This window comes from Pongo pygmaeus, chromosome 5 (assembly GCF_028885625.2).
Source record: "Pongo pygmaeus isolate AG05252 chromosome 5, NHGRI_mPonPyg2-v2.0_pri, whole genome shotgun sequence".
NCBI classification, from domain to species: domain Eukaryota; kingdom Metazoa; phylum Chordata; class Mammalia; order Primates; family Hominidae; genus Pongo; species Pongo pygmaeus.
Window position 1 is genome coordinate 93301196 of NC_072378.2, and position 144179 is coordinate 93445374.

General features: G+C 34.9%; 2 long non-coding RNA genes across 2 annotated transcripts; both read left to right on the forward strand.

Moving 5' to 3' along the window:
* Nucleotides 1–11114: 11114 nt before the first annotated feature.
* On the forward strand, nucleotides 11115–34688 carry LOC134739655 (uncharacterized). The gene is made up of 3 exons (XR_010126524.1): nucleotides 11115–11238; nucleotides 18626–18745; nucleotides 34603–34688. It is a non-coding gene; the product is annotated as an uncharacterized LOC134739655 (long non-coding RNA).
* An 8320-nt stretch (nucleotides 34689–43008) lies between these two features.
* LOC129038929 (uncharacterized) lies at nucleotides 43009–114241 on the forward strand. The gene is made up of 10 exons (XR_008503254.2): nucleotides 43009–45261; nucleotides 56744–56874; nucleotides 60605–60698; nucleotides 74288–74339; nucleotides 78103–78147; nucleotides 81807–81921; nucleotides 96012–96101; nucleotides 103913–106109; nucleotides 112845–112956; nucleotides 113788–114241. It is a non-coding gene; the product is annotated as an uncharacterized LOC129038929 (long non-coding RNA).
* Nucleotides 114242–144179: the final 29938 nt, after the last annotated feature.

The following is a 144179-nucleotide window of genomic DNA, read 5'->3' on the forward strand; positions in this document are numbered from 1 at the left end:
TACAGTCCCTTTCTGGGAGATTCCTGAAAAGCAGTGGCAAAGGGGAATCTTCCTAGTGGGTAGAACATCAAACAGTGCATCTGGTTGTGCACTTTGCTTGAAAGGAGAAATGGCCAAGTGTGCAATTATATACTGATTCATGGGCTGTAGTCAATGGTTTGGGTAGATGGCCAGGGTCTTGGAAGGAGCATGATTAGAAAATTGGTGACAAAGAAATTTGGGGAAGAGGTATGTGGATGGGCCTCTCCGAGTGGTCAAAAACTGTGAAGATGTTTGTGTTCCATGTGAATACTCACCAAAGGATGGCCTCAGCAGAGGAGAATTTCAATGATCAAGTGGATAGAATGACCTGTTCTGTGAATACCACTCAGCGTCTCTCCAGCCATCCCTGTTATCACCCAATGGGCTCATAAACAAAGTAGACATGGTGGTAGGGATGAAGGTTGTGCATGAGCTCAGCAACATGGACTTCCACTCACCTAAAGCTGACATGGCTATGGCCACTACTGTGTGTCCAATCTGCCAACAGCAGAGATCAACACTGAGCCCTCAATATGGCACCATTCCTTGAGGTGATTAGCCAACTACATGGTGGTAGGTTGATTACATTGGACCTCCTCCATGATGGAAGGAGCAGTAGTTTGTCCTTAGTGGAATAGACACTTACTCCAGTATGGATTTCCCTTTCCTGAATGCAGTGCTTCTGCCAAGACTACCATCTGTGGAATCACAAAATGCCTTATCTACTCTCATGATATTTCATACAGAATTGTCTCTGACCAGGGAACTGACTTCACAGGCAAAGAAGTGTGGCAGTGGGCTCATGCTTATGGCATTTACTGGTCTTACCATGTTCCCTATTATCCTGAAGCAGCTGGATTGATAGAAGAGTGGAATGGCCTTTTGAAGTCATGATTACAATGCTGGCTAAGGCAAAGTTCTCCAGAAGGCTGTGTATGCTCTGAATCATGTCCAATATATGGTACTGTATCTCCCATAGCCAGTATTTATGAGTCCAAGGATAAAGGGGTAGAAGTGGCAGTGGCACCACTCACCATAACCCCTAGTGACCTGCTAGAAAGTTTGTGTTTCCTGTTCCCATGATATTATCTTCTGCTGGCCTAGAGGTCTTAGTTCCAGAGGGAGGAATGTTGCACCAGGAGACATAACAATGATTCCATTGAACTAGAAGTTGAGACAACTGCTACCTGGCCACTTTGGGCTCTACCTGCCTCTAAGTCAAGAGGCTAAGAAAGGAGTTACAGTGCTGGTTTGGGCGACTGACCTGGACTATCAAGATGAAATCAGACTACTCCACAGTGGAGGTAAGAAGAGTATGTTTGGAATACAGGAGATTCCTTAGGGCATCTCAGTATTACCCTGCTCTGTAGTTAAGGTCAGTGGGAAGCTACATCAACCCAATCCAGGCAAGACTACACATAGCCAAGGCTCTTCAGAAATGAAGGTTTGTGTCATGCCACCAGGTAAAAAAACCACAACTAGCTGAGGTGCTTGCTGAAAGCAAGGGGAATACCAAATGGACAGTGGAAAAAGGTAGTTAGCAACACCAGCTACAACCATGTGACCAGTTACAGAAATGAGGAGTTTAATTGTCATGAGCATTTTTTCCTTATTTTGTTAAGAATATGTTGGTGGATATGCACACCAGTACTAAGAAAATATCTTCATTTTATTTCCATTTTTATTACTTTATCATATAACATAAGATTTATTGACTTCATATCTATCAGTATTTAAATGCTGTTAATTTTATGTAATAGCATTTAGGTTAAAGGATTAGTGCACTTTTGGTTGGTTGTACGAAGGATAGTTATATTATGTTAGACATAATTATGACCTTATTATTGTCCTTATTTGGAGATTAAGTATAATTTAAGAAGCTGTGTATGGATGCCGAGTTGACAAGCAGTGAACTTGTGATGGTTAATACTAGGTGTCAGCTTGATTGGATTGAGGGATGCCTAGATGGCTGGTAATAATTGTTTCTGGGTGTGTTTGTGAGGATGTTGCCAGAGACAACTGACATTAAGTTGGTGGACTGGGAGAGGAGACCCTCCCTCAATGTAGGTGGGTGCCATCCATTTGGCTGTCAGTGCAGCTAGAACAAAGCAAGAGGAAGGTGTGGAAAACTTTGCTTGCTAAATCTTCTGGCTCTTTTTATTCTTTTCATGCTGGACACTTGCTTCAGCTCCTCCTGCCCTTGGACATCAGACTCCAGGTTCTTCAGCCTTTAAACTCTGGGACTTGCAACAGCAGCTTCCCAGAGACTCTTGGTCCTTTGGCTGCAGACTGAAGCTGCACTGTCAGCTTCTCTGGTTTTGAGGCTTTCAGACTTGGACTGAGGTACTACTGGCTTCTCTCTTCCCCAGCTTGCAGGGGACTCTGTCTATCACAGGACTTTGTCTTGTAATCTTGTGAGCCAATTCACCCTAATAAACTCCTTTTTTATATACATGTATCCTAATGGTTCTGTCCCTCAGGAGAACTGTGAGTAATATATTATTTATATTTAAGGTTGCAGTTTTGAGTGAGGCCCAGAGCGTGAAGGCTACACAGCAGGCCTAGACTGCATTACAAATTTTTCTGGCATATGGATCTTAGGATGCAGCAGACTCAATTGTCCTGAATGGAACTGTGACAGATGCCTCCTCAAATCTCTGGCAAGTCCCAACAAGAGAATACCAGCACATTCCTCTTGAAATTCAGATTAAATGCGTGCCCCTTTCTGCCATTTGAAAAGCTGCTCCTGGTGTATAACTGAGTCCTGGTAAATTCTAAATGCCTAAATATGGGAGACTAAGTGATTTTGTGTCCCAAGCTGACCAAACATGGAAAAAAGACAAAACACATACTGAAGGATAAAAGGAGGCAACTGATTATTTTATGTTTATTCTTCTAATTTAGTATTTTACTCTTTTCCATCTTGTTCTGTTCCTTGAGATGCTGAAAGTATCCCCTGGGCTCTCTTGGCCTGTAGCTTCTAGTTGTATTTGACCAATGACAGGAAATGAAATGGAGGAGGAGAGTATGAGATTATTTATTAATTCCCTATATTTTCTCTCTGCTGAACCAAAGTTTAGCAGTGGTGGTGGTCCTCTTTTGAAGGCACAGTTGCTCTTCATATGGCTGCAGTGCTAATTTCATGTAACAGCATCTCCTTCTCACCCCTTCAGACTTAAAGCTATTGTTGACTTCCCCCGTTTCTATTCCTTGGAATCTTCATCATTCTCTTCTGTTGCTCTTAGCCGTCCTTATACCTCTATAAATAGTTCCTTTATTCGATTCTCAACCATTACTACTTTTGGTATGCAGTTTCCCCATCCCCTAGAATAAATGACAGAGCAGAAAGAAGACCATATCAGGTCACATATGGACTTTTTAGTAAGAGATAAATAAAATCTAGCTCTTTTAAAGACACTGTCACTTTGGGGTTTTCTATTGTAAGCGGTCAAACATTATCCTCAATGCTGTAACATCTCACTTTGATAATTCCACTTTTCATTTGTTTGGAAAGTGCTTTTCATCATGTCCTTTTTATTGGCATTGTCCTAGCATCCATTATGTCCCTTAGACACCTCTGCATCCTCTGAATGTCAATAGACTTAGTGCCTTTACCCCTTATTTTGAGTTAGAATCTCTAACTATACCATTATCTTCCATTCATGTACCATCCTCTGTTCCTCATCTAAAATTTAGCAAATATGTCCTGAACTCAGTAGTTATCAATATATGCTATTGATAAGAATGGTACTTTCCCCATTTATTTAGGAAGAGTCAAACTTCACAGCCTTCTAAGTAGAGAAGACTGCAGTGGTTTAAATATTTTCATTCTGAATTCTTGCCATAAGTGTATCTTATGAGAAGATAATTTTTTCCCGACTCTGCTTGGAAAGTCAGAAGCAAGCAATGTGGAAGAATATCGCTTTGGAAGCAAAGTGGAAGAATATCATTGGCAGATGCTTTAGTAGAGAGCAAATAAGGGATATGGCAAAGTCCCAGTCCCTGCTTCATCTTCCTCTATGGTCATGTGGTGGGCCAAACTTTAGAGCCTATCACTCTCAAAGACCTACTGGAAGGTGTAATCTGTCTGTCAACATCTGCTCACTCGACTCAAATGAAATGTCCTCTTATTTAGTCCCAACTATCCCTCCAATAGCTTCAGATAACGGTTATCAGCCTTTCACTGAGCAGTGATTTTGTATATGTGTGTGTGTGTCTGACTGGCACATATCTTACGAGATTAGAAGCACTAGAAGGGTCAAAACTTATCTTGGGTATTTTTATCTCCTTAGCAACTAGAACATGCCTGACTCATAGCAGAAAGCCAAAGAAATAAATCCAAACAAATAATATATATTTGTTGAATATATTCAAGACCTCATTCAAAATCCTGCAATTCTTCATCACCTTCAAACCTGCCATAGTGTTTACTCCCTCTGTGATTCCATAGTAATTTATATATGATTCTCTTACAACATTTTCATGTAACTTCATAATTATATATGTATTTCCCAGTAGCCTATGTAATTATCAAGCACAGTAGCTATACAGCTGAATGTTTAAACCTCCAGCTTTGAATCACAACTCAGCTGCTACATAGCTACCTCATCTTAGTTAAGCTGCTTAACTTTTCTAAGATTGTTTCCTTGTTTATAAAGTATATATAATTTATTTTTACACAAAGAAAAGATTTATTATGTACCTAACATCTAACAGGTGCAGCTATGGGCAATAGAGTTAAGAGAAAAAGAAAAAGTAAAAAAGAAAAGGAAAGTATGGAGATGGGGAAGAAAGAAAAGGTGGACAAAGTGCTTGTCCTCATGGATTGTGCATTAAAAATATGAATTTATTTATATTTTTCTATGTCCAATTCTATATCTCCAAGCAAACAATATGATTTCATATATTTATAAGTAGTCTGAAGAAAATAAAGCAAGGTGAGGGCATAGAGCTTGACAGAGATGGCAGAAAGCCCTGGTGTTTGTTAGAGAAGCTGATTTAAGGATTGAAGTCCCCCAAATCATTAGGGTTGTGCAAAAAATTCAAAAAATTTTCTTCTTCTTGATACATGGTAGGATTGCACTTGCTGTCTTCTTTGTATCTGGGTATGGCCTTCTCAGCCCATGAAAGTTGGAGAAAAGGGAGTTGTGTGCAGAAGCTTTAAGAACCAACCCAAGATTTGCCCCATCTTCTTCACCTGCAGAAATTATTTGCAAGCATTTATTGAGAAGTTCTGGCCTTCATGTTAACCCAAACTGGACAGCACACAATTTGAAGATTGTTTTAGTACTGCGTGAGCTATCCTATCTTTACTGATACAAGCCTTATCACAGTGCCTGACCCCCAGAGACTGCTTGATAAATTCTTATTATCATTGTCGCTGACATTATTATTATTATTATTATTATTGATTTTATTACAGTAACATACGTATTACCTATGTAGAAACATAGTAGAGGATAAATATCCTTCTCTTGAATGAGTTTTAAGGCAGGAAAGTGCAAGTCTTTTGATCCTATCTTTAATTCAAATTACCTGTCAGAGGAGCAGAGTGGCAACACTTAGATCCAAAGAGGAATCCCCTAGTGGGAAAAATTAAATGTATGCTTTCATTGCTATATATTAATTGATTGGCACTGTAAAACTGGATACAAATATTTTTAAGCTATTTGTCTTGGAGACCTAATAAATCTAATTATTAATGCAGATAACTTTAAAAAATCAAGTATATAAGTAAAAAATGATAACTCTTTGAAATACGATTAGGAATAGTAAAAATTGTCACAAAATGTCAATATGAACTAGGAAATATTATTTTTAGGCACAGCTTAAATTACAGAAGAGATAATTAAGTAACTCAACTGGACAGAAATATCAGTTTTAACTGAAATGTAGCTCAGTTTCATTTAAACCTTTGCAAGGGAATCATAGGAAAAAATATAACACAACTTTCTCTGGTGGCAGAAATTGCTAACAGCATCACAGTAAATCTTGTGTGAAACATGTAAAAACAGATCTGGAGGGGTAGGGAAATGCAAAACACGTCAGAAGCAATTTTTCAATGAATAAAATTAAATCAAAGGAGAAAGTAAATTTATTGGAAAGTAAATATAAATGATAAAATGAGAACTACATTTTATAAAATAAGAACATGTTTCTTCAATAAGTATTTCAGTGGTATCTACAAAATCAAGTTCATAATTTTAAATTCTGTAAGTGGAATTCTAAATATCCTATTTCTGATGCATACTAAAAACTAGTGAATTTGGAATATTATTTATTTTCTAGAGCTCACTATTTGCCACAACAATAGCCTCAGGGAAAGCTTAATTGAATTTGCATTATATGTTAGTAACAAATATAGTACAACCACAGTAGTAGCCTTGATATATTGGCTTGAAATTGTGTGCTTTAACAGGCTTGATTTGAGAATATACAGGTAATACTTTTTCTATGCCATAAAAATAACCAATGCAAATTCCTTGCTCCTAGAGCTGAAAAAGAAGACATTATTCAATTGACTAAGACACAGAGTTACTATCCTTTTCTTGTTTGACATACTAACCTAAACAGAACAGATTTGTCAAATGTGTTCCAGTAAGAAAGAAAAACTACCTCTTGCTTCACTTGGAGATTTTTTTTTTTTATTCAGAGCTCATTGTACTGATTGTGTGCTATCAGCAGAAGTCTTAACCCAGAAGCCAAGTTTCCAACAAGCAGTTTCTAGATACCACATGGTTTGGTTTGTGTTGGTACTAAAAGCCCATAGGAAGTGGTATCATGCAGTATTTGCCTTTCTGTGTCTGGACTATTTCACTTACCATAATGTTCTCCAGTTTCATCCACATTGTTGCAAATGGCAGAATTTTTTAAATAGTCGAATAGTATTTCATCATATGTGTTCATTAATCCATTGATGGACATTTAGGTGGTTTCCATGTATTGGCTATTGTGAATAATCCTATTATGATCAGGGGTGTACAAATATCTCTTCAAGATCCCGATTTTGATTTCGTGTTTCAAAAGAGGAATTACTGGAGTATATGGTAGATCTACTTTAATTTTTTTTGAGGAACCTTTATGCTGTTTTCCACAGTCATTGTACCATGTTCCCTCCTCTGGGAAAACTGAGAGGTATTAGTCAAAGGGTTCAAGGCTTCAGTTGTGCAATATGAATAAGCCCAAGAGCTCTGCTCTACTGCATAGTGCCCATGTTTAATAATACTTTGCTTTATACTTGAAATTTTGCTAAAAGTGTAGATCTCATGTGAAGTAATCTTATCACAAAATAATAATAACAATAATAAAGAGGTGAGAGAGAAACTTTTGAGGTGATGAATACCTTTATGATATAGATTGTTGTGATAGTTTCACAGATTTATATTTATTGCCAGATTTATCAAGTTGTGTATATTAAATATATACATCTTTTTGTGTGTCAATCATATATCTCAATAAAGTGGTATAAAAAATTAAAATAAAATAAAACACAAGCTCATACACAAACTAGCATGTCAATAAAAATAACCTAATTCTTAATTTTGCATTAACAAACTTATTTTAATTATCTATATATGCATTTCACTTGATAAACAGCTTTTAGATTCCAAAAGTTAAATATAATATTTTAAAGTAATAAATCATAAAAAATAACAATTTTTCATGTGGAGCTATGGATATATATCATATATTAAATCATGTGTGGTATGTGTATGTATATATGACTTAGATTTTATAATTTATATATTATATTGGAAATAATAGGAACAAAATTTGAACTAATTTAAATAGGATAAACATTGTTTTCTTTTGTTCTGAAGTGAAAATATAGATCAGACCCTTTTCTTCAGCTCACTGAGGTTGCCTCAAATGGCTTGATGCTACTGAGTTAACAAAGTTAGACTCTCCTCAATTTTTTAATATATTAAAATAAAAGTCTCTTCCACTAAAACATTCACTAGAATTATCACATCTTCACCAGCGAAGTTTAGTCATTAGATAGATGGATGGGTTTTTACTCCTCCTATCATTTTTAATTGTCATGGAATTACATTTATCCTCCCTAAACCAGTACAATGTATGCTTTTCTTGGTTCAGTTGAAAGGGATGCATCCAAGGAAAGATAAGTTATTCCTTTATCACCAAAACATTTATTAAATGTCTATATTTTTAGGGGGTAGTGCTGAGTGTTATAAATGGGAATTAATTAGGCTAAATTCCTGCCTCTATCTCTATTACAACAGAAGATAGACAACAACGATGCAGGAATTTTAAGGCCATTCATTCAACATGGGGGATGCATTCAACATGGGGATGCAAACAGATAAGTTTTTACCACGAACATTTGCATCCTTGAGCAGAGTATATTAGTGTACTGGGTGAAAAGGGTGATGCATACCATGTGATTAATTGCCACCCACCAAACATGGTAAGAAAGATCCCTGCCAAAATCCTATGATTTGACAGAGTGCTGTCCAAATGAAAGCATGATCAGAAGGGGTAGGCACAGTGGTTTTTTTTTTTTAATCATCCATATCCAATCTCAGAAATTCCTAAAAGAAAGGGATTTCCAGCTTGCATCTGCTTTACACAGTTTAAAAATCCTTTATCTGCTGTGGGGAAAAATGTTAAATAGTGAATAAAGTAGTTATTGACAAACATCACAAAGAAGCACACTAGAGTAGTGGATACTTCTCATACTTATAGAGATTTAAGCACATGCTTAGAGAATTATACACATTTTATATATTACATATACTCAGCACACCAACATATTATTTACTTTACCTATACTCCCCATCTCTACATGGGAAGATCTTATTAATCTTACCACATCTCTCTCTCAAACTCATTCCCTCTTCATCTTTTTCAGGACAATCAAATGAACATAAGTTATGAATCATTTTGCTCTGGATAGTTACAATAACCTCCTAGCCATTTTTTTTTAATTTCCTGTTATTGTATTTCATACAGTATTGCTTCTGAGCAAGAAGCTCACTTCAAAACAAAAGAAGTGCAAGAATGGGCTCATGCTCATGGATTTCACTGATTTTACCATGTTCCCCACCAATCTGAAGCAGCTGGCTTGATAGAATGATGGAATGTCCTTTTGAAGACTGAATTACAGTACCAGCTAGGTAATAATACCTTTCAGGGCTGGAGCAAGATTCTCCAGAAGGCTCTGAATCAGTGTTATTATTTGGTACTGTTTCTCTGATAGCCAGGATATATAGGTCTAGGAGGCAAGGAGTGGAAATGGGAGTAGCATCACTCACAATTACCTTTGGTGACCCACTAGCAAAATTTTTCGTTCCTGTTTCTGCAGCTTTAAGTTCTGTCAGCCTAGAGGTCTTAGTTCCACAGAAACAAATGCTTCTACCAGGAGACACAACAATGATTTCATTGTGTTGGATGTTAAGACTGCCACCTGGCCATTTTGGGTTCCTCATGCATTTGAGTCAACAGGCAAGAAGAAAGTTGTGGTGTTGGCTGGGATTATTAATCCTGATGACGAAGGGGAAATTGAACTAATCCTCCTCAATAAACGTAAGGAAGAGTATGTCTGAAATCCAGGAGATTCCTTAGTGTGTCTCCTAGTATTAACATACCCTACAATTAAAGTCAATGGAAAACTATGACAATCCAATTCTGGCAGAACTACAAATGGCCCAGACCTTTCAGGAATGAAGGGTTAAGTCACCCTATCAGGTAAAGAACCATCAACAGGTAAAGAACCAAAGTATATATATTTTTCTCCTTGTGGGGTAGAAAAAAAGACACCCCTTTAAACATGATTTTCTTTGAACATTCAAAAGTATCAGTATATTACAAGCCAAAAAATTCCTTAGCCTTTATTTATTTCATTTGGCATCTAACCTCATTGTGACATAAATTATGGTTTGACAGAAGATCCAACCAAGTTATTGTACATTTTAGATAGGTATTTTAGGATAATGGTTCATAAAATAATCATTGGGATCAGCTACTCTGAGCTGAGCATTTAAAAATTCTTGGTACAAAAGTTCTAAGCAATCATATCCATTCTGCACCTTAGAGGAAGTAATCACAAATTTATTTTGATAATGTCTATGTTAGTCAGTATTTTTATTTTCCTGCTATTCAGAAGACTGAATATTCATAGAAATAAATATTTGTGATTACTAGAACCAAATGCAAAATGAACCAATTTTGTTTCTACATTTTTATGTTGAAAATAAACCAGATTTAATTTTCACCCTACATGAGGTAGGAAAGAATACACAAATCAATTTTTCGTTCTGAAATGAGACAAAGAGATTCTGGCATTCGTTAGGACTGTCTAAAAGGAAAAAAAAAATCCCTAGATATTTGCTTTAATGGGATAATACTGTGTTTTCATATGTACCACAAAGCTATTTCCATAGCTTTCAGTGGGGGCATATTGTTTTAATTGCTTCTATAGTGACTGCTATGGTTTTGTCTTGGTTCACATTAAGTTACCAAATCCCTATTTGTGTACATACACTTGCACTTATAAATATATGCCTGGGATCTGTTAGTGACCTTCCACTGGCCAACTCTGCACAAATATCTCTTATCTGAACATTTAGAGCAAAGTTTGGTAAACAGTGCAAAATTCTTGAGGGAAGACATAAATCAAAACTAAAGTAATAAGTTCAAAGACTTGAACTCTTGCTATATATTGTTTTTCAATCTTGGGAGTCATTGAAATGATTACAGAGACCCAAACTATTTGAAATGCATGTCTAAAATCTAACCAGGATGCAACCACATTTGAGTAAAAGGCTATTAAAATGATGAAATTATTATATTGTATCCAAGGATAAAAGACATTGTAAATATTTAGTCTTTCACAGTCACAAACCACTTAAATGAATGAATATAGTCTATTCAATGGTTTACGGTTCTAATAGCCGCCAGGAAATGTCAAATTCACATGCTGTCCCAGAACACAAGATTTAGCTTTCGGGTTTTTAATTTAGCTAAAAGATGTGTAAAAGCACACAATCATTCAGATCTCTATTGGCTCCACATCTGTGTAAAATTATATACAAACAATGTTTAAGCTAGCATTGGCAATCACATTGGCTAACTAATGAATGTAATTAATTGTATTTTATTTTTATTTTTATTTTTTATTTTTTTAGGGAGAAACAAAAATAATGAAGGATGAAAATTTGGAGAGGCACTGTTTTCAGTAATAGTCTTACATATGAGGTAAGGCTCAAAGTTGCCAAAATGGAACCTGGAAATAAAGATCCATCAGCCTTATGTCTAAAGTAAATCATAATTGTTCTGAAAATGATTAACGTTGGGTGACAGCCAATGCTCCTTTGATAAAATAGTACTTAGTCTGATTCTACAATCGAGTAGACAGGAAATGGCTCACCTTTTGGTAATAAATTAACTCTTTCATACAGGGCTATAGTAATTCCAAAACATAAGTTACAAAAATGGCTCAGATGCCAGGAAATTAAACACAGTTTCCTAGGATAGCAGACAATTATTTATTTGTTTTTTCTATTTCAGTCTCACATTCCTCTAACTTTTGCTTTTTCTTCTCATGAGCATATTTGGCAAACCATGTACCTATTGTTCAAGGAGCTTCCTACAATTTCTTTGCTGATTTGACTGCATCAGAGTAGAAGTTAGTAAACAATAACATGACAGTACTATTCAGTGACTTTTTACTTTGCAAATTACACAAAATATTTTCAATAACTTCGTAATAAGGTGGGATCCAGGCAGATCAAATTCTCATAATTTGTCAAAGGTAGCCATTAAAATTGTAATAGTTTATTGGAATTTCTTGATTCCTGGAGTGCAAAAAACTATTAAGCTGAGTCTCTGTCATCATATAGTGTATTTAAATGCTTCTTTTAGACATTTCTTTGCATTCCACACCACACTTCCTGTATGCAATAGTGCCAAGCTCAGGCTCTTTCTTCCCATGGGCATAACTTAAATGCATCTAGAAAATGATTTGAACTGTAGAGTGCATATCATTTTAAACTGGAGAGAAGAATAAAGCCTTGGAGACAGCACAGTATGTGGTTGTAGTAGTCCAAGTTAAAAATGACCTAAGTATCAACGAGGGATTTGAATGCTAGACTAGTGTGGTTATTAATGGACAAATATTCTTTCCTCAACGAAGGAATTGCTTCTATTCCTTGTGGTTATGGGAATAGGAAATGGAAAGAGACAACACTTTACTGGCAGACACATTACTGACCCTGCAGAGGCAGCAAGAAAAATTAGCAGAGAAAGCTTCAGAGAAGAGAGTCCTGCCAAGCAGAATAATTGCTGCAAAAAGTACAGGATTCCTTGGACATGGTGGTGACTGGGTTGGATAACCACCTATCAGAGTAGAATGGATCAACCAATGGGTTGTTGAATCAAATCATCCTAGAATGTTGAAATCACTGGGAAAGAAGCAAAGACATCCTGATTCCTGTCATTTCTGAGTCATGGGTATTTGAGGGAGCCAACCTGTCACCTCACTTGGCATACACATTGACAGCCATTTGCTAGCCATAAATCTGGCATGGTCTTGAATTCAAATATTCATTCTGTAATCAGAAAATGTCTTGATGTTTTGCTTTCATAAGTATGGCTATGAAAATAATATATTAATAAAATGCAGTTTTTAGACCAGTATAACTCTTCAAGACAGTGCTTAAAATAAATAAAATGGTTAGGAGGTTTTTAAATTACAGATTTTAGCAAATATATTTAAGTCAGAAAAAACAAATATTAAATGTATGTTTTTAGATTTAATATTTAGCTTATTTCTCATCTCATCTTTGCTTACTTATAACAGTAATCAAATTTTATGAAAAAAACATATTTGGAACTAGGTTCAATACAATCTAATGGATAAAAGACATGAAGGAGAAATAAATAGTGGAAGAACATAAATAAAAATAATTAAATAAGAAAGCAAGCCATGTTACTGCAGGCTAAATAATACCTAGAAATGGTCCCCCCTTAAAAAAGGATGCTTTGTTTTTCCTCCTCTCTCTTTCATTATGGTATAGGGAATCTAGAGCACAGTTTACTCTGAAAACAAAGACAAAATTAAAGGAGTCAGACAGAGGGAAAACCAGTACTCACCTCTGCTACTTTGAACTTGAGAGATAAGTGGAAAGTTTCTGAAAAAAGATGACTTTTATAGAACTGTGTTTTTGAGATGCTTAAAATTCTTCCACTAATGATGCATTCTTCCACTTGTGATATATTATTAAATTCTAGAACAGAAATTTATCAAGGCTTTTTGGGTCTTCAAGAAACAATTTATATAAATGAAACTGCCCCTGGAAAGGATCATAACATAATCAGCAGACACTTGGCCAGTTTTCTTTATAATAATGTTAGAAAATCTTTGCTTGCTGGTAAGAAAAAATAAGATAGTCTTCTAAGAAGCTGTGACTAAAGGAAATTAGGTACCTGAATTGGGAAGAAATGAAAATAGAAAGGTATCAGAGATGGGCTTTCCCTGGATCTATGCCTTTTCTGCAGTTTGCTTCACTCTACGTACAAAGGGGTCCAGCTCTAGCTGTTCTTCCCTAATGATATTATTGGCAGTCAGCTGAATGTCTGCACAGAGAATGTCACAGTCGCGGCAGGATTTTTTCTGTATTGAAAAAGCAGAAACCAACTTCTTGGCACTCCATCAGAAGAGATGTGATTTCCTAACTAAAGCAGAATGCTCAATCAGAAGAGTTTTTGGAACTTTTCCCTCTGCCATGGAACCTGGTGAATGGTTTGTGTTTTTCCAAAATTACTTGAAATTTAGCTGCTAGGAGGCTGTGCCGACCATTCCAATTTTTCTTTCAATTTTGCATTTTGTTGGATGTTTCCCTCAAATCTTCCAGCGTAGTTCAGTCATTAGTCAGAGCTGGAAGGTTTATTATTTATTTTGACAGTCACCAGCCTGTTTTGTCAAACCATACACATTACTGCTCCATTTGACAGGTGTTACTCTTAAAATCCTTCAGTTTATTTTCCCCCTTTGTGTGAGGCTTCTATGTCTACTGTCTTGTTTACTTTCCCAAAGGAAGCACAATATGTTTTCTGGTTGATAAAAGCTTGGTTTTGTTGCTACTTTTCAGTGACAGATTAAGCAGCCATTGGTCAAAAACTTTTTTCTTGATTTAATCTAAATTTTTGTGACTTGCTTACGCTAGGAACCGTTAGGAAATAAGGTAAAACAAAAGAAAGAATAGTGAATGCAGTGTAAGTAAAGTCAGAAAAACATTGCCATTTTACCTGCAATGTACATATTGCAGGGTATATCAGAATTAGAATTTCTTTACTCTAAAAGAGCTCTAAGGTTAATGTATATTACAAACTGTCATATAAGAAAATACAGGGAGCTATGATGACATAGAAGAGAGCACTACCCAGATTAGAAAAGTCAGGTAGGTCTTCCTGGAGAAGATGACAGTTAAATTGATTTGTAAAGATAAATAGTAATGCAGAGAAAAGGAGATGACAGGATGGGCGTTCTATGTGGATGCCAATATAGGAAGGATGGTGAATTTGATTTGAATATATTGCTTATAACATATCATGAAAACATTTGTAGATATATATATACATTTTTTTTTTCTGATGTTTGTGACTCATCTCTGTTACCCATTTAGTTCTCTAACTTCCTTTTCTGCTCGAATGTTATCTCTTCAGGAAGACTTCTCTGACCACCCAATGTAAATACTGCTCTACCACTTCCTTGGTAGCTCTCCATCTTTAAGCCTTGCTTCATGTTTTCCTTTCCTTTTCTTTCTTTTTTTTTTTTTTTGAGACGGAGTCTTGCTATGTCACCAGGCTGGAGTGCAGTGGCGCGATCTCGGCTCATTGCAACCTCCGCTTCCCAGGTTCAAGCAATTCTCCTGCCTCGGCCTCCCGAGTAGCTGGGATTACAGGCGCGTGCCACCACGCCCAGCTAATTTTTCTATTTTTAGTAGAGACGGGGTTTCACCATGTTGGTCAGGCTGGTCTCGATCTCGTGACCTCGTGATCCACACACCTCGGCCTCCCAAAGTGCTGGTATTACAGGCATGAGCCACTGTGCCCGGCCCTTTTCTTTTTTCTTTTCTTTTCTTTCCTTTTCTTTTTTCTTTCTTTCTTTCCTTTTGAGACAGAGTCTTGCTCTGTGGCCAGGCTGGTGTGCAGTGGCATGATCTCGGCTCACTTTAACCTCCTACGTCTCCCAGGTTTGAGTGATTCTCCTGCCTCAGCCTCCCAAGTAGCTGGGACTATAGGCACATGCCACCACGCCCAGCTAATTTTTGTAGTTTTAGTAGAGACGTGGTTTCACCATGTTGGCCACGATGGTCTTGATCTCTTGACCTTGTGATCTGCCACCTCAGCCTCCCAAGTGCTGGGATTACAGGCATGAGCCACCACCCCCAGCCTGCTTTATGTTTCTTATAGGAATGTTTCATTGTCTGTCAAGAAGGAAAACAAATATTTAATAAATTAATTATTGTTAGTCCCCTTCTGTTTCTTAGCTATACCGTGAAACACACTACTTTAATACTCAGTGGCTTAAAATGCAACCAGTTTAGTAGTCATGATTCTGTTTTCCAAGAATGAGAGCAAGGCTTGTCAGGGATGGCTCATCTGTGCTCTGTGATCTTGGCTGCATTCACTCATTCAGGTGATAGTTGGGGTAGAGGATCAAAGGTGACCTTACTCACATGTCAGGAACCATGGTGCTGGGCTGCTGCTGGGGTCCTTTTATTCACATGGCCACTTTCTCCAAGTGGATAGCCTAGACTTCTTTTCTAGAAGTCTTAGGATAGCAAAAGAATGAAATAATCAGCGACTATGTCTCTTAAAGTCTAGGCCCTGAACAAGCACAATCTCACTTCCACCACATGGTTAAATCAAATCTAAAGTCAATTCAGATTGAAGGAGAAGATAAATAAATTCCATTTTTTTTTTAACATGAGGAGTAGCATGTACCTACAGGCAAGGGAGGGATTGTTACAGCCGTTTTTGCTAACTATTCCCCATACTCTCTAGAATTCAAACTGCTCAAGGACATAATCTAGTTGTTTGGAATCAAGAATATAGTTGCTTATTTATTGACTTTTCATCATGTCCACATTGAAGCACAATTAAGTACCATATTCACATATCCAGTCCTGATTTAGTTTTTACTGTGACAGGTTCTTGCTCTGTCACTGAAGCTGGAGTGCAGTGGCACAATCCTGACTCACTGCAACTTCAACCTCTTGGGCTCAAGCCATCCTTCACCACAACCTCCCAAGAAGCTGGGAAGCTGAGAGGGAATACAGGCATGTGCCCACATACTTGGCTAATTTAAATTCTTTTTCTTTTTTTCTTTTTTCTTTTTTTAGAGAGACAGGGTCTCACTATGTTGCCTAGGCTGGTCTCAAATTCCTGGGTTCAAGTGATTCCCCCACCTTGGCCTATCAAAGTACTGGAATTACAGGCATGAGCCACCGTGGTTGGCCTAAATATATTTTTAAACTAGAATTAAAAAAAAAGGTCTCTGTTTATTGGACATTTATATTTATATGCCCTAGCATTGCTTCAGAAACAATAATATAACAATAAATTCATCTTTCCTCCCATTTTATTTTTTTCTCCCAATTTTTCGACTCTGTAAATGGTATTCTTTCAGACTTTTATCATCACCAAAGATTTAAAATGTGAAGTTACTTTTCTCTCTCTCTCTCTCTGTCTTTTGTTTTTGCAATCAGATGGACCCAAAATCATATTTGAAAATTGGTTCTACTATGTACTGACAATGTGGAATTAAGCAAATCACTTAACCTTTCTGATCCTATTTATTCTTCATTTAAAATTGATGTGATATCCTCATCTCAGGGTTGTTCTGGAAATTAGTTAAAAGAAAACTTTGTAGACAGCCTGAATAAGATATTAAGCACTCACTAAATGTAAATTTCCAACTTTAGAAAGTTTTTTTCTAGTGATTATGTTATCCATGTGCTATTATTAACATTTCATGTATATACTATGTTTTTACAACAAAAGAGTAAACTCCTTGAAGACAGTGACTCTAGAATTCTTAGGGTAGGGTCCTACATACTTAGAATTTGGAGCATGATAAACTCAGTCAAATGAGTTGCACTAACATCAATTAAAAAGCATGAACACCATTTTGTGGGGGAGAGTAAACATAAACTCACTGCTTTGTTGAAAATTAGGCAATGTATATTGTCATTTTTATTGTTGTTAGTTTGCATTCTACGTTATGCTGTGTTCTCTATAAAGCAAACTCTGTTTTAAAAGAAAAGTCCATAAGAAAATAAGAGGGCTGGTACAAAGGGAACTACTGATTTTGATAGTCAGAGGAGAGTTTTTAAGACCTAATACCAGATGTTAGAGTGATTTTGGTAATCACATCCCTTTTAGTTTTGCATGAAGATCTTTATACCTCCTTTTTAAAAGTTCAATAATATCGCAGCAATACATTTTTTAAGCAAATATATTTTAGAGACCAAATGTTTTTTTCTCTCTGAAATATGATTATTTCAATTACTAGTAGCAACAATTAATCACTGACTGATTCATCAGCCTGCAGCTGGGATTATGGAGCTGACTTCCTTTTTTTATTCCTGTTCTACTCTGCTCAGCAGGGATTGAGTGATAGCAAACTAGTAACCTTTCCCTACCCTTAGTACTTTTTCTTAATACTAGCAAAGAAGAAAATTTTAAATATTTTCCCCAAGTTAATTTTTACCCCACACAACTCATTTTTCTAAGCTTTACTAAGATATACTTGACAAATATTTTATATATGTATATAACAATGTAATGTTTTGATATACATATACATTATCAAATGATTTCCACAATCAAGCTAATTAACATATCCATCTACTTATGATTTAGTGCATTTCAAGTATACATTAGTATTAACCTTAGTCATCATGCTGTACATTAGGATCCAGAAATCGTTTATCTTATCATTGCAAATGTATACTTTTTGTAATTATATATCCCCATTATATATCCCCATTTCCCCCACCTCAATCACCATTTTGCAATTATATATCCCCAATATATTCCCATTTCCCCCACCTGAATCCCTGGTACCCAACCTTCTACTCTGTTTTTATAAGTTCAACTATTTTAGATTCCACATATAAGTGAAATCATGCAGTATTTGTTTTTCTGTGTCTAACTTATTTCACTTAGCATAATGTCTTCCAGGTTCATCCATGTTGTTGCAAATGACAGAATTTCTTTCTCTTTTAATGCTGAGTAATATTTCATTGTATGTATATATTTTGTACATACACACACACACTAAAATATCTTCATTCATTAATTGACGGACACTTAGGTCATTATCGTATCTTGGCTATTGTAAACAATGCTGCAAGAAACATGAGCATGCAGAGATCTCTTTCAGATAGTGATTTTATTTCCTCTGAGTATATGCACAGAAGTGGAATTGCTGGGTCATATGGTATTTCTACTTTTATTTTGTTGAGAAACCTCCATACTGTTTTGCACAATGTTTTTACTAGTCTATATTCCTCTCAATAATATATGAGTTTCCTTTTCTCCACATTCTCACTATACTTATCTTTTTACTTTTCAGTAATAGCCATTGGCAGTGGAGCAAGATGGTGGAACAGAAGCTTACAAGCTTTATCTCCCTGTAGGAACACAAAATTTTAACAGCTATCTAAACAGTACAGTCACAAGAACTAAAAATCAGGTAGGTCATCACAGTACTTTGTTTTAACTTGACATTGCTGAGAGAGAGGCATTGAAGAGGATAGGAGAGACAGTCTTAAGTTGCCAACATCATGCCTCCCCCATCTCCTTGCATGGTCCTGTGGGGGAAAAAGAGCCTGTCTCCTTTAGTGAGAAAGAGAGCAGTGATTGGGGGACTTTACACTGAACTTCACACTGCCCTGTCACAGCAGAGAGAAAAGACATGCTGGGCTTAGCCAGTTCCCAGGCATGAAGGGAGCCCTAGACTGACCCTAGACAGAGGGGAATTCCCCATTCTAGTGGCTGAAACTTGAGTGTATTGGCAAGCCTTGTGAATGGAGGCCAAAGTTCTCTGGTGTCCTAGGTAAACCAGAAAGGCAGTGTAGGAAACAAGGACTGCAATTCCTAGGCAACTCATGGTTCTGAGTTGGGCTCAGAGCCAGAGGACTAGGGTGGCACATGATCTAGTAAAACAACAGCTGGGGCAGCCAAAGGAATACTTGTGACACCCTTTCCCCAAATCCAGGCAGCACAATTGACAGCAACGAAAGTGACCCTTTCCTTCTGCTTGAGGAGAGGACAGTAAAGAGTAGAGAGGACTTTGCCTTGCATCTTGCATACCAGCTCAGCCACAGTAGAATAGGGCACTGGGCAGAGTTGTGAGGTCCCCATTCCAGACTCTAGATCCCAGACAACATTTCTAGACACACCCCAAACCAAAAGAAAATCTGCTGCCTTGAAGAGTAGGACCCAGTCCTGGGGGGATTCATCACCTACTGATTAAAGAGCCCTTTAATCAGTAGGTCCTGAACAACCAGCAGGGATACCCAGGTAGTACACAATGGGCCTTGGGCTGTGAGACATGTTGGCTTCAGGTGGGACACACCACATTCCTAGCTGTTGTGGCTACAGTGAAAGACTCCTTCTGTTTGATAAAAGCAGAGGGAAAAGTCAAGGGGTCTTGTCTTGCACCTTAGCCACAGTGGGATAGAGCAACAAGCAGGCTCTTGGGGTCCCTAAGTCCAGACTTAGACTCTCAGTCAGGTTTGTGAACCTTCCCTGGGCCAGAAGCCTAAGTCCCAGGCCTGGTAGCATTCACCACAAGCTGACTGAAGAGCCCTTGGGGCTTTAAGTGAGCATCAGCAGTGACCTGGCAGAATCGCCTATGGCCCAGTGTTGGCAGTGGCCACAGAGAAAGGCTCCTCTGCCTATGGAAAGGGGAAGGAAGAGCAAGATAGACTTTGTATTGTGGTTTGAGTGTCAGCTTAGCTGCAGTAGAATAGAACATTAGGTAAATTTCTAAGATTTTTGACTTCAAACCCTGGCTCCCAGACAGAATCTCTGGACCCACCTGGGACCTGGGGAAACTCACTGCCCAGAAGGGAAGGACAGAAATGAGGCTGGCTTCACCACTTGCCAGTTGCAGAGCCCTAGATTCTTGACTGAACATAGGTGGTAGTCAGGTAGAGTTTACAGTGGGACTTCGGTGAGATCGAGTGCTGTGTTGGCTTTGGGTCTGACCCAGTCTAGTCTCAGTGGTGGTGAACACAGAGGTGCTTGCATCACCACAACCCAGTTTCAGGTGGCTCACCACACACACACACAGACTTTGTTTGGGAGAACGTAAGTTAAGAGAGCAAGAGTCTCTGCCTGGTAATCCAGAGAATTCTTCTAAATCTTATCCAAAAACTATCAAGGAAGTACCTCTACTAGTCTGCAGGAACCACAGCATTGTTGTACTTGGGGACCAAATCCTTTCAAATACTTGGAAAATCTTCCCAAGAAGGACAAGCACAAACAAGCCTAGATTGCAAAAACTACATAAATATCTAACTCTTTAATGGCCAGACACCAACAAACATCTGCAAGCAACAAGACCACCCAGGAGAATATGACCACACCAAATGAACAAATTAAGGTACCAGGGTCAATTCTGGAGAAACAGGATTTTTCTGAACTTCTGGAGGTCACAGAGATATGTGACCATTCAGAGGATTTAAAATAGCTGTTTTAAGGAAAATCAAAGAAGTTCAACATAACGCAGAGAAGGAATTCACAATTCTATCAGATAAATTTAACAAATAAATTGAAATAATTAAAAAGAAGTAGAAATTCTAGAGTTGAAAAATGCAGTTGACATATTGAAGAATGTCAGTTGTCAGAGCCTCTCAATAGCAGAAGAAAGAATTAATGAGCTTAAAGACAGGCTATTTAAGACACAATCAGAATAGACAAAAGAAAAAAGAACAAAAAGCAATGAAGAAGGCCTACGACATCTAGAAAATAGCCTCAAAAGAGCAAATCTAAAACTTATTGGCCTTAAAGAGGAGGTGGAGAATGTGATAGAGGTAGAAAGTTTATTCAAAAGAATAATATCTTTTTTAAGAAAGTCTGTTATGTCTGTAGTCTGAAACTCTTGATAATTGCATTCTTAAAAAACACACATTCATAACAACTGTACAATGTAACTTTCTATTTCATTCTAAAGCTTAAAAGCCAGAAGACGTATTTCTCAAATTTTCAAATGACATTTCAAAATTATATATTCTTTGCATATTTTACCTCATTTGACAATAAAAGAGCAACAAAAGTAAAAAAAAGAAAACAATAATATCATCAGAAAACTTCCCAAACCTAGAGAAAGATATCAACATTCAAATACAAGAAGGTTTTAGAACACCAACCAGATTTTACCCAAAGAAGACTACCTCAAGGCATTTAAAAATCAATCTCCTGAAGGTCAAGCATGAAGAAAGGGTCTTAAAAGCAGCAACAAAAAAGAAACAAATAACATACAATGGAGCTCCCATACATCTGGCATCAGACTTTTCAGTAGAAACTTTACAGACCAGAAGAGAGTGGCATGACATATTTAATGTACTGAGTTAAAACAAATAAATAAACAAAAACTTTTACCCTAGAATAGCATATCTGGGGAAATATCCTTTAAACATGAAGGAGAAATAAAGACCTTCCCAGACAAATCAAACCTGAGGGATTTCATCAACACAAGACCTGTCCTACAAGAAAAGCTACAGGGAATTCTTCAGTCTGAAAGAAACTAATGTTAATGAGCAAGATGAAATCATCTGAAGATGTAAAATTTGCTGGCAATAGTAAGCATACAGAAAAACCAGAATATTATAACACTATAATCCTGGTGGATAAACTAATCTTAAGTAGAAAGACTAAATGATGAATCAATCAAATTTTATAAGTACAACAACTTTTGAAGACATAATTCAATAAGACATAAAGAGAAAAAACAGAAAGCTAAAAAGTTAGAGGACAAAGTTAAGGTGTAGAGTTTGTATTAGTTTTCTTTTGCATGTTTGCTTGTTTGTTTATGCAATCATTGTTAAGTTGTTACCAGTGTAAAATAAGAGGTTGTAAAATAGCATTTGCAAGCCTCATGGAAAACTCAAATTGAAAAACATACAATGGATTCACAAAATATAAAATACAAGGTATTAAAGCATACCACTAGAGAAAATAACATTCACTAAAAGGAAGACAAGAAGGAAGGAAATAAGAACACAAAACAAATAGAATATAAATAACAACATAGCAGGAGTAAGTCTCTACTCATCATCACAGTAACATTGAATGTAAATGGACTAAACTCTCCAATCAAAAGACATAGAGTGGCTGAATGGATAAAAAAAGAAGACCTAACGATATGTTGCCTACAAGAAATACACTTCACATATGAAAAGCCTACACACAGACTGAAAATAAAGGGAGGAAAAGAGATATTCAATGCCAATAGAAACCAAAACAAAGCAGGATTAGCTACACATATATCAGACAAAATAGAATTCAAGACAAAAACTATAAGAAAAGACAAAGAAGGTCATTATATAATGATAAAGGAGTCAGTTGAGCAAGAGGAATAATGATCGTAAATATATATGCTCCCAACACTGGAGCACCCATATATATATAAAGCAAATATTACTGGAGCTAAAGAGAGAGATAGACTCCAATACAATAATAGCTGGAGGCTTCAATATCCCACTTTCAGCATTGGACAAATCTCCCAGACAGAATATCAACAAAGAAACATTTAATTTAATTTGTACTACAGGAAAAAATTGACTTAAAAGATATTTACAGAACATTCCATCCAAAGTCTGCAAAATTTATTCTCAGCACATGAATCATTCTCAAAGATAGACCAGACCGTATGTTATGTCAAAAAACAAGTATTAAAACACTGAAAAAAGGTGAAATAATGTCAAGCATTTTCCCGGGCCACAAGAAAATAAAACTGGAAATCAATAAAAAGAGAAGTTTTCTAAACTATACGAAGACAAGAAAATTAAACAATATGCTCCTAAATGACCAGTGGATCAATGAGAAAATTAAGAAAGAAATTGAAAACAATTCTGAAACAAATAATAATGAAAACAGAACATACCAAAATCTATGAGATTCCAGTGAAAGAAGCACTCAGGGGTAAATTTATAGCTATAAGTATCTACATCAAAAAGTAGAAAAAAATCGAATAAATAACCTAATGATGGATTTTAAAGAATTAAAAAATCAAGAGCAACAAAACCCAAAATTAGTAGAATAAAATAAATAATAAACATTGGAGAAGAAATCAATGAATTTGAAATGAAGATAACAATAAAAAAGATTAACAAAATAATATTGATTTTTTAAAAAGATAAATTGACAAACCTTTAGCCAGATTAACGAAGAAAAAAAGAGAAAACCCAAATAAATAAAATCAGAGATGAAAAAGGAGACATTACAAATGACACTGCAGGTAGTCAAAGGATCATTAGTGGCTACTATGAGCACCTATATGCCAAAAAATTGGGAAATTTAGAGGAAATTGAACCATGAACAAATCCACAACCCGAAGAGACCAATAATAAATAATGATATTGAAGCCATAATAAAAAGTCTCCCAGTAAAGAAAAAGGACCTGATGGCTTCACTGCTGCATTCTACCAAACATGTAAAGAGGAACTAACGCTGACTCTACTCAAACTATTCCAATAAATAGAGGAGGAGGGAACACTTCTAAACTCATTCTATGAGACCAGTATTACCTTGACACCAAAACCAGACAAAGACACATCATAAAAAGAAAACCATAGGTCAATATCTCAGATGAATATTGATGCAAAAATTCCAAACGAAATACTAATAAACAACATTAAACAATACATTAAAAAAAATCATTATGATCAACTAGGATTTATTCCAGAGACGCAAGAACAGTTCAACTTATGCAAATCAATCAGTGTGATACTTCAAATCAACAAAATGAAGAAGAAAAACCACATGATCATTTCAATTGATGCCAAAAAGCATTTGATTAATTTAACATTTCTTCATTATAAAAACCCTCAAAAACTGGGTATACAAGGAACTCACCTCAATATCATAAAAATCGTATGTGACAAACCCACACCTAGTATCTTACTGAATGGTGAAAAACTGAAAGCCTTTCCTTTAAGATCTGGGACATGACAAAAATGCTCACTTTCACCACTGTTATTTGACATAGTACTAGAAATCCTAGCTAGAGGAATCTGACAAGGGAAGGAAATAAATGGCATCCAAATTGGAAAAGGAGAAGTTGAATTATCCTTGTCTGCAGGTGATATAATCTTATATTTGGAAAAACCTAAAGACTGCAGCAAAAACTATTCAAACTGATAAACAAATTCAGTAAGGTGGTAGGATCAGAATCAACATACAAAATCCGGTAACATTTCTATATGCCAAGAGTGAATTGTCTGAAAAAGAAATAAGGAAGTAAGCCCATTTACAAGAGCCACAAATAAAATTAAATACCTCATAATTAACTTGACCAAAGTGAAAGATTTCTACAATGAAAACTATAAAACACTGATAAAGCGAATTGAAGAGGACCTCCAAAATGGAAAGATATTCCAGGTTTATGAATTGGAAGAAGCAATATTGTTATAAATTCCATACCACCTAAAGCAAAGTACATATTCAATGCAATCCCTATCAAAATATCAATGACATTATTCACAGAAATAGAAAAACAATCCTAAATTTTATATGAAACTCCCAAAAACCCAGAATAATGAAAGATATCCTGTGCAAAAAAAAAAAAAAAAAAAAAATCATAACTGGAAGAATCACATTACCTGACTTCAAATTATACTACAGAGCTACAGTAATGAAAACAGCATGGTTCTGGCATAAAAACAGACAGAGACTGATGAAACAAAATAGAGAACTCAGAAACAAATCCACACACCTACACTGCACTCATTTTGACAAAGGTTCAAGAATATATATTGGGGAAAAGACAGTGTCTTCAATGAATGCTATGAGGAAAGCTGTACATGCATATGCAGAAGAATGAAGTAGATCCTTATCTCTCACCATATACAATAATCAAATCAAAATGGATTAAACATTTAAATGTAAGATATCAAACTATGAAACTGCTACAAGAAAACCTTGGGGAAACTCTTCAGGACCTTGGTCTGGGCAAAGATGTCTTCAGTAATACCCCATAAGCACAGGAAACCAAAGCAAAAATGGACAAATAGGATTACATCAAGTTAAAAAGCTACTGCACAGCAAAAGAAACAGTCAAAAAAGTGAAGAGATAATCCACAGAAAGGGAGAAAATTTTTGCAAACTATGCATCTGACAAGGGATTAATAACCAGAATGTATAAGGAACTCAGATAGCTCTATAGGAAAAAATCTAATAATCCAGTGGAAAAAAAACTGGCAAAATATTTGAATAGACATTCTTGAAAGAAGATATACAAATGGCAAATAGGCATATGAAAAGGTGCTTAACATCATTGACCATCAGTGAAATGCAAATCAAAACTACAATGAAATAGCATCTCACCCCAGTTAAATGGCTTATATCCAGAAGACAGGCAATAACAAATGCTGAAGGGGATGTGGAGAAAAGGGAACCATCCTACATTGTTGGTGAGAATGTAAATTAGAACAACCACTACAGAGAACAGTTTTTGAGGTTCCTCAAAAAGCTAAAAATAGAGCTACCATATGATCTAGCCATCTCACTACTGGGTATAGACACAAAGGAGAGGATATCATTATATCAAAGAGATATCTGCACTCTTAGGTTTGTTGCAGCACTGTTCACAACAGCCAAAACTTAGAAGGAAGCTAAGTATCCCTCAACAGATGAATGAAGAAAGAAAATGTGGTACTTTTGCACAGTGGAGTACTATCCAGTCATAAAAAAGAATGAGATCACGTCATTGACAATAACACGGATGGAACTGGAGTTCATTATATTCATTAAGTGAATTAAGTCAGGTACAGATCCCACCTGTTTGTGGGATCTAAAACTGAAAGCAATTGAACTCATGGATATAGAGAACAGAAATATGGTTACAAGAAGCTGAAAAGGGTGATGGCGTGGTGGTGGGGATATGGGAATGGGTTCATGGGTACAAAAAATAGTTAAAGAATAAATAGGACCTAGTTTTTGATAGCACAACATGGCAATTATAATTTAATTGTGTATTTTAAAATAAGTTAAAGAGTATACTTAGATTGTAACACAAAGGATAAATGCTTGAGGTAATAGATACCCAATTTGCCACCATGTGATTATTACTCATTGCATTTCTATACCAAAATATCTCATGTACCCTATAAATATGCGCACCATTAGAGTGAGGGCTCTCAATTAAATATTCCATAGATTTGTAAACTATCCACAAATGTCAAAGAACAATTTTTGTCATGAGGAATTTTCTATACCTTATATCAGTTTCTCTAAAATATTAAAATAAATGTCCTTAGTGGGAACCAGAATCTTTCTTAAGGACAGTACTGAATTATTTACTATATAATCACATTAATTTGCTCACTTAATAATTTTAAAGTCAGCATCAATTGGAAATGATAGCTATAAGATCTTTAGACTAAATTTTTTTCACTCTTTACAAAGTAACTGAAATCATAATTAGCAGACATTAGTAATATTATACTTGTCAAGAACTTAGAAGGGTCTGAGATTTTACCCTATGCACGTGACAACTTAGCTTGCCACAGTTTTATGTGTGGTGGCAAAAGACATGAGATTTCTGGGCCAGAAACAACAGACCTTATTACTAATAGCAATAGCAGTAGTCAGAATATCAGCATTTATTTTTGTGCTCCACAGGATAAAGCTAAGTGAGCTGAGTGCCTGCAAACACACAGTGGTTTTACATTATAGGGGAGGAAGTCTGAACTTAAGGAAATCAAATCTTTAATGATGGGCAGTAATCTGCCAGATCTTTGCCCTCCCCAAGAAACGCTATCTTTGTCATACTGAACAACAAACAAAACCTGTCTTTTACTTTGTAGGGGGAGATTATCATTACCTTCCATGTCTTTTGGTGTACAAACTCCCTTGAAATGATACTCCAGAACAATGGCTATTATTACCTCTGTTCTCTAGGTGTGCCGACACATGTGAGACACATACAGAATTGTTTTTTGGCAATATTGTCTTCTTTACTCAATGCTATCTTGACTTTCAGCAAATTTTTCTATGAGTACACCAGTCTGACAGCCACACTAATTAATGCGACTGATAGAGGTTGGAACTAAACGTGTTCATTTTTTTCTCATATAGCATTTAATTAAGGTTACTATCATTAGGAATCTGAGCAGCATTATGAAGCAATGTGTAGTATTAACATCAACTGTGCTCCTCAGGGTCCCAGACTCAACCAGCTGACCAAATCTCATAAACCATTTGATCTACTTTAGAAATCCAGGTGTCACTCTCCTTAACTTTCCATATTGACCTTCCTACTTGGCCCAAGGCACTAATCCGGGTACAACAGGATGTGTTAGAGAATAAGAAAACTCTACTTTGGCCTGCAAAGAGAAAATCTAGGGCAAAAATTATCAATAGCAGGCATGCTCACTGAGTTAAGACTAAACCAAATACATCCCAGGACCAAGGTGGTGCCTTTGATCACTTTAGCTAATATCAAAGACAAATTTTATATTACCTTTTTAAATTAGGTGATTCCTATTGCAGGAAAACCTGCCTACAGGGTGGGTATAAATAGCAAGTCAGCTTTCCTGGGAAGCATCCCTAAGTAACCAAGTATAGCTCATTTTGTAGAGAGAGGGCAGTCATTTAAGGGCTATGTGATCTACTGGGGTGTTTCTTTAAACGCTTGAAGGTATGCTATGGCCACTTTTAAGATGACAATCACCATTTTGGGAGGAGAGACAAACGGAATGCTTGGCTTTTACAAAAGAAATACAGTCCCAAGAGTACATGTGGCACCCCTAAAAATAAAGTACTGTTTACAGTTATTCAGACCATCAAAGTGGGATCTACATCATCTAGGAGACAGGTTGACATTGCTCTAATATTGCCTCCTGGCCAGCTGGCACTGCTTGGTTTCTCAATTCGGTTTGAATAACTGGATATCTTTAACGTTTTTGAAGGTAAGATCATAGGCAGTTGGTCTACTCAGTTCTGTATTTTCTCACTATCATCCAGATGGCTTTCTGTGCTCCACAAAATGACTAAGCTATTACAGTGGGAATGGGGTGAAGCAGATAACTAGAATTATTGACAGAAATTTTGCTGGAAAGTATAGGGACTAGGGCCATCACTTACTCTTTTGATAGATTTTTTGGTAAGGATAAAAGAAATGGCAATTAATTTGTCATCAGGGCTGCCTAGTGGAAGATTACCAAGGGGCATTGCAGACACAGAAATCAACTAAATTTAAGTGTGTGTTACAGTTTAGGAGAGCCACTCAAGGTAATTTTTCTTGGGGAAGGCTCCAGGGGTACTCAGAGAGAAAAAAAAGTAATTATTAATGTCACTACCTCATCCATGGCTTCTGGGGTCTAAGATTTTCCTGCTCTAGGTGCCAAAGTTGTTACTGTTTCTCTGCCACTATAAAAGATCTGTGTCCTATTTTAATCTTCATAAAGAATCTAGGTGGTTGAATAAGAATTAAGTTTGAATCCCTTAGGCCTCCTTTTGCCCAGGGAACCACACAAAGTGCATACAAATCAGTCCAGCTTGGGATTGCTCTTGGGAGAAAGTAACAAGTATCATGCCCAGTAACAATCAGAGCAGAATCTCAAACTTTCAAAATATGATTACATGACCTCTTATATTTTTCATACTGATCATTATGGAGGAAGTAACTGAAAAGGAATGATGTTTCTAGGTAGAGCTACACTCAGTAGCCAAACTGCTTTATTGAAGTGTGTGGATAAGGAAGAGTTGAGGAAGGTATAGTCAGAAATCTTTTTGAGTTGATTTTTGAGAAGGTTATTCCAATGTTCTCCAATACCAGAGTACTGTGAATGTTAGGGAATGTAGGAAGTCCATTGTATAACTTGAATATTAGCCCATTGTTGTGTACATTTTTGACAAAAAAAAGTGCTAGCATCAGTCTCTAAATTGTCAAGACATCTGAAAATATGACATAGACCAGTTACAAGAGCCACTGTTGTGTGTGGACTTGGCTGATCAGGCATGGAATGAGCATTATAATCTGAAAAAAAAAAAAATCACCAGCTACGAGGCCCTGCTGATACCCTTGAGAGAAGACAACATTCTGGTCGAGTTAATGTGCCATAGCAGGGGAGTGGAATGCCCAGTGTGATGTGGTCTCTCCCACCATGAAACAAACACATTAACTTCTGGCAAGATTTATATGCCTGGTATACAGCGATAGACTGTGCATCATAAACTTAGGGTCTTTTACTTTGCTTGATCTATAATAATGAATGTGTTGCCATGTCTTGTATGATAATGGATCTAGACAGCAATGGTGGAAATCTGAGCAATGCAGGCTCAATTAGTAGACTGACTTCACCTGGTTTCATCAGGGAACAAATCCTCATTATGCATATCTCTATGAGTGACCCAGATGGTTCAATCAGCAGGGTGATTTGTTACCACAGTTTGTGGTCCTAAAGAGAGGCTTCTCAAGTCTGTCAGTCTACAGTTTACCAGGTAGGAGAATAAGTAGTTTAGACAATTAGCAAAAGCTCAAGAGACAGCAAACATAAAATAAAGTTCATCAAAGGGAATATTATCCTACTGAATTGAAGAACAATGTCCATGATCAGTTTGAATAGTTGGTATTGCAAACAGCTGTAGCAGTCCAGTGGACACCATCAGGTTCCTGCTGAGATGAGCCTTCAGTGAATCAGGCCCAGGCATTTAGGGCAACCTCTGTGAAGCAAGGACCCCATTATGACAGCACTTTGCTTCAGTTGGCAGAGTGAAGGATAAAGACTTCCTCAGAGAGATAGTAACCTCTTTTGAAAACGAAAGGCAAAGATGCCACTAGGTCCAAACCAATAGCATTCTTGAATGTATTACTTTCATCTGACAAATAAGGCTTGTCGAACCCTTCCTTCATGGATCAGGTATTTAGTTTTGACTAGTGTCTCATGCCAAGCTAAGTGCTGCTTTTCAAAAGGAGTGTACTTGGCGCCTGTGCCACCAAGCCAATGAATCTAAAACCCAAGGGACTCCTACGGGTATAGGGGTGCTTCACTTTTCCAAACACTCCAATCATCAAAATCATTAGCCGCAGAGAATTATAGTTCAAAGAGATCATTTGTGTAGAAAACATGCAAAGCTCACTGGGCAATTTTAAACATATCCTTTTCGTCTGGGCCCCACTCGATGGATGCTTATCTGTGGACTAGTTAGTACCACTTTCCAAGTAGAATGCTACCTGAGGCATGTACTATCTCTAGTATCCAAAGAGTTCAATAAATTGCTGTATCTCTTTTTGGAGATGATGTGGCAAATACACAGTAGGTTTTATTTCTTTTTCTTGACAGCCAGTAGGATTGAGAGTGTTAGTATGCACTCATATAGGGCCAAAATATTAATACTCCTTGGCTAGCAGGCCCCTAAATTTTATTGAAGTATTAAACCTCAGTAGCCACCCTTGTTAGTAGAAATGTAATAATACAACAATCAGGGCCATGGACACTGAGAATTCTGACTTGCTAACCAGCAGGATATCATCTAGTTAGTGAAAACTTTGACAAAAGAAGATGGAGACATTAATGTTATTCTGGCCCACCCCCTGGTAGCAAATGGCAAGGGAGCTTAGGTGCCTCTTTCAGAGTACTGCAAATGTATATTGGAGGCCTTGCTGCATGAAAGCACATTGGTCTTTGTCCTTGGGTGCCAGTGGGACAGAAAAGAAAGTGTTGGCAATATTCAACATAACATACCGAGTGTCTTCAGTCTGTGAAATGGCTTTTGAGGCTATAGCAGCAATGACTGGATATAAATTTTGCAATTATCAACAACCTGTAAGCCCCCATCTCCCATTGTCTTTTGCATTGCCCATGTGGGATTGTTAAATTGGGATTTTGCAAGTCTTACTATCTTTGCTACCTTTAAGACCTTAAGTAAGGTTGTGATTTCTATGTGCTTTCCTTGGATTATGTATTCTTTCTATTGGACTATCCTGGAGAGGATAGAAAGATTAATTGGGAAATGAGTTCCATGTCCTATTAGTCGTTCTCTCTATATAGCACGTTCTGATTGGTATAATTATAAGAATGTATAGTATCCGCATATAAACCATTAATATCATTACACAGTGAATTCAATAGTGAAAACCTCAACTATACATTAAATTTGCCCAAACGGTGGTGTCCACAAGGCCATATTAGCTGCTCTTCCCCACTGTATACCCAGACCAAATATCCATTAACTGAATCAGAGCATTTTTATACACACAGAACCCCAACAAGATGCTGAGTTGGGTACGTTTCCCCAACAGAGCCATGTAAGTTTGAGTTCCTGCCTTCCCCCAAATTACCTAGCATACCGAGACAGGTGCATATGGCCTCTGGTCCTTCTTTTGGACAGGAATGCATATAACTTATCCCCAAATCATATTTATTCATAAAGAGGCTGAGGATGTGGTTGTGGTAAAGGAAGAATCAGAGGGCATGACATATTTATCTCCAATTTTGAGCAGAGTGGTGACTGCATGTAACTCGACCAAATGAACTTCCAATGTTTTTAGCTCACTCAATGCCCTATATTAGCAGTAACTTTAATATAGGGCATCCTCACTGACACCATCTATTTTGTATTTTAATATACAGTCATTCTCACTGACACCATCTATTTTAGCTTTGTGGACCCCTTGATTCAGCAGCCATTACCACATTGTTTTCTGTTTAGGGCTGTGGAATTTATTTCCTTGGGCTTATTTAGATTTGATGTACACAGTGGTGTCTTTATTTTTCTTTAGAGTCTACCTTACTCTAGAATATTTGCAGTACCATTACCAAAATAACATCTCTTAAGATCTTAAGAGATGTTATTTCTTAAGATCAAGATTGTGTGGTTTCAACATAAGTCCTAGGATAATTTTCCAAGATGGCATGGCTTCCTGCAAGAATTTGTCTAGATTTATTTGAGTGTTTTTCCCATAAATTAGTGGATCACTTTCATTAGCACTGTAAAGTCTATCCAGTGTAGTAAGAGCCCAAAATACTAGCTAATGCCTCACCTGTCGTTTTCCCAAGCAGTCTGTCTTCGTTTTGGAAGTCTTCCTGAGAGAGCCAAAGTTCCCACATAGAAGTCAGGACACACAACAACAATAGCAGCAACAACGAAACCCTGAAAGGATCTAGGGTTGACAGTCTAGACTGCAGGAGAGACTAAGCCATAAAACACTCATCGGTTGCTGTTCCTCCTTAGTAAGCATTGTATGCCCCACTCTTTCATTTCCCAAGTGAACCAGCCAAAATTTTAATGGTTTGCCTGATTTCTGCACATAGTGGTAATAAATTTCCCTCAATTCTTCCCCAGTGCATCTCTGTTGTCTGAAAGGTGACAGAACTTTCTACTATCAAACCCCAGGACAAATCTCAGTACTAGTTATTACAAAGCAGTAGAACTGAGGATGATCACCACATAGGGGCATTCTCTTCACCCACTTACATAAAAAGTAGCAGGGTAGTTGTCTTTGTACCTACTTCCCAGTGCTTTGTCTGAAACCATCTATTCAACTAATTTTAATTAAAAGGCGATGAGGTGAAGGACACTGTTATCCAGGTGACCATATATGAACTTCCCTGTATTCCTACTGATTGGCCCAGAGACTAATCCTTCCTAATCTTTCTTTTTGCCAACAGAGAACATGCCTATGTCAGCATCCCATTTTTACCACCAAATTCCCAGGAAAACCAAAGTGTGTTAATCTTTCTCAACTAACAAGTTACGCTGTCCCTCTTTCATGGATACTCAGAGAAAAGAAAAAATAATAATAAAGCCTTGGATAAGAAACAAAGGGCTTTATTATTTACAGAGGTAGTAATAGCCAGTATATCAGTATTTATACTGGTTCTTCAAGCTCCAGTTTCCATAGGGCAGCACAAAAAGGTTGAGGTGGCATCTTTACATGCAATTAAGTTACCCTACAGGAGAGAAAGCATGATAGGGAAACCAAATCTTCTATAGTGGGCAGAAAGCATATCTGATCTTTACACAAAGGGAAACATGTTTTTACTATACTGAACAGTAAGAAAAATAGAGCAAACAAAGAAAAAAACAAAAAGAACAGATCTTTGCTTCAGATGAAAACACTATCTCTACCTACTTAGGCTGTTAACTATACCAACATTTTTGAAGTAATAATCCGGAGCAAAGCTGGACAGTGCCTCTGCTTATAAGACATGAAGAAATGTAAGAGACTCATGGAGAACTGTCTCTCCACAACATTACCCTGTCAAAACATATTTATATTAAGAGCATTCTCTCTCTTTCTCCCATCTCTGCATTTGCGTCTCTCTCTCTCTGTCTCTCATGCACACACACACACACACAGGCACATACACACACACATATGCACATACACACACACACAGAGCAAAAACTGAAGTATTTTGGGAATATCTTACAGCTTTAAAAGTATTCCACCAAATTTTACAATGAAATATCAAGATGTTCATTTGGTGGGACCCTTAGAGTTTTAAAAATAGTTAATAGAAAAAACCCCTACTTTTTCGGTGATCATTAATAGTAAATGGAATGAATTCTAATCATATTAATATAATAGATAAGAATTATGACTGTAGAGAATAAATGGGAGACTGATATGTGGCAATTTTAAAAGAAAGAATTAGGAGCATTATGTGTAGCTAAGCAGATAGCTGGCTTAGGAAATAGGCTGCAATGAGAAAGTTTGAAGAATATTTGAAAAAAAGAAAACAATTTGAGTTAAATTTATAAATGAAAAGAAATCCAGTCAGTTAAGGTGATGGAGGAGGAGTGAGGGTGAAGCAGTCCCGCTTCACTGAGCAAGATAATAGTCTGCTGAGAGCATTCTGGACCCAGGAATTTTAGAGACTAAAGATTTAAGGGGGCTATAAAAGAATGAATTGTAGTAGTTGACATAGGAAGGATGAATAAGGATATCAATTGAAGCCTACTCAATGTAAGAAAAATCTGGCAATGTTTCAGAGATGATGATAGTCAAAACTATATATGGAAGGAGAAAAATTCTCTTAGAATTTTTCAGTATGAAAGCCATTTAACTCACATGGAAGTGAAGGTCTTTGAGACAGCCAGCTATTTCACAGGACACAAAGATCTGCTCTAGTGGGAGGTAACAGATATAGCCCTCCCAGCTTCTGTTTGAAGATATATACAGCACAAGTTTAGAAAATCCCCATTATTATATTATTTTTATTTTACCATAAATATTCATAGCATTATACCATAGAGGAAAATTGTACCAAAGGAGAGATATAATTCTAGCACCAATGAGCTTATGGAACAATGTCATATGCAGAAAGAACAGAAGGAGAAATGTAATATACTGACTTTTAATTTTTATTTCAGACTGATGCTCATGGCTATCTAAAGCCATCTTCATTAGCAGAGGAGCAAAATAAATTATATCAGTACAGAAGGGAGGCACACCACAAAACTAAACCCCATTTTTGACAGGCTTATTTACTGCATAAATATGATGAAAATGTAAGTATTACCACTTACAATTATGCTTTGCAGTCAGGTTTTGTTTTCCCTTTTTAAAAATGCATGCATGTATTGTGGAAGAGATGTTGGATAAGACCAGTTTATTCACTCAAGAAAAAAAAATCTTTGTATGCTGTCACACAGGGTGTACACATAGGGTGGGCACTAGCTTTTGATATTCCCACCTGGATCTGGTTTGAAATTGAGACAGAAAAGGGCCAAATGCAGAATTGAATACATCAAGACTTAGTCTTTCCTAAAACACATTTTGCATTATAAGCATAACCCCATAAAGAAATACATTTCATTTGGGCTTGATTTTCTCAAGAGCCACCTACTGCAATTGTGTGAAATCATGTTGTCTATGCAGTCTATCTTGGAACACAATCTACACTAATTTGGATCTGTATTATAAAAGCTAAGCACATCTGGAAGCTGGGCTTGTGAAAAGGCATACCTTGCATTGTCATGTGCATAGTAAAGTGGAATTTCTGTTTCGAGTTGCAACTTTGGAATCAAGTTTGTTTTCAGGAGTTTTGTGTAGACATGAGTAGATATGAGCATATAGCAGAATCCATTGACTGAATTCTAGGAGTGTGAGTACAGTTTGATTTTATTTGCAACATCTGTAGGGAAACTACTGATGAAAGTTGCATTGTCGAATAAATAGTAATATAATGGCTAATATTTATTCAGTTTTTTTCTACAATGGTACTATTATCAATCATCTCTATTACATAGATGAAGAAATGTTGGGTTAGAAGGTTATGTGATCTTCCTGAACTCACAAACCTGTTAAATGATATTATCAGGATTTATACCAAGTTCTCTCTGACCCTAAAGTCCAAGTTCTTCATCAAGATCTATGCATGACCTTGAGAAAACACATTCTAATATTCTGCAAAGAAATAAATCTAAAATTGATTAGAAAAAGAGAGATGAGGCATGAGATTCAGTTAATTCAATTTGTTAGAGCATATTAATAAAAAATGTTTTCTGTTGTGCTCTCCCACATTGGAAAGTCATTTTTATCCATAAGCCTGAGTCATAGTGTGCAAACCAAACCCAGAAAGCTGACCTGCAAATATTATACAAGATGCTGCCTTCAAGTGGGACCTAGTAACACAGTTTGTGGTTCAGCATGAAATATCACCTTTGTCAAATTTCACACACACTTCAGTATTATAATCCCAATGGTAACAATATCCCAGCTTTATAGCTCTGTGTCTCAACAATAGCTTGTTTAAAGAAATAATAATTTTGGATATTAAAGAGATACTTTAAATTTTTAGTGTTAAATATTAAGTCTATGTTTAGGGATATCATTGAGTACAGAGCAGTCAGGAGTTAGAATACTTGGAATTCAATACATGTTGATCAGAAATAACAGTTTTTTAATCTTGCAAAAAGTTTACTCAAAAAAATGTTTAAACGATTTGTATGACAAATGCAGGTAAAAGCTGAACAATTACATTATTTAATTGTTTTCCAATATTTCAATTAAATTCCTATGAAAATAAAATGGGCTTTGATTAAAATTTTGATGGAACAAATTAATCACTACTGTATTGGTTGAGAAGATGCACTCATATTCATTATTCATTCAACCTGTCTTAATTTGGTATGAACTGCACCCTGGCCTTGTTCTAGGTGTTGAGTACATAATGATATGCAGAAGACAGACATTCCATTAGGGAGTTTACAGTCTAGAGGGAGCCAGACAGAAGAATCACTGTATCCTGACAAATAAGAAACTTCATATGTCCCATGGTGACAACTTGAAAGCTTATAACATAGTAGGGCAAATGAGATAGGATGCAGACAGAGAGGTGGGTAATGATGTATCATACATAGTTTATAAAGAAAATAAAAAGCCTTTATTCTTTAAATTGAGAGCAAAAGAAAGTCAGTGCATGTCATTAACCAGAGACTGCTGTAATCCAATTTATGTTAAATTTTGTTTCTCTCTTGTTGCCATGTGGAGAATGAAATGTAGGAGGGATGGGTAAGAAGGGAGATCGGAACTAGGACATTGCAATGTCCAAATATAGAGCACCAGTAGTAATATGGTAGATGATTGTGGCTCAAATAGGGTTGGTTTTCGTGCAAATGAAGATAGTGAAATATGCGAGGTTAAAAAGTCAGAACACAGAGATCAGTCATGAAGGGAAGAAGGGTAAACTGAAATGAGTATGAGTTATGTGGCAAGGAGAAATTGCTAAGGACAGCATTTAAGTTCCTAGATTGTGCAACTGGGTGTGCGGTGGTACCATTTATTGAGATTTTTTAAAAATTTGAAAAAGGACAAAGCTTAAGGAAAAGAAACTATAAGTTTGGTTTTTAAATTGCATTTGAATTGGTTTTTGCATTGTTTGATTGAATCTGTAAAGCACAGTGGACCCGCTGTTGAGACATTTAAGTGAAGATATTGACTAAGCTGTTGCATACACTGATGTAGATCTCTAAAATGAGTTCTGGAATACTGACTAACATGGATGAACCTCCTATAAAAAATAAAGTAAAAATTAACTTGGTGCTATGTGGAATCCTATTATATCCAGGAAATTCATCCTAGAAAAGTTAAAAAAAAATGCTTGTTAATACTTATCACTTGGTTTAAAACTCATTATAGAAAGAACAGGAAAATATGAATATGTTGGGGAAAATTAACAAAAACGGAGCCTCTTTGTATAAAAGTGAAAAACATTTTAGAGCCAATGCCATGCACACAGAAGTATAGTACACTCAAAGAAATGTTTTTTTCCTTATTTTTTTTGAGTTGTGTAGGCTTGAGTATATACTGATATAACATGCCTCATTTGGATATGTATTTTTATCACACCTATAAATATTAACTATATATGGTGCATATGCAGATGAAATGCTAATAAATTTATAAAAGTATAACATGCTACTAAAGACAACCATTTTGCAAACACCGCATAGTCCCAAATTATTCTCTGAAGATTTCCCATTGTTTTTTTAAAAAGTAGAAACAGAAGCAATAAGACAGTAGTGAATATTTTAGTAACACAGAATGCCCAGTGAAACAGAATTTGTATTTTAAAGATTTGTACTTGGGCTTTTATAGTGTTTTCAGAATTAATGTCCCAAACTAATAAACTCAGATAGCTACAGATAACCCCAAACTAACCACCTGCCTCCACTTACCCATTTTCTTTTTTTCTTATAATACAGACATAATAAGGTGTCAGATAAAACTTGCAAGTTAATGCAAGTAGATGACGTATGATCTGTTAAGCTTGGAAAAAAGGAGAAAAATAAAACTGTTAAAGAAGTAAGGCCTCAGTTGAAGAAGGCAAAAAAGGACAAAGACCACTGATAAAAGCAAAGTAAGGCACCTGGGGGACATGTTTGATAAAAAGTAAAATAAAGTGGAAGTGAATAAGAGTTCAAAAGATTGTCACGGATACCATAACTAGGAAAGGAAGAAAAAGGAGAGCCACAATAATAGTAAGTACCCCTCCCTGCAGTAAAAGAAACACCATGTCTTCGGAAAAGCTCAACTAGAGATATAGCCTAGTGAACTTACTGGACTATAAAAATAAAGTTCTTCAGACATTCAAGCAAAAAGATCCATTCCCTTACTCTATTAGTCAGCAAATATTTATTGACTGCTTACTCTGTTTTAGGCATTTTGCCAGTTGTGGAAAGAATGGTGAACAGGACAGATAAAAGACCATGTTCTCATGGCGCTTATGCAGAAAAAAAATATCAGCTTGGCTCCCAAGCCTCTTATTAGTCATTATTAATGCCTGGAACCTGTGGATCAATGCCTGAAATGACTTTGGAAAATAAAATGAAGAAAATGTGTCTGAAGAGCTCTATACCCAGCCAAACTGCCCTTCTATATAAGGAAAACAAACAATTTTGAACATGCAAGTATTCAGACAATATTGTGTCTACTAACCACTGTTGAAGAAACCATTAGTGGATGTAGCCCATCCAAATAAGAAATGAATAGAGAAACTAAGGCGAAGGGGCTGACAGCTTAGCATGGAAACCAACTACAAATGACTGGGAATAAAACAAATATGGCGATTATTTTAGAAAAGAGAACATAGAATATTTAAACGCTCAATGAGGAAATAATACAGCTGTTTAAATCTAGTAAAATATACGTAAAACTGAATAAAATTGATTTTAAAAATGTAATTTACTATGTTTGAGCTCAGAGTGGTTACAAAATTTTACTGACCATTGGTAATAAAACGAATTCATGAAATTGTAAAGCACTACCTTGTAAAATAGCACTAGGCCCAATTGATTCTGTGGATGAATCTTATGACACATTTAATACATGGATAATCTAAAGTTATCTAATATATTCCAGAGCATAGAAGAAAATTGAATACTTTCATATTATGTTGAAAGCATCATAACACTGACGTGCAAATCTAACAGAGAACAATAAAAGATAATTATAGATCAGTCTCATGTGTGGTTACTGATACAAATGCCTGAATAAATTTTAGTACACTACTAATGTGGATTCATACCATAGAAGCAAGGATGAGTTTGCATTAAGGGATCAACTGTGCTTAATACTTGGTTTGGACCTTTTTTCCCCATTTTATTTCACTTTCCTTCTATTTGGTGAATTTGGAAAGCAAACAACACACTCCCAAGACTCCCTTGTAATTAACATTCTGGATGTGAATTTGATTTATGCTAATATAGAAGGAAAAAACAAGGAAAGTCAGTGCCATCTGACTGGGGCAGTGTTGATAGAAAAACAGCCTCTGGTAGGAGTGAGTGTTGGCAGGAGCTCTTCCACTGTTGGGTCATTAGTTTCATGGGTGTGGTAGCTGCAGTGTCTTGACTTTGGATCACAGAGGCAGTTATGTGACCTAGACACCAAAACACCTGCTAGCTCCTTGACTCTCCCTTTCCCTATCCCAGCCAGGCATATCTGATTACTTATATTTGCCTTCATTTCACTCCTCCTCTCTTGGTACAGTGGTATAGAAGCCTCTTCTCCTAACTGAGGTTAAATCTACAACTTTACTTCTGCATGCCTCTCCCATTCCTTCCCACCTGTGTGGGTTACTCTTCTGATTGTGTCTACCATGATTTTGAATCTACCAAATTTTCCTACCAAGATTTAGACATATTCAAACAACTCTTAGCTTTAACAAATTGTCATCTACTACTTCTTACAACCTCCAAAAACTTGTTGTTTAGGTCAAGCTAAGCTTATTAGACAGTAAGTACTAACAGCAAGAAAGAACACTACCTTGGCAGAATCTTCACAGTGTCTGAATGAGGATAGGTAAAGTATGTATTTATAGAGTTCTAGGGCCTAGGCTGAATGTTTTTGCAGTGGATTTCAAAAGTAGAAAACTGGGTTGGAATTGGGCAAAGGTTATGACTGGATTGGTGAGCAAAGCAAGTCAAACATTAAAGCAAGTTTTGGGTAAAGTATTAGTCTTAATAGATAAATTATTTTAGATGATTCAGAGTCATATCTCACAGGAAGAAGTGTAAGTTCCTTGTCATCAATACTGTTTTACTTAGATACAGTCTGGTCTTGGTATTGTTTTACACAAAGGTAGAAAATTCTGTTTCATTTTTAAAGCAAAGAAAGAAGCAAACAAAAGCTCTCAAACTCAAGTTCCTTTTATTTAGCACACTCTTTCTCTTCCTCCTTAAAATTAAAGTTTTTGGAAGTGCTATCTATTTTCTTTTTCTCCCCAGATACTACAATCTATTAATCTGCTTCTACTTTTGTAAGGTCACTAATAATTAACAAGTATATAATTTTCACTTAGTTTTCTTATTTGATCTCTCACCTTTTAGGCACTGCCAAACCCTTGTTGGAAACCTCACCCATCTCTTGGCTTGCAGGATGTCATCCTCTCCTCCTGTCTGCCTGCCCCTTCTCAGTTTCCTTTATAGAGTTCCTCTTCTCTGCTGTGCACTACATGCAGGGCTCTGCCTGATAAATCAAATTATATCTATTGAGGTCTTCTATTTAAAAGAATTAATTGGTAAGTTTCAACTTTCTCCCCAACCATCACTCAACATATTTAGTTTATAAACCCAGTTTATTACAGTTAGTTATTATTGTTTACATTATGGTTTTATTTTTAGAATTAAAAATGTATAACTAGTATATATTTACAATTATTTTGACTTAGTTATCTGATTACCATCCTTTTTAATTCTCAAAACAGTATTATTAAACTTTTAAATCATTTTGATTTTTCTTCTGGTCATCTAAGCTATACTTTTGAATTCACATGGGAGAGTAAAGAGGGAGAAATGTGGAGATAGTATACATTCAGAGCTTTGCATTTCCAAAAGGTATTTTTTCTCTCTTTTTTTCATATTAGAAAAACAAGGTGGTTATAGGATTTCTAATTCCAAGAATGCTGTACAAACATTTAGGTGTAATTTTTTCTTCTACAAATTAATGCTCTAGAGAATAGAAACTCAATTTTTATTCCTTTCTGATAATAACTTTCTTGAAAAACTATTCCTTGTCTCCCAACATTAGGTTTTGTTTTAGGCCTTGAAACTCATAGATTTCATCAAAAGATAACTAGGTTTACTCCCTTTTGTTCTCTCCCATCTTTATTTCCTTCCTTCCTTCTTTCCTTCCTTCCTTCTCCCTTCCTTCTTTCTCACTTTCTTTTTTCTTTTTCTTACTTACCTTCTTCCTTCCTTCCTTCCCTCCCCCCCTCTTTTCTTCCCTCCCGCTTCCTCCCTTTGCCTTGCCTTTGCCCTGCCCCTTCCCTTTTCTAGTCTTCCCTTCCCTTCCCTTCTCTACTTTTTACTCTCTCTCCTTCTGTCTTTCTTTCTGTTTTATGCTTTTCTTTTCTGATACTGAAGGGACATTTTGAATAATCAGAAATAGTCTTCAATTGAAGAGAATTGCAGATTTGTCTGGAAATTTTTTTTTTTTCAGCAAAATGATACGCTGTGTTGGAAGTCTCAATACTGTAATGATGTCATTACAAATTAACAAATGTATTTATTTGCATCTGCTCTCAAGCAATGTTCCTAGAGGATATGTGTGTGTGTGTGTCTGTATGTTTGTTTCAAAAATTGTCAAACTAATTCACATTCCCACCAACAGTGTATAAGTGTTCCATTTTCTCAGCAGCCTCACCACCATCTGTTTTTTTTTTGACTTTTTAACAAAAGCCATTCTGACTGGTGTGAGATGGTATCTCAGTGTGGTTTTGATTTGCATTTCTCTGATGATTAGTGGTGATTAGCGTTTTTTCATTGGCAGTTTGATGATTTCTCAAAGAATTGAGAGTTGAATTACCATTTGATCCAGCAATCTTGTTACCAGGTGCATACCCAAAGGCAAGTAAATCATTCTACCAAAAAGACACATGCACCCATATGTTTGTCACTATTTACAATAGAAAAGACATGGAATCAACCCAGGTGCCCACCAATGGCAGATTGGAATGTTTTTAAAAATGTGATACATATACATTATGGAATACTATGCAGCCATTAAAAATGATGAAATCATGTTCTTTGCAGCAACATGGATGCAGCTGGAAACCATTTTCCTAAGTGAACAAACACAGAAACAGAAAAGCAAATACCACATGTTCTCACTTATAAATGGTCGTAAGAATGGTTACAATAGACACTGAGGAATACAAGGGTTAGGAGGGGATTAAGGGTGGAAATAAACTAACTTTTGGGTACTGTGCTCACTACCTGGGTAACGAAATCATTTGTACTCCAAACCTCAGCATCACACAAAATACATTTGTAATAAATCTGCACATGTACTCCCTGATTCTAAAATAAAAGTTAAAAGTAAAGAATAAATTGTCAAACTGATTTCATGCTTTCTTCGTTGGCTTATTTATTACTATTTTTTAAATTGACTTTTATTTCTTACTTTTTATAAGAACAGTTTATATTATGGATATTAATCATTCGCTGATTTTTTTCTTGTTACTCTGCAGGCCACTTTGCTTTTAACATTTTAAATGATGTCTACCAGTATAAGATCTTAAATATTTTTGTAGACAAGTTTATCATTGTTTTCTATTTTTTTCTTCCTACAGAAGATATTGCTTATATAAAGTTTCTATAAGTACTCTTCTATAGTTTCCCCCAGACGTTTATGTATGTATTTATATTTAATGTTTTAATCAATCTGCATAACTTGTTTGTATGTGCATGTGTGTGTGTATACTGGATGAGGTAAGTCTCTAACATGATTTTTGTCTTTGACTCCATTTTATACAAAATCAATCTTTCTCTCAATGTTCAGAAAAATAATGTTTACTGCTAGCAAAATTTATACATATATGCATAGATTTATTTCACACTCTCCGATATGGTTTGGCTGTGTCCCCACCCAAATCTCATCTTAAATATCCATATGTTGGGGGGAGGATCTGGTGGGAGGTAACTGAATCATGGGGGCAAGTCTTTTCAGTGCTGTTCTTGTGATAATGAATAAGTTGCATGAGATCTGATGGTTTTAAAAATGGGAGTTTTCCTGCACAAACTCTCTTCTCTTGTCCGCTGTCACGTGAGATGTGCCTTTCACCTTCACCATGATTGTGAGGCCTCCCCAGCCATGTGGAACTGTAAATCCACTAAATCTCTTACTTTGTAAATTACCCATTCTTGGGTATGTCTTTATCAGCTGCGTGAAAATTGACTAATACAGTAAATTGATGCCAGTAGAGTGGGGTACTGCTGAAAATATAACCAAAAATGTGGAAACGACTTTGGAACAGTGTAACAGGCAGAGGATGGAATAGATTGAAGGGCTCAAAAGAAGACAGGAAAATGTGGGAAGGTTTGGAACTTCCTAGAGACTTGTTGAATGACTTCCCAAAATGCTAGTAGCAATATGGACAATGAAGTCCAAGATAAGGTAGTCTCAGATGGAAATGAAGAACTTGTTGGGAACTGGAGCAAAGGTGACTCTTGTTATGTTTTAGCAAAGAGACTGGAGGCATTTTGCCCCTGCCCTAGAGATCTGTGGAACTTTGAAATTGAGAGATAATTTAGGGTATCTGGAAGAAGAAATTTCTAAGTAGCAAAGCATTCAAGATGAGACATGTGTGCTGTTAAAGGCATTCAGTTTTACAAGGGAAGCAGAGCATAAAAGTTCAGAAAATTTGCAGCCTGGCAATGTAATAGAAAACAAAATCTCGTTTTCTAAGGATAAATTCAAGCTGGCTGCAGAAATTTACATAAGTAACAAGGAAATGAATATTAATCCCAAAGAGAAAGGGGAAATTGTCTCCAGGGCGTGTCAGAAGTCTTCACAGCAGCCCCTCCCATCATAGGATTGGAGGCCTAGGAAGAAAAAGTGGTTTCATGGACCAGGCTTAGGGTCCTTTGCTGTATGTAGCCTAGGGACTTGGTACCCTGCAACCCAGTGGCTCCAACTATGACCAAAAGGGGCCAATGTAGAGCTCAGGCCATGGCTTCACAGGGTGCAAGCCTTAAGCCTTAGCAGTTTCCATGTGATATTGAGCCTGGGAGCACACAGAAGTCAACAATTGAGGTTTGAGAACCTCTGCCTAGATTGCAGTGGATGTATGGAAATACCTGGATGTCCAGGCAGATGTCTGCTGCAGAGATGGAGCCCTCATGGAGAACCTATGCTAGGGCAGTGCAGAAGGGAAATGTGGGGTTGGAGCCCCCACATAGAGTCCCTACTGAGGCACCACCTAGTGGAGCTGTGAGAAGAGGGTCACCAACCTCCAGACCCTATAATGGTAGATCCACTGACAACCTGTACCATGCGCCTAAAAAAGCTGCAGACACTCAATGCCAGACTGGTAAAGCAGAAAGCAGCCAGGAGAGAGGCTGTACTCTGCAACACCACAGTGGCAGGGCTGCCCAAGACCATGAGAACCCACCTCTTGCATCAGCATGACCTGGATATGAGACATGGAGTCAAAGGAGATCATTTTGGAGCTTTAAGATTTAACTGCCCTGCTGTATTGCAGACTTGCATGGGGCCTGTAGCCTCTTTCGTTTTGGCCAGTTTCTTCCATTTGGAAATGCTGTGTTTACCCAATGCCTTTATCCCCATTGGATTTAGGAAATAACTAACTTGCTTTTGATTTTACATGCTCATAGGCAGAAGGGAGTTGCCTTGTCTTGGAAGATACTTTGGACTGAGAACTTTTGAGTTAATGCTGAAATGAGTTAAGACTTCAGGGAATGTTAAAAAGACATGAGTGGTTTTGAAATGTGGGGACATGAGATATGGGAGGGGCTTGAGTGGAATGATATGGTTTGGCTTCTCCCCACTCAAATCTCATCTTAAATTTCCTTGTGTTGTAGGACAGACCCAGTGGGAGGTAATTGAATCAAGGGGGCAGGTCTTTCAAGTGCTGTTTTCATGATAGTGAGTAAGTCTCACAAGATCTGATGGTTTTAAAAATGGGAATTTCCCTGAACAAGCTCTCTCTCTTCTCTTTTCTGCTGCCATGTGAGACGTGCCTTTCACGTTCCACCATGATTTTGATGCCTCCCCAGCCATGTGGAACTGTAAGTCAATGAAACCTCTTTCTTTGTAAATTTCCCAGTCTTGGGTATGTCTTTATCACCAGTGTGAAAATGGACTAATACACTCTTTATTCTATTTTACTGACCTATCTGTCTATTACTGTGTGTATGCTACAGTGTTTTACTTGTCTGGATTTTTATTATGATGTCATATTTTCCAGACCACTAATTCTCAATCTTATGTCAATTCATATCACTAGGGAATTTTTGGAAGGTGTGAAGTGTTTTACAGTGTCACAATGACTGAGGGTATATCATTAGCTTTAATAAGTGAGGGCCAGAGATGTTAACATATTACAATAAATGAAAAAGTCCAACCCAACAAATAATTACCTTTACCAAAATTTCAATAATGCTTCTCAGCCAGAAATGGTGGTTCATGCCTGTAATCCCAGCACTTTGGGAGTCTGAGGCAAGCAGATCACCTGAGGTCAGGAGTTTGAGACCAGCCTGGCCAACATAGTGAAACCCCCTCTCTACTAAAAATATAAAAAAATTAGCCAGGTATGGTGGTGGGTGCCCGTAATTGCAGCTACTCAGGAGGCTGAGGTAGGAGAATTGCTTGCACCCAGGAGGCTGAGATTGCAATGAGCCAAGATAGTACCATTGCAGTCCAGTCTGGGTGACAGAGCAAGAATCCATCTCAAAAACAAAAATATTAATAATAATACTTTTATGTAAGAAATTGGTTTCAAGGAAAAAAGAAGCAAGAAATCAATCAAACAAAAACTAGTTTAGAATCAGTTTATCAAGTACAATTTAAAAATTTGAATTTGATTAACAATTATTTAAATTTATTAGCTGATTTGGAGGAGAATGAACAATTACAGATAATTAAGAATTAAGATTGATGCTTATCATCCATGAAAAAGCATTCTTAATTTGTTTTATATTTATAGGAAAGTTGTATTTTTTCCTCCACTCAGATTTTACACATTCTTATCAGATTAATCTAGGGGAAATTTAGACATTTTGCTATCACTGTAAATGATTTTTTAAAATATTTCACTACATTTTTATTATGTATATCCATTAGATTTTCTAGTCATGATAGCTTGTGCATGTGACTAGTAAAGACATATAATTTTGTTGCTGTTGTTGAAATTGTACTCAATTCTTTTTCCTCTCACTTGGGAATTTATTTCTTCTTAAATAAATTTTATTGTGTATATTTAAGATATGCAGCATGTTGTTATAAGATATAGTAAAACAGTCATTATAGTGGAACAAATTAACATATCCATCATCTCACATAGTTACACATTGTCTTCCCCTGCCCCTTGGCAAGAACAGCTATAATTTACTAATTTAGCAAAACTCCTGAATACAATACACTGTTATTAGCTATAGTCCTCATGCTGTACATCCAATCTTTCTACTCCTTTATCCCATGTATTTGCTACTTTATATCTTTTCATCTACTTCCCTTATTTTCTCTCTTCACCCTGATAACCATTGCTCTACTCTCTCTGTATATATTTGACCTTTATTTTTAGGTTGCATGTAACCTAAAGTGCCAGCATGTAATATTTTATTTCTGTGTCTGGCATGTGATTTATTTTACTTAGCATAATGTCCTCTAGGTTCATCTATACTTTAATAAATGGCAGTGTCTCTTCCTTTTTTAAGGCTGAATAATATTCCATTGCATTTTTACTACTATTTCTTTATCTATTAGTCCATTGATGGACACCTCGGTTGTTTCTATAGCTCGGCTATTGTGAATAATGCTACAGTGGACATGAGAGTGCAGGTATGTTTATGAGGTGTTGATTTTATTTCCCTTGGGTATATACACAGGGGAGGGATTGTTGTATTACATAGACGTTCTATTAGTAGGTTCTTTAGGAACTGCCATACTGTTTTCCATAATGACTGCATCAATCTACATTCCCACCAACAGCATACTCGGGTTCCCTTTCCTCTACACTCTCTCCAGAACCCCTTATTTCTTTTTTCTTTTCTTTTCTTTTCTTTATTTATTTTGAGATGGAGTCTCACTCTGTTGCCAGGATGGAGTGCAGTGGTGCGATCTCGGCTCACTGTAAGCTCCGCCTCCCGGGTTCAAGCAATTCTCCTGCCTCAGCCTCCCGAGTAGCTGGGGCTATGGCATGCACCACCACATCCAGGTAATTTTTGTATTTTTAGTAGAGACGGGGTTTCACAATGTTGGCCATGATGGTCTCAATCTCTGGACCTTGTGATCCACCTGCCTGGGCCTACCAATTCTTTTTAATAATAGCTAATTTAACAGGTGCAAAGTCGTATCTCATAGTGGTTTTAATTTGAATTTCCCTGATGATTAGTGATATTGAGCATCTTTTCATATTACCTCTTGGCCATTTTTGTGATATCTTTGGAGAAATTTTTATACAAGTCTTTTGCCTATTTTTAAATCAGGTTATATGTTTTCTTGCTATTGAGTTGCATGAATTTTTTATAACTCTTGGATATTAACTCCTTATCTAATATTTTTCCAAATTATAGGTTGCCTTTTTATTTTCTTGACTGTTTATTTTGCTGTGCAGGAGCTTTTTAGTTTGATGTAGTCCAGTTTATTTATTTTTGCTTTGGATGCCTCAGCTTTTGATGTGATATCCAATAAATTATTGCAAGGCAAATGTCAAAGAACTCTTCACCTATGTTTTCTTCTAGGATTTTTATGGTTTCAGGTCTTACATTTATATTTTTTATACATTTTTTTTTTGAGACAGAGTCTCGCTCTGTTGCCCAAACTGGAGTGCAATGGCTCAAGCTCTGCTCACTGCAAGCTCCGCCTCCCAGGTTCATGCCATTCTCCTGCCTCAGCCTCCTGAGTAGCTGGGACTACAGGCGCCTGCCACCACGCCTGGCTAATTTTTTGTGTTTTTAGTGGAGACAGGGTTTCACCATGTTAGCCAGGATGGTCTCGATTTCCTGACCTCATGATCCGCCCACCTCGGCCTCCCAAAGTGCTGGGATTTCAGGTGTGAGCCACCGTGCCCGACCACCTTTTATACATTTTTGAGTTGATTTATGTGTATGGTGTAAGATAAAGGTCTAATTTCATGCTTTTGCAAATGAAGACATGGTTTTCTTAAAATGATTTATGGAAGGATTAACTTTTCACCATTGTGTCTTTTTGGTGCCCTAGTCACAAATTAATTGACCATATATGTTTGAATTTATTTTTGAGCTCTATATTTTGTTCCCCTCATCTATGTGTCTGCTTTTATGTTGGAACCATGCTACTTTGATTACTGTAGCATTGTAATATGATTTTAAATCAAGAAATGTGATGCTTCCAAATTTGTTTCCCCACTCCTCTACCTCAGGATTGCTTTGACAATTTAGGGGGTTTTTTTGGGTCCAATTTTAGCATTAGTTTTTCTATTTCTGTGAAGAATGCCATTGGGATATTAATAGGAACTGCATTAAATCTATATATTGCTTTATGTAGTATGGACTTTTTAACAACATTAATTCTTTTAATCCATGACCATGGAATATATTTTATTTATTTGCTTTTTCTTTAATTTCTGATATCGTTTGGCTGTGTCCCCACCCAAATCTCATCTTAAATTGTAGATCCCATAATCCCCATGTGTTGTGGGAGGGACCCGGTGGGCAGTGGCAGGTAGTTTAATTATGGGGACAGTTACCCACATGCTGTTCTCATGATAGTGAGTGAGTTTTCACAAGATATGATGGTTTTATAAGGGGCATTTCCCCCTTTTTGCTCAGCACTTCTCCTTGCTGCCATCATGTGAAGAAGGATGTGCTTGCTTTACCTTCTGCCATGATTGTAAGTTTCCTGAGGCCCCTCTCAGCCATGCTTAACTGTGAGTCAATTAAACCTTTTTCCTTTATAAATTACCATGTCTCAGGTATGTCTTTATTAGCAGCATGAGAATGGACTAATACAATTTCTTTCATCAATGTTCTATAGTTTTCAGTGGACAATCTTTCACCTCCTGGTTAAATTTATTCCTAAGTATTTTATTATTTAATATTATCATAAATGGGATTCTTTTCTTGATTTTTTTTTTTTGGGTAGGCAATTCTCTGTGTATAAAAATGCCATGGATTTTTTATATTGATTTTATATTCTGCAATTTTACTGAACTCATTAATTAAAGCTAACAGTTTTTCAATGGAATCTTTGGCATTTTCTACATATAGGATTATGTATGCTGCAAATAGAGAAAATTTTACTTCTTCTTTTCTGGTTTGGATACTTTTTATTTATTTTTATTTGTCTAATTGTTCTTGACAGCACTACCAGTACTATGTTGAAAAGAAGGAGCTAGAGTGTGCATATTTGCCTTGTGCCAGATCTTAAAGAAAAAGTCTCAGTTTCTCCCCATTAGCTATGATGTTAGCTATGGGTTTTTCATAAATGGCCTTTATTATGTGAAGGAACTTTCCTTATATACCTAAATTCTTAGAAGTTTTTTATCAATAAATGATGTTGAAATTTGTTGAATGCTTTTGCTGAATCAATTGATATGATCATGTTGTTTTTGCCTTTTATTCTATTAATATGATGTAACACATTTGTTGATTTGAATTTGGTAAACCAGCTTTGCATACCAGGAATAAATTCCACTTTATCATGATGCATAATTTATTTTATGTGCTGTTGAATTTGATTTGCTAATTTTTTTTAGGAATTTTGCATTAATATGCATAAGAGATATTGGCCTGTAGTTTTATTTTCTTGTGGTATCTTTGGCTCATATATGATAGTCATGCTGGCCTTGTAAAATATGTTAGGAAGTATTCTACTGTTTGGAAGAGTTTTAAAACTATTGGTATTAATGCTTCTTTGAAAGCTTTGTAGAATTCAAACGTAAAGCCATCTGGTCCTGGGCATTTTTGGGGGGGAAGGTGGGGAGGCTTTTAATTACAGCTTTAATTTATTCTTTTGTTATTGGTCTCTTCAGGCTTTATATTTCTTTTTGATTCAATCCTGTTAGGTTGTAATTTTCTAGGAATTTATCCATTTTTTGAGGCTATCAAACTTATTGGCATATAATTTTTCTAATAGTCCAACATCCTTTTTGTTTCTGAGGAGTCTGTTGTAATACATCCAATTTTACTTCTGATTTTACATATTTGAATCTTCTCTCTTTGTTTCTTAGGTAATTTAACTAAGTTTTTGTTAATTTTTGTGTATTTTTAAAAAATAACCATTAGTTTTATAGCTATTTTTGTATAGGTTTTCTATTATTTATTTATTTATTTTCTATTCTTCACCATTTTATTCCTTTTGCTAACTTTTGATTTAGTTTGTTCTTGCTTTCCTAGATCCTTGAGGCATAATGTTAGGCCATTCATTTGAGAAACTTTTTTTTCATTTTTTCTTCATTTCTGAAGGACAGATACAATGGGCATAGTATTCTTGGTTGACAGTTTTTGATTCTGTTTTGTTTTCTCACACTTTGAATAAAACATCTCATTGTCTCCTGGCCTGTAAGATTTCTGCTGAGAAATATGCTGATAGTCTACATGATTTTCTGCTATGTCACTTGACACTTTTCTCTTGCCACTTGTAAAATTCTCTTTGTCTTTGACTTTTGTTATTTTAATAATAATGTGCCTCAGAGAGGACCTTTTTGGGTTGAATCTGTTTGAGAATATTTGAGCTCCATGGATCTGGATGTTTATATTTCTTCCAACACTTTGGTTTTTTTCAGCAATTATTTCACTAAATAAGCTTTTTGACCTTATCTTCATCTCTCTTCTTTCTAGAACTCTGATAATGTGAATATTTAATTTACTTAATTGTGTCCCAGGAGTCTCATATGCTATTTTTATTGTTTTTTATTATTCTTTCTTCTTCTCCTGTCACTTGGTAATTTCAAAAGACCTATCTTTAAGTTCACATGTACTTTCTTCTGCTAGATCTAGTCTATTGATGAAGCTCTTGATTATATTTTATATTACATTCATTGAATTCTTCAACTTCAAGATTTGTGTTTGGTTCTCTTTTATGATATTTATCTCTTTGTTAAATTTCTCATTTAAAGCATGAACTGTTTTTTTCTGATTTTTTTAATTGCCTTTTTGTATTCTCTTTTATCTTGTTGAGTTTTCTTAGGATTATTATTTTGAGTTTTTTGGGGGGAATTTGTAAATTTTCTTTACTTTGAGAAAGCTACGGGAGAATTATTGTGTTCCTTTGGGGGTGTATACTTCTTTGCTTTTTCATGTGGTTTGTGCCACTGTGTGGATGTCTGCACATTCAGTAGAAAAATCACCTCTCCAAATTTTAGATTGGCTTTCATAGAAAAAGATTTTCACCTTCATATGGACCTTAGAGTACCAGATGGAAAGGGTATGTTGACTGTTTCTGAGTGGATGAGATAGTATAGCATCTATGCCATACTATCAACTCCTTCATTTGCACTCAAAATCTGGATGCCTCAGAGGCCTAGGCTGTAGGAGTCTATGGAAATGGCTATGGAAGTGTAGGTTGTTAAGACCCTTGGTGGCAAGAGCTTTTGGGATTCTTCTCTCCTCATTTTTCCTTACAATAGACAGTCTTGGTTCCTTCTTGGGGTCCAAGGGGGATACCTCTTCAACATACAAAGGGGATCCCTCTTCATGTTGAATATGATACAGCCCACAATCAGCTTCAGAAGTTATGGGTTCTAGGCTGCAAGTGCTCAGAGTGGTTGTGGTGCTGAGGTCCTGTTCTCAGGGTCCAGAGAACCTATTGTGCCACCTGGGTCTCAGGGCATATGTTCAGTTTCTGAGTCAGTGTGGGATGTGGATTGCCTACAAAGCTAGGGTCTGTGACTCTGAGAACCCCCAGCAGCTCAGGCCCTGGGGGACAAGTTTTAGCTGTAATTCTGTCCCTGAAGGACAGGTTATAGAACTGCCCTGGCTCCAGGGAAAAGAGGATTCTCTGGAGATTTGAGCACATGCAGCAGAGTACAGCTGGAATTTGCAAATGAGATCCAACAGGGCACTATGGCTACTCAGTCACCAGAAGATGCAGCATCACATAGTGGTGACTCTGGATCTAAGATGGTGGGATACAGCAGTATTTTCAGGTTCAGTGGCAGCAATAAACCCAGAATGGCAGAGCAAGCTATCACTTGAGCCCTGGGGGACAGGGGACAGCTCAGTGATGATTCCATTCCCTGGGTAGGAGGTTGTGTCAGCAGCTCAGACTCTAGGGTGTTATTCTAGTTCCAGAGCAGCAGGGTACTACAGTTGTTTGGCCTATATGGGATTGTGTCTCAGCTCAGTCAATGCTCTGTTTCCCTGGGATGTGGGGTACCATGTCAGTTCAGTTCTGGGATGCACAGATGCTTGACTTGGCCAAAGAACCAATTCCCCATGAGTTAGGGCTCCATTTCAGCTCAAGCACAGGAAGAGTGTGACTGCTTTGGGCAGCTAAAGTACCATTTCTCTGTGAGGTAGCACACTGCTTCAGCTTAGCCCCTGAGGGGCATGGCACAGCAGTAGCTGAGAAGAGCAGATGGAATGGCTTCATGGCAACTTGTCCCCATATGTTAGCATGTAGTATAAGCTTGGCCCAAGGGTGATGAGCCACGAGGTGAGAGTGGTTCAGAGGTGACAAAGCCTGACCAATGGAATGGTATCTTGATTATTTGTCCCCAAGCAATATTTATGGTTCCAAGACGGTGTAGTATGATAGTAGTTCGGGCCATGTCGGGAGGTATGAGTGGGATGGATACAGTGTCGATGCCTTCTCTGGGTCAGGGGGTGGGGTGCAGCTGTGTGCATCCCAGGCAGCTCCCTCAGCTGGGCTTAGTGCTTGTGAGGATTGCAGTAGTTCCTACTGTGAGGACTGTAGGTATTCAAGGTGGTGATGGGGGATGATGGGGTCCACTTGCTTACCTTTTCCCTATAGGAAGAATTTCCCCTTGGTTCTAAGTGGATTCCAACTAGGTGATGGAGAGACAGCGGCAAGATGTTTCCTTCTGTTCTCTATGTGGCTATCCTGGGCTTCTTTGATCTACAAGGTTTCTGTTACTTCTTTCATGTACTCCAGTGCTCTCCTTCCGTTATTTTCATTAGAAAATATTATTTTCATTAGAAAATATTACTGTTTCTGCTGTCTTTGTAGGGGAGATGAGTGCTGGGGGCTTCTATTTGGCCATCTTGCTTTCAATCATTTTTTTGGAAGTGTTTTACTGGGCTTACTTTTAAAAATTTGTGTTTTATGAATTCCCTTGTTTTCTTTTGAGACAGATAATCATGTTTTATGCAACAGTGATATTTTCCTATCATTCTCACATATCCTATATGTATTAGTTCGTATAATCAAATTAACTAGAAGCAGAAGCAGTAGCCACAGTGGCATCTCTGTCTTATTTCTCATTTTAATGGAATCTCCATTAATGTTTTATCAGCACATATATTGTGTTTTGGTTCTTATTAGATATGCTTAGCTAAATTTTCTTTCTATTCTCAGGATATTAAGTACTTTTTATAAAGAAACTTTAATCCGAAGACAAGTGTTTCAGCTTTGAGAAAAACATTTTTGCAATGATTATTGCTTAATTTGTTTAGGATAAGATAAAAAGTGGTAGATACTTAGTTGACCAAGTTGTTACAGTAACAGTTTAAAAAGTGATTACAGTAACAGTTGCACAAATGCTCCTTCTCTTTGTACTCATACATTTTTAATTATGTTTTCCTCAAACTTGAAGTGATTCTAATGTTGCTATTACTTCAACAGAACCACAAATAGTTAACTAACACCTATAAAGTATATACTATGTGCTGGGCAGTATTCCATGTGATATATGTATCTATATATCTATCTATATATCACATATATAGATAGATATATAGATATATATATATACACACCAATTTTTCCTCAAGGTGTATCATTTGGTAGAGATATTATTATCTTTATTGTACAAACATTGAACCAGTTATAGTAAAGAAAAAGTGATATTTTCAAAACCATCCAGGTGATTATTGGCCATAATGGAAGGTATTGGGTGATGATGGCACGTTAACCAAATGCCTCTCAAAACCCCTCCCCATTTAAATCTCAAATAATGATTTCTTCTGTTATATTTCTGTATATCACCAAGAGATGAACTTCTGTTTCTCTCCTGTTTGTTTTGCATTCTTGCATTCTTTCTCATGCATAATAATGATCTGTGTTTTGATTTGTGTCTTTTGGATCCACCATTTATTATTTTCTGCTGTATGTAGCAGTGGTAGTATCCAGCAACAGATCTTGTTGATGGCACTGGTAGTACCTCTCGGGCATCCAAACAAGCGTATTTCTTCATCATACTCTTGGCTGTGGTTCCCTCTACAAAGCTTCTGTTGTTTTCTGCCCATTTTCTTAGCAGGTACCCCATCATGCCAGCTAATTCTGTGAGCTATCCTTTTATTAGCTAGAACTGCTTTTTCTGCTCACATCCAAAATTTCTAACTGAGAGAGAAATTGTTACCTGGGAATGGGGTGCATCAGATACTTTCAAGGAAATGTGGAAACTATTAATTGTTCATCTGGCATAGCTGGAGCAGAAACCAGTCAAAATCTTGCTTAAATGCCAAGACAGGAATTCAGTAATAGTGAAAAAGCTAATTAAATTGTTGTCTGTAGTCACCTGGCATCAAGTGCTCATTGCAGAGATGGCTTTGGGAATTGAGTTGCCCCCACCACAGAATAGTGGGGTGTACGTGAGGAATTTATGGACTTAGAGAAGGGGCAGCTGTTTTGAACATCAGTGGACAGCTTAAAGAAACAGAATGACAAGTTAAAATCCTTGAATTCTAGGCTCATAGCACAGACTGAAATCCATGGAGTTTCTAGGATCAAGATAAAAGAATCTCTTATCTTTTGTTGCTGCAGGGACTGAGCTGGCAAAAAACAAAATGTGGTATTAGAGATAGTAAAATTAGACTATCAGTTGAATTCAGAGCTTTTCCTCGTCTCTTATGTAAAAATTAGAGAATTGGTAGGGAAAGATATTTTGGCACCCTGAACACTAACTCCCATTGATATCCCATTGACACTGAAGAATACACTATGAAAATTCCTTGTACCTCTTCTTAAAGACACCCATCGTGACTTACCAAGGTAAGGATGCCCTAGGAAAATGGAAATGCTAAGATCTTTAGGAGATGCTTAGACACAAGCATTAAACACATTAATCTATTTTGCCAGTTGGGAGGATTTTCTCTCTAAAACCTACTGGATGACTTGTGGAGCTCATGGGCAAAATAATGCCACAAGAAGTCAAATTTTCTTTTGTGCTTTGATAATAGTTTCAAAATGCCTTAAATATCAACTTACCAGAATTTATGGCAAATGGCTGCCAGCTTGCCTAGAAACTAGATAAAGGATCTCAAAGGAACTGACCTGGGGGACTAATGACAGATATTTTTTTGGTGGGGGTAGGGGATTGGGGAAGAGCAGCATGGAAGAATTTTTTAAAATGGGCTCAGAACATAAAGAATATTCATGCTACATATTAATCCAAAGGACATTTCTAGCCAAACAGCTCATAATATTTAGATGGACAAGATAACCTAATCTCCCAATGTAGGTCATCCTCCTTCTGTAGCAACTTTAGAATTTAATGAACAAAGTGGCCATGGTTGAAAAGATAGTGGCTACTCACAAGCACAACAACACAGGATTCTCTTTAGCAGTATACCAAGATATTTTACCAAAAGTCATAAATACAAACCTATAATACTATAGGATAATTGTTTGGACAAGTGTTTGTTTGGAATCAGTTGATGATTGTTTTACTGCTTTTGTCGTGAAGAATTCAGGTAGTGCCTCAAGTCAGCATCGTTATACCTTACACAACTGAATGCTTAATTCAATGTCATTATATTTCTCATAATTTCTTCCAAGCAAGGAACTCAATTTCCTATGAACAAAGCAGGAAAATGGGATAATGCCCTTAGGTTTCTTTAGTCTTATATACTTTATTGAAGAATAAGTTAGGTATCATGTCATAGGATACTACCTATGATTTGAAACATTTGAAACATATATATTGCTATTTATTTCACAGTCAGTATACAATAGAATGGAAATTAGTACATCTTCCAATTAAACCTAATTAGTTATTCACAATATCTTTATTCCTATCTCTGAAATAATGGGAATACTGGTTTAGAAACTAGTAATATTCAAGGGAGAAATGTTACACCAGGGTATTCAGTAATGGTTGCATGGGAGTAAACATTGCCAGCTGGCCAATTCAGAATCTCATGACCTGAGTCAACAAACAATAAAGTGGGTTAGTGTGTTGTATAGGGTAATTGATATTGAAAGTCAAGAGGAAAGATAATTGATGATACATAATACATCAGGAAGGGTGGGTCCCCAGTTGGTCCCACGGGGAATTTTTATGTGACCATATTTATTTGTAAAAGACTGAGCTATACATATAAAACTGGCAAGAGTTCAGAACCCCTAGGAATGAAAGATTTACATAAATCTACTTCTCCTTTCTTTCAGTCAGTACTATGGCAAGACCAAGACTGGGTCTAGGAGATCTTGGTTCAATATGGAGATTATCCAAGGATTCTAGTGTTGGAGCCAGATGCTATAACTGAAGAGGGTTAAAACTGTCTCCTTTTGGGACACTGGTAAACTGGATTTTTGCTATGAGAGGGAGTTTCATAGTACAAGACAGGAAGTTTTTTTGATTAGAATGGGCAAAAGATTTTATATGAATTCTGGGTTGCCAAAGAGATAATTGCTAGTGGGAATGTTGTGAACTTATCATGCACATGTTTACCTTATTTGGGATTAAAATCCATACTATGGGCTGGGCGTGGTGGCTCACGCCTGTAATCTCAGTACTTTGGGAGGCCGAGGCGGATGGATCATGAGGTCAGGAGTTTGAAAAGATCCTGACCAACATGGTGAAACCCTGTCTCTACTAAAAATACAAAAATTAGCCGGGCATGGTAGCATGCATCTGTAGTCCCAGCTACTCCATTCCACTCCAGTCTGGGTGACAGAGCAAGACTCTGTCAAAAAAAAAAAAAAAATCCTTACTATGTAAATCTTGGAGGAATCCAGAATTTAAGGTCAGACTAAGAAGGTCATACATGCTTCTTTCTTTCCCCTGGCACCTAGAGCAGGGCAACTGACTAGGTTCAACCTACTGGATGGCCCACTATGAATTTTCAGGAAGTAATACAAAATTTAAAAAGGCCTGTGAAAAATTATTGACCATCGCTGTGTTCATGGCAGCTGTGCCCAGTGACAGTAGGTCTAGTTCAGTGGTATTCAGGAACAACAGAGTGAGTGGTTCCTGTGTTCTAACCAGGAAATTCCTCCAGTGGAAATTACCTGTATTTTCTGATGTTTGACCTTCCTGTTTTCCCAAATACAGTTATCAAGCTTTTGAGTTAATTCTAGTATCTACTCAGTAGGCTCCTGTCTATTGAATCTTTTCAGGATTCAAATCCAACTTCAACATTACCTCCAATAAAATGCTCTCCCTGGACCCTACATTGGTAATTGAAATGCCATTCTAAAAGCTTCATATTATAGCTCCTGTCATGGCACTTCTCATATTTTGTTATAATTGTTTTCTTTGTCATATTAACTTCCCAAGTAGAAAGTCGAAAGGACTAAAACTTTCCTGTGGTTAAGAAAATCTAGGCTCATATAAGGTTTGATAAAGTAGGAATCCTGCAACTGTGTTTCTAATCAATGAGTATAGTTGACCTCTGGTTGTTACCTTACACAGTTACAAAGTTATTGCCTCTCAGCTCACGCTGTTTCTTCTACACTCTGCTCTGTGAAGCTGGACTGGAAATCTGCAAGCTTCATGTGTGCTTTGCCAGCTGCCTTCCTCTTAGCCTTGGCTAGTAGAAAGCACTAGAGGGAGCTGTAAGGATGGAAGAGGGAAAAGAGACTTGCTCCATCTTGTTTGTTTGGTGCTGGCTTCCTGTTTGCTTCCTGTCATTGAGCATCACCTTAGCCTCATCTCACCTCTTCCTGCGGGTAGCAGCAGTTTGTCTCTGTAGAATGTTTAATTGACTTTGCAGTTCTTCAACATTTGCAGAATTCTTCTCAATGTGCTCCTGCAAAAACAGCAGCCCCTGATGCTGTCAATCAGCATTCCTCTTCAGAGGCCTGGGTCCTAGTCCCATAAGATATTTCCCTCAAGCAAAGAGACACAGGCATGGGTGAAGCAGCACACTTTATCTGAGGTCTGAGTTTCAGCTCTGCACAGATCTTCCTCCAAGATTGTGTTTGCATACCTGGTCCTAGTAGGGTAGCTGCAGCCTATAGAAACTCCTTCCATAACAATGCAATTATTTTTCTTTTTGCCATTTTAAGTCTTTAGTACCTAATTAACAATTATTTATAAAAAACCATTTCTGTTAAAATAACTGACTTGATTTTGTCTTCTGGATGGACCCTAACTGATACACAATCATTCTAGAGTAGTATATGCAAAAGCATGCTTGATGGTACCCTGAACTGTTCTGGCCCGTTTAAACCACAAGTAGCCAGAAAAGTGCATTCTCCTGCATGTGATATATTGACTCAGAGAACTAGAACAATCCAGGTGCTTAGGCCAATTGGAATTGTATTTTCAGTATTCAAAATCAAAAGATGTAATGAGGATGTTCATGTTTTACTCTATTTTTGTATTGTTTATTTACAAAATTAATCATGTCAGGGTATTGCATAGAACAGATTATGTACTCAAATTGGATAATTTGAGATGAAATTAATAAAATGATGATCTACAAAAGCTGGAACAGGGTATAGAGAAATCAAAAGAGATTTCTATACCCCAGGGCCAGTTATAGTGGAGAGACCTGTTATCACCCTTATATCTGAAAGGACTAAAACCCGTAGAGCGATTTGTGTAGCAAGCGTCACCTGTCAAGAGCTGTGACCTTTGGCAGAGGTATACAATCAACCTGCAGAAAAGGAGCGAGGAAACTAAATTTTCCTACCTACCTCTGATCTCCTGCCAGGGATATCCATTAGCCAAGCTCAACTAGAAACTGCAGGGCAAGGGAAACACTTGATGCAGTTCATAGAGATCATTGTCCTGTGGGTCTACCAGGGAGCAGTGGAGGGCAGAAGATCTGATAGAGTGAATGGAATACAGCTTCAAAAAACGAGTTAATTATAAGCATAATTGAAATATTTTTAATAATGGAACGTTTTCAGGAAGAAATCTTTTTGAATACATGAGGAATGTATTCTGAGAGCAGGGAGGGAATGGGATGGGAAGAGAGGAGAACATTTACAAAGCATTTCTGGAAGCATAGAAGTTAAATATCAAAGAAAAACACTCTGTCATCTGATAACATGAGAGGAATTGGAAATATAAGTGTTCTAAATAACACTTTTACTTTTAACAATAAATACAGATTTTTAGCACACTTTCATCTTGATTCTGGGAAGCATTTTAGTGCTTAGTAGCATTAAGCAACACTGAAACAGATTGACAAATACCTCCAAACATATATAACATGTGTATGTATGTATGCTTTAACATTTCAAAATATAATGGCTAAGTTTCAAAGCATTTATAATTAATTAAGCTGTTTTCACAGCCCTTTAGAAGAATATTTTTCCAGGATAGCTGACTGCATAATGCTTTGCATGATTTATTTATAGACTACTAATGAAGACATATCTAATCATCATAATTAATTGGTATTTTTGTGTTTTGGGGCCTAATCACAAAATCTTTTATATGCTGGCTCAAAGTAAACCTGGCTATGGGGCAAACATTTAGGACAAACCCTGCTTGTTGTTTTTAATATACAGCTCCATTTCATTGATTTGTTTATTCAACATTTCTGACTCTGATTATACAATGCCAGTATAAGCAGCCCATTTGGTCAATTTAACTTTTTAAAATACTTTCTTAAACAAACAAAAAGAAATCAGAGGAATCATATTTGGCATAGTAGATAAAAACTTCAGTTTTTTACATTATTTATTGTGTTGTGTTACTATCAGATAGTGATACTGTTTATAAGAATTTTGATTACCTTGAAGTGAAAGCAGAATTATTCTCTTCTAATTTACTTGTTAATTTTCCTTTTTCTTTTACTCATATGAAAAGTAATTTGAACTCACTGTTACGAGACAAATTAAGATTGTGTTCTGTGTATTTTTTATAGCTATTGGGAGTTCCTGAGGAAAACTCTCAGAACACCCACTTTCATGTTTAGATAATGAAATAGTGAGAAATTACACCAAGAGCAAAGGTGAATATCAAATATCTCTTTTATTTTGAAGAGAGGCCAGTTTAGTATGTGGCTTTTATGCTTTTATTTGCGGCAAGCACTAAAATTACACTGGTGTTTACCCTTTGTCCACAAACAGAAACATATAGAAGCCTGCCCGGGAAGAGCAGGGTAGAACTTATATTCTCTTTGGTCAGCTTCCCAGAGGAAGAAGAAGGCCAGAATGAAGCCGGGTATGTCCAGCTATTCTTTCTCAAATTTATAAATTTCTTAAATCACTGCACCTCCCATGGGCAGAATGAGCTAAGAGAGAGGGGACTAGAATTTTACTAATTAATCTCCTCTCAAAGAAGAATTTCAGATTAAAGATTTCCATCTATTAAAAAGAAGGAAGGAAAAACAAATATTTTGTATTTTCCAATGGCTATATTCAGTTTAAGTGATCCTTTGAATATTTTAACATTAAAATATTCTAAACATTTTATCTGATATGTTTAATCCTATCATGAATCCCAAATATCACCTCAGTGTTTGCTTCAGGTAAACCAACCTGTGAGAGGTGCCCATTGTTCTACGAATATGAGCAAGTTCTTCTTAAAAAGAGACAATAATTCAAACAGATTATAAGACAATGATTGAATATTAATAATGATAGTGAGAAATTAGATATAACATAATGTATTTAGTTTTTATTTGAAACTTTTCCATAGTTCTGAACCTTCCTTTGCTTTTTAACTAAAACACCATTTATTTGATCTCCTGCAAAGGATAGTGAGTTTTCTGGATGGTGACTTCTACTGAAGTTTCTGGAATTGGAATAACTTTCCTAACTAAATTAGTATATTAACTAATTTTATTTTTTGTGATTCTTCTGTATCTATGAATTTCATTTAAACTGACTACCTAGTGACCCAACGTAATTTACTTGCTTCTGCAAACATTCTGATTAAATCAGTCATTATTAAGCCCTTCTGAGAAGCCACGAAGAAGAAAGGAAAAAGTGAATATTCCATCAATAAAAGGGAATCAACCTGAGAGACAGATAAACATCATTAGCATTAATTAGTCTAATAAAATTGTTTAAAAATTTCAGCAATAGAAAAATATGGGGCCCAAAAAGGTCATATTTCTAAGTTAATGAATTTATGAAGATGAGAATTGTATAACTGTTTGTATTAGCTTGGGCTTCTATTAAAAAAATCATAGACTGGTGACTTTAGAGCAGACATTTATTTCTCAAATTTGGAAACTGGAAAGTCTAAATTCAAGGTGCCACTCAATACAACTTCTGGTAGAAGTCTTCTTTCTAGCTTGTAGACAGCCGTCTTCATCCTGTGTCATAATATGATGGAGAGAAAGCAATTTCTGCTCTTCTTCTTCTTCTTCTTATAACACCAATAATTCCATCATGAGGGCCCCACCCTCATAACCACATGTAGCCCTAATTACCTCTCATTGCCTCCATCTCCAAATACCATCACATTGTGCATTAGGACTTCAACATATGAGTCGAGTCTTGGGGGGACCCAATTCAGTCCATAGCACTAGTCACAAAAATATATATATATTTGAGATGAGCAGAAAACTTTGCTTTTCAGATTATGGAGAAATACGTGGATTCCAGTAGGTATCACCTTAGGAATACTGAACTTCAGATGAAGAGACAGGGGGCTGAGTTCCATTGTGGCGCTGAATGCCTAAAAGGCTTGAGATGGCTTAAAAAATGTCTGTAACTTTACGTTCCCCAGGAATAAGATGGGGCTACCGAAAGATCTTTCATAGGGTTGTGTGTATTTCTAAATGAGATAAGATATATACTCTACATGTCGAAACAATAATAGAAAATTAAAGGTAAGATATCACAACGTAATTTCTTCATTTCAGATACTGACACTATATATATATACACACACACACACACACACACTACATTTTAAAGGAATTATGAGAAAGATGGAGTATTTGAGAAATGAGCAATTTTGAGAAAAGAAGAGCTAGTCTATATGAAAGATGTTTAGGGAACTATATTTTAAGCCTTCCACCACTGACTGTCTTATGAAATTTTCCACACTCCTTATTGGATATTGTTCTTCCTGAGGATTTTAAACTGTACTTTTGCATCCAATTGTTTGAACCATTTAAGTAGAGTTGACTGATTTCAGAAGCAGTGCTGTTAAAAATGGTGGGTAATTTGTTAAAGAAGGAAAACAAAACAGGGAGAAAAAACACAGGGTGAGACTGAGAAGAGAAATACAGGATATTGAGACCCCTGTGATGGCGTTAAAGCATTGGGTTAATTATTCCTTCCCGGAAGTTAATGATGAGAGCTACTGGCTCAAACGTGTGAGTGAGTGAGGACAAGGAACACAAATAAACCTAACAGTAATTTATCTTACGAGTGTGAGAAAATGCTGTCTCCTTAGAATGTATGTATTTCTTATTAAGGATTGATAAGTAACCTTTAGAAACTGACTGTGCCCAATTAGCATTAGAAACTGATAGTGTGGGTCGGGTGGGGTGGCTCACGCCTGTAATCCCAGCACTTTGGTTGGCTGAGGCGGGAGGACTACCTGTGTTTAGTAGTTTGAGAGCAGCCTGTCCAACATGGTGAAACCCCGTCTCTACTAAAAACTACAAAAATTAGCTGGGCGTGGTGGTGGGCCACTGTAATCTCAGCTACCTGGGAGACTGAGGCAGGAGAGTTGCTGGAACCTGGGAGGTGGAAGTTTCAGTGAGCCGAGATCACGCCATTGCACTCCAGCATGGGTGACAGAGTGAAACTCCGTCTTAAAAAATCAAAAAGAAAAAGAAATTTATAGTATGGGCTGGCTATGGTGGCTCAGGCCTGTAATCCTAGCACTTTGGAAGGCTGAAGGCTGATCACATGAGGTCAGGAGTTCGAGAACAGCCTGGCCAACATGCTGAAACCCCATCTCTACTAAAAATCCAAAAAAAAAAAAAAAAGAAAAAATTAGCTGGGCATGGTGACACATGCCTGTAATCCCAACTACTTGGTAGGCTGAGGTAGGAGAATCACTTGAACCCAGGAGTCAGAGGTTGCAGTGAGTGGAGATCATGCACTCCAGCCTGTGTGACGAGAGTGAAACTTCGTCTGAAAAAAAAAAAGAAAGAAAGAAATTGATAGTGTGCTGCAGCACATTCTTGATTAATACTAAAAGTGTATATTTTCTAAATAAACACTTCCCTTAATTTTTATTAAATATAAGCACACATTTTGTCCATTTCCACACTGTTTAGTTTACTGTGTTAAACATTTGCCCATCATTTTTTTAAAGGATGTAGAATATACAAAAAACTCTTCATAGCTTGAAATGTGCATAGGAGATAGACAAGTTTAGCTACTGCAGGACGAAAAGACTTGATGTGTTTTATGCCATGCTTATTTATTCCAACTATAAAAACAGAAATGATCCACAAAGTAGTTTGATGGATAATGACTGAGGTTGTAAAAGTTATTGTGACTAATGGTATTTACCCTGTTTGGTTAAGTTAATTGAAAATCAAGGTGAAATTACCCTCTAGATAGATCCTGTATTTTATAACACTTGTAAAATCATAAAAAGGTTATGTCATTCTCAATTCTCAAAAAATTATATTGTTTTTGAGACTGTCAGAACATATTTTCCAACAGTATTACACAAACAGGTAAACAATCTGATATGATGACCTAATCGTTTTTATGTTTGGCCATTACAAGTGTTGGCAGTTCCCTGGCTTCTGTTTGGAAGTAGTGTATCAGTTGCATCTTATAATATGTTTGCCTTTGGTGAGGCATCAGAAAACATGTCACATATTGGAGATTTATGTGCTATAAAATGTCTCAGGAGTTTAACTTCACCATTAGGGTTACTCTTGTATAAACTTTGATAAAAGTAATATCTTTGCTCCCTCCCAAGATAAATGAAAGAATTTAAGCCCACTTTGAGAATTCTAAACTTTTGTGGTCAGTCTTCTTTTGTCCTCCAAGTTTGTAATTAATAAGGTTTAAACAAAGCTTCAATCTGGTGGATAGTTTGAGCTTTTGACTTAATCGATCAGTTTGAAAATTATTAGCTAATTCCTTTACTTTACTTCTACCCCAACCCAGGATTTAGCTGTCTATCTGAGTAACGCATTTGCCTGGTTTTATGTATTAGCATACTCTCAGTTGAAAAAGCAAATCCAAATATTCACATTGATAAAGCACTTGCACAATAAAAGGGGCCATAAAAGTATTTATCATGCTTCTGAGATGTATTGGTCAATAAAATGAGTTATTCATTGAAATTTAATAGGGCACAATCTCAGATGGAGTGCAAGCTCCGATTGAAAAATTGAGACATTTTCTTGCTGGAGGGAAGGATACATGTACGTCTAGCACTATGCAAGTTGTAAGGATGCTGGGAAGCAGGCAACTGGATGGAATCCTGAATCACATCTCACACAGCTGCTGCTGCTTCACTTTCTCTAAGAGCGGGGCTATGCTGATTAAGCCATAAGCATTTGCAAAGATTTTTTTATTTTCTTTTATTATTTTCTGGCCATCTGTAAATCAAGAACAGGAATAGGTGGCTTTCTTCCTTCAGCAACAGACCACCAATCCTCCTCTCTCACATAAAATTTTGCCCTGATCAAGCTATTTTCTATTCCTCAATCAAATTCTGTAGTTTCTTTGTTTCTTCTACCTAAAGTGATTTTTATCAAATATTCATTTATCAAAAGGCAGCAATAACCATTTTTTCATTTAAACCTTTACTCATCACTTTAATTTAACTTGTTCTTATATATTTATAAATTCTTAGAATGCTCTGCCTATATTATTGGAATTTTTCAATGTAACCTTGCTAACTTATTATAGTCATTTAAAAGATACATCTCTAAATTCTTTGATACTCCTCATTGCAAAATACACAGCTTAATTCATCTCCTTTTGAGTGAGGACTAGACTTAGTTATTCTTTTCTATTGAATAGCATATGGCAGAAGTAATAAGATTTCACTTGCAAGATTAGGTTATAAAAATCTGAGGTTTCCTCCCAGAATTTTATTTCTTTCTTGCTCTTCTCACTCTCTTTTTCTTCCTGTCTTCCCTGAATTACTCACTCTGGGGAAACCAATATTGTGGCTGCTCAGGCAAACTTTGGAGAGGCCCACATCATGAGGAACTGAAACCCACCAATATCAGTTATCTTGGAAATGAATGATATTCATATTCACTTCTCCCCATTGAACCTTGAGATAATAACTATAGCTCCAGCCAATATGTGGCTGAAACTTTGTCAGTGATCCCAGCTAAGACACCTAGATTCCTGACCCTCAGACACTGTGAGATAATAAATGTTTATTGTTTTATGCTATTGAATTTGCGGTAATTGGCTTTGCAGCAATAGACAGCTAATACACTTGTACAGCTTTACTTTCTCTTTTACTAGATTATGAACTTTATGAAGCAAAGGATACATACTATTGATGTTCTATTTTCAGTCTAGATAATACATGCCTGCAGATGTGAAAAATATAATTTCAAAAGATTAAGCCAACAAAAGTTTATTTGTACTAATATAAAGTCTAATATGGGTAAGGAGATGTAATAAAAATAAACAAATACATATATAATTTTTTATGGTAATTAATTATCTGAAAAATATAAAACATCTGTAGTAACTTAACAGAGTTACTGAGAAAGGGAAGATAGAAGGTACATTTGGACAGAGTGGTGAAAAAGTCCCCACTATTAGAAGTTTATATTGGAGCTGAAACCTGAACGTGACCAACTGGCTCTACAAATATTAGGGGAAGAGCATTCTGGACTGAAGAGCAAATGCCCTAGGTAAGGACCTTTCCTAGCTTGCTGATAGGAAACAAAGTCAGCTGGTGGTCAGGAACCTGTTAAGGCAGTATTTTGTAGGTAATAATGAAGAAGTTGAAATTTATCGAAAAGTTTCATTGGAACTTGCATTTGCTGTAAGTCAATACTCCAAAGAAGACCATGGTCATTTGTGAGTTATTATCATCTGACACAACAGCTGGGCAATGAGTGCCCCAGCTGGAAAAGGACATCAAAGTGGATCACCAAGAGCATCTATGACAATCACATTGGCCACTGAATGAGAATTAATGTGGTGGTGGTAGTGTGATCGGGCAAGTGAAGAGTAGGACAACCAATTAGTAGACTGCTGTAATACCACAAAAAAAGGGGAAATCATTGATTAAACTGGCATTAGATGTAGAAAAGAGGAGTTGATTGACAAAAAAAAAAAAAAAGATTTAGGATGTATTTTGGAAGAAGAGTCATGAGATGAGATGTTTGGATTGACATCTCCTTCCAGAATACATCCTAAATCTCTTTTCTTTCAACTCTTTTCTACATCCAGCCCCAGTTTAATGGAAAGTGGATAATGAAACATTATCCCCTTCACCATCTTTTTTTTTTTTTTTTTTTTTTTGGTTTGGTCTGTATTACTGGATAGTGCTCTTTAAAGAAAAAAATTTAGGGAGATACAAAAAATACCGTATCTTTCCAATATTTCTCAAGATAATTCCGTTTTTAGAAAGACACTTCAGTTTTGTGTATCACTTGAAGAGAACAGGGTAGAAAGGGTTTCAAGGGGAGGAAGGAAAAGTGGAGAAGGGAGCTAGAGGTCAGCAAGGGAAGGAGTAATTAAAAAGATAATAAGGTAAGGAACAGTACAAAAGGAAAGGAAAATGAAATAAAATATGTAAGGCGTTAAAGGAAAAAAGGAAAGAAAGTCCAAGGGTAATCAGTGTAAAGTGGTCAAAAAAGATAAGTGAAAATGAAAGCAATGAAAGGAATAGAGTTACATGTCTCTGAGACCCTTCAGGGGTCTGTAAGGTCATCTTTGTCCCATTCCATGTCTATGTGAGATCAGAATTTCTTCGTATAGTTCAACCAAATAACATATTGCAACAGACCGAATGTAGAAGCAGGTATGAAAATCTAGCTATTTTCTAATAAGTGAGGCAATGCAGAGATTTACAAAAATGAAAAATGATGCTACTCTTATTAATATTCTAAACAATACATTTTAATAAAACACATATTGATTTTAACATGTAATGAGTTTATGTTATTTATAAGAATATTTTAAAACTAATTCAATATATTTTCTAATAAGGAATATATATATATATATATATATATATATCTCCTACAGAAATAAAAGCTCTTTGGGATCTAGTTTTTAAGGGAAAAAGTGGTTCTATGACCAAAACATTTGAGAATTATTGCTGTAAAATTTACCAAGGTTTTGTGGCAAATGTTAATTAATATACTCTTCTACCAAGCTGCTCTTCATCTGGAAAAACAGTGTATTATCACCTGGTTATTTAGTAATCATAACTCAGAGATTTCACTCTGAAAAGAATAGCCAAAATTGCCAGACAAGACGTAAAATAAGTATATGTCATTTAATGACAGGAATATGCTCTGAGAAATGTGTCATTATATGATTTAGTCATTGCAGAACATCACAGCATGTACTTACACAAACTAGATGGTACAACCTAGTACACACCCAGCCTATATGGTGTAGCCTATTGTTCCTAGGCTATAAAACTGTACAGCATGTTACTGTACTGAATTTTATGGCCAATTTAACACAATGGTAAGAAATTGTGTACAATTATGTGCAATTATGTACAGACATTAAAAAGTTACAGTAAAAATACAGTATTAAGGTCTTTTAACATATTACACTTGTGTAGGGTACTTACGATGAGTAAAGAAAGCTTGCAGGCCTAGAAGTTATTCTAGTGAGTCATTGAGTGAGTGAGTGGTAAGTGAATGTGAAGGTCCAGGACATTAATGTACACTTTGTAGACTTTATAAATATTGCAAACTTTGGCTACACTAAATTTATAAAGAAATTTCTTTCTTCAATTATATATTAATCTTAGTGTACTGTAACTTCCTTTCTTTATAAACTTTATAAAATTTTAACTTTTTCACTCTTGTAGTAACACTTAGTTTAAAACCAAAGCACATTGCACAGCTGTACAAAAATATTTTCTTTCTTTCTATCCAAAAGAAGGTAGAAGAATTTGGAAAAACCCTTGGAAGTAGATGCTGTGATAATTAAATGTAAATATCAATATTAGGTATAACAAATTATTTTTAAAAATCAACAAAAACACCTTCCATTCAGTGTTTTAAAAAATCTTTTCCCATATATCAGGTACTGTAATAAATTTTGGCAAAAAATAAATTCTGACCAATGTAAAAGGGAATATTAGTCATGTAGTCATTGTCACCATGATCCCTGATAAGTGAAGACATGCAAACCATAAATGTACATATACAGAGACACCAGAATGTCATTAATTTGGATTTGCAAAAGCAGGCACCTTCTTATTCTATTGTACTAATGAAAGGGTTATCTTCTATCTAGTGCAGATGTGTGCTGTGAGTGCACAATTAACTTCTACTGAGATCCATAATCATGGATTGTTTCCCGTTTTAAATACTGTTTGTCAGATGATGCTTTTTGTATACAATTTTAAGCCATGAGAACTGATTCTTTCGGGGGGAAAGGGTAAAAATCATTTAGAAATTAGATTTAGATTTTATTTTTACAAAACTTTCTTAGACATTTTAATGTTTTAACATATTCAGATAATTTTGATTTATAACTTTTAAGCTTTGGACAAAAAAACTCATTAAAGTGGCAAATAAATTATAGGAAGGAAATTCAATTAGACAAATTCAAATAACATAAAGAGTTACTCTTTTTGTTTGTTTGTTTTTTTCCTTTTTTTTTTTAAATTTATTATTACTATACTTTAGGTATATCTCCCAACGCTATCCCTCCCCCCTCCCCCCACCCCACAACAGTCCCCGAAGTGTGATGTTCCCCTTCCTGTGTCCATGTGTTCTCATTGTTCACTTCCCACCTATGAGTGAGAATATGCGGTGTGTGGTTTTTTGTTCTTGCGATAGTTTACTGAGAATGATGATTCCCAATTTCATCCATGTCCCTACAAAGGACATGAACTCATCATTTTTGATGGCTGCATAGTATTCCATGGTGTATATGTGCCACATTTTCTTAATCCAGTCTATCACTGTTGGATATTTGGGTTGGTTCCAAGTCTTTGCTATTGTGAATAATGCCGCAATAAACATACGTGTGCATGTGTCTTTATAGTAGCATGATTTACAGTCCTTTGGGTATATACCCAGTAATGGGATGGCTGGGTCAAATGGTATTTCTAGTTCTAGATCTCTGAGGAATCGCCACACTGACTTCCACAATGGTTGAACTAGTTTACAGTCCCACCAACAGTGTAAAAGTGTTCCTATTTTTCTCCACATCCTATCCAGCACCTGTTGTTTCCTGATTTTTTAATGATTGCCATTCTAACTGGTGTGAGGTGGTATCTCATTGTGGTTTTGATTTGCATTTCTCTGATGGCCAGTGATGGTGAGCATTTTTTCATGTGTTTTTCGGCTGCATAAATGTCTTCTTTTGAGAAGTGTCTGTTCATGTCCTTCACCCACTTTTTGATGGAGTTTGTTTTTTTCTTGTAAGTTTGTTTGAGTTCATTGTAGATTCTGGATATTAGCCTTTTGTCAGATGAGTAGGTTGCGAAAATTTTCTCCCATTTTGTAGGTTGCCTGTTCACTCTGATGGTAGTTTCTTTTGCTGTGCAGAAGCTCTTGAGTTTAATTAGATCCCATTTGTCAATTTTGGCTTTTGTTGCAATAGCTTTTGGTGTTTGTAAAGTTAGGTACACAAATATTTGTGACAATATTTAATAAAAATTTACTAGGTATAGATCTTTTAACCTACCTAAGGATAATTTATAGTAAATAATATCTTATTACAATAAAATATGTTTTTAAATATGTTAAATTTCTTCTAGATATCTTCTTTTCTCTATTAGTATGCATAGCTTATTCTTTTTTCCCTCTTTAATTTCAGATCTCATTCTATTTAAATCATCCTAAATTTTCAGTTAGTGAAAAATTGCATTGCAAAGGTTTTACTGAATTGCTGGGGGATATTAGTCCATTTTAACTTTGAAATTAAATTATAAACTGTTTTGTTACATAATAAAGAGAGCTTACAGAATTTGACAGTGATTAAAGTAATTTTAAAATATGTATTCAGTAGTCATCTCATTAATTTCCAACTCTAAAGTGTAGCTAAATACCACTGTCCTTCTCTCTCCCCCCACCATCCAGGCACGCGCACACACACACACACGTGCGTGCCAAATATGGAAATGTGAAGATAGAGGTTCAGCTAGGTTAGGTAACTTTGCTAAAATCACACAACTAATCTTACTTTGAACTCTGCTTTACAGTGAACAAATTAAATTTCTTATTGCTTCGAGAAATTGAGCTGAGTGCGGTGGCTCACGCCTGTAATCCCAGCACTTGGGGAGGCTGAGGCAGGCAGATCATGAGGTCAGGAGTTCAAAACCAGCCTGGCCAACATGGTGAAACCCCATCTCTATTAAAAATACAAAAATTAGCCGGGCATGATGGTGCACGCCTGTAATCCCAGCTACTCGGGAGGCTGAGGCAGAAGAATTGCTTGAACCCAAGAGGCGGAGGTTGCAGTGAATCGAGATCAAGCAACTGCAAGCCAGCTTGGGCTGTCGACAGAGTAAGACTCTGTCTCAAAAAGAAAAAAAAAAGAGAGAAATTGAATGAGAAAATAATAATTTTAGAGAGACTCTAAGACTTAGCTATAGTAGCTGTGTTTTCAAAAAAAAAAAAAAAAAAAAATTCCCTGAACCCCTCTGAATTCTAGCTTTCTTACTGCAAAGCAGGTTAATATTATCTACTTTACAAATATGTGAGGATTATATTCCAAAAGCTCCTTCTTACCCAGGTGTATTTTTCCCTGTGCTTTTCTTTTTTTTTCTTTTTTTTTTTTTTAATTATACTTTAAGTTTTAGGGTACATGCGCACAATGTGCAGGTTAGTTACCTATGTATACATGTGCCATGCTGGTGTGCTGCACCCATTAACTCGTCATTTAGCATTAGGTATATTTCCTAATGCTATCCCTCCCCCCTACCCCCACCCCAAGGATTAGGGTATATAATGAAAAGCCAGGAGGGGAAAGACACTCATTTGACATGCACTAGTGTGAAGGGAACTGTGCTAATTATAGATCTGGCTGCAGAAACTCAATTGGATAGTAAAAACAAACGTTGTCTCTCCCAGTAGTGATCAATTAGGGCTTTGTGACAAAGAAAAGGGATGCCATACTTCTAGAATCTAGACAGACAACTATATTTGTTTTCTATTGCTGTATAGCAAATTTTCATAAATTTAGTAACTTGGTACTCATGTATTACCTCAGGATTTTTTTTTCCCCCTGAAGTTTGACCACACCTTAACTGCTTCCTCTGTTCTGTGTCTCACAAGGCTGACATCAAGGTGTCAGCTGGAGACTGCAATCTTATCTGAAGTTAAAATTCCCCTTTCAGCTCCTTGGTTGTTGCTACAATTCATTTCCTTGTAGTAGCAGGATACAAGCTCTTGATTTCTAGAACTCACCCACTATTCCCTGCCACATGACCCTCTCCACATGGCAATTTGATATTCAAAGGCCAAGGAAAGCAAATCTACTACTGCTTCTTCTCTTTTACTTCTGATCCTTTTTTAAAGGGCTCATGTCATTATGTCAGACCCACCTAGGATAATCTTTCTTTTGATTAACACAAATACAACTCAATAGAAACCTTAATTATATCTGCAAAATCCATTCATCTTTGCATTATAAAGTAACCTAATCTCGGCCGGGAGCGGTGGGTCATGCCTGTAATCCCAGCACTTTGGGAGGCCGAGACGGGCGGATCACGAGGTCAGGAGATCGAGACCATCCTGGCTAACACGGTGAAACCCCGTCTCTACTAAAAATACAAAAAAATTAGCTGGGCGTGATGGCGGGCGCCTGTAGTCCCAGCTACTCGGGAGGCTGAGGCAGGAGAATGGTGTGAATCCAGGAGGCGGAGCTTGCAGTGAGCCGAAATCGCGCCACTGCACTCCAGCCTGGGAGAAAGAGCGAGACTCCGTCTCAAAAAAAAAAAAGTAACCTAATTTCAGGAGTAATCTCATCATATCCATAGATCTTATCTGCAATTTAAGGGGAGAGGTTAAAAACTGGGGCCATGTTACAATTTCATCATTGTAGGCACTGGAGTTGTCTTCTCATTATCCATTTCACTTCTCTCACTTACATATCAGTCACGCAGTTTGGCTGTAATACCTTGTCTCCTGGAGTGAGTCCTGATTAGAAAAAGCAAATGACTTTCAAACATTTTAAACCTGGCAATCCACAATGATAAATACATGCAAAAATACATGTTGCATTACAATCTAATGCAGATACACACACATATATATAACTGAAAAACACTTAGCTTTACTCTGTGCAATTCACTCTATTCTGTTCTATTCTATTCTGGTCTACTTTAGTCTACTCCATTCCATTCCATAAGTAAACAAATGCTAGTTACACTTCAACAAATTGTTATAAAAAACCCATCAGTGCGTCACCCTAGAAGCTGAAAAATACTGGAGTAAGCCATTCATTGTGAGTCTATTATCTGGCCAGTGACTATTTTAAGAAAGCTGAGCATTTTATCCCCCAAACAAAGGCGGAATAAAAATTCAGAGGTAATGAGTCCTCCAGTGGGAAATTACTCGATAAATTTCAGCAGATGAAAGCAAATACTTCAACCAGAATCTAGAATAAATGAGAATGCATGTAAAAACATATGCAAATATAATGGAAGACATTTTATAAATTATTATTTTGTTATCCCACCATGGCTGCCTTGGATTTTTAGTAAACCTTAGCAGAGTTGATGGTGTCCCTACTCATTCTATATACTCATCTCAAGTGAGTAAAGCAAGATTGTGTCTGAAGCCTTGTCTACCTTCATTTATTTTATGCTGCCATGCTTAGGAATATAATGGGAGACTTAGAAGCCAAGTCGGTGTCAGAATTGTATGTGCACAGCGGCAGTACCCGTTGTCTGAAATTCTGATTCAGAGGATCAGGTTTGTGTGCCAGGTGAAGATTAATTGTACAAATGTCAATCTTCTTGAGGGTTCATTAAATTATGATACTTAATTAACATCAATGTCAGTGAAAGAAAAAATACCCAAAGCTTCCCTAAAAGCTGTTCATATTCAAATATATGTTGATTGATGGAAGCCTATTGTTTCCCAGTGCCTAGTAATGTTCTTCACTGCATATATTACCTGGAGACTTCCCCAAACACTGAGATATTTGGAACTCTAATGAAAAAATAGCTTCTATTGTCAGGTGGAAAGTGCAATTTTATGAGCAGACCTAGTGCCTCTCCTTATCCATCCATTGAGTGTGTATCTACAACTTGATTGATTTCGACATATTCTTTACCAGCCAGTTATTGGTTACAGAATCCCATGAATAAAAATAAGAACCTATTTGTTGGTTGGAATATCGTAACATGTTAGCAAGACATGGTTTCAATTTATGAAGTATAATATTGACTTCATTTCTAGGTAATATAAAATAATAATAAAATGCAACTATGTGATTTATTCATTTAAATAGTCTCATCCAGTATAATTTAGAGTAACTTTGTAAAGTACTTAGCAAGGGATTACTAAATAGTGGAAACAATTAGGTCAGGTATAGTGTTAGACGTTACAGAAATCATGCTGCTGTCAAGTAAGGATGTTAACGGAAGCATGAATCTAGTCTCATCTTTCTTGAGACTTATTATTGGTTACATAAAATGCATTAGTTCTATGATATTTGTAAATAAAGGAATGACTCTAAATTATTTTGCAGTATAGGAAGAAACATGAAGCGATGAAACATACTGAACAATTCCATGTTTATGGTGAATATCCATGATTATTTCAATGTATATTTGTGTGACTTGAGGCGGGTAGGCTTTAGGAATTATGATCCTGTAGCAGAATAGGTAGATAGCAGGGTAAAGACAGAAGACAAGCTAAACAAAAATCAAATGTATTCATTAGGAATCACAAAATATACAGCATATTTTTATTTAGCATATAAATACATTGTTTATCAAGACTTCAGCATACGGCAAAAATGAATTATTTCTTTTCTTCTAACCGTAAATAACTTTAAAGTCATCAAGAATAATGCACTAGAGAATAGGCCTAGAAATAGAAAAGAGAAATAGAGAAAATCACAAGCAAGAGATCCTACAAACCAGCAATCTAAGTCCTAATGAGAAAGAAAAACTATAAGAATAGATTGAAATAAAAGCTACAGTTGTAATATAATGTTAACCTCCAAACAAAATGTAATTAAGTGTAGACGCAAGAACCGGTTCCATAAATAGCTATTCATAATGATACACAATTGCCATGCCATTATTTTCTATTAGAAAAAAATGAGAATAAAATACAATATTAAATGTCTGATAGAATTGAGTTCCTAATTAAGTCTTCAACTGAATTAAGTCAGCATCTTCCTTTCACTTTTTCTTTACGTCTTGTGTATAGGCTGTTAAAGATGCTTGGCATAATTACAATCAAAATAGATGTATTTTTGCCTGTTCTGAACAACAGGAAGTTTGGCAAGAAATTAAGAACCTAAACCACAGCCAAATTGCTGAATCCTTGAATTGTTTAAGGATTCAAGCAAGAAAAACCTATGGCCTAAACTGGGAAAAAAAAAAAAAAAAAAAAGTGCATTTGTGACCTCGTCTCTCTCCAGCACTTAGTTTGAAACAACAAATTCCTGCCACATAAAAAATAATCTATTTCCTGGCACCCAACTATAAGCAGTTTACCTGCTGAATATGTATTGTAGAATTCTTGTTAACATTCCTTATGTTCCTAAATTTTAAATAAATTATTAAATCCTTCACCATTTGTAAAGGGTGACTCTTTCCCTCCAAACTGGTCACATTTCATTGGATCATCACACTTTGGCCTTCCTTAATAAGCATGAAATCTCCATACTGCAGTTTCTAAAAAGTCTCAGTTTCATGACTGAGGGAACACATAATGGGATATGAAGCCTTTTGCCTCTAAGTTTTACATGTAAATTCAGTGTCTATTGTCAGTGACCAAGTATTATGACATCTCATGAGGATTCTAGAACTGACACAAAATATTTAGTTGCCTCAATTTAATTTTTAGGAAGACGTTATTTTTATTACTTTAAATTAAAACCATAATTGACTGAAAGCTTCAACTGGGTCTACAGTTAAATGAGTCAAGGAATAAGTTTTGCTCAGAGTCTTTATTGTTTATGGAAATTCTAGTTCATTTGGGAAGCTTGTGCTCCCTTCAACAGTTTCTAAGAATTGTAGGAAAAATAAAAATATATCAGAACTCAAAGTTTTCAAATGAGATATTACAATCATAAAAAAGTTAGAAATTGTTTAAGCTATAAACTTTTGAAGAAAGTTATGATTTGCCTGTACTTGGGACTTCTGATTCTGGCCATGATGAAGTAGCTGATATTCTTATGATAGGAGCCTTATCATCCTGTCAAAAACAAGTATAAATATTAAAACTTTACATGAAGTACCTTTGAAGTAACTTTTTCAAGCATTAGCAAAAACAGAGGGTAATATTACTTCAGAGAAGGTGAAAACATGCTTATGAGATATTGTCCTGTGTTAAATATTCAAAAGCCCAGAATCCAAAAATATTTTTCTTAATTTCGTTTTTTTTTTTTATTTTTTATTTTAAGTTCAGGGGCACATGTGCAGGTTTGCTGCATAGGTGAACTTGTGTCATGGTGATTTGTTTTACAGAATTTTTCATCATTCAGGTATTAAGCTGGAGGCCATTATCATGAACAAACTAACACAAGAACAGTAAACCAAATACTGCATGTTCTTGCTTATAAGCGAGAGCTAAATGACAACATTTATATATTTTAGTTTAGAAATATTGTCAAATCATTCCAGAAATGTAAACTCACTTTTGATAACTACATTTATAAAATTTTTATTGTTTAATGACAACTTTAATTATTGAATTGCAAATACAGTTATATTTTTCCTCAGTAGAGAAATATTAAGAGCAAAATGAAAAATAATTATACAAAAATAAGGGAAGTAAGACTTTGCAATGTTTAGAGGCAAAATTTTTCTCAGCTTTTTTTTTTTTTTTTTTTTTTTTTAGCTTGGTAAATCAACTTCTCATCTGATAGTATTACTTCTCATTGCCTCAGCAAAACTATTTTTGAATCTACAAAGCCTTTGCCACCATCCTATTCAGGGAAATCTATCACAGTTTTGCAAATCACTCAAATTTTGCAGAAAATTATAATGCTGAAAATGATCACACAAGGCTTCATTTTAGCTTCAGCCTAGTTCTGTTCTTGGATATCAGAATATATTGCAGGTGCTTAATCCTAAAATGACTCTACACAATTTGCTTCTTTCTATCAATGAAATGGTAGTTTCCTTTTAAAAATAATCGATCTCATATCAATCATATGATTATGTTTTATATACTCTTTACTGTTAAAACATTCATTTAATTATTTAAAAAGTTGATCTATATGGTACTAATATAATATTTTAATAGTAAAATATTACATTATGAGGATACACTAATTCTAAATCTATCTGCCCTAAGACTGAACAATATTTTCACAATTTGCTAGAAGGTAATGTAAGGTAAGCAGTTTGAAAGTAAGGAAAAAATTTATTGAATGAAGTTACAAATTGATCCATAAAAGATAAATGATTGACTTGGAAAATAAGGCACATTTTGTGCAGGTAACAGCTAATATTATTGTCCATGGCTTTACATATAATTCTGGAATTGTCATAGAAAGAAAGTCACTTTTTGGCCGCTAACTACTTGCTTCTATCAAAACTTGAAACTTGTTTTAAAGATATCATTTATCATGTACTTTTAAATTGCTTTTCAGCAATGTATATTTTAAAATATTCTAAAAAATACTTCTTCAAATACAAGTCTAAAATATTCCAAAAACTTTATAAAACTGCATACAAATGAGGAAATAGTCCTAGTAGGGCACTGAGGTAAAATTAACAATTAGAAGTTAACACGTGAGGTACTAAAAGTTACTGAAAATAGATTTGTGTTATGTGGATTATTTGACTCCTAAAATATTAATGTCATGATTACCATAAAAATTCTATACAAACTGCACATAAAATTTATAAATCACCAACTAATTAATTTTTGCTGTAATTATACATATTCTTATACAGAGTCTCACTTATCTAGCACAACCAGATTTCTGTTTTTATAATCCAGAGAGAAAACTTTGCTAAAATTCTCATATGAGATAGGCATAAAGTAAAGCAAATATAGGAAAGCTTTGGTTCTTCCTTCTTTTCACTTTGGCTGACATGAAAAACTTAATGCTGAGAGAGTTCTACTCTTCTGAAAACAGTAAAGAGCAAAAAATTTCTGGTTATTTTCCAATGACTCCTGCTGCTAAGTTGGTATCATTAGAAACAGACCTATTTTGATGCTCACGCCTGTAGTGATTCTTGCATATTTAGTTCTTAATTATTTGGATTAACTATAAGAGGCCAAATGCTTTGAGCTATAGTTTTTCACAATTGTATAGTTTCCAAAATATTCTCCTCTGCTCATAAGATATATTCTCAATGGTCAAATCTTTTGCAGGAAGAAAATTCTGGTAATGAACTTACTTCAAACCAAAAAGCCAAGGTAAGCCTTGAAAATAAGTTCTTGGATCATGTGGGAAAATAGGAAATGTCTAATATTTTAAAGGATAATATCAGTATAGTGTTAAACAAACCTAGTACTCATTTATCCTAGTTGTGAGCCTTTGTGCTAGTTTCGTCATAGCCCCAGTTATTAGATTTATCAACTTTTAAATGAATTTTTTTATTTATCAAGGTATTAATTACTTCCAAGAAACAAACAAACAACATGCAAAGAAAAAAAAAAAAAAAGAAAGTATGGTCATGGTGGAATATTAACATTTTTATTATTAAATATTTATTCTTAAAATATTTAATATGTTAAAATATATGTCATAATAACCAAAGATGAATCAAGCAATAGGTCTCAGTGTATCCAGAAACAAAGACTTAGAAAGACATCAAACAAAAATGAGCCAAGGATATTCTCTGTGATATCTAGGGATACATGGTCTCACATCTTCACTTCTCTTTTAAATTGTCTTTTTATTTGTTCTCTCTGCAGATTGTTTTTCTGCGCTCACTTGCATGAGGCAGATTTTTATCAAACAAATTCTGATATTAGTAACATAGTACATTTAATAATCTGCAAAATAATCTTACACTTACTTATTAGGTTACTGTTTATATTTATGTTGATAATACAATTTCAAATAATTGTATAAATATAGGATAAAGCAAACAAGTAATTATATTAATATTGTTAGGAATTAAAGTTTAAATGTAATTGAAAAGAGATACAAATATAAGTTCAAGAAAATTAACTAACAACTTGTAATAACTAATTTAATTTGGATACTTTCATATGAACTCATAATATTTATAAAATATGTCAAAGAGTAACTACACTCCCATGTTAATTATGAAATTGTTTACCAACAGCCAAGATATGGAATTAATATTAGTGTCCATCAATCAATGAATGTAAAAAGAAAATATGGTATACATTTCCATATGTATACACATAAACACAAAAATGGCACATTATTTAGCCTTAAAAAAGAAAATCCTGCCATTTGCAACAGCATGGATAAACATGAAGAACATTATGCTAAGCAAAATAAGCTAGGATAGTAATGTATGGCCTCATTAATACATGGAATCTAAAAACTTTGAACTTACAGAAGCAGAGAGTGTCATGGTGGTTACCAGGGATTGGGGGAAGGTGGAAGATTGAGATGAAAGATACTGGTCAAAGGATACAAGATTTTAGTTTGACAGGAGAATCAATATCATTCAAATGGCTGTATTGCCCAAAGGAATTTATAGATTCAATGTTATTTCTATTATGCTACCACTGACATTCTTCACAGAACTAGAAAAAACTATTTTAAAATTCATATGGGACAAAAAAGAGCCTGAAGCAATCCTAAGTAAAATGAATAATGCTGGAGGCATCACACTACTCAACTTCAAACTATACTACAGGACTGCAGTAACCAAAACAACATAGTACTGGTACAAAAACAGACACATAGACCAATGAAACAGAATAGAGAACCCAGAAATAAGACCACACACCTACAACTATCTGATCTTCAACAAACCTGACAAGAACAAACAATGGGGAAAGAATTCCCTATTCAATAATTGGTGCTGGGATAACCGGCTAGTCATATGCAGAAGATTGAAACTGGATCCCTTCCTTACACCATATACAAAAATTAACTCAAGATGGATTGAAGACTTAAACGTAAAACCACAAACTATGAAAACTCTGGAAAGCAATACCTTTAAGGACATAGGTGCAGGCAAAGGATTCATGAGGAAAATGCCAAAAGCAATTTCAACAAAAGCAAAAATTGACAGATGTGATCTAATTAAACTAAAGAGCTTCTGCAAAACAAAAGAAAGTATCAACTTAGCAAACAGACAGCCTATAAAATGGGAGAAAATTTTTGCAAACTATGCATCTGACAAAGGTCTAATATTCAGCATCTACGAGGAACTCAAATTTACAAGAAAAAAAAACCCCAAAATGTGGACAAAAGACATGAACAGACATTTTTCAAAAGAAGATATACATATAGCCAACTCATATGAAAAAATGCTCAATATCACTGATTATTAGAGAAAGGCAAACCAGAGCCACAATTGGATAACATTTCACAACAGTCAGAATGGCTACCATTAAGAAGTAAAAAGAAAAAATAAACAGATGATGGTGAGGTCGTGGAGGAAAATAAAAACACTTATACAATGTTGGTGGGAGTGTAAATTAGTTCAACCATTGTGGAAGACAGTGTGGTGATTTCCCAAAGACCTAAAGTCAGAAATACTATTTGACTCAACAATTCTATTACTGGGTATATATTTAAAGGAATATAAAGGAATATAAATAATTCTATTATTCTATAAAGACACATGCACATGTATGTTCATTGCAGCAATATTCACAAAAGCAAATAAATGGAATCAACCTAAATGCCCATCAATGATAGACTGAATAAAGAAAATATGGTACATATACACCAAGGAACACTATGCAACCATAAAAAAGAATGAGATCATGTCTTTTGCAGGGACATGGATGGAGCTGGATTCTGTTATCCATAGCAAACAAACATAGGAACAGAAAATCAAATACTGCGTGTCTTCACTTATAAATGGTAGCTAAATGATGAGAACACATGGACACATAGACGGGAACAACACACACTGAGGCCTATTAGAGGGTGGAGGGTGGGAGGAGGGAGAAGATCAGGAAAAATCACTAATGGTTAGTAGGCTTAATACCTGGGTGATGAAATAATCTCTGAAATTCACCTCCATGACAAGTTTACCTATGTAACAAACCTGCACATGTACCCCTGAACTTAAAAGTCAAAAAAAAAAGAATCAAGTGAATAAAAGGACAGAATGGAGGGAGAGAGAGAGAGAAGGAAAGGATGAAGAAATAAAAAGTCACGAGCTCTTCAGGAACCTCAGGTGGAAGGACTGCTTGAGTTCAGGGGTTCAATGCTGCAGTGAGCTATGATCTGCCCTCTAGCCTGTGCAATAGAGTGAGACCCTGTCCCTCAAAGAATAAGACAAAGAAAGCCATGATTTTCTAAAAAAAAAAAAAAAAAAGGCAAGAATAATAAAACCAAATTAATATAACAAGTCAAAAGTAGTTACAACACCAATTTCTTACTCTAAAAATTGATAATTAAATGGAAACCAGACATTTACTTTGTGTAACGAGGAGATACGGTGAATCCCAAGTGGTGAGGAAAATATTTTTACAGAACAACATTAGGTAATAAATTTTTTAAAAAAATTAACATTTTTCAACTGTTAATGAAATGATTGACTCAGGCAAACATTATCAGTCGCCTAAAATTAAAGGGGAATTATTTTGGAGAGGAGGATTCATGTGATCATAAAATGTCACTTTCAGATTATTTGCAATTTGAAAAACATTTTTAAAAAGTAATGGAGAACATTTGGTGGTCACTGCCTTAATGAAGTAATCAAATTTATCATCACTAACAGTGGGGAAAGTTAACAATATCTGCTTTCTGCAGAATTCAATAAAAAGTATATTTCCTAAGAAGTAAAGTGTGTTCCGCTGCAATACACACCTTTATGAGGCTAATTAGCTTATACTGACTGGGAAAATTGGAAAATAATACCAGTAAAACATAGATGGTATGCTGATTCAAATATTATTGTTCTTAGCAGGAGTAGCATCATTACCTCAAGCAATATTGCCAGAGAAAATCCTGACACAGAGAAGACAAGCTCAGTGCTTGATGTGAAAATTTATCTGCAGGTACAGAACCAGTCCATAATACAAGTAGGTGTATTCAGAGGAGGGCTGGGGGATACAAATGGTACACCAGCAAAATTTGCTGTGATCTTTTGAGAAGTGTCTGCTCATGTCTTTTGCCCACTTTTTAGTGAGGTTATTGGTTTTTTGTTTGTTGAGTTGTTTAAGTTTCTAAACATATGAAAAAAAAGTTCACCATCCCTAATCATCAGAGATATGCAAATAAAAGCCAAAGTGAGATAACATCTCACACCACTGGGAATGATTATTATTGAAAAGTCAAAAAACAACAGATGCTGGTGAGGCTACAGAGGAAAGGGAATGCTTATACACTGTTAATGGGAATGTAGTTTAGTTTAGCACCTGTGGAAAGCAGTTTGGAGATTTCTCAAAGAACATAAAAGAGAAATACCATTCCACCCAGCAATGCCATTACTGGTTATATATACAAAAGAAGATAAATTCTTATCAAAAGGACACATGTACTTGTGTGTTTATCACAGCACTGTTCACCTTAGTGAAGACATGGAATCAACCAAGGTGATTATCAAAAGGGAAGGGGAATGGATTAAAAAAATTATGGTAGATATAGACCATGGAATCCTATGCTGCCGTAAAAGAGAACAAAATCTTGTCCTTTGAAGCAACAGCATGGATGCAGCTGGAAGCCATTATCCTAAGTGAATTAACAGAGGAACAGTAAACCAAACACCACATGGTCTCACTTAAAAGTGGGAGCTAAACATTGGGTACTCATGGACATAAAGATGCAGCAATAGATTACGAGGACTAACAGGATTAAAAAACTGATGCGTACTATCCTCACCATGTGGGACACAGGGTCATTTTTACCCCAAACCTCAACATCTTGCAATATACCCATGTGACAAGCCTATACATGCACCTCCTGAATCTATAAAAAAATTGACTTTTTTTTTTTTTAAGAATTTGCTGCAATCTTGGAAAAATTCTTCTTCAAAGTCTTCTAAAAGCATTTTAACTTTTTATTTACATTTGGAAATTCAAGCCATCTAAAATGAAATCTAGCATATGGTCTGACATAGGTGCCAACATTATTTTTATATACATGTCCAGTTTAGGCGGCATTCTTTATTGAGAAGATGAAGTTTCCTCTATGGCTCTACAGTTTCTCTTTTGTCATAGATTAGGTTTCTCCATTTCTGTGGGTTTGTTTGTAAACCCCGTATTCTGTTCCACTGGTCTACTTATCAATCCTTGTTTCAATCCACACTGTTTATAGTAAAGTGTTATAAGATGATTTTTAGCTATTAGTATAAAATCACTGATTTGTAATTATTCGAGATGGACTTTATTATTTCCTGCTTTGCATTTCTACATACCTTTTAGAATCAGCTTGTCATTTCTCATCTCTTTCAAAAAACACTACCATTTTTATTGGGATTATGTTGCATCTATATATATGAGAGAATTGTCTTCTAATTCATAAATATAGAGTATCCCAATTTATTTTATCTGTTCTAATATATCTTAACAGTGGTTTATTTTCTACTTGAATTTTCCACTTAGCCTTCATTAGATCCACACCATTATAAATGGTATCATTAAAAACAAAAAGAAAAAAACTTACTTTATAATTGTTTGTTGCTAGTATATGTAACAACAATTTATTTTTATACTAGCTTCATGTCCAGTCCAGTGATCAGCTCAAATAACTAATCCCAATAATTTGAGGTATATATTTTTGAATTTTCTATGAAAAAAATCATGTCTGCACATAAGTTGATTTTTATTTCTGCAATATAATTATTTGGCTTATTGCACTGGCTAGGCTTTGCCAGATAATTATTAATGGGTCGTAGGAGATATCCTTATCTCATTACAGAAGTCATATATCTTTCGTTATTTCACCATTAAATCTGATTTTTTTTCATTTTTAAAATAAATGCCTTGTTTCAGACTAAGAAAATTCTATTTTATTTCTAGTTTTCTGTTATTTAATATTACAAATGGGTTTTGAGATGATTATTATAATTCTCCTTTTTCATTAATTTAGAAAATTGTATTAATTGATCTAAAAATTTTAAGCCACCCCTGAAGTCCTGAAATAAATTCATTTTTTAAAATTACACATTGTATTTTTATTAATTGATAAATTTTTCTTGATAATAGTTTGTTCATCATTGTACTTAGTCATGAAATATATTTTTAGGATGTTGGTATCAAGGTTATCCTGGACTCATAAAAAGAATGTGGCATATTCTCAGTTTATAAAAGTGGCTATTTAGGACTGGTATAATTTATTATTTGTTTAAAGGTTTGCATACAGAGTTTCTTCTGGATATGGAGTTTTATCCAGATTATTATTTTAATTAGATTCAATTCAATTCTCATAGGTTTCTAAATTCAATTCTAATTAGGTTTTTCTTCTATCAGTTTTGAAAATCTGTTTTTCTAAGAATTTTATTTAATTTTTTCTATTTATTGGCATAAATTTGTTCATAATACTCTGATTTTTATTGATTGTGTATTCCCACAATCACCCTGTGAAATAAACTACCTTGAGATTTACCGGCTTAAAACAATATATACTGCTTTGTGTGGATGGATTTGTTTTTTTTTTTTTTTTTTTTTTTGGTCTGGTGAACTACATAAATTCATTAATTTTAGTTTAAATGTAGATTTGTTTGGGATTTTCTGTGTGAAGATACCATGTTATGTGCAAATAGTGACAATTTTGGTTCTGCCTTTTCACTATTACATCTTTACTTATTTGTTTGTTTGTTTGTTTTAGTTTCTAACCATTCCTGTCTTTATTCTTTCTATTTAGGAATGAAAACAAATTAAAACATAACTTCTTATATTAAACTTCCAAGTTTTGAGGGGACAGAAATGAAATCTAGAATGTGTAAAATCAAATTAGATACTGAATGTTATTTTGTTACCAAAGCCCTCCAGATGGTATCAGCTATTTGTTTATTTAATTTGTTTTTCTTGAATTTGCACTTTCTGCTTGGCAACGAGGCACAGTTCTTGTAGTCTGCGCTGGGCTTGGAGGGATCACTTATGCAGCAGCAGTGAATTGTGTTAAGCTGAGCAGCTCTGCTTTTCTTGGCTGGGCCCTCTTACATGTCTGGAGCCTCAGCTATGCCTTTATGGCTCAAATGGTTTTGCTTCACATGGTTTCTCACCCATTTGGACCAACTTGAGCTTGTTCATAAGGAGAAAGTAGAGGCCTAACAGAAAGAGGGAGAGAGAGTAGAAGCATGGAAGGCCTTTTGAGACCTTTGCTTAGAACTCACACATCAACATTTTACACCACATTTTGTCGGTCAAGGAAACTACAAGACCTACTTCAAAGGATGTGGAAGTAGAATCAACCTCTCTATAGGAGGACATGCAGTCACATTGTGAAAGAAAAGATAGAAGGGAAAAGCACAGAAGCCATTTTTGCAGTCAATCTACCATACTCATTTTCTTTTCAACACTTTTATCGATGTAATGTTTTTATCCTTTTCATTGTTAATATTAATATTTGGGCCCTTTTAATACCCATTTTTAGTCCAGTTTTATGGGATTAATGTTATTAATTTTTTTAAAAAAGAAAAATTGGATTTGTAAATTGTATTTTCTCATTTGTTGGTTTTCTAGTTCATAAAATTCTGCTCTTTTAAAAATAATATTTGCTGTTTCCTTTTTCAATTTTTAAATCTTTTTTGTTTTTATTATTTCCATTTTCAATTTGGGGGAGTATTAATTAGCTGTTTTAACTTTTTACAGAAATTTTTAAGTAATTGACTTAAATGTACTTTTTTGCAATATGTACGTTTCAAAATATTTTCTACTTCCCAATGTTTTCTACCTTGACAAATAAGCTACTTATGTGTCTCTTTTTCTACCATAGTTATGAATTTTATTATTTGTTTTTCTTAGTTCTATCAGCTTCATGCTAAATTGTTAGGTTTGAAAATTTTTGAGTAAGAACTGGATGTTAGATAATTTTAGGAAATTACTGCTAATTTTATTAGGTATGCAAAAGACATTTATATAGGCAAATATCTTATTCTTTGACAATGCATGACGAAGGATTTAGAGAAAAAGAAATCTGACATCTGAAATCTATGAGCTAATGTATAAAACAAGTTGTGCTAAAACAATTGAGTACATAACATGTATATAATATAGTTAAAATTTAACAATTACTGAATCTAGACATCAGGTGTACAGATATTATAGTATAATTCCTATAATATCCTTGTATGTTTAAAGTCATAATAACAAAAAATGTTGGGAAAAATCTAGAAATGATGTGAACCTCTTTCTGAACTTGTTTTTTAGAGACTTCAACATGTTGACTATAGGTAGTAAAGGCTTCTTACTGCAGGGTGGGTGTGTTTCTTTTTGTATGTTAATACTGCCAATCCAGCAATTAAGTTAATTATTTTCTCAAAATCTTGCCTAGTATTCTGACACATAATTGTCTAACCCACATATCTCTGTATTACTAATCCATCTGGACTATCCTATAGAAGAAAGTATTTGGTTCCCCAATGTTACAACCTTAGTGGACATATAATGTCAAGTGACTACAGATGAAAACTTCTTATTTCCAATTTAAGACATAAGGCCAGCTTGACCCAAAAGTAATTCTACATTCTCTAGGTTTTCTCTGAGAATGTATTGCAATTCCAACACAAGTAATAAATACTAATATTTGGGTCTTGTTTAATTTCAATGACCATAAGCCTGCTCAATGTTGCCCAAGTAAAGTGAGATTTATTATGCAAATATTAATAGAATAAAAGCCAATTATTGCACCAGAAAGAAAAAAAAAGTGGACTATTGTATTTTGATAATAGATTGGTTTTAGCTTTTTTGTCTGTCTTAACTATCTTCTTATCTTTTCAGAATCTTTGTCTCCAGTTTGTCAGAAGAGATTGTCTGATTGATTCAGTTGATTGATGGAATGGTCATCATTGGAAGAGTGGTCTTCCTCATCCATTCAGATATACTTATGTGAGAGAGAGGACATATATTATGTATTCACATAGGAAAACCATAGTGGTTTTCAATTCTAAACTGGAAAAGCAAAATAATTTTGTCTGCCTTATATGAATTTAGCTATTGTTTTATAATAAATGATAGGATAATTTTTATCTTATCTTGTTTGTGTCATAATCAGCTGTCTGGAATAGGAGGCTTCCCTGTATACATTAGTTCATTGGTATTATAAGAAATGCCTCAGAACTTCATCAAGATGTAGCAAAGTGTTTAGATAAAATAGAACTACAGCAATAATAGAATTGTAATTACAGCAATAATATAATCTTCTCTGTTGTCTGATCCATGAGTTTGCCACAGGAATTTCCCTGAAGTTATGCAAAAGATGAGAGAAAAGATTTGCATCCACATCTGTCATTCTGCAGTAACATGAGTCATGAGAACTTACTGTATCTTAAGGAAGGTTTGAATGGATGCACTCTGGTTGGACCCACCTATCTCATGGAGGCAATTTATTCAATTTAGTAAACATATATTATCTATTATAACCTAAAAATGTTATGTTTTGTAAGATTAATTTAAAAATCAATATCCTCATAGAACTTAAAGTTTTATGATTATATAATACACATTAATTTGTGAACAATGGTGTTAATATGTGAAAAATTATTAATATTGGTGATATAAAATGTAAAAGAGTAGTTCTTAGCATGAATTATTAAGTAACTTTTCCAGGCATGATAAATAATGGACTTGATAAATGGGTAAGTTTTGGATAAATAGAGAGGAAGAGGGAGGCACAAAAAGAATGGAAGAATGCCGTAGTAAAGTGCAATGAATTGAAGCTAGGGTACTATGAGACTATAGGCTAAAACTGTGTTATTTTACAATAATTTTTTGGAGAAAAGTAAATTAAACATATCCTCTCCACCATAACTTTATGGAGAATGCTGTTGTGCTTTGTGGACTCAGGATTGAAAAATTATGCTGAAAAATTCTGATGAATCTGAAAGAGATGTTTTATTTCTTTGCTAGTCTAACTGAAAACTTAGTGACTCAGTCAAGACGTATGTGTCATTTTGTGATTTAATATTGTTTATTTTCTCAAATACAATTCAAACACTGAAACAAGCACAAAGACATACCATGGATTATATTCACTGCTTCTTGGCAAAAGTACAGTGAATGGTTTTACTCAATTATATGTTCATTGTTTTTCAAATGTTATAATTAAAATCTAATAAAACCCTATTAAATAATGTGTTTTCATTAAAAATATCACATTTTATAAGGCTCTTTTTATTTAAAGCATTAAGAGTACTTTTGACTATTTTTCCTAGGAAACTTGATAACCCTGAACATTCCTTTTCATAGGAGATCATAAGTTCATGTTAAGCAGTAAAATGTATAATTTATAGTGAAAGCCTATGCATTGTAAAATAATTCTTATATGTATCTCCCACTAGTGCTCTAGAATTTGCAGATATTTTTATCACTATTCTTTCCATTTGTATCTATCAAATGGGGCTGGTGATATCATTCTTACGGAGTGCAGTGAGGATTAAATGAGATACTTGCATAGATTTAAATGTGTGAACCAGTGTAAGCAGTTAACACATAGAAACTGCTGTAATAATCCAAATCAAAATCTAATAACAAAGTGTATGCCTAAGGTACAATTTTAACACCATTAATGTTATGACAAAGACATAACACAGTATTATTACATTATAATCCTGCCATATTCCTACTCTTCTCTTTAGACATTATTTTACATCTATCCTTTTTCCCTATAAATAATCATCTAGTTCTGTGTTCTTTTTTGAAATCTCTTTTTTCTCTAGTGAAATTATTACTCAACAAGAAGTATTCATTCAATACTTAAAATGTGAGCATGTAAATACAAGTTTTAAGTGGTTCAAAGTACATATAAATTCTCTGTTGGAATTTGAAGATGTGACTTGACCTCTAAGTTGGCCTTTGAGAGTTCTGAACAAATTGAGATAAGATAGGTTCAGCAATGGTCCAAATATTAGCTTTTTTATGGATTAAAGAATAGGTCAGTACTGTATTATGGGGAGGGGTTAAAGCCTGAAAGAGCTGCAGGAATGAGAGGAACTTTTTACTTATACTCTCTTGGAACAGCAGAGATTATAGGGAGAGATTTCATTATCATAGATGAAGAAAATAGAAAGGGCATATTCTCCTATACCATGATGCCTGCTTATAGTTGGGAGATAAGATATGTATCCCAGTTTCTTAGTGATCAAGAGACCATTTATACCAAAAGGGATGCTAAATATACTTCTGAGGCTTAAACATGCATAATTCTTCTTGCATGACTGTCATAATTTACTTGACCTGTCTCATTTCAGTTTTAGCAATTTCAGCAAAATTTAAATCTATATACTATTTTAATATATTTCTACTCCTGAAACTCTAAGAGACTATTGTTTTGAGCAAATCTGTATTTTCTTCTTTTGTTCCAAGGCCAGGCAACCCTTTCTTTGAGAAGTGTCTAAGGAGTCCCATTATAGTAAGACCCGTTTTGAGTGTCCTTGGACATTACGACTAGTCCTTAAATTAGAATAATTTCATGATCAGTTGAAGTAAGCTGTTCTTTCTCTTTAAATACATAGATGCTTCCTGAGGATTTAGCATAGAAATATTATTAATCAATAAATCCATATTAATCCATTATTCCATTAAATCCATTATTAATAAATTAATCAATAATCCAATAAATCCATTATTAATCAATAAATCCATATTGTGTTGTGTGAACACAACACAATGAACATTTCAAAAAAATAAATTCCTCTCCTCCTCGACTTTCTGGTTAATTAGATTTAACAATTTTTTTCTTTTTTTGATACTCTTTAAATTTTGTTTTAATATCAATGATTTATCATTCATTTAAAGGTTATTCTTTAAACACTGGAGGTAAAGATACTAGTAACATAATATGCTTAATTTACTAATGGTGATTGTATCTGAGAAAATGAATTCAGCTCTATGTTACGGAAAATCTGACTCAGACTGCTACAACAACAGAGAGTTTGTTGGCTCATCAATGGAAGTCGAAAGGGTACATTTCAAGGACAGTTTATAGTTTATTTCAGTGTCCTGGTCTGTGTGTGTTTGTGTGTGTGCGTGTGTGTGTGTAATCTTAATTGTGCATGTTGGTTTAAACTTCAGGCAGCATTCCTCAAGGTGGCTCCAGTTTTCGCATTTCGCACACTACAGCATGCAGAGGAAGAGAGAATGCTTTGTCTTGACATTCCAAGAAAACTCTGAGATTCCTCATAAGTGGAATGTTTACAACACATGTCTGCCTCTATGCTGCTCATGAGTATAGAATATACTGATTAACTTAAGTCAAATATTGGCTATCTTAGGAAATGGGGGTATGGGCAGCTCTATACAAGGCTTGGCTGTGTACTAAAACTTAGATACCTTAAATAAACTGAAATTTTTATTATTAAATGGGAAAGGGGTGCAAAAGTGATCGACCTGCTCACCACAACCAATCTTCTTTTGAAATATAATCTTTTGTCCAGTGTCTTTTCTTTATGATAAAAGCAGCTTTATTCCACATTGCGCAAAGAACAAGAGCTGCTGTGTTAGTGTGGATAATGTTTTGCTTTACAAATCTTACAAGTACATATTTAATTAATATCATGATCCTTCACATCCAACTTAAACTCTTGGGCTAATTATCTCAAGAGTGATCCATTAGATGATTGGGGACAACATTTAAGGTATCAAGATCTATTTATTATTTGTCCAAACATCACAGTGGAGGTGTTTTTAATTTCAATTAGAATGTGGTATCTCATGCTTTCTAAAATTGTGTTTTAAAAGTAGTATTTTATAACTATCTTTCAAATATTCTTATGTTTCCATTCCTGGAAAAGGCATTATAGGTTGAAATGGTGGATCTCAGATCTGATGTCCCCATGGAAACAATATTATAACAGGAAGTTATGCTCCACAACAAGGGCCTGATTAATTTTTTTGTTTTATTTTATAAATGGCTAGAAATAAACTATCTTATCAACTCTTAAATAACGTATAAAAATATACTTATAAGAGCAATAGTATATTTTTCAGTGTGTTTATTGAATTGGACAACATAGTATCCACATACATAAAATTTTATAAAATCTGATACAGAATTCTAGAATTTTTTTAAGAAATGAGGTAAAGGAAACATTAATTGGGAACATAGAATTTAAATGAATCATTTGGAGCAATTTTTTCAGGAAATTTCAAGATATTTTTGGGACTCTCAGGGATAGCTGCTGGACTTTGAGTATTTGTTTCTTTAGTTGTTTGTTTGTTTATTTATTTGGAAGCTGGTTTATGGATGCTTATTTTTACAGCTTCTACTGATAATTGAGATATCGTCCATAGCAAACAAAAGCTTAGGTTCCTCTGTGTTTGGCATTGTATCCTCTTCTTCAACAGTGACTTTGTAGCATAACTGTGTTATACATACCCCGTTTCAGAAAAGTCATACGAAGTGCAGTGTTGTAACTGACAGTATTTTGATTTTTTTAAATTTTACCCAGGTTTTCTTAAGCATATTTGGAAGCAAGAGGTTATAGAGTTTGAAGGGAACTTTGAGATCTTCCTGTCCAATTATACATTCATTGTGAATTGCTTTGCCCACAGAATAAACAGTTTTGTTCAGGTGTTAGTCAGAAATCCAGTTCAGCCTAACTGAAGTCAAAATCAGCTTTTAATTCCCTCACAGAACTAAAGAAGTCAGAAATGGAACTGACTTGAGGCAACAGTTGATGCCAAGAGGACTCTTTTCATTCTGATTCTTTGGGGTATTTTTCTCATTCTTTTTTTTTTCTTTCTTTCTTTTTTGAGACGGAGTCTCGCTCTGTCGTCCAGGCTGGAGTGCGGTGGCACGATCTCGGCTCACTGCAACCTCCACCTCCCGGGTTCACGCCGTTCTCCTGCCTCAGCCTCCCGAGTAGCTGGGACTACAGGCGCCTGCCACTATGCCCGGCTAATTTTTTTGTATATTTTTTTTTTTAGTAGAGATGGGGTTTCACCGTGTTAGCCAGGATGATCTGGATCTCCTGATCTCGTGATCCGCCCGCTTCGGCCTCCCAAAGTGTTGGGATTACAGGTGTGAGCCACCGCGCCTGGCCTTTTTCCCTCTCATTCTTTTCTCCTCTCACTATGCTTCCTCCCTGTGACAGTGAACCTGGCTACTACCAGCTTTAAAGTTTAATCAGATTATCTATAGATTCCAGGAAAAGAGAGTCTTTCTCATATATGGTTGTGTATAACAGTAGATAATAAAGTCCAATTAGTCAGACACGGGCCATGAGTCCACACACTGGTGTATGAATCTTCACCTCTAAAATGTGATACAAACCCACGCCATGTGCGCAATCCTAGAGAAGTGGAGAGCTGTAATTAGACTCCTCTCATCAGATCTATATGGAGTTCGGGAGAAGTGTTTGACAACATTGGGGTGCCCATAATCAGAAAAAGGGTGAAGAGATGGTGGACAATTAGAGAGATTAGGAGTCCGTAGTAGTTTGTAAAAATGTCGCTTCATACCTGTGGCAGACTGAATAATGGTCCTTCAAGGATGTCCACATCTTAATCCACGGAATTTATGAATGTTATCTAAAATGGCAAAGAGGATTTGGGAGAATATCCCCCATCATCAGGGTGGTCCCTAAATGCAATCACATGTATCCTTTTTGAAGGCGGCAGAAAGAAAGAGAGAAATTTGACACGTGATGAAAGAGGGAGAGCCATTGTGACCATAGAGGCAGAGATTGGAGGGATACAACCAGTAGAACCCCCGCAAATGCAAGAAGTTGATTCTCCTTTAGAGTCTCAGGAGGGAGCACAGTCCTGCCAACACCTTGATTTTGGTCCAGCGATACTGATTTTGGGTTTCTGGCCTCCACAACTGTGAGAGAATAAATTTTCTTTGTTTTAAGCCACCACATTTGTGATAACTTGTTACAGCAGCCACTGAAAACTAGAACAATACTTAGTGAATTGATATTTTCCTCTTTCTAATTGTTACTCACAGATTAATCCTGTCTGGGTGTCTCAACAACCAAAAATACGTTAATCTGTTTTTCTTTCCTCTTGCTCTTTGTGGAAGTTTTTCAAAATAACTCTCAAGATTTTCTTGTTAAGGCGGCGTGTATTCAGTTTTGCATGGTTGCCGTCCTTCAGGGTAATTCCACGGTACCGTCTTGCCTTACATCCTTTCAGGAAGAAAGTATGAATTACAGAAAAGACCATGGATATTTTCATCAAGATAAGTAGGTTTAACACTGGCTTCAGCAATTCTGGTTGTTTCATTTTCTACATATTGACTTATTTGATTTATACATATAGCACATTAATTACACACTCATATAGGAAATCTGGAATACAGTAGATACTAAAACACTGTTAGGTACCTATCTCAATTAATCATTATCTTACTCTTCAAGTACATGTAGAGGTAATTCTTTTGTCAATGGTCAACATCTCTCTTAAAATATTACACTCAAATCAGTGTACAATAGCTAGGCATAATAAACTATATATGGAATAATCAGCAAACAATTCAGCGGAATTCATACTTTCCTTTGTCTGGAATATACACACACAGGGACACACAAACACACACACATACACCAAATTTTTATTACAAAGTATTTCAAATAATCATAAAACAATTAAATGGATAGCAATATGCCCCCAACTATCACCAAAAAGATGTTTATATTTTGTTATTTTTGATTCATGCAAAGATATGAAATGTGACAGGTATACTAAAGTTCACTTTCACCATCCCTACCCATTTCCTAAATCCCTACAAAGGAACACTCACCTGAAATTGGTGAATGTCAATCTGCTATATGCTTTGGTCGCTTGGTAGATATACATGCATCCATAAACATTGTGTTATTGTATGGTTTAAACATACAAAAAAAGTATTATATACATACTACTTTGTAATTTCCTTTTAATTTTATTTATTTATTTTTTTGAGATGGAGTCTTGCTCTGTCACCCAGGCTGGAGTGCAGTGGCGGGATCTTGGCTCACTGCAACCTCCCCCTCCTGGGTTCAAGCAATTCTCCTACCTCAGCCTCCCAAGTAGCTGGGACTACAGGCAAGTGCCACCATGCGCAGCTAATTTTTTTATTTTTAATAGAAACAGGGTTTCACCATATTGGCCAGGCTGGTCTCAAACTCCTGACCTCGTGATCCACCCGCCACAGCCTCCCAAAGTGCTGGGATTACAGGTGTGAGCCACTGTGCTTGGCCTGTAATTTCCTTTTTATAACTCAAAAATATTTTTAAGGTTTATCCACACTTCATAAAATAGAATTAGTTTGTTCGTTTTAATTATTCTTTACTATTCACATATGTTGAATGCATGTACTTAAGCCACTTATTTATCTATTGCTCTACAGAGGAATAATTAGGTTGCTTCCTTCTCTTTTCTATTACACATAGTCATGCAATTAGCATGCTTAACTCTGTTCCCTTGTGAACCCATGGATGTAAATTACTAAATAATAAAGTTCATGCAAGTTTACAACTTTATTAGATATTGTCATATTGCTTTCAAAATTTATTTTGTCTCATTGCTCTACCTCCAGGAAAGCATAAAAGATTCTATTTCCCCACGGCTTTGTCAACACTTAGTGTTTTCAAACTTATTAACAATTTCAAACTTATTAATCCTCATATGGTTTTAATGGTACCTTGAAATTTAAATTTGCACTTTCTAATTAATAACAAAGTTGAAGATACTTTCAGTTTGATTTTCCTATTTTATAAGTTGTCTTTTCCTAACTTTGTTCATTTTCTTTAATTGAGGAAGGGTGTTTTTCCCTTTTCATTTAATAGATTTATAGGACTTTCATAGTCTCTCAATTTTGTATTTTTGTTAATTTTGTGTGTTACAAACACTTTCTCTAGGCTTGCTTTGTTTTTCATTTGGTTGATCATTTTTTTGTTTGATTGCTCATTGATATAAAATATTAAGTGTAAATGTCATTTAATTATATAGATATCTTCCAAAGTATATTATAATAATTTTAACATTTACATTTTTAATCCATTTGGAATTTAATACATTTGGGATTTTTTCTATAGATTGCCAATATTCTATTATTTCTCAGGGGTTTAAAACGCCATTTCTCATAAGTATAAAGTAATGTACCACATGCACCAGTTAATCATGGGCTGCTTAGACAAGGTAGTACCATAAGATTATACCATATTTTTACTGTACATTTTCTATATTTAGATATGTTTAGATACACATATACTTTCAATTCTGTTACAATTGCCTACAGAATTCAGTACAGTACCATGTTATAGAGTTTTGAAGCCTAGGAGCAGAACAATCATATAGCCTTGGTGTTTAGTAGGCTACACCATCTAGGTTTGCATAAGTACACTCAATGATGTTTGCACAATGACAATACTGCCTAATGATACACTTCTCAGAATATACCCTGTCATTAAGTAACACATGACGCTGTAATCGTTCTTAGATTTATTACATTGCCTCCTTTCTATAGGATTCTTAAAAGTGGTCTAGTTTTGTAGTAAATTTTGATATTTTGTTGGGAAAATATCCCAATTTGGCTGGGTGTTCTTGGCCCTTAGTATATACATATACACTTTAGCATAATCTTTCAAGTTCATAAAATATCCTGATGAGATTTTGATTGAAATTGTATTTAATTTCTTATTTTACTTGGGGAGAATGCAATCTTTATGATTTTAAATTTTCTAATTTATCAATAAGTTATAATATCTCCATTTATTTGCCTTCTTTTATGTCCTTTAATAAAGTTTTATACTTTTTTTCATAAAGAACATGTACTCTGGGTACATGTAGTCTTGGGTTAATTTCCATAAATCTTATGACTTGGGATTGTGCTGAGAATGGTATTTTTATTACTTCAATTTCCTAATTGTTTTATTGTGGTAAAGTGTGCTGTTGATTTCAGAAATTTTTCTTAGATTCTTCAAACCTGATTATATCTCTTATTATTTCTAATAGATTATCTAGAAACTGTAAATAATACTATTTTATTTTCCACATCAAGATTTTTATTATTCTCTTATACTTACTAGAATCTCCAGTGTCATGTAAATAGATACAAGGATCATGGACTTTCTTGTATTGCTTCTGATTTTAAAAATAATGTTTCCAGAAATCCAGCAGTAAGTATATTCTCTATGTTTTATTATTAGTTACACATTACCAAATTAAAGAAGTTTATTCTAGGAGTTTTCTATGAGTTTTAATTATAAACGAATGTTGTGTTACTTTTTTTTTTCCTGCACTCAGTCACATTATCCTATAGTTCGCTCTTTAGTATATTAATATGGTGAATAATGTTAGTGGATTATCTACAATTCAATACCTGAATTCAGAAGATACGTTTAGAAGTCGAGAAACGTGCCTTAAATTTTGCAAATGCATAGGGATCAGGAACATGTTTTCTTTACTGTAATAATTTTGCATATTATTGCATCATGGACAGCTGGGCTGGCCCACTATTCATTTATGGGGAATGTCTTGATTTTAGCACTGAAAGTTCTACAACCAAGAAATCCCTCCCTGAAACTCAAAAACAGCCATTTTTTTCAGCAATAGATATGGAAGGTTGGGAGAAAGGTACAGAAGTTCTAAGACAGACAAAAAATAGGGGCTAAAAGCAGCATTGTTTTACCATTAAATGGATGCAGCATGGACCATCTGCTTTCTATAGTCCCTATTGCTATATTTTTCCCCGGCCGCCTGTGTTGGCAATCATGCTTTGCAGTTTCTAATAATGGATCATCCAATGTTGTATCACCTGACTGAAGCAATTTAACTGTATAACTTAAGTGTGTTTTATTTGTGAGCATGCATAATTTGTCCTTGATTTTGGTGATGGATTAACTATCATGATTTGTATCAAGATACTACTAGTTTAACTGTTAACATTGTGAATACTGTGACCAGGTTTTCTAACAATTCCCATAATGGAAATGAGAACAAATATAATATCAACATCAAAATGACCCAGCCTTCAATGGGAAAGAAGCTTAAATGACTGTACAATTTAATGGCAGATGGAAGAATATATAAAAGAGGATTCAGGAGGTAAATTACCAAAACAGAGCTTACTATAAAATATACAGAAAATAATCTGGGTTTGAGGAGGTGAAGAAAGCATACATGAAGACTGAATCTCACAAGCCAACACCAGGAAGTACTTTTAAATCAATCAAAATGTTTTTCATCTCACCAAAAGACACAGATAGTCTATTGAAAATAGTGGCTGCTGCATCAGCATGGACATACCACATACACAAATGCATAATATCACATCTATCCCTTGATTGCTCTATGAAAATGAGTAAAGTTACATTTCCTGATACAGAGGTTGCAACTAAAATGTCTGACATCAGCCCTCTACACTATAAAGTGTAGAGCTGATTCTGTCAGATTTTATTAATATTAATGATCATGCCTTCTTACAGTATATCAAGCGATATGTCAGATCATTAGAACAAAAACAACAGGGTACTCTTAAGTACTTCAGTTTGTAAAATCAAATACAGCACTTAATTTCTACAAAAAAATTAATAAAACCACAGAAACCAGAAGAGAATAGATTGCTGATATTTTGTTTAAATACAAACTAGGCCATGCTCATCTACCTGCATATTCAGTGAAAATTACAAATACAAGTTTTGGCAAATTCCATTCCTCCATAAATTTCAACCACAGAAAATGAACAGATCTTACTTAGCTAAATGTCCTGCATGCTTTCTATGCAAGATTACTAAAAGAGGTGTAATTTTCTTATCTGTGATATTGAGGCTTTCATCATGAATATATTTTGTCATTTTTCATTTCTTCAAAATGTGCAGAACCACACAATAAAATTTTCAATTCATAGAAGTAAAAGTAGATAACGTCCTAAACATGTGGCCTACATGTTGCCCACCATAGAAACAATTTAAAAATCTCCTGTAAAAGCATATTTTCAAAGTATAAGAAAAATAGTGTCCATTTCTAATTTGGAAATGCATTGACAATGAAAACAAAAGAAAATGTTTACAGTAAAACAGAAGTTGATGTTCTGTTCCCCCAAAATTCTATGATGGTCTTTTGAAGAAGCCATGAGCAGTCTAAAAAAAAGATGAACTAACTGCATCTGAAGTATTTGCTGTTGTTATGTGTAGATTGTGATAAAAATACATATTGGGAAAACATGACCTTTTAAAATAGAAACAAGACTGCTTTAGAGCCCCAAAATATACGACTAGAAAATGGCAAACGTAAAGATAAGCAGGACTTTCTCAATTTTTTTTTCACTGAAACTGTTACTTAATTGTCTTTTACTTTAAACTTCACAAGTTCTAATTACCTCCCTGCTTTAAATCCACTTTTCCTGAAAAAAAAACAAAAGAAGTTTAAATTCTGAGGACATTCAATGTGAGTTTTTAAATTATGGGTATTTTAGAGATGGATATCCTATATTATGAATTTATAGATGCAAAGGACTTGATTCAGAAGCTGGTCTACCAAAACAGGCCTGTAGATACAGAGTATATGGGCGTTTTTGAGAATAATTCCCACAACTTTTTAAATTTGCTGTTGCAGGAAGGTAAAATGCTAAGTATTTCATGCTCAAATGCTTTTGCATAGAGGTTGCTTAGCTTGATGTTATCAATCAGACTGACAAGAGAAATCAGCATAATGGGGACTTGTTAAAAACAGAGCTGGAAATCACAATGAATCTTAGGATTGATTTTGTTTAGTTTTTACCTCTAAATAAAAATAAAGAATGATGTCCTAAATGCTGAAGGCAGTAGCTCCCTCTTATTTGTGATTTTGCTTGGCTGTCTGTGATTTTAGTTATCACAGTCAATTGTGATCTAAAAGTGTGAGTACCGTACAATAAGATGTTTTGAGAGACAGAGACTGCAGGCACATAGCTTTTATGACATTATATAGTTACAATTGTTTTATTTTATTATGTTATTGTTCTTAATCTCCTAGCTGTGCCTAATTTATACATTAAATTGTATCATTCTATATCATGTATAGAAAAAAACAGTACAGTGTTCCCTTGATATCTGTGTGGGATGTTTCAGGACCTCCAACTGATACCAAATTTCTCAATGCTCAAGTCCCTCAATCAGCACTGTGGTACCTCAGATATGAAAAGTCAGCCCTGCATGTCTGTGGGTTTTGCTTTCTGTGAATACTGTATTTTTGATCCATGGTTGTTTGAATCCACAAATGTAGAACTTGCACATACGAATGGCTGACTATAGAGAGAGTTTGATTCCATTCACAGTTTTGGGCATCCACTGGAAGTCTTAGAACTTAACCCTCATGGATAAGGGGAGACTACTACATTATTGGAAAAGGTAACAGAAAGGATAAAATTTCTTACCTTATCATGGATTAGAAGACAGTATGACATTATTTATTATTAAATATGGCTAATTTTTGCTTAGTCCTACTTATGCTTTCCTTTTAAAAAGTTTACATTTATGAATCTTAAAGAAATAATAATAAATCATATAACATTTAACATCCAATTAGAAGTAAAAAAAGGGCTGTTCCAGAAAATGGAAACAAGATTTCAGATAAATACCAATTTGTCATATTTTGTGTTAAAGTGATAACATGATGTGTGTAGTTATTATATAGCATTTACTATAATTGTTATTTGCTGTTATAATTATTATTATTGTCTGGCGTGGCTATGTCTTAGTTTACTTTCTAAAGTATTGCCTATAGTAAGTACAGTCCCTACATGTTATTTGGTATTTACTGTATTATAGTTTAATATATGGTTAACTTTTATAAATGCTTGCTTGAATGCAATGTATATTCACTAATCATAAAGGTGAAAGAGTTCTATATACATGCCAATATGTGGGGACTAAACTTGTTATTTGTTTTGTTTAAATCATTTATATTCTTATTTTTGTTCTGCTTGATGAATTAGTTTCTGAAAGAGTGGTATTATAATCTCTCATACTAATTTAAGATATGTCCAGTTTTCTCACAATACAGACAAATTTTGAATGATATGTTTTGAGCCTCTCTTTGAAGCTCATACTTGTTCTGAATTATAGTATCTTGTCAAATTTTTCCTTTAATCATGTTCACAGTAGTGACTTTATCTATAATAATGGTCCTGTCTTAAATTCAAAACTGTCTGCTTAATATCATTATATTAACTCCTCTCTTGAGTATTTGCCTACATCATTTTATATCCTTTCATATAAAATCTTTCCCTGTCATTTTGTTTTATGTGTAATTCTAGTGTACATCATATCACAGATTTCTATTTTTTAGTTCATTTTGAGAGTTTTTGTCAACTGATGACATTGGCCTGTGTCTACTTGTTGTTATTACTGATGTATTTGGATTTATTTCTGCTGTCATATTTTGTAGATAATATATCTGCAGTGTTTTCATTTCCTTTCTTACTTTTTAAAAATTAATAAACATTATTTTTCAGAAAGTTTTATGTTCACAGTAAAATTGAGCAAATTACAGAGAATTTCCATGTACCCTCTGTCCCCAGTTTGTGGATTGTCTTCTCTTTCTCTTGACATTGTCTTTAGCAGAATGGAAGTTTTCAATCTGAATGAAGTCTTATTTACCAACTATTTCTTTCATGGATTGTATTTTTGGTATTGTAGCTAAAAAATCATCACCAAACCCAAGATCATCTAGATTTTCTACTGTGTTATCTTCCTACAGTTTTCTTTTGTATTGTATTTTTTTTAGTTTCGTGGGTTGCATTTAGGTCTACGATGCATTTTCAGTTAATGTTTGTGAATGGTGTAAAAGTTTGTTTCTAGCTCCATATTTTTGAATGTACATGTCTAGTCGACCAGGTCTTGTCTTTGGTCCTTTGTCAAAGACCAGTTGACTAGAATCACATGGTCTATTACCGGGCTCTCTATTTTGTTCCACTGATTTATTTATCTACATTTTCAACAACACTGTCTTGATTTCTATAGCTTTATACTAGATCTTGAAGTGCAGTAGTGTTAGTCCTCTGACTTTGCTCTTTTTCTTCACTATTGAGTTGGCTAATCTGGACCTTTTACCCTTCATAGAAACTTCAGAATAAGTTTGTCCACAAAATAACTTTCTGGGATTTTGATTGGTATTGCATTAAATCTATTACTCAAGTTGGAAAGAACTGACATCTTGACAATATTGAGTCTTCCTGTGCATGAACATGGAATATCTCACTACTTAACTTAGGTCTTCTTTGATATTGTTCATTAGAGTTTTGTCATTTTCCTCATGTAAACATTTAATATATTTTATCAGATTTATACATAAGTGTTTTATTTGGAGGATTGATGTAAATTGTATTTTTTTATTTCAAATCCTGCCAGCTCATTGCTTGTATATAAGAAAGTTTTTGACTTTTGTGTATTGCTGTCTTTGATATTTTTCACCTCTTTATCACTCTGTGTTTCACCTTGGTAAATTTTCCAGGTTTTTAAAAGTTTACCATTTTCATACTGAATTGTTCCTTAAGTGGTGTTTATCCCATCTAATGAGTTTCTCAGGAAATATAAAAATATTGCTCTTTTACAAATGGGCTTATATTTCCTAAATGTCTTTTTTATAGAGATTTTATTAAAACTCTTTTGTTAACTATTTTAAGCACATTTATTTATTTTAGAGTGTTTTTTATTTTTTGTACTGTATTGAGTTCTTGGGGCTGAGTTTGCCATATTTGTTGAGTCTGTTGATTCAGGGGCCAAGTAGATTGTTCTCTTTTACATTTTGTAAATTTTGTCATTATATTTTAACTTAACTTTATTTCTTGGTACATGTGTGTGTTGGTATCCCTATAGTATTGGTTGTGGGAATTATCTCCTGAGTGCCTTTTCTATGCTTCTGCCAAATATCCCAGATTTATCACCAGAGGGTACAAATTTTTATCGTTAATTTTTTATTGGAGTTATGCAGACCTCATGGATAATTCTGAACCTAAATCTATTCAAGACAAAGTTTTCAGATTTTGATTCCTCAGAAGAGACATATTTTTGTTTTACCCAGGGACAAGGCTAAAGAAAATATTATTATCTTTTATTTGAGCCAATTGTTGGGTATATTTCCCTACTTTCTTACAAATGTTTATTTATTTATTTATTTATTTATTTATTTATTTATTTTGAGCACTGACCATTTAGGAGCTAATAAACACCCAGATGTTAGCTCCCATATAAACAATAAACAGAGTCCCTATGTTTTGGGCACCAAATTTTTCTGAAACCATGGAGAGTTTAGAAACTGTATTTCATTTTTTCCTACATTTTTCTCTTCAATTCCCTTCCATTTTTAGCAACTCACACTTGCATTCAAAATTATTTTGATTAATTATTTTCTTTCAAGGATTTCTAGCCATTTGGGCAGATGAATTTTACATTTTGTCCATCTGTTATTTTGATGGAATGAGATATAATACTCAAAATTAGTAGACATCCTAACTAGAGGAAGAACCAAGATGATCACATAAAACAATGCTCCCAAACATCTATTATAGCCCACATAGAAGATAATAATAAATCTATAGCTTACTGATGTGGACCGCATAAGCTTCTTTTTACTTTGTGGCAACCAGCTTAGGCATCTGGCCACCCAGTCTCCACTCAGCTATGAGGGAGGCTGGTATCATAACTTTGCACTCCTCTAACCTATTTGTAAGCACATTGTGTTCCTCAGCACACAGGTTAGGAAACCCTGATAAATAAAATTAATGTCTTATTGTCTTCATTTTTTATAATTTTAACAATATAATATCTTAGCATACTTGTTAAAACTAAAATTTTTATACCTATATACATTTATACACACTAGAAGCATAGTGTAGCAAAAATTATATTTTCCCCCATTCTCTATTATGAATATTTTCTTAAAAATACCCATTTATTTTATAACATTTTGAAAGAGAAAGAAGACATACAAAATTAACAATAATCCTAATAGCAAAAGACAAAAATTACTTGTGACTTCAGTTTCTGACATGCATATCTGGTTACAGAGTATGTGCTCAATAATATTTATTTATTTGAATGAATTCAAAATTTTTGTAGAATTTTAAACAACATTTTACTTTGTATATTTAGTTACATATAATTGTTATCTTTGTACATGTAAGTACAGTTTTATGTCCAGCTGTATTTTCTTTTTCACCAAACATTCTAATGTGATTATATCAAGATACATTTGTTTGCACGTGACAGAACAGGAAATCAAACTGGTTGAGGGGGGAAAAAGGCAGTTGTTAGAAAGATACAAGCTTATATCAAACAACTGAAGGAAATTTTAACCTTCGGTCTCTGAAAAGATGAATGCTCTTACTTAGTTTCAAGAACTACCAGACACTCAAACCATCGCTGGAATCTCTCTGACATGTTTTTGATTCCTCTTTGTATATCTAGCTCAGGCTGAACATCCTATCTTATAGCTTTTATCGGCAAAAAGAACTATTTATGATTTCTCTGATCCCACATTTAAAAAAATAAGTCAGAAGAGAATTATGATAGATCATTTCCCAGAAGAAAGTAGACATAATTCTATAAGAAAAGGATAGTATTTGAAAGGAACAGCAATATATGTGTTATCGAGTGTAACTTTAATTGTCAATTTAAGCTTTCTATCATATTTTTTTTTTTTACATAATGGGCATTGTAGTGGATGCCCCAGAATTTGCTTACCTATTCTGTTTCCAAGTAGTACATTGTTCTTATATTCAATGTTGTAATACAGTTTTTTTGGTTGTTTGTCATTAGCTTGTACAATTCCCTTAGAACATATTTTCAAAATTAATTTCTGGGAAATACACGGAGAATATACAATAAATAATGTGTATGAGTTTATGTACATCTTAGCCTTGATTATTATATTTTAAATTTTCACTTGAGTGTTTATATTGACTTTCTCTCCCTCTTTCCCTTTCTCTCTCTCTGTTTATATTTTTTAGGAGAATGTTTTATCCAATGTTTCATATCATTGGCACAACGAACATCAGTAAAGATGGAAACTGGTTTACTATGAATTGTAAATAAATATTTTTATATACTGAAACTTGTATTTATATTTAGCTTTGTGATACCAGATGGAAGTCTTGCTCAATGATCTATATTTAAAACAAATGAAATAAGTTATATTACATTGACCATATGAAATTTATTATTGTTATAACTTAAATGTGGTTAACATCAGCAATTCTATGTGGCTAAACCTAGTATATCAGTTAGGAACTTTTTAAAACCTGAAAATAGAAGAATAATTGGACAATAGTAACATAAAACAAATAGAAGCAATTTTTTTTCTTATATAACAAGAAGTCTGGAAGTGGTTGCAGATGTTGGTTTAGCAGAACAATGTCTACAGAGATACAAGTTCCTTCTATTGTTTTTACTCACTGTCTTATGTATTTCATTTTTATGCTTGTTCACCTCACATTCACCAATTTGCTGCTGTGACTCTAGACAACATATTTGTATAATGGGAGAAGATAGGGTCAGAAGAAGACCATGGTACCAGCTCTGTCTATTCCTTTTTACCAGGAAAGAGAATATCTTTTTCTCAAAATTCCCAGTATACCACTGTTGACAACTCGTTGAATAAAACAGTGTTGTGATCACATTTGTCTGCAAAGAAAGCAAGTATAATAAGTATTTAGCTAGGCACATTGTGGTCCTGAGCTTTAGTGATTCTCTTGGTAAAGTACATAAAAGAGAAATAGGTATTGGGAATGTAATTCACAGGGTCTTCCACAGGGTATTTTCTTACTAAATTCAGTACTATGTAAAGCCAGAACAACTTCAAAACCTCTACATTATAAGAAGTATTAAAAAGGACTTTAAACATCATAAGCATGATCTTTGGTCTTAATAAGCATATTAATATAATAAATATAAGCATAAGTTTAAATATTAATAAGCATAGGCTTTATTGTCTTAAATGTTGTGTATGACAGAAGAGAAGTTTATGCAATTGTTTCCAGAGTTGGTACACTTAATGGTACCAACTTTTTTTCCTTATTGAAACTCTGTTATGACTACTTTAAAGATAATCTTGCATAGTGGGCATCTAGAATCTGCTAGTAGCTGGGTGACCACTGTGGTTCATACCTGACCAAACATCCGTGATGAAATTATGGAGCTGACTCACCAGAAGTCAATTTGCATTAGGAACTTTGAAGTCTCCTGAGAAATGAATACTATCCTCAGGGTAGAAGTATTCAGATATGAGAAGCTTGGCCTTAAAACAAAGCCTTTGTATTGGGTGGAGTGGTGAATCAGATTCTAGCACTGTTCTGAAACATGGATTTGTTCCTCAATCCAACATGACTCCTTTCCACAATTAGAGTCATTCATGTCGGATCTTGGGGTAGAGAGGGCAGGGCATGATTTATACATGAGAAATGATTTGTAAACAGTTTGCAGTCATACTCACTAAATTCAGTTATTAGAACCCAAGTAGCTTCGTTAGTAGAATGTAGCATAAAAATGAGGGACAAACATTCTTCTCCACTCAGCAGCACAATATTTATGAGGAAGCATTGTTTCTAATGTAGCAGGCAGTGGCAGTGACTGGTGCACATATAGATCCACAAGACAAGCTGCTGTTCCTGGCATGAATAGATATGCATCAGTCTAGGCAAGAATGCCAAGTGTAAGAGGAAGGCTAAGAAACCACAGCTGTACCCAACACAAGTGACACAGGTCAAAAGCAGAGCCAAACATGAGAAACTGTGAGAATCAGCAGAGATGGGACTTCTAAGTGGTCATGGTGCCCTCCAGGAGATTGAGCTACAGTTAAAAGGTAAGAAGTAGAGAATGCAGTGTGATAGCTGATTAGTAAACTTACCATATTTGTTTGTGTGTGGGTAGTACGCTCTCGAGAAATTCTTATGAGCACTTTTTCAGTAGTTGTGACTTATCTTTAGCACCTGTGGGCAAGAGTCATTGGAATATACATTACACCTACAAATGAATATTTATCTCTGAGATGAGCTGGTCACAGTTTAATAAAAGTAGGACAGAATAACAGCAAATATTTGGCTTTGCGTTTATGTCTATGGATCTATTGCAAGATCTTAAATATTTCCCATTCTTGGTCCTGGAGCCCTTTTTGCTCTCAGATGGATTCTCAAATAAGAAATGAAAAAGGTAAGGGAGCTAAAAGCATTTTAGAGTATTTAAAAAAATGCCCGTTATCATTCTAGAACAGGAGTCAGCAAACTTTGTTTGTAAAGGTCAACGTAGGAAATACTTCGGCTTTGTGGGCCATGTGGTCTGCAACTACTCAACTCTGCCATTTTAGCACAAAAACAGCCATAGTCGGTACCTAAACAAAAGCGTGTGGCTGTGTTCTGATAAAACCTTACGAATATTGAAATTTATATATCATGTAATTCTCACATGCCACAAATATTCTTATTTTGATTTCTTTCAACCATTTTAAAATATGAAAACCATTCTGAAGCTCTTTAGTTATACATAAACAGATGGCAGGCCATAGTCTCTAGCCTATAGGCTCTAGCTTACTGACCCTTGTTCTAGGAGCATAAATTAACCCATTTGATGTCTGTAAGAACATAACAGAGTAGAATAGTTACAATTCCTATTATACATATAAAGTGTATGTTATATATATACTGTTTATATATATATTGTATATGTATATAAGATGTATGTACAGTATATATAATATATAATACATACATATATACATACACTATATATAATATATATTATATTATATATGCATACATATATGCATACATATATTATATACTATATATAATATACAATATATATAATATATAATATATTATACGTATACATATAATATTATATATGTGTACATATATTATATATACAGTATATTGTATATATAGTATATATAATATATAATACAGTATATATAATATGTATATATAATATATATAATATAATGTATATATAATATATAATATAGTATATATAATATACTATATTATATATAATATACGTTATATATTATATATAATATATAACATACAGTATATATAATATATAATAGATATATATCTTATATACATACATATCTTATATACATATATACATATATACATATATACAGTATATATTATATATACTGCTTATTCATATATATGTTATATACATATTACATGTATATTATATGTGTATTATTTATACATATTATTATAGGGATTACTATTATATATTATATGTATTATATGTATTACATATATTTAATATAATATTATGTATATGTATTATATATTATACGTATTGAAACTATATCTTATATACATATAATATATATGCATATACAATATACATATAATATATATGCATATATAATATATATATAAATAAACTGAGGCCAAAAAAGATTTGCTGTCTGACTTAAGGACACACAGTAGGTGGTAAAACCAGTATTCATACCAAGGTAAGTCTGATAAATTTAATATTCTTTTGATATATGGAAATTTCTATTAAGTGGCAGCAGTTTTCTAGAGGGCTGTGCTGAGATGAATGGCAAGGTCTTGCTATGGCTCAGCAGCAAGAAGTATAGCGATGAATTTTCAATATCTTCTGTGAGTAGGAGAGGTATGTGTGGCAGCAGCTGCTGTAAATAATTATTTCTCCATCTCTAACAGGTGAAAACAGAACTAATGATGTTTTCTGATTTTGAGAATTCCAGAATGATTAGGGTTTCATCTGCACTACCAACAACTTCAGCTCCAAAGAGGACTTTCACAAATGAGCTGGTTTGTGTTGAGATTTCCAAGTGCCTGCATTTTGATCATTTTATCACACAATAGTGGCTCATGCTGTCCCCACTATGACTTCTGTGTCCCCACACCTCTTCTCTGGCTGCCGCTGCCATTTTGGTCTGCTTACAGGTGTGAGATTTGATAATATTCTACTGCTTCTGATACTCTATTTCTATCTTGTACATAGTTTAGTCCCAGGCTAACTTTTAAAGGCTGATGGGAGACAATCTTCCAGGACGCTGCAGACTATTTACCTAGAAAGTCCGCACTCTTTAATGCTTCCGTTCGATGCTGATGTCAAGGAATTCTGTGTCACATGAAGACTGTCAAGACTGAAAGTAAGGGGCAGTGTGGAGGAAAGTGTCGAAGGAAGGGCTTCTCAACTCTCTTTTTTGTCAAACTCATCCCTATTCTTCTTTTTCTAGGCTTATATAATTTTTGAACTGGCTTTTTTGTTGTTGCTCAGTATAATTGTTAATCTTTGCTTTATGACAACTGGTAGGAGTCCTCATGTGTGCTGGGCTTTAGCTTTTAAAACTCATGTGATCACATAAAGCCCACTGAATACTCCAGAATAATCTTACTACCTTGTGGTCAACACATCTTTCATCTTAACAACATCTGCAAAGTTCCATTTGCCATGTCACTTAACATGATAATAGGTATAACACAGGGGTCAAAGGCCATTGGGGACAAAGTTCTCCCTACCACACAAGTGTTTATACAATATGACAATAACACAGATTAATATGTAGCAGAGTAAAATTCTCAACATATGTGCAGAATAATCTTGCCTTGAACATGTACATCTGGTCAGTTGGAGAAGTAGAAAAGCCTCTTTAGACCTTGCTTAGACAGTGTCTGACTTTAAGTTACATGATTTAATCTCTCAGTGCCTCTGTATTTTTATCTTAAAGCAAGAATGATACATTTTATCATACCTAACTCACTGGACTGATGTAAACATTACAGGAAGTAAATGAATAGTAAACTTGCTATCTCAAGAATTTAGTATCCGTCTTTTATTTTTCATCACTGAGAACAGATCTTAATTAGAACCACGAATCTTCGTTATAAAGAGGAAAGAAAAAAGTAAATGTCTAGAATAGTATATATTTAAAATTATTTAACTCTAATGAACTTTCCAAATCTTATGGAAAAACCCATATGGTGTGTGTAAGTGCAAATACATGGAAAAATTCGATGAGGAATCTATTTATTTTCATGTTTTATTATGCCAAGAGATAATGTAGTGCCTCGTTCTGAAATCTCATCTGTCATACTGTGTTCTGTAAAGTGACAGAACATGATATGACATATTGATGAGACCCAAGGTGACACAAGGCATGGTTTGTGGTCTGCGTGTAGGTATAGATAATTAGAAAAACCCTGGAAAAGAGCAGTTTTGGAAGGATTTAATGAAGAATTATTATGATAGATAAATAAGAGGTAAGACTGAGCATACCTTTTTAAATAAAATAAAACATACATGATATCGGATGCTATCATCCTGACCCCCAAATTTTATAATTATGTTTGGCATTAACCTTTACATATGATTAAGATAGCAAACCGTATACCCACAGCATTCCCTTGTAAAAGGAGAATATGGTGATAGGAGGTAATTGAATTTTGTTCTGACCTGGTTTGGCCTCTGTGCGGAAGCAATTTGTGAATTATTTAGGAAAAAAGGAAAAGTATATTGCCTCAAGAGAGAATGCTGGGTGCAAAGAAGAATTTAGTTCAGTGGTGCTGTCTCTTAGAATACATCTGCTTTCCTAGCATGAAATGAAAAACGAAATGGAAATTTCCATTCGTCCTTATGCATTAACAAGATCCCTTCCTTTCACTGCCATGCTTCATATGTCCCAAACTAGACCAATGGTGGATCTAAAACTTTACAAATCATGCTGGAACCTTTGTTATTAGGATGGCAATCTATGACTGAACCAATAACGGGAAGTAACTCCACTGTAAATAAATTTGGCATGAACATTTGGGCTTCACAAACCAAGACTAAGGTATATTAAGAACAACATTAAGTGCAGTTGTTAATCTTAGCAGTTCTATTGAGTTGTATCTGCTTATATTTACACAATTTTAAAAAGGCACTATGGATTATTGGCATTAGAATAGTGATGAAATGAGAAAAATAATTGCTTTTTTCATTCTTGTCCCTTTCTTTGGTTTTTAAAGTCCTATTTTATGTTGCGATTACATAACTTAACCATCGGTGAAAATTTTAAAAATGCTAATATTATCATTGTGCTTTAACACAAGTCACAAATATATTTAAAGAACACCATTCTCCAAAGATTATAAATATTTTACTTTTTATTGCCATCAATGATATTGGCATGTATGTGACAGCCAAAGGATCGGAATGAAAATGATTTAATAAAGAAATTCAAAACTAATGCACAAAATGAAATTGCAACTGGGCTGTCACGGCCTTAGAGAGTTGAGGGGTCGGTATGAAACATTTTGTTTTATTTCTAAAGCTTTGATTGGCCTGCCAACATGCATTTGTGCTGTCACTCTGAGGGCCCTTCTAGTGCACTGAAGTGGCAGGCAGCTCTTGATTGATGAGTGTTTGCATCCATTTTATTATTTTTTGTATATTTCTTCCCTGACACGTTTAACTGAAAAAAATTCACATAAGAACCTTTGCAATTATGTGAGTCAACCCACATCAGAATTCCACTTTGGTGTATTTAGGAAACTGCAGCAAAAACAAACATACGTACAAACACCACAGGTTACTTGGAGATAAGAAGATGATGTCAGTTCTGTAACATTATTAATATATTCCTGTTCAAGTAAGAGGCAACAAAAAATCACATGCCAACAATTTTTTAAAAAGTTATAAGTTAGGCTAAAACTTTCTGAAATGGTTTCAAACATAAAACGATGTCTTTGGTAGTGAGCCATTTTACTATTTCCCCAATGCAATTTTCACATGCAAAGGGGAAAAGACCCCAAGACTGAGACTTTAAATTTCAGCATTTGATTGCATAAATATTGGTAAGCAGTGTTTAAAGGCTAAAGTGGCCCTGTAATCAAAGACTCAGCATTCTCATTTCATGAACTAATACAGGCTTGTACAGTGTTAAAGTCGTAAGTCTGAGATTGGCTCAATATACAGGTTTGAGCATACATATTGGCATTAACTTGGTCCTTTAATTTGTGCCACCTGACTGAATAAAAGGCATGAAAACTCTATTCACCCTTTGATTTTTTTCTATCCCACAACAACGGAGCCAGTTTTTTTTTGTTTGTTTTTTTTGTTTTTAATCTGTTAGGGCTCTATGTTTCACTTAAAAGAAAAGCAACTCAAACTGACTTAAACGATACATGACAAAAAAAAGTAGGTTTTGTTTTTCTGCATTTGGCTGATTGCTTTCGGCTTTCATAACTGGAAGATCCAGGGATAGGGTGGAAATCAAGACTGACTTGCCTTAACTGCTCATGGAGTCATCACTCTGCAGGCCTTGTGCAGGGTCAGCTTATCGTCAGACTGACTTCTCTCATAGTGGTAAAATGACAGTATAGATTTAGACTTTACATTCACCCACCCCACGTCAAGAATTACTCACAAGATGTCTTCTTTCTCAGAATCCATTAAAAAATTTAAATGTCCTATTTGGGTCAGATATTCTTTCTTGAACCAATATAAAAGGGAGGGTTGACAATGACCAAATTCCAAATACAAATCAAAATCAATTTAAGAAAATTTTAAGACCCGTGAGTTAAGAATTAGTACCGGAGGCTGGGGGTGGTGGCTCACGCCTGTAATCCCAGCACTTTGGGAGGCCCAGGCGGGTGGATCACAAGGTCACGAGATTGAGACCATCCTGGCTAACACGGTGAAACCCTGTCTCTACTAAAAACATAAAAAATTAGCTGGGCGTGGTAGCAGACACCTGTAGTCCCAGCTACTCAGGAGGCTGAGGCAGGAGAATGGCATGAACCTGGGAGGCGGAGCTTGCAGTGAGCCGAGATAGCGCCACTGCACTCCAGCCTGGGCGACAGAGCAAGACTCTGTCTCAAAAAAAAAAAAAGAGAATTAGTACCTGATTATGTTGGTGAAGAAATCTTTGTGTGAGCTGAATTAATCTTAAAAGCCTTCTAGGAGCAAGTTTTGTTTTTAAGATATATTTAAAATATAGGCAAAAAGAGTGTAATGAACTGGAAGGGGCAAATTGGAGTAATGCCCCTACGTCAATTTTTGTACTTACATTTGAGATGTATTTAAAAATAGATACCCCACTGAGCGCTTATTTAAAGCCCTATGCTAAGCTCTTTGTATATATTATTCATATCACACAAAGACCTTTTCTAGAATTAGATACTATTATCCCTATTTAGCAGATGAGAAAACTGGGTTTCAGAGAGGTTAAGTAACTTTTCCAAGGTCATTGTTAGAAAGTGATGAAAAGTAATTTGAATTTATAACTTCTAATTTGATAGTTCATGATCATAACCATTACATTATTATTATGCTCACATTTTTTGGTTTATAGGTCAATCTCTTATTTTGTGATCTTTAATGTGTTTATTATTTATAGGTCAATCTCTTTATTTTTGTGAAATCCCTACGGGCAGAAAAAGCAGGGAATCTTTACTGCTTAATTCACTAACCACTCTGTAGTATCTAAAGTAGTGTCTGGCTTATAGTAAATGCTTAATTAATATTTAAAAATTGTTGAATGAAGAATTATATCTTTTGGGCTAGAAAATGACATTATTGATTGCCTTAGGCCAATCCTGGAACTGGTTGCTACACAAAAGGGGAGAGATAAAATTTATCATAAAAAAATATGTAACAACAATGTCCACTACAATTCTTGGAAGAAAATTCCAAATTTGGAGTCTGGCATCACATTTTATTAACTACCTAACTAAAGTGTGGTTTTCTGTACCTCTGTTTTCTTTTATAAAATTATGGAAATGTATAGTGCACATCTCACTCTCTTATTGTGAATACTGTGAAGATTAAAAAAGGTAACATATGTCAGTTATCATGCAATATGCCCAGCATAAGAACTCACTGAATATTAAATACTATAATTCTTATTGTTACTAACTGTCTTTTCCACTTCATTATCATTCTTATTAGCATCATCTCCATGAGATCAAAGTGTCCCAATTATATCCTGAGGAGGCTGTTGTTTGATCTATTTTTTAAGTGTAAGATGGTACTTAATAACATCAATAATATGTATTAATTGGTACGTATGGCCAAGAAGACTATTTGGGCTTATTTGTCCTAAATCAGTTACTGTCCAGGGACTATCCTCATCAAAAGTCATGTAAAATTCAATCTAATGAGAGGTTTGCCAAAGAATTTACAGGATGCCTTTGGTATTCAAACAGAATATTCTTGAATCTGTTATAGCAAACCCAGGGAACTGAAACAAATTACTTAATTTTTCAGTTTCTGGAAATTTAGAACTTAAGAATTCTCTGAAATACATTTTGATTTTGAAGATTTAATGAAATTGTATTCCTTTGTAAGACTGAGCTTACATTCATCTCTAACTTAGAAATTGTTCTTAAACACTTTTCAGCGACCGAAATGTTAATACTTGTACCTTACATTTGTGGCCACTTATCATATAGAATCTGATAATATTAGTTGTTTCATGTGAATGAGTCTTATTTTTCAAAAAATTTTTTCCAAAAGTTTTTAACCGTTATATATTCTTTTAGTGACAGCATCTTCCACACTTAAAAACTTATAATACGGTTAATTAATGTTCATACACTTACAGAGTACTTGGGAATGCTTTTTAAATATCTACCTCTGACATAGTTAGGGCAAGTAATTTTATTTAACAAGGGAGAAAATTTAAATTTCAGAGCATTAAGTCATTTATTCAAAGTCATTTATCTAGTAAGTGACAGACCCCAAATTTCAACTCAAGTAGGTCTTTATATGTCAAATCTGGTCCTTGGGAGTATTTTTGTTCTAACAAACATTGCTTCTTCAAGTGCATATTCTTTCACTAGATTGGGAATATATGAAAGCAAGTACTTTCGTGACTTCTTTGTACGCTTAGGTGGTTCAATATTTTTCTCGCAAGAAACCAAGTGAATATTAAAAATATTCCTAATTGACAAGAAAGTACAGGAGCTGACTTGCTAGGATCATAGAACCAACAACGAGAGTGTGTCTGCATGTCAAGACTCTGATCCACTGTGTGGGACTCTTTTCATTACTCCATCCTCATCCTCCACCAGCCATAGCCACCGAAGAACACTCACTTATTTAAGCAAACTCTGTTTTTAGAATTGTAGATGATAATTATTGATTGCTTTTTTCAGAGTTTTTATTTTTTAACATTTATTACAACAAATTAGAATATAAGAGTGATGTGTCATGCCACCTTCCCCCAGAACTGATTCTGCTTACTTGACAGTTTGGATAGAAGTTGGCTTTCCCTATTGCATGCTTTCTCATACTGCATCTTTAGACAAAAGTGACCACCCCACAGAGATAGTGATGCAGATCTTGCTAGAGCTTCTAAACAACTAAATAACTAACTGATGATCAAACATTCATCCAACCCTTTATAAGTTCATTTATTAAATAAACATTTATTCACCTTATTGAATTAGTGGGAAGATAATGATGAATAAGCTATCATCTAGTGGATGCAGTAGAGAAGGAACTTTATTAATCCACAGAAATATATACTTGATCTTCGGGGTGAACTATTGGGTATCATAAAAGCACTTAGTGTGTACCAGTCTGTGTTCTAAATAGTTTACATTTAGGAACTCAATTAATATTCACTTTTATCTGAGAGAGAACTATTATTTACCCCAACCTACAGATAATATAATGGACACCCAAATGAATTAAGTAACTTTCTCAAGGTGGATATAGAGTAACTAAATTAAGGCTTGAAATTCTGCTGTCTGACTAAAAAACCCACGCTCTGTATTCCTCCATGCAACCAAAGTACTTTGTGTGTGCTATTTTGTCATTCTCAAGATTCTACAATATACATGGTCATTTGTGTGCATGTTTCATTTTTTTTTTTGCTAGATTCTTTACCCTCAGAGATATAAATCATATTTCATGTATTTGGGCCTTACCCATGGTATCTAGCATCATGTTTTGGAAATAGTTGCTTTACAAACAAATTAAAACCATTGTTCTTTATAAACTTATAACTAAATAAAAAGTAGCAATAATATTAAACATAAGGAATGAGACAAGCACAATGAGCAAAGATAGCAAAATGTAGGCTCTTATAGTAATGAAGGAAGATCTCAACACTCAAAGAATAATCCTGCTCTATTGTTAAATCAAATAGGATGTCTAATTAGCTAAGCAAGGATTTTTCTTTCTTTTTTCCTCCCCCAGAAACCCATTCAATTTTTAAAATATTCAAAATTCCTAAATGAAACAATTTTAATCATCTATCTGTAAGTTGGTAGCACTATAGGAAATTGACAGCCTGGCATCAGAGTTAAACACCCTTTTAATTCTTTTTGCTTCTAATTTGTATCATTAGTGCATCTTAGTCTGTCAAAGTAATCAAAGCCATCAGTGTGGGAGAAAAGGTGACTTGTGCGTACGAGTATCATGTATTTATTAATATGATTATTTTAGTCATTTAGTTGAAAAGAACTTATTTGTAATGACTGCAGTCACTGACCATGTTTATATTAGCATCTTTCCACTATGGTGAAGGTCCTGTCTACAAGTAAGAAAGCTATAGCTAGCATCAAGAAATGTTAAAACAGCTCTGTATTCATGCAGTATGAGGACAAACATGTGTGTCCTCTGTATAAGGCAAAAGCAGGGTAGTAAAGTCAAATCAAAATATTTGGGATTATATTTCTTCTTTGGCTATTCTTCAGTTAGAATAATATGAGACTTTGTGGGCACATTACCTAGAATGAAATATGAAGTTTCACCCTGAGCATACACACGTGGTGCACCTTAACTGTTCACATGAAATGTTTGTCTCCTCTTCAATCTACTACTTTCCAAGGGCTACCATGTGGGGCTAGGGAGAAAGCATACTCTATAGCACAAGGTGAAGATACAAATATCTATCTGCCTTACCTTCCTCTGCTTCTCGTGATATGTGTGCAATTTTATGCAACCACTGTAAATCTTCTGATACTCCTCACTACGTTTGGTCATTAGAATTTTTTTTTGGAGATGGAGTTTCGCCCTATTGTCCATGCTGGAGTGCAGTGGTACGATCTCGGCTCACCGCAACCTTTGCCTCCCAGGTTCCAGCAATTCTCCTACCTCAGCCTCCCAAGTAGCTGGGATTACAGGCATGTGCCACCAAGCCTGGCCAAGTTTTTGTATTTTTAGTAGAGACGGGGTTTCTCCATGTTGATCAGGCTGGTCTCGAACTCCTGACCTCAGGTGATCCATCTGCCTCGGACTCCAAGAGTGTTGGGATTACAGGCGTGCGCCACCTCACCCAGCGGTCATTAGCAGTTTAAGGAAACTAACATTTACTTGTGGAGTTTCTAGCATGGACTCTTTTTCCCGTTTTCTCTTGACCACTCTCTCTCTCCCAGAAGAAGAAAAATATACATATGCATGTATATATGTATGAAATATATATATATACACATGTTAAAATATATAGTCTTATTCATGGAAGAGAAACATGCACTTACACATTTAGAATTCCCTTAGAGGAAGAGCACAATTTAATAGAATGCAGTGTTTTATTTTTAGTTTTGAGAAAGTATTCGTTAAGGGTAAAACAGGAAAGACGATCAAAGCACATGAAAGAGAAACTGTATTCTTTGTACTTTCCTTGTTGTCTTGACTGAAATTTAGTCCTCTTCACCTCTTGCCCCGCTGGATTCGCTAACCTCCAATTTTCTTCTCCCTATTGTGCTAAACTCAAAAATGTGCCTAGAAACCAAAGAATAAGGTTGCTTGTGACTTGTGTATGTTTGGAATAGGGAATTACCATATTTAACTTTCTCAGAGATTTTGGAATTATCTCCCCCACACCAAAGAAAGGGATTTTTTTTTCTTGTTTCTCGCCCCACCCGCTCCACCCTTCACTGTCAATTTAGAAGCTGCCTGAAACAGGCACTGTAAAAACACTGGGTGGCAGTCCCTCTTTCTTCCAGCCACCGATACCAGAATGGACTGCATCAGGAGCGCTCCAGCTATGAAGCACACATTCTTTCCCTGCATTTGCTGGCTGCGCTAAAACTGTAAATTCCACAGGAGATCAGGCAGTTCAGTGGAGACAGGGCAGTGCAGAGCAGCAGAAATAACAAGTTTTCCTAAAAGCACGTGTCACCAAACAAAACCATGAGATTTCCTAGGTCAGCTAAAGCATGAAAACTGGAAGTGAAAAATGCTCTGTTCAGTGATCCAGTCAATGGGATTAAGTCATAAAACTCCCAACAGTTGTTTTCAGCAGTCTCACCCGTGATTTTATGAGTACAAAGGCCTATGTCGGGATCCCATATTTTTTCCCTTCTTCCACGTCTAGTTCTGCGCACTGTTATCATTTACATAATTTTCCTGTAATCAAAGCATCTGTAAGCTCTAGCATGTAGAGTGTCCTGCCATATTCTGTTTCTTTTCTTTTTCTCTCCAAGCATCCCAGCCCTCCCGGCATCCCCGCATTCAAAGCATGAGTCTGTGTTATGGAGCTCCAAAGTACACACAGTACAGCTTGCCCACTGAGAATCAGCAGTGTCCCAGAACATGGCTCATGAGTCAGCTCCTTTCAAAACTCCTGAGCACTGCTGGATAGAAAATAAAGATTTTTTTATTCAATTAATTTTAATGATTAAAAATATGACAATGCAGACATTTAGAAAGTAATAAAATGGGCAGTTTGTGGCAGTATAAATATTGTAAGCAAAACAAACAAACAAACAAACAAACCCAACAATTCTCATATGGTACCTTTGATAGAAGATATTTAATTAAAATAGCTAAGGCCATTTACAGATCCTGAGTTTTCATAACAAAGAAGAGGGAGTTTGAGCTGAGGGTCATAAATTATTGTATCTAAATGATAGTTATCTATATCTATGTTTTGTTTATTTTTAATCATTGATACTATGACACCAATAGTCTAAGACTAAAAATAAATACATAAATAAATAAATTCAAAAAAGCAAAGGCAAGTTTTCTTAGTCAAAGGAATTCACCACAGACAGATTCATGTTTCTTAAAATTATTTTTTTCTTTATAATCAATAGCCCATAAAAATTAACAAAAACAAGATTTCCTCAGTGTTATTACTGTAAAATTAAATAAAACAACTAAATTAATGATTTAAGATCTAGGCTCCAAAATCATGGATAACAATCAGAAAGAACCTATGAGAATTAATTTTCAATATAATAAGATTTAAGCAGGATTCTTTCTACTAACAAATGTCTTCTTTGTGCTAGATTTTGTTGCGGTTCTTGGAGTTTCAGCAGTGAACAAAATAAATGAAGCTTTGCTCATGGGGACACACCCCACACATAAAACACCTGTCTCTAACTCCAGATTAGATGATGAGATGACCGTTTTGTATACATCATTTATATCCTAAATTAGCTAGTAAGTTATCCTATTCATTGAAGGCGCTCAAAATTTTGTTTTAAAAATGAATTAATTACTGATGTCTTTGACAAAGAGAGTCAGTATACCTGAGTGTAAAGTGATCAGCCAAAAATATTTTTAAATGCATACTTAATTATAAATTAAATACATTAAAATCTATATTGGAAAATTAATTATAATATATAACTTTTAGGTAGGACATTTCTACAGGCATTAATTACTTTGCTTATTTTTCTGCCTACAATTTAAATTAAAGATTTGTAATAATATACACAGAAACACTAACATTGTACTTTTACCAGAAATTTAATATTGAATTTTTTATATATAAAATGGAAAATCTTGCCCATGTGACTCATATATTGTGCCTGTGACTTTAATGCCTTTAACAAGACAGCCTAATGGCCCATTATTGTTTTTAACAGGCCACCTTAAAATAACCTTTCAGCAAATTTTCTGACATGTTTTATCTTAGCCTCCATTTATTTCATTTATATTGACCCTAGTCTCTTTAAAATTGCTGGTTTTTGAGAAACATTGGAGTAAGCATAGCATTTCTGCAAAGACTTTCGGATTCTTCCAGTAATGTCACGTTGATGCTGCTTAGTTTTATAGCTAGCAATCTACTCTTCTTTTGGAATCTGTCAGGATCAGAAAAATGCACATTAATCATTTACTATAGGAGCATGTACTGCTCCAAATGTCCCCCATTTCAAGATGGCAATTGGGCACTTGTCAGGAATTACCCACAGCCACACAAGTGGGGAATTGGCTGTGTAGTGTTAACTGTGGACAGCACCTTCTCCTGTAGATAATGTTCTTAGAGACCCAAGGATGGACCTCCATAAGTTGTCATAGGAATACAGGGCTGCCATATAAATGTTCTTTGCCATTGACATACTATAGGGACTGTTTAACTTCCAGATTGAGTCTCAGCCATGGGACAGCTCCAAAGGAGCAATATAGCTTTCAAAGAGTCTTTGGGGGTGGGAGCAACACCATCTCCAAAAGACTTTTTCAGATTAGAGTGAGGTCTAGTAGTTGAGAAATCCAGGAAGATTATGATTCCAAACTAGACAAGTGGTGGTGTGGGAATTTGGGGACACATTTAGTTGGTTTCTCCCTCAAAGATGTAAAAACACCTTTTTGACTGTTTGACATTATGTGAAGATGTGTGGTCCCAGGAAGTCATTAAACAGAAGCCTTCTGGAATAATTTTTGCTAACTGAATATCTTTACATTGCTATTACCTTACAGGCTGCAATATCTTCTCTAAGATTCTGGCCTACATTCAGAACCATTTATTTCCTCTTCCTTCTTTTGCAGGCAGCTCTTCCTCATTGCTCTTGGAAATGCAAAACCCAATGTCAGCTATTTAGAAGGCAAATATTATTTTCCTGTAATATATGAAAACGGACTCATTCTTTCTTAGCAAACAAGACAGCCAAACTACCCAGGAAAAATATGCATGATGTTTCTGACTTAATCCTAGATCATTTTGTTTCTGAAAATATATGATTTTTTATTCTTTAAATTTTGACCCATATTATCCCTTTGATTACTAGGTTATTTATAGTGTAACTCCTATCCACACATCTAGATATGCTTCAGATTGAAGGAGAGAGAAAAAAGAAAGAGACTTAACACATCTATTTATTTCATTCTATCTAGTCACATTTCATCCATATCAATTTCATTCTGTTCAGCAGCAAGAGTTTAAAACTGGAATGTAAAGGCTTAATACGTAGTAAAAGATAAATTACAATATGAGGTAGTAATAAGTATCAAATTAAAATATTAAATAAAATCATGAAGGGTTTTGTCATTTGAATTCAGTATTTTAAAATATGCACATGGGTAAAGTCTGAAAGGTAAGATGAAAAAATAGTTATTAAAAATAGTGGAAAGTGGAGTCTTTAAAAATTCTTTTAAATAATTATTTCATCATCTTTTCAATTAAAAGGATCAAAAGAGTAGTTTAAATGTTATATCCAATGTGTATGTGCAATGCCAACATACAGCAGGTTGCTCATAAATTTTGTTGAATAAGTGAATATATGAATGTCTGAATAAATAAATAGATAAATGGAGGAAATGGAGATAGCTCAGGAAAAGTTGCTGTTGGCTGGATTGCATGCAGAAACAAATCTAGAACTTGAATGCAATAAACCTGAAAAGAAGATACAAAAGGGAGGGTGTTATATGAATATTTAGCACGTGGAGATAAGGATAAAGATGACATCTTCAGCAACTTAGGTTAGGAAAATAGGAAAGCATTTGTTAAGTATGTAAATGATGTTCTGAAAGTGATATTCAGGGAAAATTAATTTGGCATAGTAAGAAGCTAAACTGGTAGAAACTTTCTATAAAATAATTTGATAAAACATATTAAAACCTCTTTACCTGACGATCCATATTTAGAAATGTTTCCTAAGGAGGTAATTGAACATATATACAAGTATATGATTAAAGATATTCAATTGAATATTTTTAAGGAAAAAAAAAGAAAATGGAAGAAACCAAATAGATATAAAGAAACTAAAGGTTGAATAAAATATGATTCATCCGTAAAACACGTGATTAATTTATTGATGTGGAAATAGTGCTCATAGTTTTTCATATAGTTGGTGGAGAAAGAACTTCTTATAGGAAGAATTTATTAAATTATTTATATTAAAATATATACATTTCTGTTTTTTCACCTTTTTTCACAATAGTGCAATATAACATTTTTATGGCATTCAATGATTTCCTTACTTTGATGTGAAACTACCTTTCTAAGCACCTATCTATCATTCGTCTGCCTATCTATCTATCTATCTATCTATCTATCTATCAATCATCTGCCTATCTACAGGCTCCAGTTGGGAAGCATCCATTTCTCCCTAAATACAAATTTCTCTTTATTATTTCAGCAGTGCTGCTCAATTTCCTCCAGTATGATTAGCTATCTTAGGTATTCATCTTGTATTTATTTGAAAAGGTTCTGTTGAATTCATCCTTGACCTTTTAGGCCAGACATGATATATTTCTTCTCAAACTTCTAAGGCATTTGACCATAAGAGAATCCTGATCATGAATTTGAATCCCAATCCCATAACTGAATTATACTTTTTGAATCTTAGGCCTGTCATCTTTAAAATGGGACTATTAGATACTACTTCACAGAGTTGTATAGATAATGTGTGTAGAGCACTCAGAGTAGTACCTAAATTTGATTAAGGGCTCTATACTTGTGAGTTCTTCCTCCAGGCACTCTGTTGATATGGTGGTTCTCTAATTGCACTGAATAGATTTTGATGATGAATAATCTAAATCATTTTATTCCTTGTAGTGTGAGGCAGTGCCATGTATCCAGCAGTCGTTCAGTAAATATTTGTTGACACTGTGAATATAAATTCATCATAAGGGAATTTTGAAACAACTTTTAAATATCCTGCTGGGAGACATACATAAAATAGAACATTTCCCAGAATACACATGGCTTACTCTTTCTAGATGTCTTCATCCCTCTAAAATAACAACAATAACAAAAATGGTTGTTAATGCTATGGGCAACACGGAACAGGGCTCTTGGTAAAGTGCACGTTAGTGATTTTTCAGATGGTCACCTACTCATCTAGCTAATGGGGCGAACCACCGAAGGGGCAGGAACGAGGCTCACAAAATGTGACAGAAGTCTAAAAAAGGTGATGTGCTTTACCACAATTATGAAAGTAGCTTATGTTTTACAAAATGTGATTTCTTAGTTAGCTAAAAGATGCCTTCTTGGCCAAAGGGAGGTGTGGTTGGGGAGATGACTGTGGGGGATTTTTTTCATATGTTTTTTCATATGTTTTTCATATGTTCAGGAGTATCCTCTACGGCTGGCAAGCAGGCAAGCAGTAGAACAAGCAAACAAACAAAACTCCCTGAGAGAAGGGAAGTAGAAGGTTTCTAGTAAATTTCCTATTAATTATACACCTAGGGACATTTCAGACCGAAGCAGACAACTCTGACCTTGTACATTTATTTTTAAAAATTGACAGTTAATGGTATTAACAGTGCAATACTGCAGTCACCACCAAGGTAAACAAAACAAAACAAAACAAAACTGTTACTCTTTTTAGCCACTTATTTGGCTAAAATTGACCGAATAACAGCTTCAGAGGATAAAACAGGCACTGTGGTATAATGAGTGTATTAAACAACAACAACAACCAACCAAACAAACAAACAAAAACTTTGTTCAAATCATTTGAGAAACTAAACTACAAACTAAATTAAAAAACAACTGCAAGGCCTAGCTTCTGCATTTAAACGATGACAGCTATTGGGCCCTCAGATAACGAACTAAAAATGAAAACTGCAGTATCATTAGTAATTGTAGCATCACATTTCACAGAACAAGCTAAAAAAAAATAGGAACTTTTAAATCTCATTGCCCTGAAGTCTCCACTGCAAAGGCATTTGTTTTGCATCATATCCTCATCAAAAAATAAGAAAGAAAAATCAATAGAACTGTCACTGAGTCATCGACACTTCTTAACTGTGTTCCCTTCCAACAGATGCAGCACCTGCTGTTGTTTCTGATTCTGCACTCTTGCTTGCCTCAGGAGCGAGGGTATTTACTAGTAATTGTAGGAATCCGAGCAGGATCTGACTCAGTGTCACAGAGGCCAATATATCATGCACCCCGTTGGTAAGGAGAAACTGCCAAATAAATGTTCTTAATTCACAATGGACAGATTATGAAACTGAAACACAAGCACCAGCACAGAAGCTGTGTAGGAGGAAAAGGGAGAAAGGAATGAGGAATAGAAAGAGAAAGAAAATGGCAGATTTAAATTTTATTTGTTTTTATGGTTCATGGTGCTGGGTTTTGAAAAACCAGTAATGATCTGAATATGGCAGCCATATTTTTACCAATGTTTAAGGTCCATGTTTCACTTGGAGATGAAGGGAGTCTACTTTGAATTCTGGAATAAGAAGGCTGTCACTATTTCAATCTTTTATTCTTTTCCTCTTTCTTCCCTCCTTCTTTCTTCTTTCCTTCCTTTCTTCCATCCCCTCTCTCCCTCCCTTTCTCCCTTCCTTCCTTTTCCAAATTGTATAATCCCTAAAACAATTTTTGGCTAAATATTTTAATGTTTTCCCCATTATGTACCGCTGTGTGTGTGTGTGTGTGTGTGTGTGTGTGTACGTGTGTGTGTGCAGGTTTACCATTAAGACAACATCAGTTTCAAAACTGTATCTGTCCATTTTAAATCCTGCCCCTGAGGTTTTTTTTTTTTGACAGAAATTTATTTTTATACTGTTTACCTATTAAATAATTTAAGATTTTAAAACTGACAGGACATACCTACTTATGATAGTTTTTCACATCTTAATACTTGAGAATTTTTTGTTCTTATTTGTAATTAGGAAAAAAATTAAAATGTGACTATATCACATTTTCTTGGAACAATTAAAATAACTTTTGGAAAGTGAAAGTGGAAATAGCACAAACATAACCTTCTTGACAATGAGGGAAAAGAATAGTTCACTTCTATTTTACTAAAACAAATTCTTCTTACAACATAAGTCTTGTAAAATAACAGCAAAATCTGAATACACAGTGCAAAGACTGGCAAGAATTGTTCTGTGTTTCTTGAGTTTGGATTGCATAGATGTAAATTATGAACTGATTTGATACATAAAATAGAAAGTTATCTTGCTTTAAATAAATCATTTAAAACGGTGCTATTTTCAAAGAATTTTCCAGTCTACATTATATTATGAATGTGAAAATAACTTTATATGTGAAAAAATTGGCCTTTAACAATAAAAAAATATTCGGCAATTCTAAGTGCAAAGCTATTAACTGTCTGATATCTGATCCCTGACATAGGATGTCATCCTTAACCCAGTGCCTGGCTGCTCAGCATCCTGTGGGAACCACAGGCTTCTGAAGATTCCTCTTTACAAATAACAATCAGTGCAGATAGAGGAGACACAAGGAGAGCCAGTTAAATCTTTCACATCATTACCAGCCTCATTGTTTTGCAAATCAGGAGCATAAAGTAGAACACGTGCATGAATCCTCTTACAGGTTTCTGAATGCTAGGGATTTCAAATATGTGAATCCTGGTGATTAACAGTAAATGAATAAGCCGCATGACAAATCATTACCTTTACCAGCTAAGTGGCTAGTTTAAATTAAAGATTACAGGTTATAGTTTGAATTCACCAAGATTTGTCCATCTAAAATGATAAGCCTTTCCTCTATTCATGTCAGTCCATCATTATTGTGAAGTCTGTCATAGATGATCACTAACTCACTTGAATAGCTCAAAACAGCATTTTTAAAAGTATCCTATTTATAGTAGAGATATGTAGAATAATCCAAAACACTGTCTTCTTTAACATACTAACCCTCTCTTGGTAAGAAATTCTTCTCAGGATACTTTAATTTCTGCCACAAAGCCGAGTGCCATAACAATGGGATTAAAAGTGATTTAGCTGTATTTTAACGGGCTGCATTTTTTCCCTTTGTAATTTGCTTTTACAAATGTAATTATTCATTTTCTTCAGTAGGTGACTAAGTTGACCATATTTCACTTATAGGTATTTAATATTCATTTTCTTGTAATGATTTTTCAGTACTATTTTCCACAAATGTCAAAATCCTGAGTTGTTTATTTGAATCCTGAGTTATTGCTCTTATAATGAGAAACTCTAATTATAGAGTGCAGTGAACTAGGCAACAGAGAGCTTGCATCCCAAATATTATTACTAATATCAAGGCATATGAACAAAACTAGTCACTACTTTAAAATACATTGCCTACTTCTCGATGTTTGGATAGGGACTGTTGCTTTACTTTTGAGGCGTTGTAGCAAGCTCTAAAGTAAAAAATTCCTCATCCTTATTTTTACTCTGTTCCAACTGATAATTTATCTCAGTTTATGCAAAAAACTCACCTGTAGCTCATTACCCTGTATTTGCTGAACCCTATACTTTCTCACTCAACTAAAACAGGAGCATAGAAAGCAGAGCTGGCACCGACCCTCACGCTCAATTATTCATGTAGGCAGTTCAATGCCACTCTATTCTCAAACATATTTGTTTGGTATGCATATCCAAGCAATATTAGCTAAAGGGAGTACACAAAGAAGGACACCATTTTTTTTCCTCCCACTCCCCATCTGTTGTGGAAAACACACAGGTTTTCCTCCACAGGTTGAAAAGAACCTTATGTCCTTGGAGGACAGACTCACAGTGCATTGCAACAACAGTGTGAACCTTCTTCCCACTCCTCAACCTACAGTCCTGTTTTGAAGGCTGCATTCTGAGAATAGGCTTCACCATGATGCTGTTGGAACATAAGCTACCATGTTAAATAAGCATGGCATGAGGCTGACTAATCCTGGTGAACTGCGTGGTTAGATAGCTGCTCCTTAGAAGCAGTAGTGATTACAAGCCTTGTCCAGCACTACGAATCAGAATGTCTTCCCTCTTCTTTTGAAGGTAGATGGTGCAAAAACTACTCCTTACTGGGGCATAGACTAATTTTATTAAATTAATTCATTTAACATATTCAATGTTTTTACTAAATATTTACTGATTTTTAATAATAAAAATTAAATGCAATTTCTATAATAATTGTTAACTTATTGCTTCATCCATGAACTCAATGATCAGAAAATACACATGATGGATAAAAATTACCTAAATGATGTAGAAATAACTAAGGAAGAACATTGAGGAAAGAGCTGATGCAGTAAGAAAGATGAATTAAAATTTAGGCATACACTTGCTCACGTTCTCTTTCTTTCTTTCTTTCTTTCTTTCTTCCTTCCTTCCTTCATTTTATTTTTTTATTTTTATTTTTTATTTTGAAACAGAGTCTGGCTCTGTTGCCAGGTTGGAGTACAGTTGCGCAGTATCGGCTCACTGCAACCTCTGCCTCCGGGATTCAAGCAATTCTCCTGCCTCAGCCTCCTGAGGCAGCTGGGACTACAGGTGTGTGCCACCAGGCCTAGCTAATGTTTGTATTTTTAGTAGAGATGGAGTTTCACCATGTTGGCCAGGATGGTCTCCATCTCCTGACCTCATGATCCGCCTGCCTCGGCCTCCTAAAACATTCTTTTTCTCTCCCTCTCTCTCTCTCTTTCCTCCTCCTGAATAGCACAAGTGATTTAAACACAGTGATTTAAACATAGTATGTCACGTAAGACAAATCAGATGGGGTCTTCTGATTACAAAGCCAAACCCAATGTCCTGGATTCTATTCTTGGCTTATTCACAAGAAATTTGTAGAATCTTTCCTTAATTATTTTAAGCCATTTACCTATATTAAAATGGACTCAATGTTCATTTAACAGTTACTCTTTTACTTATAAATATTATAATGACCAATTCCATGGTAAGTTCAAGAAAACAGGAAGGACATAGTCCTTATGGATCTTACTATCTTTGTATGAATGCATATTTAGCATTAATCAAGAATATACCAAATGCGCCGGGCGCGGTGGCTCACTCCTGTAATCCCAGCACTTTGGGAGGCCGAGGTGAGTGGATCACTTGAGGTCGGGAGTTCGAGACCAGCCTGACTAACATGGAGAAACCTCATCTCTACTAAAAATACAAAATTAGCCGTGCGTGATAATGCGTGCCTGTAATCCCAGCTACTCAAGGGTCTGAGGCAGGAGAATCGCTTGAACCCAGAAGGCGGAGGTTGCAGTGAGCTGAGATCATGCCATTACACTCCAGCCTGGGCAACCAGAGCAAAACTCCATCTCAAAAAAAAAAAAAAAAAAAGAATGTATCAAATGATCATACTTGAAATAAAATATAGGCTCATAACTTCCAATAACTAATAATGTGTAATTGATGTTGTTATTAAAAATTCTTCAAAACTTAATTAATAAATTTTTAGATAGTCAATTAAGTGACAAGCTTCTACATATAACATTATCTACAATTAAATTTTTTATTATGAAACTTGAAATTAATCTCTAGTTATAAGGACACCATTAACAAGCATGAGCACATGACTCCCTACTGATTTCACTGGAGAGAAAGACTTGAACATGAGCTCATTGTTGATTCAGTTGCACATAATATCAGCCTATTTATGTACTCAGGGGAATAAAACCCATTTCACTTTTCCCTGCCCTACACTAGTGGTGAAATTTTAAGTTCTGAAGAGAGAATTTGAATAATTATTTTATTTTTTCAAAGTGACTTCTATCTGAAAAACTTACACTTTATAAAAACGATATGTTTCTAGTAAAGCTTTTAAAATCTTATCTTTTTGTAACTAACTATTCATAAATAGCCCTTTATAACTAATATATCATAACTATTTGGTACCTCCATGCTTTCTTTGTGGATAAAAACAGTGTTAACTGGTTGGCACTCCCCTTTTGCCAGTCTGAAATCTAAATGGAATTCTCTCCTTATAGATGTCTGTTAAGAAGATGCGAGTCTTTACCTCAAAGGGCTCTTGAAACACTGCTAATTACAAGGGGATAATGAGAACTCACCAATGGAGACCACCTCAATTAAACAAAAATCAGTTTATATTGATACAGCAATTAATTATATATGACAGAATAATTGAAGAAGTTTTCCTTGTGTATTCATAGAGAACCTAAACTTATGTGAAATTAAGTATTAGTTGTGGAGCATTTAATAAAGATTAAAATGAATTTCAGCTGTAGACTTTATACAAAATTTAAAAAATAAATTAAGTGGTAAGAAAATAATGCAAGTTTTCTATGATGAGTATTCTTTTATCCAAAGTTGGAGTGGGGACAATTTGTATCTCAATTTCATTAGTCTTTTTTAAAAAACAATGTTAATGAAGTGTATGGACCAATGCTCAATAACACTTTGGACACATAGAAACCCCAGTGGTTTATTTGAGTTAGCACAATATAAATTTATGCATCCCAAAGAACTTGTAGTACTAATGGCATTTATCAGGTATTGTTTGTAAAGGATATGAATAATAATAGTCCATCTGCTATCGTCCCTTTTCAGCAGAGGAATCATACAAATTAATGTTGGCCTGGATATGATCCATTTAGGATGATTCATGAGAGTCATAAAAATGACCTCTCTCTCTTTTTTTAATTCCCAAGCAAGTGTTTTTCCATTAGTTATTTTTCTACTTCTTTTTGTAAGGTCCACTTTGAAGTTCTTTAATTCTGTCAAATGTTTTATGACTATTTTGAAAAAATATCTAACATCCACAAGACCATCACCATCAACAACGAGCAACTTCATAAAAATCTAAACTTATGCTCTGGTATTTAAAGGAGAAAAATATTAAGAGTATCTGATGATGAATCAAGTATAACAATATAAGAAAAATGAAAACTAACATGTACTGAATGCTTACCAACTAGTTTTAAAACATTATTTTCTTTGATTTTAACAGTGTCTTTTTTGGGGCAGATATGTGAATCAACTTCATTTCACAACTGAGGAAACAGAATCCTAGAGAGAATAGATAACCAGCCTGTGGCCCCGCATTCAAGATATAATGAAGCCAGTACTCAAATCCTGGTCTGTTTTCAACCATACTTACCCTCTTAATCACTAGGCAAAATCTTTTTGTGCATGGGCTAGTGGAATGCAAACCTAGATGATGAAGTGGTATGGAATAACATTAATTTATTAATCATGAAAGTCATCTATATACAATATTTTTAATATCATTACAATTATACACCAGGTACAATTTATATTAGTTCTCATGCATAAGCTGAGATATTTCCCTCCACATTTTAAGGGAAGAATATTAAACAACTATTTAATTATATATTTGTATTTTCTGGTACATGGCAAATTAGAACACTAAATAACAGCTTTGAAGTATAACAAAAATTTATACATTGACATTCATGAGTGAGAACTATATCAGATCTTAGAAAGATTAGAATATATGTAGTTTTGGACAATATTCCCATTAATAGACACTGTAGACCTCTCTTCATTTTCTCTTCTGTTATACACATTTTCCATGCTGTTCCATTGTTCTTTCATTTTCAAGTTGATCTATCACCTCTTTGGCTCTATTACTAATTTCTTTATTTAACTTATTCACTACTAGTGTTATCACAGTGTAAGTACTAGAAGTAAAGAGAGAAAGATTAGAGTACATGTAATTTTTGGTGCCAAAATGTAGAACCTATTGCTTCATAATGCTTCAGTGAATTTCTTTTAGGCAATAAAAGAACCTTCTTACTTTTCCTTATGAGATAAAATTATAGCATTGCAAATAAAGCAAACACTATGGGTTTAGACCTATTGGGGTTTAAATGTTAGTTCAGCCATTTACTAGGTATGAACATTTGAACAAGTAATTCTTGTGTTCTCAGTTTATTTCTAAATTTGTATTGGCAATACTTAATACTGACTTATGGATTAATTTATTGTTTTATTAATTTATTTGAGACTGAGTTTTGCTCTGGTCACCCAGGCTGGAGTGCAATGGTGCAATGTCAGCACACTGCAACCTCTGCCTCCCAGGTTCAAGCGATTCTCCTGCCTCAGCCTCCCAAGTAGCTGGAATTACAGGCCTGCACCACCATGACCGGCTAATTTTTGTATTTTTAGAAGAAACAGGGTTTCATCATGTTGGCCAGGGTGGTCTCGAACTCCTGACCTCAAGTGATCCACCCACCTTGGCCTCCAAAATTGCTGGAATTACAGGTGTGAGCTACTGTCCCCAGCTACCTATATTTATTTTTTAATGAGTTGGAGATGATTTATATATTTAATTTCACTTCAAAAATGTATTGGTGGCATACCACGAATCAAATACCATACTTGGGCTATACTATAAACAGCATAGATAGTTTTTTTTACAGCTAATGATATTTACGTTTTCAAGAGGAGAGACAGAAAATGAACAATTGATATTAATAAACAAATAATTTTGTTAGAAAGTGATTTGGAAAAAGAAAAAGTAGAGCAAGGTAAGGGACTTAGGAGTTCTGGGTATGTGACTCGTGAAATTTTAATACACAATGTTGTGTAGTACTAGTGGGTGACAGAATTGAATAAGGTAAGAAGATGGCTATGTGGATCTCCTTGAGAAAATGGTACAGCCAGTGCAAAGATCCAACAGAGGGAATACGTTCTATTAGAAGAATAAGAAGCAGTGTGGCATGGAGAGAGTGAGCGATAACTCACAGAGTTACAGAGCGGTTCAGGTTACACAGGACCTTAAGTGTGGTGTGAAGAAACATTGAATAAATGCAGCTGTTACTGTGTTTAGATAAGAAATGCTAGGCTTACCAACAGAAAAAAAATATTATTCTGTAATTTAAAAAAAAAACCTACATAGCATTGCAAATGTTTATTTAATTCATACTGTGAGTCAAGCATTGCCCTGGTCACTATAAAAACATTCTCTCATTTATTCCCCATGAAAGCCCTATGTGAAAAATGCCATTTCTATGTCCACTATACAGATGAGAAAACTGAAACTCTAGTAGGCTAAGTAACTTGTCCAGGGTCACACTCTTATTATGTGACAGAGGTATTATGAATAACCTTAATATGATTTCTTTTTGTTAAAGGCATATAAAGCCTTGCTATGCAAAACATACTTGTGACATCCTTGTGGTTTCCAAGTTAGTTTCTTAGTTCCATTTACTTCTCAGATAGGCTCCTTTCAGCTCTCTATCATTATAGTCTTTCTATAAAAAGCATTCAGTATACTGGCTACAGAAAATAAATTACTTTTTCACCATCCTCTTTTATTCCTCTCATTCACTAGGGATTACATTTAATTGTCTTCTAGCTATAATTAGCTCATTGAGTGGAGACTTTATTCTAAATGTGATCAAACAGCAACTTCGTAATTTTTCTTTCTAAATCAGATATTTTAGGGATCCTTCTTTTTTGTTAATTGTTAGTGTTTTATTTCTCTCAAGGTATTCCTACGTGCATTCGCATTGATTTATGCAGTCATCATATTTTGGACATTTTTTTCTTTGAATGACTTTTCTATGTTAAAAGGAATTATCATCAGTCTTTGGCTTAAATTCTTACTTAATAATATGTCAATATACAGTCAGATTTTAATGTTGACATTGTTAATAAGTGAAATAAAGGTACAATTACTTTGTGTGTAAATGTTATAACTATTACATGTTCTCTCTTTTCAAAAATTATCTATTCCCTACTGTCAATGTGATATTTTCAAAATTCACCATAAAGGAAACATAAGTTCTCTTATATCTTCTAAATCTAGAATGATATATGTTGATTAAAATATATTAGTCTAAGGTTAATGTATTTTAAACCATAAGACCTCCTTGTTTTACATTTCCATGTGATTTTCAGCATCATGGTTTAATATTTATATTCCCCCTAGTTTTATTCCTTTGTTTTTTAGTTTATATGCTTATAACAAAAAAAAATTGGTAACTTACTATGAGAGGATTCCAAATTCAAGAAAGTGTAAAAAAGCAAAATATAAAATAATATATTTAACAGAGGTATACAAGTTTGCTTTTTGAGAGCATTTTGATAGACAATTGTATTCTCCACTCTTCATCTGCTTCTCTTAGCATGAGATGAACAAACTGAAGTTTTTACTTTTTAAAGCAAGGCCAGTATGATTTATCAGTATACTAAATGCTATATCCAGTGCAGCTGTTTCAGGATCTACAGTTTTCAGTACAGAAGTTTGTCATACTTCCTCCTTGAAGTCAGTGTACAAGACTTAAAAGAATAAATAAGATTAGCCGTAAACTCCTCATCTCCACTCAATGATTCATGAGCCCATTGGTTATGTCCAGTACTGTGGTATCAACCTTAAACTATTAAAATCATTGACTAATAAAACTTTCAAGATTTAAGAAAATTAGAAGTTTACATGATCCAATACTATTATTTGACAGATTAATGACTTAGAATCCCTATAAAAGAAGAAACATGACAAATGTGTTTGTGACCTGAAACTTAAAACAGTTTAAAAACTGATGTTGCATGAATGTATCAACTAGAGAAATTCATTGAATATTTAGCATGTGTAAGGTGCTGAAGTATTCAGACTATGGCAAATACAATTTAAAGAGAAAAATATTTTCAGCAAAAAATATTTAAGATCATTTATGATTCTCAGTAACAGAGTACACAAAAATTTATCCCCGTTGTGAGTTTGCTACATACAACATTGGGATATATTAAAGCTAGTGGCAGTGGGAGGTGAAAAAGCCATGGCATTATTGAGATGAATCAGTGCGAATTGAAGATCTAAAAAAGTAACTGAAATGTTCAATCAAAGACTTTACCCAAAGAACAAAAATATCCATCATGTTAAAAATGAGAAAGAAAAAAAGTGACATGTTGGATCAGGAACAAAAAAAATTAAGAAAAAATTTAACTTTTTTTTTTGTCACTGTAGCGCTTACTTCTAATGGAGCACTGAGGATAGAACTTGCAGTATGAAAAAAATTAAGACAACTGCCGTATGAAAAAATAAAAATAAATAAGCAGCTATAGGGTAACACCAGGTGACATTTTTTGCTAATTTCTTTTTCAGGTAAATATTGGCCTGTTCCAACATACACTCTTCTATTCTATCACAATTTTATCCCATGATTTTTCTAGCATCTTGCATTAAATAAAGAAATGCTCATGAGAGGTGTTTGTTATCTCATGTGTCATTTAAGTCTTAATCTATTTTAGAAAGAAATTATTATGAATGTCTAGTAAATAGCTCTTTTAATTTTGAAAAATGAGACACCTACATTAATATAAAATATAACTAGCATATTTGTTCATTCTCACACTGCTATAAATAAATACCTGAAACTGGGTAATTTATAAAGAAAAGAGGTTTAATTGGTCCATGGTTCCACAGGCTGTACAGGAAGCATAGCTGTGGAAGCCTCAGGAGATTTTCAATCATGGCAGAAGGTGAAAGGGAAGCAGGCATGCCTTACATGGCTGGAGGAAGAGGAAGAGAAGCAAAGGGAGGGGTGCAACACACTTTTAAACAACCAGATCTCGTGAGAACTCACTCACTATCATGAGAACAGCAAGGGGAGTATCTGCCCCCATCATCCAATCACCTCCCACCAAGCCCCTCCTCTGATTATGAGGATTACAATTCAACATGAGATTTGGGAAGAGACACAAATCCAAGCCACATCAACTAGTACACTTGAATTATTTTTTCTAGCTAAAATGAAGAGTTTTATTTTTTTTTTGCGTAATATTAAGATACACTTCACCAAATATCTATGATTTTAAAAAGATCAGTTTTGTTTTACTTTGTTTTGTTTGCTTTGTTTCATACTTTTAAGTGCCAGAAATTTCACCTGTAAATCTCATTTAATTTTACTTCTAAAACTTATGATTTTTCATATATCACCTCTATTTTACAGATTAGGAAACTGCTGCTCATAGATTAACTGATTTACCCGATATTACTATATTTATATATATATTTAAAGAAATTTGAGCTCTAGAGACTATACTATTTCCACTATTTGAACTGCCTAATTATAGGGGCACAAAGCCAGCTAGGAATTTCTTATACTATATCTCAAAAAGAAGAAACCCTTATAATAAATTTACATGATAGATACCAATTCTATAAAATTGACTGCTGTATTTAAAACAAATATTTATTTGTGAAAGCCACAACCCGAGAAGTTTGATAGAATGAAGGGGAAATAAACCCCACCCCCACCAACAAAAAAATAAGATAGTTCTATTTCTTAACTCACCCCATATTCAAGACTCAACTTGAAATGGGCTAAACATAAGACCTGAAACTGTAAAACTACTAGAAGGAAACATAGGGGGAAACCTCACAATATTGGTCTGGACAATGATTTCTTAGATATGATCCCAAAAGCACTGGCAACAAAAGCAAATATAGACAAATTGGATTGCATCAAACTAAAAAGCTTCTGCACAATAAAGGAAACAACAGAGTGAAGAGACAACACACAGATTAGAGAGAAATATTTTCAAATTATACATGAGATATCACCTCCCATCAGTTAGAATGGTTATCATCAAAAAGACAAGAGACAACAAGTGTTGGAGAGGATATAGAGAAAAATAAACTCTTATACACTGTTGGCAGGAATGCAAATTAGCACAGCCAGTTTGAAAAACAGTATTGAGGTTCCTCCAAAAACTTGTTCCACTTCTGGGTATATATCCAAAAGATTGGGAATCAGTATGTTGAAGAGACATCTGCACTTTCATGTTCATGGAAACGTTATTCCCAACAGCCAAGATGTGAAAAATACCTAAGTACCTATCAATGGATAAATAGGCAAAGAAAGTGTAAAAATACACAACTGAATACTATTTAGCCTTTAAAATAAGGAAATTTGTCATTTATTATAACATGAATGAATCTAGGGAACATTATGCTAAATGAAATAAGCCAGGCTCAGAAAAACAAGTATTATATGATAACATATGTTGGATCTAAAAAAGTTTGGCTCATAGAAGTAGAGAGTAGAATGGTGGGTACCGGGGACTAGAGGTGGGAAGGATGAACAGGAACAAAGGAGATATTGGACAAGGGTATGAAATTTTAGTTAGACAGAATGAGTAAGTTCTAATGATTTACTGCACAGCATGGTGACTATAGCTAATAATAATGTGTTGTATATTTCAAAAATGCTTAGAGAGTAGATTTTAAGTGTTCTTACCACAAAAATGTTTATTAGTATGATTTAATCATCCCACAATGTATACATGTATCACAACATCACATTGTACCCCATAAATCCATACAATTATTTGTCAATTAAAAAAATAAATACTTAACAAAAAATTTAAAATGTATTGTCTGTTTATAGTGATTTCAATTTCATTTTAAAGCAAGATCTTCAAGAGACATAGTTAACCTTTTGCATTTCCTAAAACAATGTCTTGGAAAGAAATGGACTTATATTCTTAATTCTCTGACCCAAAGAGATTACAGGCTCCATTAAGAGTCTCCTGCCTTATAGAAGCAGAAATGCAATCAATGTAGGTTATTGGTCATTTTCCCAAAAGATTGAAAGGGTAGTTTGGAGTCGGGAAGCACAATTAAACTGCTAAAATAGAACTTTCTCTTCTGTTATATACAGTGTGTGTCTGGCATAAAAGCAAAATTGATAAAATAGATACTTTGCATGTGTTAGGAATCAGTACATTTTATCTTTTATTTGACGCTTAAAGGACTTCTCTTTTGCATAATGTTGTGCTGTTTTTTTCTTGTTCCTTTTCCAATTTGAAAACGTATTTATTTGTACATACTATATTTCATAATATATGAAAACTAAATCACTTTTATATTTTACATTCTAAATTGTTTTTATTTTTCAATCATTGAGTTATATGCAGCAATTAATACATGTGGAACATTTGGTAAATTCTAGAAACTCATTTGTGAAACAGAATGACAATCCTTGACCCTATAAAAACTGTGTTTAGTGTTGGATACAGACAAATAAATGTTCGAGGACAACATAAGATATGTGTTATGAATGGAAATTTATGGGTTCTATGCTGAGAACTAGAAAGATCAACTAATCAAGACTTGGCACATTCAGGATTTTTTCTTTTTCAAAGGAAGCAGTATCAAAGGTGAGGTCTGACATGGGGTACAAAAACAGGCAAACAATGAGGAAACGAGAAGGAACACACTGGGCAGAGAGAACAGAGGAGACAAATAACTTTATGACCAATAAGAGATGGGGAGCAATAGAAGGAAGTGGGTCAAACACTGGTAGGAAAGAATTGTCATTCAATGTAAAAAAAGAGGAGAAAATATTACATATTTGTGATAGATATATGGAGTTTTGAACATCCTGAGTTTTTGGTGAATATGATATGATAAATAAGAATGTATTTATACCCACACATTTATATTTTATTGCTTGTAAGAATCACATTTTTGCACATTTTAATATTTTCAAAACCCAAATGCATAGCACAAGCAAAATGTATAAGAACTATAATTGCCAGTGGGTTTTCTTTATTGCTTGTATGTAAATTATTGGTGAATTTTACAATCGATAATATCTCAGATTAAATGAAATATGATAAACCATGGATTTCAGCCTCATCCTAAAATATTTAATTTGAACCTGAATCATTTATAGCAAACTTCTAACCATTAGATAGCATTTGCTTCATTTCTAGTGAACTTCAAACTCTCTTTACCCTGAAACCAATTCCAAATACAGATGGCACAGTATATTCTAAGTTATGATTAGAATCCTCAAAAAGTTATGCTCTGATCTTTCTGTATAAAGGAGGGTGATTTAGAGCCATATTATCACTTTATAATTCTCTATATCTAATTCCCTACCATGTATATTGGGAAAAAAAAAGAAATATTATTACCTGACAAATTGTCCAAGTTCTTTGCCATGCAGAGACCATATCTTACAGGCAGAGCCAGGACAAAAAACAACGTCTTCCTAACTGCCTCCTGCTCCAACTGACAGTGTTTGAAGCCTGTATGCCCACCACTTAAGTCAAGACTGCTGGGATTCAGAGCAAATGTCCTCCAGATTTCCTTTCCATCACATCGTCTCAATTTATTTTTTAAAAGAACTACACAATAACTCCGAATAATTTTAAAAGTGACCTTCTCATCTAGCAACTCTGTGAGACCTCATGCTAATAAGGAGCTTAGGGGTGATAAACTCACATAAAATATATTTCAGACTTAGTCTCTCTTGAGATTCCAGGGAATGTGCTTAGTTGAAGATTAAAGTCTTGGCTGGAATGTTATGCTTGAATTTTTGTGAGTCTTCCTGTGGTAATCAGAATGAGTAATGTTTTTCAATGAACAGAAAGTTATTTATAACTGAGACAAGTTACTTGCAATTTTAACTTTTTGTTTAATAAGCATTAATTGTGTGTGTGTGTGTGTGTGCCCATGTGTGTGTTACTGTAGGAATACAAATAATGAAAAGACACAGGATACATTTTCTTTCATCAAGTCATGGACACATTTATAAACATCTCATTCCAATAGAACCAGAGGAAGGCAGAAAAACAAGCAATATGCTTTGGGAGTACAACAGCATGAAATATTTAATCTGATGATGAGAATGCTTTAAAGAAGAAGTGCAGTTGTGATATTCTTGATAGGTGGGTGATTGAGGGAGAACATTGCTGGATAGAGAATTAGGTGCAAACGCCTGGAAACATATGAAGTATCCAGGTAATTACACAGTTCTCAGTGGCCAGGGAACAAGATTGGGGAGGCTGACATGCAAATGTGGCTACAAGGGTAGTTTATGTGATTGGGGCCAGGCCATTGGATGGGCTAAGTTGTTCATTTATTATTTTGAGGGGAATGGAAAAACTAAGGGTTCTGATGAGTGGAGAGTCATCACTAGACCCATGCAAAGCTTTAACATTGAGTAAGACTTTTTATGCATGCAGTCCTACATCCCGACCTAAGGTCCAGAGACAATGAAGGAACTAAGTTCTGGAGAAAAAGCTATTTAGTGCTAGCCTTGCTTAGTCTACTATCCTATTGTTTAAGAAAAAACAAATTAGACAACATTCTACTACTACTAACTGTGTGTGTGTGTGTATATATATATATTCTAAATGAACAAAAAATGTTTCAGGCACCTAATACTTAGCTATACCAACAGACAAAATATATTCAAGTTAGAGTCACAAAGATATCTTTATAGCAGAAGAATGTTCCAAAATGCTACCTACAGATCTCATCATATATGTGGAACATGAAATACTGCACTGGTAATGGGAAGACTGCATTTATACCTGATTTATTTCCTCCAGCTTCTGAGAGTCAGGATATGAAGGTTATCTATCTATCTATCTATCTATCTATCTGTCTATCTATCTATCTATCATCTATCTATCTATCCATCCATCTATCTAAAATTCTATATATGTATTGGTGTGCATATATACACACAAATATATGTATATGCACACACATATATATACATATATATCTACATATAAGTGCACTTATTTGAGGGATAAGAGCTTACCTGAGGACAAATATATATATACATAAGTGTACACAATACAAAGTGTACTTATATACATTTGTCCTCAGGTACATATAAGTGTACTTATCTGAAGGATAATATATATAAGTGTACTTATCTTAGTGATAACAGCTTACCTGAGTGTAATAACTATTTGATCCTATATCTGAGAGGAAAAAAATCATTCATAGCGTGAATTTAAGGTGAGGGATGGAAGAGATGAGAAGGAAGGAGAAATGTGGTTTTACTTGTTTGACTACTTGTTCTAACAATCCTTGTATTACCCTCAATTCTTTTTTTTTTTTAAATTTCAACTGTTTCCTGATACTTGTTTAATTATTTGTCGGTCACTACTAATTAGTTTTTTTGTTTGTTTTTATTTTATTTTATTATTATTATACTTTAAGTTTTAGGGTACATGTGCACAATGTGCAGGTTAGTTACATATGTCCATGCTGGTGGGCTGCACCCATTAACTCGTCATTTAGCATTAGGTATATCTCTTAATGCTATCCCTCCCCCCTCCCCCCACCCCACAACAGTCCCCAGAGCGTGATGTTCCCCTTCCTGTGTCCATGTGTTCTCATTGTTCAATTCCCACCTATGAGTGAGAACATGCGGTGTTTGGTTTTTTGTCCTTGCGATAGTTTACTGAGAATGATGATTTCCAGTTTCATCTATGTCCCTACAAAGGACATGAACTCATCATTTTTGATGGCTGCATAGTATTCCATGGTGTATATGTGCCACATTTTCTTAATCCAGTCTGTCATTGATGGACATTTGGGTTGGTTCCAAGTCTTTGCTATTGTGAATAGTGCTTCAATAAACATATGTGTGCATGTGTCTTTATAGCAGCATGATTTATAGTCCTTTGGGTATATACCCAGTAATGGGATGGCTGGGTCAAGTGGTATTTCTAGTTCTAGATCCCTGAGGGATCGCCACACTGACTTCCACAATGGTTGAACTAGTTTACAGTCCCACCAACAGTGTAAAAGTGTTCCTATTTCTCCACATCCTCTCCAGCACCTGTTGTTTCCTGACTTTTTAATGATTGCCATTCTAACTGGTGTGAGATGGTATCTCATTGTGGTTTTGATTTGCATTTCTCTGATGGCCAGTGATGGTGAGCATTTTTTCATGTGCTTTTTGGCTGTATAAATGTCTTCTTTTGAGAAGTGTCTGTTCATGTCCTTTGCCCACTTTTTGATGGGGTTGTTTGTTTTCTTCTTGTAAATTTGTTTGAGTTCATTGTAGATTCTGGATATTAGCCCTTTGTCAGATGAGTAGGTTGGGAAAATTTTCTCCCACTTTGTAGGTTGCCTGTTCACTCTGATGGTAGTTTCTTTTGCTGTGCAGAAACTCTTTAGTTTAATTAGATCCGATTTGTCAATTTTGGCTTTTGTTGCCATTGCTTTTGATGTTTTAGACATGAAGTCCTTGCCCATGCCTATGTCCTGAATGGTAATGCAATTACCCTCAATTCTTAATTTAAAACATCTATTTGTCCCATTAAATCAAATTATGAAAAAAAAGCATAATCCAGAAGAGGATTAACTTTTGGTAGTATAACACTATGATATAAAATTGATTTTGTCTTGTTATAAAATAAATATAAGTTCATGTTAGTTCTGACTACCATAACAAAATACCACAGTCTAGATGGCTTAAACAATGCAAATTTATTTTCTCACAGGTCTGGAGGCTGAAAGTCTGAAATCAAGGTACCAGCATAGTGAGGGTTTGGTGAGTGCTCTCCTCCTGGCTTGAAGGCATCCACCTTCCTGCTGTGTGCTCACAAGGCCTTTCCTTGGTGTGTGCATGGGTAGAAAAAGAGAGCTCTTCTTCCTTTTCTTAGAAGGCCACTGGTCTTTTCAAATTTAGGGCTCCTATGTTATGACTTCATGTAACCATAACTACGTCTTAAAAACCCTATCTCCAAATGCAGCCACACTGGGAGTTGGGGCTTGTACTTATGAATTTGAGGGAGACAAAATTTACAGTTCAGTCTGTAGCATTCTCCTTTTGGTCCCCTAAAATTCATATCCTTCTTACATGCAAAATACAACCATTCTATTCCAACAGTTCCAGGAGTCTTAACTCATTCCTGCACTAACTCTCATTATGTTCATTTTTGTCTAGTTTGGAATTTTAATTGGACAGCTTTCCATTTACACTTACTGTAATTATTAATTTGCTTTATCTTTTTTTATCACTTGTTCTTCTGTCTCTCAATTATCGTCATCTTTTGAGTTAATAATATAATTTATAGTATTTCATTTCAATACCTTTTCAGAGTTCTTACCATACTGCTTTGTGTTATGTGTTTAATAACTATTCTTAGGATTTACATATACAATCTTGTACTATTATTTACTAGAATTAATATTTTATCTTTTTATATAAGATGGATACGTCTTGAAATACTATAAGTTACTCCCACTTTTGATGCTACTGTTTTTTTTTGTTTTGTTTTGTTTTATTGAGATGGAGTCTCGCTCTGTTGCCCAGGCTGGAGTGCAGTGGCGTGATCTCGGCTCACTGCAAGCTCCGCCTCACGGGTTCATGCCATTCTCCTGCCTCAGCCTCCCGAGTAGCTGGGACTACAGGCGCCCACCACCACGCCCGGCTAATTTTTTGTATTTTTAGTAGAGACGGGGTTTCACCGTGTTAGCCAGGATGGTCTCGATCTCCTGACCTCGTGATCTGCCCGCCTCTGCCTCCCAAAGTGCTGGGATTACAGGCGTGAGCCACCGCACCTGGTGATGCTGTTTTCATATATTTTACGTCAATACTTTTTAAAGCACAAATACAATGTTATAAAGTTGATCAAAAGAGTTAGCTCTTTTTGAAAAATTGAAGAAAAAGGTTGATTATTTATGTTTACATACATATTTGCCATTTCCTATTTTCTTCATTCTTGTCTAGATCAGAGTTTCTATGTAGCATTATTTTCCTTCAACCTAAAAAACTTATTTTTGTTTGTAGTACAATTCTGTCAGCAACAATTGCTCCCACTTGTTATTTGAGAATGGTTTTATTTCACCTGTATTCTTGACTTAAATATTTACTGGATATAGAAATCATAATTGAAATGTTTTCCCCCAGCACTGTAGTGATTTCATTACCTTGTCTGCCAGACTCTATTATTTCTTATGAAATATCCACCATTATTTGTATCATTGTTTCTTTGTAGGTAATATATCTTTTCCCTTTAGCTGCTTTCAAAGATTTCTCTTTATCTTTGATTTTCAATAAAACCTCTGTGTAGTTTTCTTTGTGTTTATCTTTGCATGAATTGCTGAGGTTTCTGGCTTTGTAAATTTATATTTTAATTTAATTTGGGAAATTTTTGGCTACTATATTTTCAAAAATGTTAATGTTGCAGTTTATTTCTTCTCTTCTTTTAGAACTTTAATTAAATCTATTTTAGAACTCTTTATATTTCCTATAGCTTACTGGTGTCCTGTTCAATGTTTTAACTTTTTATAAAAAACAAACAAACAAAAACATGCTTCTGCTTTTTCAAATTAGCCATTAAATTCAATGATGACTTTTTTCTCCTTAATTTCAGATATGGTACATGTCAGTACTAGAATTTCCACAATTTATACTTATTTTTCCACTGAGAATTTTCATCAGTTTATTTATCTTTTCCTTTAAGTCCTTAACAATATTATTCATAATGGCTAATGTACTTTTCATTTTTTGCAAAATCCCATATCTGGCTTTCCTGTAATACATCTGTTGACTTTTTCTCTTGTCAATGGGTCACTTTTTCTTGTTTCTTATCGCAGTATATATTTTTAAAACAGCCTCAAAATTACAGAGAAGTTTCAAATTCAGTGCTAATAAATTATTCACCTGAATCTTTTGAGAGCAAGTTGCTGACATGTTTCCTCATGTCAGCATGAGGAAACCACTAAAGAGTTTAGTGGATATTCTCTATCAACAATGACATTATCCTGTATAATCATAATACAAACATAAAACTCAGGAAATTAACCTGACTGTTACAATATAGCAATACTAGCACCCAACATGGAGACCCCATTCAAGTTATGTCAACTGTTTCAACATACCTCTAGCAAAAAGATTTTGTTTGGGCTAGTGCATTGCATTTAGTTGTCATACTTCTCTAGATTCTACAATTTAGAACAGTCCTCCAAAAGATTTATAATCTTGACACTTTTGAATCCAGTTTCTTTGTAGAATATCCTCCAGTTGAATTTATCTGATATTTTCTCAGATTAAATTCAAGTCGTGCATCATTGAAGGAATAGCAATGCAGTGATACTGTGCTCTCTTTGCATCCTTCTGGATGTCATATGATTTTAATTTATGTGGATTAATGGTTTTCTTATTTCATTCAATGAAATATAATCTGTTACTGTCATTATTTATTTGAATGCTCAAACTGTAAGATTTGAGGGCCACTTCAAGCTGACTTCCGTTCCTTGTGACATAGTTCTATCAATCTTTGATCAATTCTTTATTTTCTAGCTCATCTTACACATTCCATGTCCCAGCCCTGGAATTATCCATTTGCCCAATGGTTTATATATTTTTAAACTGAAGATTTGTGTTTAGTAAAAAATATCTGCTATAGTGTCCCTGTGTCAGGCTCTCAGACATAAATATCTGTTATATATATGTGTGTGTATGTACGTGTGTGTGTAATACATACATGTTTGTGTGTGTGTGTACAGTTAACCTGTGAACAACATAGGATTGAACTGTAAGGGTCCATTATATGGAGATATTTTTCAATAAAAGCTAAATGTACCTGCCTTTCCTGCCTCCCCTTCCACCTTTCTCTTCCTTTTCTGCCAACATTGAGACAGCAAGACCAAGCTCTTCTCTTTTTTCTCCTTCTTCAGTCCACTCAAAATGAAGGCAAAGAGAATGACAAGCTTTTTTTTTTGCTTGCCATATGCTTATGCAATTTATTATTATTCTCTCTTTTGACAGTGGCTATATAATATCTAACATTCTGCTAAGGTACAATTATTTCTCAGATACTTTTGTTTGAATTCAGACATCGTACTTGAAAGCAGGAAAACTGCCTTTCAAAAGTGAAACAAACGATCCATATACTTAGTTATCAAGGAAGGGCAACAACCTATTTAACAATTATTGTTAAACAGTAATCTGTTAGTCATGTCTAATCTATTTATTTTTATTATTTTTATTATACTTTAAGTTCTAGGGTACATGTGCACAACGTGCAGGTTTGTTACGTATGTATACATGTGCCATGTTGGTGTGCTGCACCCATTAACTTGTCATTTACATTAGGTATTTCTCCTGATGTTATCCCTCCTCCCTCCCCCCACCCCAGGACAGGTCCCGGTTTGTGATGTTCCCCACCCTGTGTCCAAGTGTTCTCATTGTTCAATTCCCACCTATGAGTGAGAACATGCAGTATTTGGTTTTCTTTCCTTGAGATAGTTTGCTCAGAATGACGGTTTCCAGCTTCATCTATGTCCCCTACAAAGGACATGAACTCATCCTTTTTATGGCTGCATAGTATTCCATAGTGTATATGTGCCACATTTTCTTAATCCAATCTATCATTGATGGACATTTGGGTTGGGTCCAAGTCTTTGCTGTTGTGAATAGTGCCGCAATAAACATACATGTGCATGTGTCTTTATAGCAGCATGATTTATAATCCTTTGGGTATATACCCAGTAATGGGATGGCTGGGTCAAATGGTATGTCTAGTTCTAGATCCTTAAGGAATCACCACACTGACTTCCACAATGGTTGAACTAGTTTACAGTCCCACCAACAGTGTAAAAGTGTTCCTATTTTTCTCCACATCCTCTCCAGCACCTGTTGTTTCCTGACTTTTTAATGATTGCCATTCTAACTGGTGTGAGATGGT